A 144,179-nucleotide genomic window follows, 5' to 3' on the forward strand; every position below is an offset into this window, starting at 1 on the left:
AAGAGCATATGGTTTTACACGCATAAAAAACCAATCACATTTGCACATAAGAGTGCCCATCCACGCATACACCCTCCGATGTTAATGTATAGATAGTTTGATGATCGCGATGGCGCCGGTTGATCCGCGTACGGCTCAGAGAGCTCTGATATCCTCGGGCACCGCTGCCAAGCTGCCAGTCGGTATCGTCACACCTTACTGCCTTTAAAGATTGCCCTGCAGAGACAGCAGGGAACGCTGAACAGCCGGGCAGCCCTGGAGAGTTACGAGGTGGGAGCCATGCCAAGACGTGCCCACCAGAGAGAGAGAGAGAAAGAGGGGGTGAGGGAGGTATCCATCCACAGCTATCATGAAGGACATAGAGGGGGAATTTTAACAGAACCGACACGGATCCTACATGTACCTGCACAGCCAATCAATTCTCAGAGTCTTAGCGACGATGCTGCGTGAGATATATGCGCAAACATGCAGGCCCGCGCCGCTGTAATCCACAGAAATGGCATTGGAAGACAGAATGTAAATGAGGCTGTTATTGCACAGTCGCGTTCATCAAACTGAGCTGGAGAGACTTCAATGGCCCTGATGAATATGCATGCAAATTTGTTAATTAAGTTAATTATTCTGCTGAAAATTCATTTGTCTTCCCAAGGACATTTCTGCAATGATTTTAACATGTTTCTACCATTAGTCATGCACAGTGCAGTTTAAAATCACTTTGTCCACTCAAAATATTTATTTATTTATTTCTCAAAAAGTTTCACTCCCAGTGGGGGACAGTGTGCAAAACCTCCGAGGTCGGCAGGGGTTATGCATATGCGTGCATGTGTTTAGGATAAGCAAGTTGGTGGAAGCATACGTTTAAGAGGTCACCGGATGGCCAGTGCCTTTTCCAGTGTTGGGGGTAAGGCATTACAAATAACTTGAGTTATGTAATCAGATTACTTTTTCAAGTAACTAGTAAAGTAACGCATTACTTTTTCAATTTACAACAAAACATCTAAGTTACCCAAGTTGTTTTTTCACATTTATTGACTGACATTATCCTGTTCCCATATTGATAGAAATAAAGCACAGAGGTGTTGTGTGCGCTGTGTGGACATGATTTGTATTGTAGTTCTAGACTAAATGTGAACATGCATCTACTCATCTTACTTGCTTGAAAACATTCAGTATTTCTCAAAATGAATAAAAACTGTGAAATGCAATCTCAGAATTGTGATAATTAACTAAATTAAATTACACAAATATACTTTATGCATTTAATCTCACTTTATTCATTTCACCTTTGGTGTGAAAGGGCCTTTACATTCGCCAAAAATAGAACTTTTTTTGTTGTTATTAAAAACAAACAAGCAAGCCCAGCCCAGATGAGAAAAAGTAACGCTAAAGTAATGTAACACATTACTTTTAATATAAAGTAACTAGTAACGCAATTAGTTACTTTTTTAGGGAGTAATGCATTATTGTAATGCATTTTAAAAGTAACTTTCCCCAACACTGGTGATTTCAGAAAACAAAAAAGTGTCTTGATCAATGTCTTGATCCATAGAAGTAAGAGCATGAAGAAAGTAAGGTGCGTCTTAATTCACATACTTGCGCACTACTATTCTATGCCATTTTGTATACTGTATTGTGAGTAGAGTGAAAATTCCAAAAAGAAAAAGTGCACTTTAAATACTTGAATGATCCAATTAATTCATAGAAAAAACGAAGTGTGGAATGTCGGACACCTCATGCTTTCAACTGTCGCAGCTTTAATAGAGCGTATTTTTGTAGGCCGACACGGAAGTTGGCATCACATGGTTCCCTAAGCAAAAAACCAATAGGATTTTTCCATTGGCTTTTGGATTATTACAGAAAATAAGGTCTGTGACCTACAAAAACACATGATTCTTACATGTTTCTCATAATATTCTTCACAAAAGAACACAACTTTTATTCATTTTAAAAGGGGGAAAAAAAAATCGGCAAGTCAAAAGCTACGTAGTAGGGGTGTAACGATAGCCTACATCATTATATCGAGATATTACGATATCAACATGCGATGATATCGTTGATGTAAACAATATTACGAAACGAGTTTTATCCAAGACTCAGCTTACAGTATTTATAAAGTAAATTGTTGTACTGCTTTAAGAAGTTCTCTTAGGTTTCAGCCATCCTAATTCTTATTCTAATTGTTCAGTGACACCTAGTCAGTTGTTAATTAAGGTTCAAATACATCTTGAAATATTGTAAACTCATTATTAAGTTGTATGTACAACAAAGTCATTGAAAATTGTTAATGTTTTGGAAATAAATCTGTTATTTGAATTTCAGTTTCATTTTTTAACTTTGTTCAAAATATGATACGTATCGTTTTGTGAACCCAGTATCACGATACATAGGCCTATCGAATCTTGAGCTGAGTGTATCATTACACCCTTACTAGGCTACATAGACGTGTATGATGTAGATGGCTCTGGGCTAAATGAACTACACCACAGTCACATGACCTTTAAGCTTTCAAAAACTCTATCAGTCATTGTTTAATTTTTTTTTAATAGTTTGCAAGAGCGCAATTATAAACACAATGAGGCAATGAAAGCAGACTAGTGAGTAATACTTAAAGGGTTAGTTCACCCCAAAAAAATTATTCCATAATTTACTCACCCTCAAGCCCTCCTAGGTGTACAATATATGACTTTCTTCTTTCAGCCAAAACCAATCAGACTTATATTAAAAATATTGGAATAACAAGGTTCCGGTGTGACAGCCATACGCATTCGACTTGCATCTAAAAAGTGTTAACTTCTGTGACATAGTACACAATGATATGACATTTTACACCATGACGTACTTTGCTATGTCCTACGTTATGACATCAGGGTTAGGGTTAGGGTTAGGGTTAACCCTAACCTTAATGTTGCGGAAGTTAACACTTTTTAGATGCAAGTCGAATGCATATTTGTTGTGCTGGAAGCTCCTTATTTTACTTTATAAAGTTTTAAATAAGGATATTTGTCTTACACAAACATCAATTCGCTTCAGAAGGCCTTTAATAACCCCCCAGAGCCGCGTGGAGTACATTTTATCATCAGTGCACTTTTTTGGGCTCAAAACATCATCCTCCAATCATTCCTATTATAAAGCTTAGAAGAGGCAGGATATTTTTAATATAACTCTGATTGTGTTTGGCTGAAAGAAGAAAGTCATACACACCTAGGATGGCTTGAGGGGGAGTAAATTATAAATTATGGGATAATTTTCATTTTTGGGTTCCTGATGACATTTAACTCTTTTCCCCTGCCAAAGTTTTTTAAAACTGGCACCCCGAGCGTTTTTTTTTTCTTTCTTTTTTTTCTCATTTTTCTTTTTAAAGTTGCATTTTGATCATTTTGATCATTTCATGGCCTCCAGAATATGTTGTTGTATGAATATTTGAACATGCAATAGATCAAAAGAGCCTCTACAACAACAACAAAATGTTTTGTTCAAGCTTCATGCATTCTTTTTTTGAATGTGGGTAAGTTTCATAAAAAAAAGCAACATTTTGGACAAAAAGCTGAGAAAATATATATATATTTTTTTCAAAGACTACAACGTGCATTAGCAATGCTTTTATCACTTGTTGTTGCTCCATTTTGCCTGTGTTTGACCCACTTGACCTGTGTTTTAATTGTGCACCCAACCGTATAACTGTGAAAACACGGCAGGGAAGCTTTGTCTCATAAATGATGGAAAATTCCACAAATGGCAGGGAAAGAGTTACGCTGCGTCCGAAATTGAATACTTCCCTTCTATATAGCATGCAAAAAACATTACGCCAACAGAGTAGTATGTCCGATTACATAGTATTTGAAAAACAGTAGCCAAAAAGTGCATTTGATGGACACTTTACTATCCCATGAGGCCACAGGAGAGGATTTATGAATGGAGGTGAAACTCACGTGATAATGACAACATGGCGCATGTAGTACGTCCTGATTACATTCATACTATCCACATACTATGTAGAACATACTTTTTTAATGGTTGTGAAGTAAGTTTATATTCAAATGTAGTACCTACTCAGTCAGTACATGATTTCGGACGCACCGTTAATGTCCCCGGCAACCTCTGTAGTCCCATTTAGCCATTTGTAAGCAACCACCTTTTACAAGACAAGTAAAAGCTTGAGGGTACCACAAGAGGGTATTATGTATTTTATATCGTAGAATTAAACCTGTGAAAATATCTTGAGCTTGTTGAATGAGATGTTGAATGACAAAATAACCTTATATATATATATATGTGTGTGTGCGTTAAGATAAATATAGATACAAAAAATACATTACATTATTTTATGTAAAAAAAAAATCAAAATCAATTATAAATAGATTTAAAAATATATTTGCAGAAAAAAAATAGAGTTCTTATAGTAGGCTATATGAGAGGGAACGAGGTGCATATGCCTTAGGCAAACCTCGGAGGACATCAGGGTTAATTGAGAGCAGATTGGAGTGAAACACAGTGTTCAAATCATCCTTGATCAAACCAAAAACATGAGTCACACTGCACAGCTACTCGACAGGGTCAGAGAGGAGAACTATGGAATATAGGCTCAAACTATATTCATTTCTTCATGATTTTTTAATACGCTACCTATCATGATGTTCTGCACAACAGCAACAACTCTTTATTTACATGATTTTAATTTAACTGCCAGAACAGAGAATTAGAGACTCATCTTACTAAAACAAAACTCTTCTGTTCTAAATATCAAAGGAATTATTCTCTGCTCACTCAAAGGTCTTGCTTATGAAACGATGCATTTTAATAACCAGGTGTGGCATCGATTGAAGCCGATAGACATCTGTTCTCTAAAGGATTTTTATACTAATCTCTTCCTCATTATAACCAGAACAGTCTAATTTATTAGCACTTGCTAAGGCGTACTTAGGGTGGATTTGAACAAACCCCTAACGGTCCAGGACTTAAAACTCGTACCGCACCATTTATGCTATGGATATTAAATATACCACACTTGTTTTACTGCTCTAAATGTTCGAACTTACAATTTTCTCCTGGTACATATATAAACAGTGTTGTATATATTATATTGTATAAAATATAATTATGTTATTCTTTTCAGAATATGAAAATAATAAATAATAAAAATCACATAATAATATTTTTTTTATATTATATTTGTATTATATTATACTTCTTAAGATATCATTCATAATAAGACTTTTACATTATTATATTTTTTATTATATTATTATATTTAGTACATATAATATAATATAAAATAATATAAAAAATATTTTTTTTGTTTATATCTATATATTTTTTCATATATATATATATATATGCATACATTATATTAGTTATATAATACATGTATATTATTCTTTGCAGAATATAAGAATGTGATTTTTATATTATATTATTGTATTTAGTAAATATATAATAAATAATAGTACATATAATAATAAAATAATGTCATTTTTATACCTATATATTTCTATATATTTTATTATGAGATTATATATATATATATATATATATATATATATATATATATATATATATATATATATATATATATATATATATATATATTATATGCAGAATATGAGAATAAGAAAATAAATCGTATAAGAAAGCTACTTATCACACTTTTTACTCCAGTGAACATCTCATCAAACTTAATGGTGGAACATGTTGTCACGCTGTATGGGGTAAGTTGTCACAATGGGACCCTGCCATTAAATTTCATGCAGTAGTATAGGTCATGAAACATGAAGAAACATGAACTCAGCAATAAATAAATAAATAAATATAGAAATAAAATAAAAATAAAAAAGCCATCAAACCCTTGTTTTTGCTAACAGATATTATAATAGATCAATTTGATAAAATTTTCAATTTAATGTGACATATGTGACATTTTGCCCAGGCCTAACATTTATGAAAAATAATATCAAGGAAGGAAGACAGGAATTTGCTTGTAGACTTGCAGAAAACAAGGACATAAAAAGGCGGCAAAAGAAATGAAAAATCAAACTCTGTTAAATAAAGACAGGAGGAAAGCAGGTATGAACAAGAAGGTCTAATGAGACTCTATTGAGCAGAAAACAACATCTGTTTGGCTCCTGGCTATAATCTGAGCACACATTTGCCAGAGAGGTACAGTATGGTAAAGGACCGCGTCTTTCAAGAAACTTGTAAACAGATGCAGTGAACAGGTTTGTCTGTTTTCAACTTTTCCAACGATGAGAAACCATTTCCGTTTAAAGCTGAGAAGATTTCAAAGGTCTTTGATGGAAATAACATTATTTTGCATGCTGCATAGTTGAAGCAGGTGCTTCTGCTTCTACATGAAGCTCTGAAAACACTGAGGAATTTAAAATATAACTCATGCCATTATCTCTGTTATGAGCAAGACCTCAATCACAGTTGTCCATGTTTGGTGAAACAGCACGATCAAGGACATTTAGCGAGGCATGTCAGAGCTATAAACAGACTGTCACTTTAACACTGCTGAAATGTCAAAGCAGACGTGTTGTCAGAGTATTAGTACAGTATGCACATATTATCTTATGGAGAGATAAAAGATTATACACTTCCATTCAAAATTTTGAGGTTAGTAAGATTTTTTTAAATGTTTTTAAAAGAAGTCTCTTATGCTTACAAATGCTACATTTATACAGTGAAAACAGTAATGTTATGTCCATTTAAAATAACTGTTTTCTATCTAAATATATAAGGATTAGTTTACTTCAGAATTAAAATAATTTACTCCTGATTATCATCCTCCAATCCTGATAGTTTACTCACCCCCATGTCATCCAAGATATTTATGTCTTTCTTTCTTCAGTCGAAAAAATTAAAGGTGCCCTAGATTCAAAAACTGAATTTATCTTGGCATAGTTAAATAACAAGAGTTCAGTACATGGAAATGACATACCGTGAGTCTCAAACTCCATTGTTTCCTTCTTATATAAATCTCATTTGTTTAAAAGACCTCAGAAGAACAGGCAAATCTCAACATAACACCGACTGTTACGTAACAGTCGGGATCATTAATATGCACGCCCCCAATATTTGCATATGCCAGCCCATGATCCCAACATTATGAAAGGCATTACACAAGGGCAGAACATCTGGATCTGTGCACAGCTGAATCATCAGACTAGGTAAGCAAGCAAGAACAATAGTGAAAAATGGCAGATGGAGCAATAATAACTGACATGATCCATGATAATATGATATTTGTAAATTGTCTTTCTAAATGTTTCATTAGCATGTTGCTAATGTACTGTTAAATGTGGTTAAAGTTACCATCGTTTATTACTGTATTCACGGAGACAAGAGTCGTTATTTTCATTATTAAACACTTGCAGTCTGTATAATTCACAAACACAACTTCATTCTTTATTAATCTCTCCAACAGCGTAGCATTAGCTTTAGCCACGGAGCACAGCCTCAAACTCATTCAGAATCAAATGTAAACATCCAAATAAATACTATACTTACGCGATTAGACATGCTGCATGACGAACACTTTGTAAAGATCCATTTTGAGGGTTATATTAGCTGTGTGAACTTTTTTAATGTTGTTTAAGGCAAGCGCGAGCTCTTGGGGCGTGGAGCACGAGATTTAAAGGGCCACACACCTGAATCGGCTCATTTCTAATTATGCCCCAAAATAGGCAGTTAAAAAAAATGTATAAAAAAAAAATCTATGGGGTATTTTGAGCTGAAACTTCACAGACACATTCAGGGGACACCTTAGACTTATATTACATCTTTTAAAAAAGTTCTAGGGCACCTTTAAGGCTTTTGAGGGAAATATTCCAGGATTTTTCTCCATATAGTGGACTTCAACAGTAACGGGTTGAAGGTCCAAATGTCAGTTTCAGTGCAGCTTCAATAAGCTCTATGATCCCAGATGAGGAATAAGGGTCTAGTCTAGTGAAACAATCTGTCATTTTCTAAAAAAAAATCTATAATGGATACTTTTTAACCACAAATGCTTGTCTTGTACTAGCTCTGCGATGCGCCACTCATTACGTAATCACGTTGTAAAGGTCACGCGTGATGAAAAACTCCATCTCATTTTCTCTTCCAACATCAAAATCGTCCAACATTGTTGTTTTACCTTTTTTTTGTAAAGGCCGCTTGACTTAGTCTTTGCACATTCACTTTGTAAACACTTGCTCGATACTTCCGCTTGACCTTTCCAACGTGATTACGTAATGCATGGTGCATCGCAGAGCAGTGCAAGACAAGCATTTGTGGTTAAAAAGTATATATATATATATATATATATATATTTTTTTTTTTTTTTTTTTTAGAAAATGATCGATTGTTTCAGAAGATAAGACACTTATTCCTCAGCTCGGAGGATGTAGAGCTCTTTGAAGCTGCACTGAAACTGACATTTGGACCTTCAACCCGTTGGTAACTCTTGAAGTCCACTATGGAGAAAAATCCTGGAATGTTTTCCTCAAAAACCTTTATTTCTTTTCGATTGAAGAAAGAAAGACATAAACATCTTGGATGACATGGGGTTGAGTAAATTATCAAGAAATTTGAATTCTGAAGTGAACTAACCCTTTAATATGTAATTTATTCCTGTGATCAAAGCTGAATTTTCAGCATCATTACTCCAGTCTTTAGTGTCACATGATCCTCCAGAAATCATTCTAATATGCTGATTTGCTGCTCAAGAAACATTTATGATTATTATCAATGCGGAAAACAGTTTTGCTGCTTCATATTTTTGTGGAAACCATGATTTTTCCTACAATTCTTCAAATGAACAGCATTCATTTGAAATAAAAACCTTTTGTAACATTATAAATGTTGATACTGTCACTTTTGATCAATTTAATGCATCCTTGCTGAATAAAATTATTAAATTCTTTCAGCTGATCCCCAGCTTTTGAACAGTATTATACAGTATATTATGGTTGATGTTATAGGTGTCCTGAACGTAATTTGAAACAATTAACAAAAATTGCATTTATTTTTGAATGCTTATGTTGCTTAATCAACTAGAAATAGATAGATAGATAGATAGATAGATAGATAGATAGATAGATAGATAGATAGATAGATAGATAGATAGATAGATAGATAGATAGATAGATAGATAGATAGATAGATACTTTCAGTTAAAACAGCTCAAACATACATTTTAGTCTAAGACTAGGTTTAAGCCTTGTCTGTGAAACCAGGCGATAATGTTCTGGTACAAAGACTTCATATACATATTCAGCTTGATTTGAATTTGTGGTAAATCACTCAAGTCTGTGTCTAGGAGAGCAATTGACTGCCGTCTGTTAGAGGTTTGTGGTTTGGGAGTTTTATGAGTCAGATCAGGACAGAGACGGTGTGGGAATCTGAGTTGTGCTGAATGAGATATATCAGGCTATATTAGACAGATATCACACATAATCACGTTAGGTGTTATATTAAAGATGCCTTGGAGTATATCTGTGATATTCAGAACGCAGAGACACATTCATATTAAATACTCCATTGATCATATCTGAAGCAGAGAGCTGTCAGTCATGAACTTGTCATCTGGGCTGGATGGTTTACTGGCAAATAATCCAAACTACATTTATTCACTGTGAATTGAAATGATTCCAGGCGTCTGCAGCAGGGGGTCCACCAGTTATTGCTTGATTTCAAACTATTTTTTTTATTTTATTTTTTTGTAACAAAAAATATCCATTAAACAAAAATAAAATATTAACTTAAACCAATGTTGATGTTAAGAAGCAAAAGTTCTGTTAAAATACACAATAAAATGTAAAGGACTTGCTCAAGTTCACCCTCACGCAATTCACAGCATGACCTCCTTTATTCTGCGGCATACAATGTCCAAGATGCTCTTTTTTTAATACAGTCAAAAAGCGAACGGTAACCATAAGAGTGAAGCAGGATTTTTAAGGCAAGATTTACAGTGAATAACTTTTGGCCTGTTTTTCATACAAACCTATATATGATTTTAGATTTAGTGCAGAAGTATTGGACTATTTTAATGGTGTTTTTATCTTGCTTTCTGTCTCTGATGCTATTCTTTTAATATTTCTGCAAAATTATTTATGAAAAAAGAAGTGTTTCCAAATGGTATTGGACAAAGTAACACCGTAATAAAACTTACATTTGAAGAATGTAAGTCAAAATGCCAAATGTCTTACTTGTTGACCACTATTGCCACCTTCTGGATACTAACAGGAATTAACCGTAGTTATTTTGCATACCAGAGACCTACTAAAACCTTCTCGAAAGACATTTCTTTTTTTAGGTTTTTCTTTTTTTACTCAATAGCGGAAAATTATCCATTTCAATATTCTGCTGTCACACTTGGTTTTCCATCTGCTTTTTTTCCCTCTCTGTTCCTCTTTCAGAAAATGTTTGACACATTACTGTCATGAAGAGAAGCACTTCTCCAAACTCAAGCATACACATATTGCTATAATACATGTAATTCAATGACACTCTTTTCTATTTTCCAGACATATTATGTAATTCAAAATACATTACATTCATAAAGAAAGTTCAATACACATATGATACATATGTTTTCATTTGATTTGGGGGGGGGGGGGGGGGGGGGTTTAAGGCAAAAATGTGTAGGTGGTGTAACATCCAGAAAAAAATCTAAAGTTTGGTATAATGGCTATTTTGTGATTTCTTTAAAAAAAAAAAAAAGCAGTGAAGCCATTTTGTTTTTGAATAACCAACATTCAGAAAGCCATTTTGTGAAAATGTGACAGAAAAACCATAAAACATGCATTACACAATGCATGTAGACCCTCATGGCTGTCTGTGTCAAGTATATTTATAGATATTTTATGATTTTAAGGTTAATTCAAACTGTTTTATGTCAACATAAAAATGTATATATAAAGCAACATTTACATTGCATTTCTAAGAATTTGGTCCATGCTTAAGATTTGATCTGTGACATTCAGGTAACACTTTACAAATGTTTAGATTTTATTTGTTGACATCAGTTAACATGAACTAACAATGGAAAATACTTCTAAGGATTTAATAATCTCAGTAAATGTTCATTTCAACATTTACTAATACATATAATACTTATATTTAACATGAACTAAAAAAAAAGTGTATTTTTATTAACTAACAATAGCAAACATTAATAAATAGACTACTGCAAAACTTGTCCTGCTCATTGTTAGTTAATGTTTGATCGCATACTTTTTATACTATACTATATACTAGGCAAAAACGTTGGCCTGTGTGACAAAAGAATATGTCAGAATTCACAGCACTCATATGAGTAGGCAAAAAGTACCCAGATGAGTTACTTCTTTTGGCGAGATTCTGAAGTGAGCATACTATGGATTTTCACTTTTCATTCAGTAGTTTATGTACTGCTTAATATGTATGAGAATAAAGTTCAACATAAGCCCATAATATTTATAAGTTAGGTCTATATTTTTCCATTTTATTTTGATAAACACAATGTAACATTAAGATTACAAAGAGTTTTTAGCTGTTATAATGCTGATAGCCTACACTCTTAAAAATAAAGGTTCTTTATTGAAATCAATGGTTCCATTAAGACACTTTAACATCGATAGAACCTTTCCATTGCACAAAAGGTAGTGGAAAAAGCTTATTTAGATTAGATTAAAAATGTTCTTCATGCTAAGAAAAAAAGGGATGGTTCACCCAAAACTGTCTGGTTACCAACATTCTTCAAAATATCTTCTTTTGTGTTCAACAGAGGAAAGAAACTCATACAGGTTTGGAACAACTTAAGGGTGAGTAAATGATGACAGAATTGTAATTTTTGGGTGAACTATTCCACTGAAAGGTTCTTTGGGGAACCAAAAATGGTTCTTCTGTGGCATCACTGCAAACCCCCCTTTTGGAACCTTTGTTTCCAAAAGTGTATCATGACGTGGCATCAGCACCATCTCAAGTCAGACAAAAAAAAAATCTAACCAGCATGCGCCTCATGAAGTCGAAGACACCTCATGATATCATGACACTTGACCTTGACTTCAGAGATGAAACTGCCCTGAGAAGCTGCTCTGATTGCTGAACGTTTGAGTGCTGAACCTCTGTGGGAGCCGACGAAAGCCTCTGGTCCATGGCAGGAAGCTCCTGAACTTTTTCCCTCCAAAGATGTGGACGAGCGGGTTCAGACAGCAGTGGGAATACGCTAGAATATGGGTGATACTGTAGATGTTCTCCCCAGCGTTTTCCCACACTGCCGGCCTGAATGTAGGGATGCCTAAAGACTTCAAGGAGAGGAGGAAGAGGAAGATGTTATATGGCGCCCAGCAGATGAAGAATCCCACGGCGATGCTTTGGGTGATACATACAGCATGGTTTCTGCTTCTGATGCGGCTCTGATGGATTGTAAATCCCATTCGGGTGTAGCAGAACGCGATAACCAGGAATGGCAGCAGGAAAAACAGAATTATCTGAGTGAAATATCCAAACAACTCCATAAACATTGAGCTGTAAATTGGAATGCAGAAGACACCATTAGAACTGTCTATCGTATCAGAGAAGATCATTTCAGGCAAGCTGAAGCCCACCGAGATCAACCACGCCGCAGCAGACGAGACGTGCATGTACAGTCTGCTACGACTGCCTACAGACGAAGCGAACACCGGATACACGACCGCCACGTATCGTTGGACAGTCATAACTGTGAGGAACATCATGTAACTGTAAAGGCCCAAGAAGATGCACCAGCTGAACAGCCTGCAGGCCAGTTTCCCAAAGATCCATCCCCAGATGTGAGTAACGGTCCAGGGCACCAATGTGAAGGTGAAGATGAAGTTGGACAATGTCAGATGAAGTAGCAAGCAGTCAGCAGAGCTGCTCAAACCCACCTTCTTCAAGACCACCCAAAGCAAAAAGCTATTTCCTGGTAGACTGATGCAGATGATGAGACTGTAGCAAATGGCGTTGATCATTGCCAGTGAAAAATTCTCTTCCTCTAATGTGATCAAAGGATAATCCACATATGTGTAGTTCATGTCATAATCATAGCTGGAATTAAAGTCCGTGTGGAAAGTCTCTCCATACATCATATCGTCTGTACACTGTAAAAAAAAGTTTTGTTTTTTTTTGTTTTTTTTTGAAGTTGTAAATAAAGTTTATTGGAGTACGATTTACAAGAAAATACCATTTCAGTCTTTGTAGTTCAATTTAACACTGTGTTATTTGTCATTTCATTGCAATTATTTATGAAAATTACAAGCAATTTCTGAGTGAAAAGTGTATAAATTCCTGTCATTAATTACTCACCATCATGTAGTTCCACACACGTAATACCTTTGCTCATCTTCAGAACATAAATTAAGATATTTTTGATGAAATCCGAGAAGTTTCTGATCCCCAAAAGAAAGCAACGTAATTGCCACATTCAAGGTCCAGAAAGGTAGTAAATACATTGTTAAAATAGTCATGTGACTACAGTGGTTCAACCTTAAATCAAAATTTAAGTTTTTTAGCTTTTAGTATGAATATGTTTTAAGATTATGAATAAGCTGATGTGTTCCAAAACAATGACAAAATTTGCATTTAGGAGATATAAGCATTCAAAACTTCAATTCTGCTAAAATGAATCATGGATTTTCATGACATCACCACCAACTTCAGCTTCTCATCAGATCTTCTGTCCCATTAATGTTCTCTAGAATCTAAAGCGTCATGCCTCCTACACTATAAACAGACGCTGAAGCTGTGGCTGAAATCAGTCACTTGTTCACACATTTACATGGTGAATGGTACATAGTGCACTATATAGGGGATAGGGAACGATTCAGACAGTGTAAATATGCTTTTCATTGAGGCGAAGGAAGTCTGGTTTCACATTAGTGTCACACAAACCGCCGCAGCGCACAGTCTGCTCCAGCCCAGAGACATGATAACATTGTGGATCATATGCGCGAGCTGGCGCAGACCACAAAACGTATCAGACCCATTTGAATTCCGCAGAGAATGCTGTATTTTAAAGCGATATGGAGGAGTTTAGGAGTTGAAACAGTTAGAGATTAGAAGGAAACTGAGGCTTTACCAAGCTCAACAGCTCTGGCCGAACTGTGATTTAAATGAAATGCTATTGCTTATTTTAAAAAAGGGGAGGAGCTGTTCAATATGTCCCACCCTGTCTTCCTGTTTCAGCTGAAATTTTACGTCAACACATTGAATAATGCTGCGCATTCCAGGGCACTTAATTGGGTCTTTAATGTTATGAAGTGATGAGAATATTTTTTGTGCGCAAAAACAAAACATTAATAACAACTTTATTAAAGGTGCCCAAGAACATGTTTTCAAAAGATGTAATATAAGTCTTAAGTGTCCCCTGAATGTGTCTGTGAAGTTTCAGCTCAAAATACCCCATAGTTTTATTTTTAATTCATTTTTTTAACTGCTGGGCCATCATAATAAATGGGCCGATTCAGGGTACGCGGCCCCTTTAAATCTCGTGCTCCACGCCCCAAGAGCTCGCGCTTGCCTTAAACACCATAAACAAATTTCACACAGCTAATATAACCCTCAAAATGGATCTTTACAAAGTGTTCATCATGCAAAATGTCTAATCGCGTGAGTATAGTATTTATTTGGATGTTTACATTTGATTCTGAATGAGTTATGCTACACACTATTGGAGAGATTTATAAAGAATGAAGTTGTGTTTATGAATTATACAGACTGCAAGTGTTTAAAAAATGAAAATAGCGACAGTCTTGTCTCTGTGAATACAGTAAGAAAGGATGGTAACTTTAACCACATTTAACAGTACATTAGCAACATGCTAATGAAACATTTAGAAAGACAATTTACAAATATCACTAAAAATATCATGATATCATGGATCATGTCAGTTATTATTGCTCCATCTGCCATTTTCCGCTATTGTCCTTGCTTGCTTACCTAGTCTGATGATTCAGCTGTGCACATCCAGACGTCCTGCCCTTGTCTAATGTCTTTCATAATGTTGGGAACATGGGCTGGCATATGCAAATATTGGGGGCGTACACCCCGACGGTTACATAACAGTCGGTGTTTTGTTGAGATTCGCCTGTTCTTCGGAGGTCGTTTAAACAAATGAGATTTACATAAGAAGGAGGAAACAATGGAGTTTGAGACTCACTGTATGTCATTTCCATGTACTGAACTCTTGTTATTCAACTATGCCCAAAGTAAATTCAGTTTTTGAATCTAGGGCACCTTTAAGCATTGCTACGCTGTTGATATAATAAACAAACTATTTCCGGGTTCTACGTCAGAACGCCAACTCCTTATTGGCTGGTTCCTGCGTTTTTGCACAAAAAGTATTCTCGTCGCTTCATAACATTAAGGGTTGAACCACTGTAGTCACGTTGACTATTTTAACAATGTCTTTACTACTTTTCTGGAACTTGAATGTAGTAATTACGTTGCTTTCGCTTGAGGATCAGAAACATTTCGGATTTCATCAAAAATATCTTAATTTGTGTTCCGAAGATGAACGAAGGTCTTACGGGTGTGGAACGGCATGAGGGTGAGCAATTAATGACAGAAATTTCATTTCATTTTGGGTGAACTAACCCTTTAAAGCCCATTTCTTTAAGGGTAAAGTGACAATAATAATGTAACTAATAAAATATGCAAAAAGATATCAAAAACCATGTACAAATGGTCATTATCCACTTATTTATTCACTAATTAACTGTATGTAACGCTAATGCTGTTATTTACATGAATCAAAAAAATCAAAAAGGACTATAAAATACAACTATTCCAAATCTTTTAAAGCCATCCAGAACAGAAAATATACTTATTTTGTGAAAAATATAAACTAAGTACTTATACAAAGCTATAGACTGTCTTCAGAGGATTTGGAATGTGGCACATGAGTCATATGACCAGTGCTGTGGTAATTTTGAGAGACTAAATAATGACAGGATTTTTTTTTTTTAAATGAACCTTTTCTTTAAAACTATAGGAATTAGAGAAAATGAAAGAAAGCTGTAAAACAATAAATACCTTGATTGTTGTGGTGATTGATCCTTACAATATATGGCTTGTCTGTCATAGAGACACTGAAGAAATCAGGGTTCTGCATGTTTCACCGTCCAGTCACATGAGCGCCCAGCCCACTCTTTACCACCCAACGCATTAAAACACATCTTCTTTTACAGATAAATTCATCTTAAATTAAATCCCTTAATACAGTAGGGATAACACAAATAATTTCCACTATAATTCTTTACATTTCTAGAAAGAGTACAGTTTTGCTTTTTCAAATAATATAAAAATGTAAATATATTTAAATAGACCTTAATACACATCCAAGAGTTTCGCTCTTTCAAATATTATAAAAAAGATTATTTTATAAAATATGTAAATATCTGTATTTCTATTATTAAATATAAATATTAATTATTATTATAATCATTATAATTACATATTTAATAAAATAATCATTAGTTTCAATGCTAATTTGTTAGTTTTAATAATCATTCATATATTTGTATATATACAGATTACTTAATGGTTGTACCAAATTCAATTTTTTTTTATACATTTTAGGGGGGAAAAAGTTACACAACTAAACGTACTAAAAAGTTTCTCGGGGTATAAATAAATCCATCATGTTTGCATTCTGCATTTTTACAGCGTTACCAGCTCTGTGGCGTTTGTTCGTCTCACTTCACAGTTTTCAAGAGCTTCTTCATTCATGTAAGGATGAATCCTGGAGTCGCTGGGATCCGTGGGTCCTCTGTAGGGCCCCGAATGCCTGAGTTCAGGAGAGCAGAACAAAAAGCTGGACAACAGATTTCTGTACTTCCCTCTGAGAATATACAGCGCTGGGTTCATGCAGCAGTGAGAAAATGCCAGAATTCTGCAGACGACAAACGCGACATGCAGATGATAATGTACGCTGGCATTAAATTCATAAATGGACATCAACACGATGACGATATGATACGGCCCCCAGCATATAAAGAAAGCTATAACAATACACAGCACCAATATCACAGTCCTGTGTTTCTGCCTGGTCGACGTTGACATGAGAGTTAGAATGATTTTGGTATAACAGAAAACAATGATGGCAAATGGTATGAGGAACAGCAGGATGAGTTGTGAATAATATCCCACTGTATCATCTTCCGTATTTGTGCTTTTACAAGCATAGGTGTCGACATGGTCAATTTGTGCCTTTGAGGCTAATGAATCTCTCAGACAAGCAATCAAACTTATGATCCATGCACCAACACAGGCAGCTTTTGAACATTTGAGCCTTCGACTTCGTGTTAGCCAGTAACTTCTCACCACCACCACAACAAAACGGTCAAGGGTCATGGCTGTAAGAAGAATAAGACTTCCGTAGATTCCCACAAAATAGGCACCAATCATGATCTTGCAGGCGACGTCACCAAAAACCCAATGATGAAGGAACTCCACACACCAGAAAGGCAGCGTCAGTGTGAACAATAGATCGAAAAGCGCTAAACAGAACATGAAAAGGTTAGTGGCCCTTTTCAGGTCTTCGTAGCAGGTGAGTGCAAAAACGAGGAAGCCATTTCCAAGGATGCTGAGGCAGAAGACCACAGCGTAGCAGACGGCTGTGGTCGTTTTATAGTCATCATCTTCACTCATTATGACTAACTCATCAGTATAGTTGTAATCATATGAGAAGTCCTCATAGCTTCTGGTTGAGTTGGACACCTCCATCTAGCATAAATATAAATAAGCATTTTACAACACCATGCAATTTTCGATTTCTTCAAACCAAACTATTACAGTCATGCATAACAAAAAAGCTGCGCAACTGTTTCTTGCACCTTCAGTATATCAAGAATGAAAGAACACAAAATGCCTACCTCGAGGTCTTATTGAAGAGGTTGTATAACTGCTAAATGAAAATGGTCTAAGTGACAATAGAGATCACACTTCTGTAAGTGTAGTCATTTCCTTTTGCTAACGCAAGCAGTTTCACAATGAATATGTAAAGTGCCAGGGCACTAAAGCATGAGTTTTCTGGGAAATTTAAACCCTTTTCGGCCATTGGTTTACATTGGTCCACAGATCTTAATAGAAATTAATAATCATAAAAAAAAAAAAAAAAATATGTAAAAAAAATTATTGAAGTAAGAAAATTTCATTTCAGTCTTTCTACTTCACAATTTTACATTTAATTCAATTTGTCACATGCCATTTCTTTGTTAATTTTACTAGCAATTTCAAGGTGAAAATGGTTTAAATTTAAATGTACATTTATATTAATTTAGCAGAATTTTAGTAATTCCAGGAGAAATGCCATTGCATTGCTTCTTTTTCAGATTGTGATCATTTCAGTAACAGTTCTTGCAGACCTTTAAAGACTTTTCAGTCTTTTTAGAGGCAGCGTGAATGCAATCCAAAAAACTATATATACATTTTTAATACGTATTAAATAAGTATTCAATATGCTTTTTTAAATTAATATAATTTCAATAATATAAATTGGCCTCAGATAATTATTAAAGGGAACCTTTAATGACCCTTTTCACAAGATGTAATATAATACACAAAAGACATTGGACTATTAGTCTAGACAACTTTTTAGCAATGCTGCATTTCCATATCACAGCACACACATTAAAATAGAGTAAGTACTCTGTGCATACACTCGTCATTTATTTTTTCCTGTACTAATAATCAAAACCATACCAGTTAACCACATATGACTGCTAGTGTTAAAGTTGTGTTGAACTGAATCATCTGAACTTTTGCATGTAAGAGAAAAACAAGCTACAGTGTTGTCAGGTGAAATTCATTTGGTAACCCTTTATTTTAATGATCCATTTTGAACATTCTGTTGATTATAAGTAACTTTACAACTACATGTCTATTAACTCTCATTCGAGTATTAGTAAACTCTCTGCTTAAAGCTGCAGTCTGTAACTTTTTTATGGTTAAAAATGATCCAAAATCAATTTTTGACCAAGTACATAACCAGCCAGTGCTCAAAACGATCTCCTTACCTATTAGCCCGATTCACAACGGTAAGCTTGCAATAATGTTTTCTAATTCAGGTGGAACTGATAGGTTTCTGTGGGAAATTCAAGCATGCCATCATGTCTGTTTACATAAAGAACGAATCCCAGTAGTCTATATCGCATGTGAGGATCTTATACAGTCTATAGTGAGGATGCTGCAGGTGGTGAATAATTTTTAGCCTTTTCTCACAGCAGCTGCAATAATTAAACATCATTTTGATGGCAGTTTATAGATATATGACAAATGGACAATTAGAGATTAGATAATGCTATAACACACACTGTATACACATAGTCACGCAATGCTGATGTTGTAAACATTAAAGGATTAGTTCACTTTCAAATTAAATTTTTCTGACAATTTCCTCACCCCCATGTCATCCAAGATGTCCATGTCTTTCTTTCCTCAGTCGAAAAGAAATTAAGGTTTTTGATGAAAACATTCCAGGATTTTTCTCCATATAGTGGACTTCAATGGCCTCCAAACGGTCGAAGGTCAAAATTGCACTTTCATTGCAGCTTCAAAGCATTCTACACGATCCCAGACGAGGAATAAGTGTCTTATCTAGAGAAACCATCACTTATTTTCTTAAAAAAATTAAATAAATTATATAAGTTTTAACAATAAATGCTCATCTTGAACTAGCTCTCTTCTTCTTCTTTTTCTCTATTAGAATTCCGGCAGTGTAGACATTGTATTACTGCCCTCCACAGGTCTAAGTTTGAACTAATTGTTATATACTTGCACTAGAATATTGTATATGACAATTTAGTTCAAACTTTGACCTGAGGAGGGCAGCAATACACTTAGCAGGGTCTACACTGCTGGAATTCAAATACAGAAAAAGAAGAAGAGAGCTAGTTCAATATGAGCATTTATGGTTAAAACGTATAAAATGTTAATTTTTTTTTAGAAAATGAGCGATGGTTTCTCTAGATAAGACCCTTATTTCTCATCTGGGATCACTGTAAACTGTAATTTTGACCTTCAACTGTTTGGGCTCTACTGAAGTCCACTATATGGAGAAAAATTCTGGAATGTTTTCATCGAGAACCTTAATTTCTTTTCGACTGAAGAAAGAAAGACATGAACATCTTGGATGACATGGGGGTGAGTAAACTATCAGGAAATTTGAATTAGAAAGTGAACTAATCCTTTAACAATTTGAGAACAAAGTATAACAATAACAATAATAATAATAATTTGCACAGTTTGATGTGATATAATCGGTAGCTCGATTTATTGTAACGCTTTTTTTCTCAGTTGGTCAGAACAAAAGTGGCAGAAATGTTACTTACAACAGAGATGGCAACAAAGAGGCAAACCTTACGGACTGCAGCTTTAATATCTGCCAACACTTTAAGCCCTGGGTATACTTCATTTTTTTTAATGCGTACGCTAGTGTATGCACACTCATGAACAGTTTTGAGCAACATCTTTGTATTCTTTCATGCTAGAGTTGTATAAATCAGGGTATTTTCTAACCTCTTCGCACAATCACTAGTCTGTGTAGGCTTTCATTGTCGCTGTAGCTTGCATGCGTTCCGGTTTGTTCTGTTTATGCAGTTTTTCTTTGACTGCTTTGTGAATCGATGCCCACAGGGCACGGTTGCCACCTTGTGGATAAATTTATTATACTGACTATAAGTTACTTTGTAACTACATGTCAACTTATTCTAACCCTAATTTTACCAGTCAACTAATACTATATTAATACTCTAATGAGAGTTAGGTAGGCGACAACTTTGTCAAAACGATCCCTATTCACATGGATCCATGAAAACGACTAAAACTCTGTTTTATGCTGCCAGACCAGTAGATGGCGATGTCACTTTGCAAAGAAGCACTACGCACCTATATTCACAAATTCACGTTTTTGTAGTTTATACAGAGAGGATAACAGTATCATTTTCAAAAACGTGCATTTTGAAGCTTGATTTTAAAAGTTTGTGTTTCAGGCCCCCAAAATGCCTGTTATTGAACGGCCAAAACACATTTAAAAATATTTCCATTTTTAGATGAAAATGATGTTCTGTTAATGCTTCCTTGGTCACATTGCTGCGTTTGCATCCCTGAAACAGCTGATTCTGCTTTTCAACCAGTGGCAGACAGGGGAAGTGTTGGGGAAACCTGTTTGAATAATCATCATATTTCAATTCTTTTTGAGAATGGCAAAGACATAACATACACACAAAAGACATTGGACTATTAGTCTAGACAATTCATTAACAATGCTGCATAGTATATCCATATCAAAGCACACATATCAAGGTAGAGTAAGTCCCCTGAGCAAAGTTCGCAATTGTCATTTGTTTTTTCCTGGAATAATAACCAAAATGCGTATGAGGGGACCACACTGAATCAGCTAACCACATATGACTGCTAGTGTCAAATTTGTGGTGAACTGAACATAGATCAGAACTCATGCATGTACGAGAAACAAGCTGCAATTATTTTTATTCTTTGGCTCATGCAGCACATTGTAGACAGAAAAGTCCCAGGTACATCATGCAGTGAAAGCTTTCAAAAGAATTCACCTTATAAAGAACAGTATTGAACAATACATGATAATGTTCAAGTTTAGCCTTTCCAAGTGTGTAGATGTATCAATTTATGAACTTAATTCCAGGAGAATTTGATGCATTGAAAAAATATATATAGATATTGTTTTTCAAAGTTGCTTGCCCAAAGAAACGACAGCTCGACAGCTAACATGCAAGTGTTTTACATTGCATTAATTTAGTTACAAAACAGAACGCTATATTTGCATAATTTTAAGATCATGGGTTAGTCCTCACGAATGTGTTACCCATTGTGGCAGCACATCCTGTCAGGTGTTTCCTGATAAGTGCCCAATGTACCCATGTTATAATTGTTTTAATTTATTTATTTATACATATTTAACTCTAAAACGCTGAAGGAAAAGCTTAGAAATGTGGTTGGACACAATTTATATTTACTGTTTGTGACTCATAAATGACATTTGTGACAGCTGCGCAGAGAAATATTTATTGCATATGTTTTCAAAAACATTAATAAATCAGAACTTTATTGAAGGATAGATGATAATGATTCACTCAGTTTGAGTTGATTCCAAATGTCAAAGAGGAGAAACTGCAAACGTTTCAGTTTCTTTTTTAAATCGCTTTTTTTTTTTTCTTTCATAAAACTATTTAAAGTTAATAAATCTAATTGGAAAAATGTGAATAATGTGAAACATGCATAATGACAAATGTAGTTAAGAGCATGTGATCACAGCTAACATGTTTATTATATACACCCTTGTGTTATTTGTTCATCATTTGTGTAAAAGTATTAATGTGTAAAAGAAAGCAAATATATATATTGCAAATGAATTTAACACAATAAATGTACACAAGCTCTTGCATCAGATTTTTAGAGCTTTTTTTTTTACTTGCAATTTTAGTAATATAATTGATTGGAACATTTTTCAAGGTTTGTTCATTTACAGAACAGACACTTTACATTGCATTCATTTTGCTGCTGAAAATCAGTTTCAGTTTCAGTTGTAAATTCATTGTTTTAAAATTATATTTAAGCATAGATGGCTAATACATTGATATTTCTTCACCGTTGGAGTAAATAAGCCTGCTGTTTCGATTCTGAGGCTCACTGTTCTTCTTACAGAAAGTCCATAACATTTTCTTCAAGTGATTTCTGAATTTTATCCCCATAAAAACATAAAACACAGGATTCAGGCAGCAGTGTGAGAAAGCCATCATCCGGGAGATGTAGATCCAATAGTCTATAGATTTACTGACGTCACACTCATTAAAAGGAGAGATTCCCCATGCAATCAGAGAGTCCAGAAATATGGCCACGTTGTATGGCCCCCATCCCAAGAAAAAAAACACCACTATGAAGAGGATGAGCTGCACTGTCTTCTTACGAGTGTGAGATGTTGGTCGAAGCAGCCGTGCCAGGATCACAGTGTAGCAAAAAGCAATTATTACAAATGCAATAACGAAAAAGAAATTTTGCAAGTATATAGTTTTAAGCTTCCAATTAATTTCACCTTCAAAATCACAAAGCTGCACTTCATTAGTGCTTTCAGTTTGACCCTCTATCATTACTTCAACGGGGCTGTACACAACAGAGTTAAACATGGCGTGTGGGACAGCAGCGGAAAGACTGATGATCCAGATGACAACAGATGTTACGTAGCAGTGCAGGCTCTTCCTACACATGACCACTGACAAGGGGTGAACCACGGCCATGTAGCGGTGGACAGTCAAAACTGTCAGGAAGATGATGCTGCTGTAATATCCCGTGTAGAACACATAGTTAACTGCTTTGCAGGCAAAATCTCCAAGAGTCCAGCCATACATGTAGTAGTAAGCCCAGAAAGGCAGGCCAAAGGTGAAAATCAGATCAGAGATAGCCAGATTTAACAGGAATGTGTTGGTGAGGGATTTCAGATTTTCATACTTCACAAGGACATACAGGACCAATGAGTTTCCCACACAGCTGAACAGAACAACAATGATAAAAATGACTGGAGTGACGGCTCTTCCAAACTGGTCAACTTTTGTCTTGAAACAGAAATTGTCTCCTATGCTTCCACTGGTCAAACTGTAATTAGGATAATCATAGAATTCACTGGTAGATGTTTCAGACTGACTTTCAATTATTGATTGGTTTGTCATCTTGATGCATAAATGTAAAAATCCGATATTTAATACAAAAATAAGTCGATGATAGACCCTCTAGAAAGGTGTAAAACATGGACCTGAGGAATAAAGAAATGTTTAAGAAATGTCTTTATAAAAGTCTAGATAAAAATTTGCCACTAATGTAAAATGTAAAAGGTACCATGGGAAGATAGTGTAACTTATAACAATGAGTCAAATATTATTTAACAAATTTGAGAAATAATTATTGATTAATTATTGATTAAATGATTATTATTACAAATATTCATTAATATGGACTTCAGAAATATGCAGAGAACATAAAGTTAATGCAATGATAACATTTCTGATACAATATTATACAGAAAGATAATATTAAGTAAGTCACATTCTGTTTTCTCCTTGATGAGTTATATCACTTACCTTTATAAAAGTCTTCAGAGAAAACGTTAATGGAAACAGGTGATGGCAGGCTGAGCTAGTGTAGAAACTTAAAAACTATGAAACTGTCTGAATAAGTGTTTGTTCCTATTAAGAGTATCCGTAAAGAGTACAACCCACCCAATAAATGATGCTCAGATCCCCCATCCTCAAACCCAAACCCAAATGGGTCATGCCCTATTTTTGTAGCTATAGCAAAAATGTATTTGCAAGATCTGGAGAAGCCTTGCCATTTGTCAAATAGTCCAATTGAATCAAGAAAGCTGGATAAAATGAATCACATCGAGTTGGCCTATATATATTAAATATAGATTAGGTTGAACATATTATTAAAATAAAACTCTACCCTGTTACTAGCATCTCTTCTCATGAAGCACCTGCTATAAAAAAGAAGAAATTGATAAAACTTACAGTTAATGATTACTTTTTTTGATATTTCTCCCCGTGTTAAATATATGTGGTTATTCAGTAAACCAAACATTTATTATATGCAGGGCTTGATATTAACACCCCCTAACCCGCCAAATGCGGGTGGATTTCAGCAGTTGCGTGTAACACAGTCACTCCTATTATCCACTTTGGCAGGTTGAATTTGATAATTTAGGCATTTTTCAATTTTAGTCTTTTAAAAAGGCATCTGAAATAATAAACTAAGTGCAGGCCTCCACTCACCAGAGCTCCAGTTAGACAGTGACATCAAGTGTTCGGCCCTATGTAGGGCCATCTTGGTAAATTGTCTTTGAAGTTGAGTTGGCCTCCTCTCGTTGTAGAGAATCATTTTGCTCATGCCTCCGTTCATCTGTGCTCCAGTTAGACAGTGACATCAAGTGTTAGGCCCTCTGTAGGGCTGCTTTTTTTTTTAAACTGTCTTTGAGATTGAGTATGTTTAGCCTCCTCTCACTCAGAGAGACATTTGGTTGAGGCCTCTGCTCACCTGATCTCCAAGTAAACAGTGACATCAAGTGTTCGGACCTCTGTGAGGCTGTCTTGATAAACTGTCTTTGAGGTTGAGTAAGATTGGCCTCCTCTCACTTAAAGAGTTGTTCTGTTGAGGCCTCTGCTCACCTGAGCTCCAGTTAGACAATGATATCAAGTGTTCGGCCCTCAGTGAGGCCACCTTGATGAACTGTCTTTGAGGTTGAGTACGACTGGCTTCCTCTCGTTATAGAGCGTCATTCTGCTCAGACCTCCATTCACCTTAGCTCCAGTTAGAAAGAGACATCACGTGTTCGGCCCTCTGTAGGGCCGCCTTAATAAACTGTCTTTGAGGTTGAGTATGGTTGAGTGTGGTTGGCCAACTCAGAGAGTTGTTCTGCTGAGGCCTCTGCTCTCCAAAGAACCCATCTCGGGCCCTATTGATAATATTTGCCCCAGCAATGCTGATTTTGAGTCAGGCAGGGTTGAGCATTTCTTTAGCAGCTCCCCTGGGGTTTTTTAAGGGTTGAACCAGATCCCCCTAGTATAGTGACTGGTGAAGGAACATATGTTTCTTTTTGCCAGTTTTCCCTTAAAGGTAATGCCTGTCAGGAAGGCTGGCATTACCAGACCTTTGAGTTCTGCCCTTAGGAAGGGCACTGGATGCTCACCCCAGTAAGGAGGAATTAACGCCAGGTTCTTTCTTGCATATGGCATGGAACTTAGGTTGTGGAATGAGGGAATAGAGTCAATGACAGTTCCATATTTGACCTGAGTGAGGGATTGTTCTCGGGCATCTAAGTTTGTTGAGCCTTTCTTTGTGGTTGTCATAGCCATTTAAGCAGTTATTCCCTCAGCATAGCAGAGTGGGTACTCATTCCACAAACTGTCTTTGGACATGGTGCGAGTTCCCATTCGAAAGGGAACGTCTCAGGTTACGCATGTAGCCATGTTACGCATGTTCCCTGAGAAGGGGAATGAGACACTGTGTCTTGCTGCCATGCTTCGGGCATACCTGGTCACGTCTCCTTCAGAGAAAAATGCTGATGACGTGTACTCTATGTGCCCTTTTATACTCACAGTCACACTAGAGTGACGTTACGGGCTGTCGCAGGCCAATGTCATTATCGTGTTTGATACACTTACCTCAGACATCATCATGCCAGAGGCATTCCCCAAAGAGTCTTTGGATGCAATGTCTCGTTCCTCTTCTCAGGGAACCATGGTTATATTCGTAACCTGAGATGTTTGCTTTGATCATCATATACACATTCTTGAAGTTAAAATTAGGCCCGCAAGGAATCTGCACCTACAAAATTCAACAGAAATTTTTATTTTATTTTAATTTGATATAAAATTCATTTTTATTTTAATTTAATTTAATTTTATTTCAGCTTTATTTCAATTACAGAAAACACATTTTAATTGTTACAGTTTTAACTTGAGCAAAAGTGGAATGTCATGTAAAATTCAGTTATTACACCTGAACTAGTTTTTTGTAGGTCTTAACATGACATTCTGTAGTGACCTGGAAGATGGTAATCTCCGGAGTCATATTTAACCAAAAGTCATGTTTAGAGTGATTGCTTTGAGATTAACCTGTTGACCGTTGTGTCCAGTTTGACCATAAAGAGAAGACCACATTTCTGGGCAGCAGGAAAGACAACTGGGACTATTTCTGTTGTGTCTATTGTGTCTGCTTGGTCAAGATTAAAGGAGCTAATGACTACATTCACTTTGTCAAATCAATCCTAAATCAATACTATCTGCTTGGACTTGTGCTTTTTTGTGCATCTACAAACTCTTCAAACAGGACTCTTTTAATACAAAATCAATTGCCTCGTGGACATTTCAACACCCTGCTGGAACTCAGATTCATCATATGTATCAATTCATGTACTTAATTACAGAAGAATTTGCTTACAATTTTAGCAGTTTAACAGTTAGTGAAACTCTACACTCAAGGAGCAAAACCTTAGCCAAGATCTGCACAACTTTAAGTACATTCTCAGCCTCAGACTTTTTGCAAAACACTACACACACTGTTTTGCACAACACTATGTTAGATTTTGCTTTATTTGGCCGTCCAGTCGTTTGGGTGGCTCGCCAATGTATTAGATTTCTCTAATACATAATATAAGTAAGCTTGACCAGAGTTCTTGTGGGGAGAAGAATTTATTGAAGGTAGTAGTTTAGCACAGTTCTTCAGCAGCGATGTCAGCGTGCCGGCCTTCAAAACATCTTAACCCAAAGTTCTGTCTGTGGGACAGAACTTTATGCTGCATTCACACCACCTCGTATTCACCGGAATCTTGAGATGACAACACGTGACATTATATTCGGAGCTGCTCACATCCTTGGACTGGGAATTATGCGTTTCCATGGCACCACTATCAATGCCTATGAATTGAATCGGTCAGGTGGTACATGTGCGAGCTTTCAGAAACACCCAGCTTACAAGCTGTAATTACGAGCTCTACGAGGATGTGAATGCTTTTTACACACTAGATTCTCGTAACTACAGGAATTACGAGGCCGCGTGAATGCACCTTTATACATGAAACCAAAAGGGTTACAAACAATAGAAAACTGTTAGGACCTCCCACAGGAGATCGATCTACCTTGCAATCTACTCTGAGCAATGCTGTTCCTTGTCATTCAGTTTCTGTGGGCCATACGTCTGTATGGGCCATTTGGTTCACACCTTACTAACACAGACAGTTGATTGCATCTGAGGTGCAGTCCCAATGTAAATACATCTAACTAAAGATAATGACAATACACATAATCTTTCAACTAAACACACTTCTCTACATTAGACACAGAAATCTAACATAATGTCACTTCTTTGACATTTCAAGACACTGCTTTCCAAAATACCACGACAATAAACCAACTGATCAAACATGGCCGTCAGGTCTTAGGTGCTTAACTGTGAACTAACAATCAGGTACGAGTAATATAAAAAGGCAAAAGGTGAGTTTATGTGTGTAACACAGTTCGTATGTACGGGAAGAAGGAGGCGGGAACAGGTGAACATTCAACAAAACTTTAATACCAAAATAAACAAAGAACAAAACGAAAGTAATGCCGGCAGACCCTCGCGGACGTCTGCCGGCCACACAAACATAATAAAACATAAAATAATATCCAGGCCTGGTCCTCTCTCGTCCTTCACTGTCGTTGCTCCTCCTTTTATGCTCCCGGAGCTCCTCCGTGAGAGACTCAAGGCCGATGCGCCTCCCAGGTGATGCTCGTTAACTCTCACGCCACCGGCCTCGCGCCGTTCCCTCACGGCTCTCGCCCGCCCTGGTCGCCACAATGTGTCTTCAACAAAATGGAAGGCAATGTTGCAGTAAGAGGGAGAGGGAGAAACATGCTGAAGTCCAGCTCCAAGGTTGCTTCTGTTTCAGCAAATTGTGTAAAGGCTGCAGCCGACTGGAGAGGTTTTTCAAAAACCGACCATAGTAGTTCAATAGGCCTAAAAACGACCGTAGCTCTGTGACATTGTTGGGTTTTGAGGCATTAACAATCGCTGCAGTCTTTTCCTCAGTTGGATGTAGACCCTCTATGTCGATACAATGGCCTAAATACTCAACACTGCCTTGCATGAACTGACACTTGGAAAGTTTTACTCTAAGTCCATACCTCTCTAGTCTGGAAAGCACTTCATCCAGTCTCCTAACATGCTCCTCTTTTGTACTGGCAGTGATAAGGATGTCATCAAGGAAACAGGTGACATGATCTAGCCCTTGCAAGATTTGATCGATGACAGCCTGGAAAATAGAAGGAGCACTGGCCACTCCATAACTGAGACGATGGTACTTGTACAGGCCACGGTGAGTATTGATGGTGAGGTATTTTTCTGAATGCTGGTCTAATTTTAATTGCTGATAGGCATGCGCCAAGTCCAGTTTGCTAAACAACGTTCCGCCTGCCAACTTAGTGAACAAATCTTCTGTGTTGGGCAGTGGATATGTTTCTTCCTCTAGGTTCTGGTTTATAGTGACTTTATAGTCACCACAGATGCGGATTGACTTATCACTTTTTGGCACGACTACTATTGGGGCCGCCCATTCTCCTCTTTCAGTCTTGGATTTTATCGGTGATCTTTTCCACCGCTTCTCGTAAAGCATAAGGAACGGGTCTCGCTTTCTGAAAGATCGGAGTTGTATCAGGACGAACACGGATGGTAGCTTTAAAATCTTTAATTGCACTTGGTTTATCAGAAAATACCTCGGAGTGTCGTCTCAACACTGCTTTTAATTCTGGGTCAGAGGCCACTTCCGCTTTTTCCACCATGAGAATATTTGGCCAATCCAACTGAATTTTCTCTAACCAGTTTCTGCCCAGCAGGGCCGGTCTGTCCCCTTTGACGATGACCAATGGTAGTGTGACATTTTGCTTTTCATACTTCACTGGCACATCAATGGATCCCAGCAATGGAATTCTCTCCCCTGAATATGTAGTTAGCTGCATGCTTGTTTTGCTTAAAGGTATGTGCGACAGGAACTCCTTGTATGACAGTTTTGACATCAGCAACACTGCTGCCCCCGTGTCCAGCTGCATGTCCATGCACTTTCCATCCAAATTTACATTTACCACAATTCCTTTTTTTCCGTTTGAGGTTGTGTACACTGTATACACTCCAAATAACTCTGATTCATCCTCTTTTCTTTCATCTGAACACTCTGCCTCCACATACTGCGTCTGTCTGGCTGTTCTCTTATTCCTACAGGCCCTTGCAATGTGTCCAATTTTGTTACACACATGACACTTCTCATTCTTAAACCTGCAGTCTCTAGCTGAGTGTTTCCCAGCACACCTGTAGCATTTATTGCTTTCTTCTTTTCTCAGTTTGCTCTTTTGGTATTTTCCTTTTTCAGAATAATATCTCCCTTTAAACTTTCCTTTGCCTTTCTTTTGAAAAAGTTTAGCTTCGCTCACAGCATTCACTGACTGTAAATCCTTGGTCTTACCCGCAATTTCCAGCGTGTTTCTAGAGGCCAGCTCCATAGATGACGCAATTTCGCAAGCCTGGTTGAACGTCAGATCCTTCTGACTCAGCAATTTGCGTTGCATCGACTCCGAGTTCAGTCCACTTACAAGTCTGTCTCTGAGCGCATCACTCAAATATTGTCCAAATTCACAGCTCACTGATAGCTGTCTCAAAGCCACAATGTAATCCGCCACGGATTCACCTTCCTTTTGGTTGCGTTTCTGAAATTTGAAACGCTCCGCGATCACTAGTGGTTGCGGCCTGTAATGCGCTAGCAACGCTGCTTTCAGTTCGTCTCGGCTTCGTCGGCGTGACTAGATTCTTTAACAGGCCATGTCTCTGCCCCGATCATGGAGAGAAACACACTAACCTTTTTCTCACTTGCAATGTCATTCGCCAGCAGCCACTGTTCAAAACGCTCAATGTACGATTCGAAATCCTCCTTTGATTCCTTGTACTCATCCACACGGCCAAACTGTGTCGCTGCAATGTTAGCTACGTTGTTAGCAGCTTTTCACTCGTGCCTTGTTCCTTCCTTTTTAAGTTTCTTTTACGACAAGTGCAACAGTGCTTCTCAGCGACTATCAGTCTCTAAATATACTCTTAATCCTCGTCGCCACTGTAATATATTATGGTTTGAGGGTGGATCGGAGAGATGAACGATAGACACACGCTTTACATGTACACTTGCTTTTTTTTACTGATTGCTCAACACGTACGGAGAACTTACGTACATACAAAAGGGCGTGGCTTAACATACCAGTCAATTAGCACATCTATTACACAAGGATGGATTCGCCGTTCAAGAATATTATTCCCTCACTGTCTTATGTGAGAGGACAACAAGGACTTTTTCATTTAAAATCATGCTTTTGTTTTGTCTCCACAAATGTTTTTGTTCATGTAATATATTGTTTTTAGAATACGTTCTGATTTTCAGTGCAAAATGTAACCTTTGGAAAGGAATTTTGTATTGAATGGTTTTACAATATGGTGAAAAATAAATAAATTCAACAATGTGCAGTACTGGGGCCTGTTTCAGAAAGGAGGTTAAGTGAGAACTCTGAGTATGTTAACCCTGAAATGAGGGAAACTCTGGGTTTTCCGTTTCAGAATGGCAGGTATATCAGTTAAGTTAAGCCTGTTTCTGAAAAACGAGGTAACTTATACTCCAAGTCAGTTACCATGGTAACTAACTATGTGAACCTAACCTGGTTGGGAGCAGGTTTTCTTCGGTAAACCCAGAGTTTCTTTCGGTCTCCTCCCTGTCAATTCTGTCATTAATGACTCACCCTCATGTCGTTCCAAACCTGTAAAACCTCCGTTCATCTTCGGAACATAGTTTAAGATATTTTATAAGCTTTCTGTCCCTCCATTGAAAGTGGAGGGACAGCCTAGCTTGTAAAAAGCGTTCAAGTCCTCGTAGAGCTCGTAATTACAGCTTGTAAGCTGAGAGTTTTCTGAAAGCTCCCACATATATCACGTGGCCGCTGTACCACCTGACCGCTGTAGATTAATTTAGACGTTGATAGTGGTGCCATGGAAACGCATAATTTCCAGTCCAAGGACTAAAAGGACGTGAACAGCTCCGAATCTAACGTCACAAGATTCCGGTAAATATGAGGTGACGTGAACGCAGGATAAGTTTCGTCAGTGGTGTAAGCGGTAGCGCGTTTGGCTCGGAGAATTTCCTTGTGACACGATTGATGGGGTTCAAAACTGCCTTATTCCGCTCTCGCTCACCTTCCTTATCACAGCAGAAAGGCATTTATTTTCAATAAAAATGAAGAAAATGTTCTAAAAGTGGAAGTAAATTGCCTAACGAGTGTTTAATAATGATAGAATAATTTACCCTCTGATATTATTGCATCCTGTTACTTTACAATACTGGAGGTGCAAATAGTATGCATCTGCCAGTATAAAATGAAAATGAATATTAGTTCAATGAAAAACTTCATTCAAAACTTTACATTCATTTAACAAAACCAAACTTTGACATTTTGGGTTATAGGTTAGTCTTCACAAAATATGTTACCCATGGTGGCTGCACATCCTGATAGGTGGTTCCTGACAAGTGCTATATATAGTACATCTCTACAGGTTTTTCTCATGCTCATGCAATGTACCCATGTTATATTTTTTTAATGTTCATATTTTACTCCAAAAAAGTTGGACCCCTGACATGGATCATAGAACCACTGTATGTTTGAGAAACTGGCAGCCATGTGGTTGGGTGCAATTTATTTTTTACTTTTTGTGGCTCATAAATGACATTTGTGACAAAAGTGCAGGGATATATTTATTGCACATTTTCAAAAACATTAATAAATCAGAACTATACTGAAGGATAAATGATAATGATTTACTTATTTTGAGACTGTATAGGTTCCAAGTGTAAAAGAGGAGAAATTGGATACATTGTGCAATTTCTTTTTTAAAACACTTTATTTATTTTAGTAAAGCTATTTAAAGTTAATAAAACTAATTGGGAAAATGTGAATAATGTGAAACATACATTATGACAAATGTAGTTAAGAGCATGTGATCACAGCTAACATGTTTATTATATACACCCTTATATTATTTGTTCATCATTTGTTGCATCAAGTATTAATGTGTAAAATAAAGCAAATCTATATTGCAAATTAATTTAACACAATAAATCTACATAAGTTCTTGTAAAATTGCATCAGGTTTTTAGAGCTTTTTACAATTGATTGGAACATTTTTAAAAGTTTGTTCAATTACAGTACAGACATTTTACATTGCATTCATTTTGTTGCTGGAAATCAGTTGTAAACTCGTTTTGGAGTTATTTTTAGGCATAGATGGCTAATACATTGATATTTCTTCACCGTTGGAGTAAATAAGCCTGCTGTTTCGACTCTGAGGCTCACTGTTCTTCTTACAGAAAGTCCATAACATTTTCTTCAAGTGGTTTCTGAATTTTATCCCCATAAAAACATAAAACACAGGATTCAGGCAGCAGTGTGAGAAAGCCATCATTCGAGAGATGTAGATCCAATAGTCTACAGATTTACTGACATAACACTCATTAAAAGGAGAGATTCCCCATGAAATCAGAGAGTCCAGAAATATGGCCACGTTGTATGGCCCCCATCAAATAATAAACTATGTGCAGGCCTCCACTCACCAGAGCTACAGTTAGACAGTGACATCAAGTGTTCGGCTCTCGGTGAGGCCGCCTTTATAAAATGTCTTTGAGGTTGAGTAAGATTGGCTTCCTCTTGTTTTCGAAGGTCATTCTGTTGAGGCCTCTGCTCACTTGAGCTCCAAGTAAACAGTGACATCAAGTGTTCAGCCCTCAGTGAGGCCGCCTTGATAAACTGTCTGAGGTTGAGTAAGATTGGCCTCCTCTCACTAAAAGTGTTGTTCTGTTGAGGCCTCTGCTCACCAGAGCTCCAGTTAGACAGTGACATCAAGTGTTCTGCTCTTGGTGAGGCCGCCTTGATAAACTGTCTTTGAGGTTGAGTATGATTGGCCTCCTCTCATTATGGAGAGTCATTCTGCTCAGACCTCCGCTCACCTGGTTTTATGTTCAATATATGCATTTTTCAATTGTAGTCTATTAAAAGGGCATCTGGAATAATAAACTAAGTGCAGGCCTCTACTCACCAGAGCTCCACTTAGACAGTGACATCAAGTGTTCAGCCCTCTGTAGGGCTGCCTTGGCAAACCGTCTGTGAGGTTAAGTATGGCTGGCCTCCTCTCACTCATAGAGTCATTCTGCCGAGGCCTTCACTCACCAGAGCTCCAGTTGGACAGTGACATCAAGTGTTCAGCCCTCTGTAGGGCTGCCTTGATAAACTGTCTTTGAGGTTAAGTATTATTGGCCTCCTCTTGTTATAGAGAGTCGTTCTGCTCAGGCCTTCGCTCACCTGACCTCCAGTTAGACTGACATCAAATGTTCGTCCCTCTGTAGGGCTGCCTTGGTAAACTGTCTTTGCGGTTGAGTATGATTGGCCTCCTCTCACTCAGAGAGTCATTCTGATGAGGCCTCTGTTCACCTGAGCTCGAGTTGGACAGTGACATCAAGTGTTTGGCCCTCTGTAGGGCTGCCTTGGTAAACTGTCTTTGAGGGTGAGTATGATTTGCTTCCTCTCGCTTTAGAGAGACATTCTGCTGAGGCCTTTGCTCACCTGCACTCCAGTTACCCATTCTGCTGAGGCTTCCACTCATCTGAGCTTCAGTTAGACAGTGACATCAAGTGATAGGCCCTCTGCAGGGCCGCCTTGATAAACTGTCTTTGAGGTTGAGTATGACTGGCCTCCTCAGTCTTTATGTTGAGGCCTTTGCTCACCTGCACTCCAGTTAGAATAGAATAGAAAACTTTATTGTCATTAAAAAATATAATGAAATTTGTTTAGTAGCTCTCAGAGACCAGCAGCCTCGGAAAAACAAAAAGTAGAATCCATAGTATAAATAACTACAACATAATATCACAGTATATGCAAAGTTATATATATACAATGGAATTAGACAGTGACATCAAGTGTTCGGTGCTCTGTAGGGCTGCCTTGATAAACTGTCTTTGAGGTTTATCATGTATATCATGAGTATGACTGGCCTCCTCTCACTTTGAGAGTCGTTCTGCTAAGGCCTCATTCACCTGAGCTGCAATTAGACAGTGACATCAAATGTTTGGTCCTTGGTGAGGCTGCCTTGATAAACTGTCTTTAAGTTTGAGTATGGTCTGCCTCCTTTCAGAGAATCATTCTGTTGAGGCCTCCATTCTCTGAAGAACCAGTCCTATGGCCCTATTAGTAATATTTGGCCCAGTAATGGTGACTCAGAGTCAGGCAGAGTTGAGTATTCAGGCAGAGATGAGTATGAGTATGTGCCCTTTTTTACTCACAGTCACACTAGAGTGACGTCACGGGCTGTCACAGGCCAATGTCATCGTGTTTGATACACTTACCTCAAACATCGTCAGGCCAGAGGCATTCCCCAAAGAGTCTTTGGACGCAGAGTCTCGTTCCCCTTCTCAGGGAACCATGGTTACAGTTGTAACCTGAGATGTTCTCTTTGATCATCATGAACTCTTTCTTGAAGTTAAAATTAGGCCCAAATGGAATCTGCACCTACAAAATTCAACAGAAATTTCCACAGAATCTAAATGTTTGTCATTTACAAAGATCTTAACGCTCTGATAACTGGAAAATACAGAAAAATTCCTTACTCCTTTTCTCCTTATTATGACTCAGTGGACAAGATTAAATTAATTATTTATAGAGCATTACTATTTTTTTTTAATAATTAGTTAAATTAATAAAATTGATTTAGTGATCTTAATTTGATAGCTTTATTTTAGTATTATTTATGTACATTATTTAATATTTAATTAACTTTTATTTTTATATTTTTATTTTAATGATATTTTATTTTATTTCAGCTTTATTTAATTTACAGAAAACACATTTTAATTGTTACAGTTTTAAGTTTTGTTAAGAACAACACTCATTCGTTTGCAGATTCTCATGGAACTAGTTTTAACTTGAGCAAGAGTGGAATGTCATGGGAAATTCAGTTGTTACACCTAAACTAGTTTCTTGTAGGTCTCAACATGAGATGGTAATCTCCAGAGTCATATTAAACCATAAGTCATGTTTAGAGTGATTGCTTTGAGATTAACCTGTTGACCGTTGTGTCCAGTTTGACCAGAAAGAGAGGTTCACATTTCTGGGCGGCAGGAAAGACTAAAGCCAAGATTAAAGCTAATGACGGCATTCACTTTGTCAAATCAATCCTAAATCAATACTATCTGCTTGGATTTGTGCTTTTTTGTGCATCTACAGACTCTTCAACCAGGACTCATTTAAAATCAATTGCCTCGTGGACATTTCAACACCTTGCTGGAACTCCGATTCATCAGATGTATCAGTTCATGAACTTAAAAATATATAATTTTTACGAATTAAATTTTTCATTGTGTTTTATAAAAATGTTATTGATATCAGAGTCAACATCTAACATGCAAGCATTTTACATTGCATTAATTTAGTTACAAAACAGAGTGCTATATTTGCATCATTTTAAGATCATGGGTTGGGTTAGGTTACCCATGGTGGCTGCACATCCTGATAGGTGTTTCCTGACAAGTGCTATAGATAGTACATCTTTACAGGTTTTTCACATGCTCATGCAATTTACCCATGTTATAATTTTTAATGTACATATTTTACTCCAAAAAGTTGAAGGAAAAGCTTAGAAATTAAGGGATTCGGGACTGTAAGTTTGAGAAACTGGCAGCCATGTGGTTGGGTGCAATTTATTTTTTACTGTTTGTGGCTCATAAATGACATTTGTGACATAAGTGCAGGGATATATTTATTGTACATGTTTTCAAAAACATTAATAAATCAGAACTATATTAAAGTATAAATGATAATGATTCAGTTTGAGACTGTAGAGGTTCCAAGTGTAAAAGAGGACAAATTGCATACATTGTGCAGTTTCTTTTTTAAAACACTTTTTTTTTAGTAAAGCTGTTTAAAGTTAATAAAACTAATAATAATGTGAAACATGCATAATGACAAATGTAGTTAAGAGCATGTGATCACAGCTAACATGTTTATTATATACACCCTTATATTATTTGTTCATCATTTGTTGCATCAAGTATTAATGTGTAAAAGAAAGCAAATATTTATTGCAAATGATTTTAACACAATAAATGTACGCAAGCTCTTGTAAAATTTCATCAGATTTTTATAGCTATTTTACATGCAATTTTAGTAATATAATTGACTGGAACATTTTTAAAAGTGTGTTCAATTATAGTACAGACACTTTACATTGCATTCATTTTGTTGCTGAAAATCAGTTGTAAACTCCTTTTGGAGTTATTTTTAGGCATAGATGGCTAATACATTGATATTTCTTCACCGTTGGAGTAAATAAGCCTGCTGTTTCGATTCTGAGGCTCATTGTTCTTCTTACAGAAAGTCCATAACATTTTCTTCAAGTGGTTTCTGAATTTTATCCCCATAAAAACATAAAACACAGGATTCAGGCAGCAGTGTGAGAAAGCCATCATCCGAGAAATGTAGATCCAATAGTCTACAGATTTACTGACGTCACACTCATTAAAAGGAGAGATTCCCCATGAAATCAGAGAGTCCAGAAATATGGCCACGTTGTATGGCCCCCATCCCAAGAAAAAAAACACCACTATGAAGAGGATGAGCTGCACTGTCTTCTTACGAGTGTGAGATGTTGGTCGAAGCAGCCGTGCCAGGATCACAGTGTAGCAAAAAGCAATGATCACAAATGCAACCACGAAAAAGAAATTTTGCAAGTATATAGTTTTAAGCTTCCAATTAATTTCACCTTCAAAATCACAAAGCTGCAGAACAGTGCTGGTGCTGTCAGTTTGACCCTCTATCATTACTTCAACGGGGCTGTACACAACAGAGTTGAACATGGCTTGTGGGACAGCAGCGAAAAGACTGATGATCCAGATGACAACTGATGTTAGGTAGCAATGCAGGCTCTTCCTACACATGACCACTGACAAGGGGTGAACCACGGCCATGTAGCGGTGGACAGTCAAAACTGTCAGGAAGATGATGCTGCTGTAATATCCCGTGTAGAACACATAGTTAACTGCTTTGCAAGCAAAATCTCCAAGAGTCCAGCCATACATGTAGTAGTAAGCCCAGAAAGGCAGGCCAAAGGTGAAAATCAGATCAGAGATAGCCAAATTTAACAGGAATGTGTTGGTGAGGGATTTCAGATTTTCATACTTCACAAGGACATACAGGACCAATGAGTTTCCCACACAGCTGAACAGAACAACGATGATAAAAATGACTGGAGTGATGGCTCTTCCAAACTGGTCAACTTTTGTCTTGTTACAGACTTCATCTCCTATACCACTGGTTGAATTGTAATCAGGATAATCATATTCTTCACTGGTAGTTGTTGCAAGCTGACTTTCAATTATTGATTGGTTTGTCATCTTGATGCATAAATGTAAAAAAGGGATATTTAATACAAAACTAAGGAGATGAAAGACCCTCTAGAAAGGTGTAAAACATGGACATGAAGAATAAAGAAATCTTTTGTTTTTCTTGTCGGTTTCACAACTGAAGTCTGTGTAGATAAAAAAATTGCCATTAATGTAAAAATTTGAAAGGTACTGTATATCATGCAAACATAGTTTAACTAATCACAATAAATAAATATAACCAACTGGAGAAATAACAAATGACTCCAATGATAATTATTGCAAATAGTCATTAACATGAAGAGATGTCATATACTTCAAAAATGAAGAGAGCGTAACATTAATGCAATTATAAAACTTCTCATAATACACAAAAATATAGGCCTAATAGGCTATTTGAGTGAAAGTCATGTTTTTTTTTTTTCTCCTTGATGAGTTATATCACTTACCTTTATAAAAATTCTTCAGAGAAAACGTTAATGGAAACAGGTGATGACAGGCTGAGAGTGTAGAAACCTAGAAATTATGAAACTTTCTGAATATGTGTTTGTTCCTATTAGAGTATCAGTAAGGAGTACAACCCACCCAATAAATTATGCTCAGATCCCCCATCCTCAAACCCAATATGCCCATTCCCTATTTTCTGTTCCTTTATAACATACATTCATTTGCAAGATCAGGAGAGGCCTTGCCATTTGTCAAAAAAGACTTGAATCAAGAATGTTGAATAAAAAACCTCACATTGACTTGACTTATAAGCCTATAGGCTATATTAGGATAAATACATATTATGTAGAAATAATTATTAAAATAAGACTTTGAAACGAATTAACCCCTTTTATATCATCTCTTCTTATCAAAATGACAATTTTGAAGCAATTGATAATACTAACAGCTAAAGGTTGGTTTTGTTCTTTCACCCAGTGTTAAATATTTCTGGTTATACAGTAACACTTATATCGTAACATAAAGTATTTGTTAACACATGAGTTTGTTTGTGTTGGTGATGGTGCGCTCATAATAATCACATGACATTACTTGTTTAACTGCGTTTTTTCGCGCAACCGAACTTGGTGCGCTCCGGACCAATCTGCTATCGCGGTTTCGCCTCTGATTGGATTAGCGTGCTGTCAGTCAATCTTAGCAACCGCCCCTTGAAATGCTAGCAGGGTTGTATCTACTGTAAATAATCGATGAGGAAGAAGATCATCTTTCTGTATGAAGTATGTCTTTATTTACATCTGTTTATCACTATTTTCACCTGTTTATCTTATATACATTTATTTATCCCGACGATAGACTGTTCTGCCAGAAATATGACTAAAACGATAAACGCTGTTTAGAAGTTGTAAAGTTCAGCAGGTGCGTTGTTTCCTCCTCAGTCTCATTAAAATATTAAAAAATAATATTTGTAGTTTTAGTCTTTTATAATGGTAACCATACTATGTTATTTAAGGGTTTGTGAATTTATGGCTGTAAAAAACATGTTTAAAAACAAAAGTAAAACTCTCTAATGCACCTGCACTCACATATGTTACAACACACAAATACATTATTCTGTTGCTCTTCTTTTATGTTATGATACCAATTACAGTAAAAGTATCATAACATATTATGTTTTTACAACATCGTATACCTTCATAAACAGTTTGATATTTAGTGTTTTATTGTTGTCTTTATTCTTTTAGTAGCCTACAACCCTGTTTTTCTTTGGTTTTACAGACATAATGTTGACTTTATGAACCATCCACACTAACATATTCAACCCATCATGAGTACAGTCGGAGAAAACCAGCTGCAGAGAATAATCAGAGATCTGCATGGTAAAATCTGTCTCTGTCTCTCCCTCACACAATCAGTGTGATTTATTGCATGTGCGCACAGTCATGTGAACTGAGTCTCTTGACACTGTGATTGGCCAAGAAATGTTGAAGCTTATTCTAGAGACATACTCACTATTCTCATATATGGGTAGTCAGCAAGCATGCAATCTCCCTGTCATGTGTAGTGTTGAAATCATGATTTGTGAAATTTGGCTCATTGGTGTTTATTTATTAATATTAATGTTTCTCATTACTGTGAGGTGCAATTACTCACTCAAGGTCCCACCATAAAGGAGAGCCTAAAATATTTATTATCCAAAACTTGATAAGTCATGGAAATCTTACTATGCTACTGAAATTTGGAAACTAGCTGTACTTCACTTAAACATCATGCAGTCTCTTATAAAAAGGGACAATATATAACAATATAACTTCTTATATAACTTCATATATTTTGATGTATATTGCACTACACCTGCAGATGCAGTTTCTGAGTTGAGCAAAGAACATTGTGATACTGGAGAGCCCATCAGCGATGACAGTTCCAGCCTTCACAAGTTCTGCTATAAACTGGAGTACCTACTGCAAGTATGGCACAGTTTTTAAGGTTGTTTTACATTTAATGCTTGAGATTTCTTTGTTCACCATGAACTCTGTTTTGAAGTTAAGATTAGGCCCACATGGAATCTGCACCTACAAAATCCAGCAGAAATTTCCACAGAATTCAGTAGTTGTCATTCACAAAGTTCACACATATCTGCCCCTTCTGTGTTCATTGATTGGATTTAAATATTATCTACCAATAATAGTGCTGTACCTTCAGCTCTGTTTAACACATTTTTTACCATATTTAAATAAGGGTCTGACAGAAAAGTCCTTTTCTCCCCATTATAAGTCAGTGGACATAATTAAATTAATTCTGTTTTAAAGCATTATTTTTTATTAGTATAGTTTATAGTTTTATTTTAGTATTTTCTTATGTGCTAAATTTAATAATTTAGTAATTTGTCATTATGTTTTTTTTTTTTCTTTATAGCTTGAATTCATTTTTATTCCAGTTTTAGTTTTAGTAATTTTAGTACCTCAACTTTTTCAGTTATTTGCCAAAGGCAACATGTCTCATTATTGTTTGTTTTTAATATAATATTTATGTTTTATTTTATTTCAGTTACTGAAATCACATTTTAATAGTTACAGTTTTAGGTTTAGTTAAGAAAAACAACACTGATTTGCAGTGGTGGACAGTAACAAAGTATTAAGTTGCTTAAGTGCATTTTTCAAGTATCTGTATTTTACTGGAGTATTTTTATTTTGAGAAACTTTTACTTTTACTTCACTACATTCCAAAGCATGTCATACTTTTTACTCTGCATTTCATAAAACATATCATTACTGATTATTTTGAACTGAAGAAAGTCACGTGCACCGAGATGCAATAGCAGTGTCCGATTCGTGAACTGATTCTTTTTAATGAACCTGTTAAACTGGTTCGCAAATCACACTGAATGTTTCATTTGCAAATTGGACTGATTCAATTGCAGCTGTTCTTGAGTCAACTCACTGATTCAATGATCCGTTCAGAGCGAGAAATTTACAAGTCTGACTCAAAATGAGCCAAGAACCGAGAGATTGAGGGTGCGTGCGACTGATGGCGTGAAGATTGATTATTGTAAATGACTCATTTTTAGGTTGTTTGTGATTTTTTTTTTTTTTTTTTTTTTTAGTCATATTTTAGTCTACCCAGGTGAAAAAAAGTACAAAAAAAGTTTCAATAATGTACTGTACTTAAAGTGCTCTATTTTTGCGCACTAATTTTGTACTTAATATACTAAAAATTAATATACTTGTAGTTCACTATGGGTTCAAATGTACTATAAGTAGTATCTAAATACATTTTTTAAATACAGAGGTAGTATATTAAAAGCACATTTAAGTTCATATTTCACGGTGTCTCAAAATAGCACAGTTGAGTACACTTAGATGTTCTTAAGATTATCTTAAGAAGTACTAAAGAAGAATTTTTTGTATATTAAGTACAAAATTAGTGCACAAAATTTTTTTTTCACCTGAGTAGATTTAGTTGACTAAAATCTAATGGGTTTAGTTAAACTGTAAATTAATTAAGAATTTCTCTAAGATTTCCAAACCCATTATATACTCCAGGGGGAAACATTTACTAACCTGTTAATATGAATAATATTAAAATTTGAACATGCAATACATGCATACGTGCAAAAAAATATATAAAATTACAAAACAGACATTTATCTATCAATACTTTTTTACTTTTAAGTACATTAAAAAAATCAAGTACTCTTGTACTTTTACTCAAGTACTTGATTTGTGTACTTCTTCCCAACACTGCTGATTCAACAATTGTAATTTGTAATAATAATAAAAAAAAATCCCACATATTTTCACCCACTATCAGTGCAGAAAATGTGGAACAAGTTTGCAGATTCTGGTGGAACTAGTTTTAACTTGAGCAAAAGTGGAATGTCATGCAAAACACCTGAACTAGATTCTTGTAGGGCTTAACATGGCATTCTATAATGACCTGGGATATGTTAATCTCCACAGTCATATTCAACCAAAAGTCATGTTTAGAGTGATTGCTTTGAGATTAACCTGTTGACTGTTGTGTCCAGTTTGACCAAAAAGAGAGGACCACATTTCTGGGCAGCAGGAAAGACTACTGGGACTATTTCTGTGACTGCTTGGCCAAGATTAAAGGAGCTAATGACGGCATTCGCTTTGTCAAATCAATCTCTGAGGTAATCCACTGAACGAGCCCAAACCTCTGCAAGAAAACAAATCTCTAGTGCGTGTTTGGCACCAGCATACCTTCTCATTTCTCTTTCGCAGTTTCATGTCGCTGTTTTCTGACATTTTATATACGTCTTTGTTTTAATCTCCACCTCTCTGGAGGGTTTCAAGAAGGAAGTGGTGACACTCAGCCTCAGGTTGGTTATGTGCTGTAGGTGTTCGAGTAGCAGTAGAGGCTCTTGCAAAGATTATTGTTCTGTTCATAGACCAAAGAACTGTACATTATACACATAGGCAGGTTATTTTAGTGGTGTTTGCTATGCGAAACTGTTACTATTATTTATACTTTGGGTTAGAAACTAACTTTGGCACACAACTCATCAACTCATACCTTATTGTGGAAAGGTGTGCCAAGGAATCAGACTTAATTTATCAGCCTTTTTTTTTTTTTTTTTTTTTTTTTTTTTTTTTTAATTATATAGACTTACATTGAAGGAGGGACCTGAGCCTTATCTTGGGGCCAGAATATTATTACTGTTTGGACCAATTTTGGCTCTAAGAAGAAACCCTTTCTCTTAGCCAGTATGCAACAGCTAGAACACCCTAGAAACCACCTACTGTAGCAACATCCTGGCAATCACCCACAACATGCACTGAAACTTCTTTTATTGCATTGTATTCTTGCACTTATTCCTGCACCATCTTAAAAGGTGATCATTCTCTTTGTGTACTGTTCCCAACATAATCAGTTTGAGACACTAACCTGTTTTACTCACTGATTACAATTTAATCAATTATTAGGAAATGTTCCCTTTTTCTCCTTTGAAGAACAACTTATACATACAAAACTCTTCAGAATTCCTTTGCCACTTAAATGCAGGTTTATGTGAGTCTCAAATCCAGAACAAATCCAGAAATCCAGCATCAGCTGTAGTGTAACGTTTCCATCTGGTGTCCTTATGCTCTTTGGTCACCCACTGTAATCCTCCATCTGTTCTCCTGACAATACTGTCCCAGAGACAGACATTGTTTGTGTTTAGAATGGCATATTACCATACTATTCATACAATATTTTCAATTTGCACTGTGTTCACTACACTCATTTTCTGTATACATGAGATACCCAGAGGTCGTATTACAACATTTGCCAAAATCTGCAGAATACAACCAGAGCACACTGCACTGATAGTGTATCCCACTATGCGGTGCACTCAGCTTGACCTTTCTAGTATGCCAGACCAGCAGGAAGCAATATTGAACATGCTTTTATGACTATTTGATCAGACTGCCAGAAGTTTTGTTTTATTTTTTTAAATACTAAAAAGGAATAAGAAATGCAAAAAAGTGAATTTCAAATTTTAAAATGCCCATATTTTGCTATTTTAAAGGTTCCTTATTTTGTTTTGGAGGTCTCCTACAGTAGGTTTACATGGTCCAAGGTCAAAAACACTTTTTTCTTATAATATACTTTGCAACATCACCTCTTTTCTCAAAGAGTCTGAAACGGTTTGTTCGAATATTCAGTCTCTCAAAACACCTCCTTTCTGCGAGCCAACTGTTCTCTGATTGGTCAGATGGCCTAGTCTGTTGTGATTCGTCTGCCGCTTACAGCGTGTGCCGGAAAAGGAACGCCAATTACCATATCTGAATTTCAGCTCCAGATCTTCCTCGGCACTTGTATACACAGTGACACGAACAGTAACGATGGCGTTGGTTTTTCTGTCTAAATTCCTATTTGAGTCCTCATCCTTTTCAAGTGCAGCAAAGTGGATTCGCAGCACTGAAAACAACATCTTTTCGACATGTCGACAACACGAACCAAACTTGTGCAGTCCTCAGCTACAGTATTTGAAGGCGGATCAATGTAGATGTTGTTCTCCGTCAATGAAGACCAGTCTTGGTAAAATATTTTGTACCGTATAGGCATTTCATCCAGATAGATTGAGCATTTTGTGAGTGTGAAACCACTATTTTTTGAAACCGTTTCCCAGAGTGGATAAATCTGAAAATGACACCCTTGCATTTTCATGTGTGCAGCCAATCCGTATATTTTGTGAAACGGTGATGTCATCACCCCGCATCTTGACCCTAGTCAGACACCGCTACGTCACATAACAGCAACAACAACAACAATAATGGATTACATGCTTGTGTTCGTGCCGCAGAAGCTACCAAGTCTATTAGCTTTACTAAAATAAAACTTTATTTCTAAGCTTTACTAAAGTTTGTATACAGCGCGCAAGGTTTATGTTAAGTCTTATTCTCTGTTTTTAGTATATCTCTGTAGCAGAAGTACAGCACCACATACTGATCTGGCATGTGTACTACGTCGTTTTGAGTCTGTTTCAGTGGTTTTGTGTGTACGCAGATATTTATTGAGAAAAGGGAAAAAAGATTGGATAGGGAAAGCTCTGGCCAAATCACAAACAATCCTAAAATGGCTTTTGCCAGCAATCCACCTCAGCAATCTGCCCAAAGACACTGTACACCATTGAGGCAATAGGTGATAGAGCCTTGGGTGCTGAGCCTCTTCTACATAAATGCAAGAAATATTTTGATTTATATATTTTAATCTGTGAGGACATAACACAAAAGTTAATTTATGTACAGGCAAAATGAGATGAATGATGGAGAATAAACCATTGAGGTCAAGTTGTAGTCTGTGCCGATAGCCTTGTGGGCAGCTCACGTGACCCGGGTTCGAGTTCTGGCTCGTGGACCTTTCTTGATGCCATCCCCTCTTTCTTTCTCGCCCATAATCCTTCCTGTCTACTCACTGTAAACGTGTGTTATTGTTCTTCAGCATGTCTCATTGCATTATCATAAGGAGGAAAAGAGAAACTGTTGTGTTGTTTTCAGGCCAAACTTTATATATAGTTAACCTGAACATATTTCATTCTCAGGTCTCTGTGATTTAAAAACATATAGATCCTTTTATTTAATGCAAGGTCTGTGTGTTTATTTTGTGTGAATTTAGCTGAAGACGTCATTAGGGAAAGGACGGGCTTTCATCCGCTACTGTCTGGTGCACCAAAGGCTGGCAGACACTCTTCAACAATGTCTTATGAACTACAAAATCACATGGTAATGTGTTCAGCAGTAATTTGACTATCTTGATGGGAACTTCTTTTAATAGATGTACAGTAAGAGTATGACTCATAGTTCAAAATGCATAGTTTTGTGGTCTCCCCTAAATATACTGCAGAGTATAATTTGTATTTCCTGTAAAATGTTTATGATATGGCATTAACTAAAAATGAATATGAGAAGAAGCAGTAATGAAGATAGAACCTAGCAGTATGACATTCTAGTGTAAATAATGCCAGTATTAAGCCTGAAACTTGAAAACATGTAAACAACCATAACAGTGGAAATTTCAACCACACTGAACTTGTACTCTAAGGTGTTGAAAAGAATTCACACACAAAAAAAGTGTATGCATGAAACCAGAAACTATCTCTACTAACCAACTTTAAAAGGCTTAAGCTTCAGCAAATTAGTCTACAATAAATTACAAATAATGTTTATTTTGCATATAACACAACATGGTCATGTGAATAAAGAATGTTGATGCATTAGTGCATATATTAGTGCATTAATATAAAATTAATAGTTTCACAGGTTTTGCAAAGCTGTTTTTTACGTAACAGATCTGAAAGTGTTGACTCTTGAACACAATAATTTCTCTTCCTCCAACCGCTTTCACTTCTCTTGACACACACACACATACAAAAAACTTTGTCTTAAAGTAGAATATACATACATGTAATGTCATCTATTTTTATTTTAATCATTTTAACACAGATGTGGTATGCTGCCCATTACAAAAGCAAAGCTAAATGAACTGAAATGCACAGTGAATAACAACTCTTATAAACAAACATTCTGAGAACTTTATTCATATATCTGAGAACTTAATTTATGAGTGGTCAGTAATTTTGGTTTATCATTCACAGTGAGTGGTATTACGAACGCAGTCCCTTCCTGAAATCCCATCTGAATATCGATATCGTCAACCACCTGTATGAACTCAATGAGGTCCAGTTTGATGTAGCATCCAGAGGTCACGATCTTGACTCTGACTGGCCTACTTTTGCCAGGTAATTCATAAGGATTCATCCTATGTATATCACAGTAGTAATGTAAAAGTATTGACTTTAATACATTTAACCTTAATGTGCTATCTATCATATGATATTTTGTAGATTTTGCTATTCATTGAATCATTTTTTTTTAATAGCATCATCATAGTACAGGGGTCAGCAAAGAAGTACATTAAAGAGCATTGCCTACAATGACTTTGTATTTCATTTGTAAATGTGTACTTATTTGTACACTGTAAAACTCAATAAGTTCATAATACTCAAAACATTTGAGGAAGCTTATTACCTCAAATCATTTAAAGGGTTAGTTCACCCAAAAATGAAAATTCTGTCATTTATTACTTACCCTCATGACGTAAGTAATAAATGACGACGTTCATCATTCGTTAATCTTCGGAACGCAAACAAAGATATTTTAGTTGAAATCCGATGGCTCCGTGAGGCCTTCATAGGGAGCAATGACATTTCCTCTCTCAAGATCCATAAAGGTATCTTATGGAAGAATACAACTGTACCTACTTCTAAGATGTGGTTAGAAGATTTAACTAATACACTTCATTTAGAAAGGATAAGATATACGCTGAGAGATAGGCTTAACTTATTCAATAAAATATGGAAACCCCTCATATCATATCTAAAAACTACAAATCCAGTGCAACAGTCCGCATCCTAGCACACGATATATGACAATGCTAATGGTTTTAGAGTGAGGGTCTCTACGGTGAAAGGTGGAGATATATTTGGGGGGGGGTTGGGGTAGGGGGGTGGATTGGGATGAATAGGGGGTTGGGATATTGTGGGAGATCGTGGTCAGTCTGGTGGTGTTCTTTTTTTTTTTTTTTGTTAATGTTGTACTACTATAAGTTTTAAATCACCTTTAAGTTAACCATTTTTTATTTATTCTTTTTCATTCTATTATTATGTTTTACTTTTTGAATTACTTACAATTCACTTGAGAGCCTTTTTTTTATATGTCAAATCACATGCTTTAATAAAAAGACGTTTAATTAAGATCCATAAAGGTACTAAAAACATATTTAAATCAGGTCATGTGAGTACAGTGGTTCAATATTAATATTATAAAGCAACGAGAATATTATTGGTGTGCCAAAAAAAACCAAAATAACGACTTATTTAGTGATGGGCGATTTCAAAACACTGCTTCAGGAAGATTCGGAGCACAGTGAATCAGTGTATCGAATTATGATTCAGATCGCGTGTCAAACTGCCAACGGATGAAATCACGTGACTTTGGCTCTCCGAACAGCAGATTCGATATGCTGATTCATTTGAGCTCCGAAGCTTCCTGAAGCAGTGTTTTGAAATCGGCTCTCACTAAATAAGTCATTATTTTGTTTTTTTGGCGCACCAAAAATATTCTCGTCCCTTTATAATATTAATATTGAACCACTGTACTCACATGAACCGATTTAAATATGTTTTTAGTACCTTTATGGATCTTGAGAGAGGAAATGTCATTGCTCCCTATGAAGGCCTCACGGAGCCATTTGATTTCAACTAAAATATCTTCATTTGTGTTCCGAAGATGAACAAAGGTCTTACGAGTGTAGAACGACATGAGGGTTATAAGTATCATTCTATCATTTATAAGTAATAAATGATAGAATTTTCATTTTTGGGTGAACTAACCCTTTAAGTACTAACTTTAAGTAGAACTTAATGTTTTTTTTGTGACAAGTGGGGCGAGGCTGAGAGCCGTGGAAGTGGAGCAAGGCCAGTGGTAAACAGGTGTCTCTCATTAACAATAACGTCACCGGCATCCCTTCGCTCCCACAGTTCTCAGCCTCTCCCCACTCGTCATAATGTTAATTACATAGTTCATAAACATCACATTCAGATCTTGGTTAAATGTTAAATATCAAATAACACATGCTATTATAACTGTCAAAAAGACTGTCATTACATACTTGTATGTATATAATCAAACAACATACAGTATATCTTAAAAGTTTTTCAGCTCACCCTCAAGCTAACCACAAGCTCTACCCTTCACCATAATGGTTACCCTACAAAACTAACAAGAACCTCCTGTAAATCCCAACATAACACAACATTAAACACTAACGTTAACCATGTTAATCTTGTGCAAAAACAAAATAACACTTAATTTCAACATTTATTTTTCTTATACAGTCTGACGCAAAGCATGCTGGGAATTAGAAATCTGCTGCAACTCAATCATTTTAAGTTCAGCTTACTACAATCAAATTTTGAGTTCACAACTTTTTTTCTATTAAGTACACTGCGTTCCAAATTATTATGCAATAGACATATCAGTAAGATTTCAGTACAATAAACATTCAGATTTTAGTTTTTCTAAGAAAATGTTTGTTTGTTTATTTATCCATCTCTTTTTAGATAACTGGTATCAGTCTCCGACAAAATAATTTGCCAGGTCTATGGAAACCCTACTTAGAGGTTGTTCCACATTATTAAGCGAGTCACAGTTTTCATGCAATATGGGGAGGAAGAAAGATCTTTCTGGAGATGAAAAGCATGAAATGGTGCAATGTTGTGCAAAAGGCATGAAAACAACTAATATTGTATGAAACTGAATGGAGATTATTGAATTATCATAAGATTTGTGAATGATTTAGAGCACAGCAGAACTCGGTTAGATAAAGGCTTATTAAAGAAAGTTCTTGTCAGAAAAAAGTATTAAAAGGGCAGCTATAAAAAAAGCCAGTGTTGAGCAGCAAACAGGTATTTGAAGCTTCTGGTGTCTCTGGAGTCTTGAGAACCTCACCATGCAGGCTGGCAGTTGTGCGTAAAGATGCATTTTAACCACTTCAAACCAAAGCTCACAAAGAGAAACATTTATAGTGGTGTGTTGTGTAGAAAACATTTATGTAGTGTAGAAATACATTTTCAAACAGTTTTATTGCTGTGGTGTTTTTTTTTGCAACATGGGATAGTGCATAGTGCATTGTATTTCAGAAGGCACTATCCTCCTTTTTATATCATAGCTGAAAATGGCCAGTTATGAACTCCACATATCTTGCAAAAGTAATTTTAATACCCTCCATCTCACTTCCCAGTATTCCAGCCCAAATCATCACCCGGCAGCTCCTTGCTGACGTCACAGTCTTGTTGGAACGTGGTGGCCATTCACCAACCATCCAGAAATCCATCCATTAGACCATCCATTATAGTACGGCATTATTCAGTGAATAAAACTATTTAAAAATGAGTCTTCATGTATTTCTACACCCACTGTAAATGTTTCTCTTTGTGAGGTTTGGTTAGTGGTGTCTAAAATGCATCTTTACGCACAACTGCCAGCCAGCATGGAGAGCTTCTTGAGACTCCAGAGACACCAGCAGCTTCAAATACCTGTTTGCTGCTCAACACTGGCTTTTTTTTTTATAGCTGCCCTTTTAATACAATTAATTTTTTTGACAGGAACTTTCCTTAATAAGCCTTAATCTGAGTTCTGCTGTGCTCTAAATCACTCACAAATCTTATGATAATTTGATAATCTCTATTCAGTTTCACACAATATTAGTTGCCTTTTGCACAACATTGCACCATTTCATGCTTTTCATCTTCAGAAAGATCTTTCTTCCTCCCCATATTGCATGAGAACTGTGACTTGCTTAATAATGTGGAACAAACTCCTAAGTAGGGTTTCCATAGACCTGGCAAATTATTTTGTCTGAGATTGATAACAGTTATCTGAAAAATACATGGATAAATAAATGAACAAACATTTTCTTAGAAAAACTAAAATCTGAATGTTTATTGTACAGAAATCTTACTGATTTGTCTCTTGCATAATAATTTGGAACGCAGTGTACAGTGAACTTTCATTATTATTTGAGTGATTTCATTTAATTTAAGTAATTTCACTGTTTGGTTTTACAGTGTACATATGTTTTTCATTGTCAAATAATATTAATGAAAAAAATTAGAAATACAAATTATGCTTATTATGAGTGTTTCACACATGCAGAAAGACTCTGGGATCAGCTCTCTCACCGGCCCATTTGTGGAAACCACCCAGTCGCTGCTCTAGTGTCAACAGTTTGGTCAGCACTTACTCACAGGTTTGGTGATACATTAGAAACATCTTACACATCAGAAATGGCAATAAAATTGCAATTCTGTTCATATCCTCACAATATCTGGATACATGTTGTCAGATGTATCAATTAATTTATTCATTTCATGTTGTTTTAAAGTAATTTGCTGCAATATTGAGTTACCTCTAAACAACAATAACAACAAAAAAACAGTGTTATTTTAGTATTGTTTACCTTATGTACAACAGTAGTATTTATTAATATTTTGAATTTGCTTTTATTTTTATATTTTCAGTTTTTATTTTAAATTTAGTTTATGTTTTAGTTATTTTATGTGATTTTGTCATTGTTTGTCAAGTATTTCTATATATTCTAGTGGTAACAATTTACAATAAAACACTACAAAAAATAATATTAGTTAATGCATCACCTTACATTCACTAACAATGAGCCAAACATTTATTTATTTTTTATCTTTGTTAATGTTAGTTAAATAAAATACAATTGTTCATTGTTAGTTCATGTTGGCTCAGGTCTGTTAAACAATATTAACACAGAACTTTTGATTTTAATAATGTAATTTTAAATGTTGAAATTAACATCATCTGAGATTAGCCTACTAAATGCTTTAGAAATATTTTTAATTGATAGTTCATGGAACTGATGTAGTCTACTAGTTTTACCAATTTTTATTTTTATTTTAAATATATATATAATATGTATATATATATATATATATATATATATATATATATATATATATATATATATATATATATATATATATATATAATATATTTTTTAAGTAATTTTAGTACTTTAATTTAAACTTATTTATTTCTGTTAGTTGTCATGGTTTATTTATTTAAAAAAGGGACAGTGTAAAATAATCAACATGAATGAATGTAAATGTACCCAAATTAGCCCAAAGGTCTAGTTTTCATTGGTAGTCCCCTTGCCAGATGTTATTAGGCATAAAAAATAAAAATAAATAAAAAACTTGAGAAAAGAAAAGAAACAAAGGTAACGTTTCTAATTTTCATTTCATTAAAAAAAATGTTCTACTAATATTTATAGTTTATTTTATTTCAACTTTTCGAATTTTAATTGCTGAAAACAATTTATTTATTTTACAATTTTTAGTTTTAGTTAACAATAACAACATTGGTACAGAGACCCATAGGCATATGTATCCACTTCATAGGCAAACATTACTACAGAATGGGAAAGGGAGAGGTTTTCAAGTGTATGTCTCAGTAATTTAATTTAAAAAATATAAAAAAGAAAGGTGGTACTTACTGTAAAAAGTACCTTGGTACAAGCCCAAGACAATTTTCCCTTAACAGGGACAAATAAAGTATAAAGTAAAGTAAACTCAGCACTCAATACTTCGATTAAGTAATCTTACTATGTGAAACACATTACATGAATCATTCCACCCTGAAAAAATTTCGTTTTCCTTTATTTGTTCCACCAATCAAATTTCGGATTCATTACCACAATACCAGTAATTTAGTGTTTTCAATATCAACAGACCAATGTGAGTGAATGTATTTTGCTTTCTTTTTCACTGTTTTCTGTTGATTTTTTTTGTCACTTTTCCCCTCATGCAGCAAGCTCAGGAGTTTCCTCCAGGCCAAGAATTCGGCTCCAGTCTGCTAGGTGATCTGGGTGAGTTGGGCGAACTGTCCTGTAGCACTTCTGAGGACCTGCGCATTGAGCTTGACCAATCAGAGTTGAAGCAAAAAGAGCTCCAGGAGAAGGTCCAGCAGCTCACCAGTGAGGCAGCTGATCTGAGAGCTGTGCTCAGTGACCTACAGGGACAACTATTGGCTAAAGGTCCTAATCAAGAGAAAGAAGGAGAACCATCTACAGGGGAGCAGGAGGTGGTAAAAGCTGTCAGAGAGTGCACCGATCGCCTCCATACCACCACACAGGATCTGGGGGCTTTACGGACATCAGAACGCAATCTAGAATCCAAGCTGAGCATTGCGGAGAACAGGAACATGGAGTTGCTGGCAAAGCTCGACGGAGCTCTGAGCGAAAAAGGACAGCAGGCCGCCAACTACTGCGACTCAGCCTGGAAGATCCAAGAGCTCCTGAAAAAGCTAAAGGAGGCTGAAGAAGATAGGATTGAGTCTAAACGAGAGAGCGAAAACCGGGCTAGACTAGCTGAGCGACTTGCCCAGGAGCTGACGCTTCAGGAGGAGAAGCTAAAAGAGATGGAAGGCAAACTGGACACATTTAGAGTCTCTGCTGACAAGGAACGAACAACTGCAATGCAACAGGCTGATGAGCTGCAGGTGACCATCAGTCACCTTCAGGGAGCACTATCTCTGAAGGAGCGGGAAGCAGGGAACCTCCAGACACAGCTTCAGGATGTGCAAAGGGCATTGGAGGCCCAGGAGGGTCAACTGGAGGAGCACAAGAAAAGAATGCAAGAGGAGCTGCAACATAGAAGTGTGCTTGAAGAACAACTAAATACAAAGATGAATGAGTTGTCCACCAGTAACCAGAAGATTCGGCAACTGGAGAATCACAACCAGCGGTTGACTGCAGAGAGTCAAAGCTTCCAAACGCAAGCCAAGAAATTGGAAGAGTACAAGAGCCAGTGCACAAGTTTAATGGAGATCAATGCCAAGCTGATCCAGACTGTGAAAAGAAATGAGGAGAGCAGCAAGGAGCTGGCGCAAATCAAGACCGCTCTAGAGAGAGAACTGATTACTGCACAGGCCTCTCAGAGGCAACTGAGAAGCAAACTGGAGTCAGCTGGACTGACTGTGGAGAACCAAAATCTGGAGAAATGCATACAGAATGGCCAGATGAACAATGAGGAAACCGAAATTGAACAACTTGGGGAGAAGAGTATATCAAGTCTGGAAGAATTAGATGACAGTGCTGCAGTCCCACAGGAGAACAAGAGAATGTATTCTACACACCTCCTGGAAGCTATTGAATCCTCAACAACTGATAATGGAGAATCCACTTCCAGGTTGGCTCTGGCTGAGGCCCAACTTGAACTCAACATGAAGGAGGTTTCCAGACTTCAGGAGGAGGTCATGGAGCTCCGGGCACAGCTATTGGTAAGCTCAGAGGAGAGGATAAAGATCCATGCTCTGCAGGAAGTGACAGAAGCCTCCAGAGAAGACCTCCGTGCTCAAACGGAGCAACTAAAGTCCCAGGTGGAAGAGCTTAACCGCAGGCATGTGGAGGAACTGCTACGCTGCCATGAAAGAGAGGACACTCTGGTAAAGGAGAGGGATATGGCGGCCAAGGTGCGGGCAGAAATCCAAACGAGTATGACTGCTATGAGGGAAGAACTTCACTTGTTGAAAAAGCAGAACAGCACGCTTGCACTTGAGAACGGAGAGGCTCGTGAGGCCTTACATAGGGCCAACACAGAGACAGCAGAGCTCGGGGTTCACGTTTGCATGCTGACGGGGCAGAACGAGGAGGCTAAGCTGCGATGGGAGGAGCTTTCTACCAAACTGCAGGAGCTACAGATGGAGGCACAGGAGGAGGTGAAAACTCTAAGTGATTCGATGGAGGCCATGAGTAAAGATAATGCAAGACTCCAAGAGCAGCTAAAGCAGACTGAGGGACTCCCAGAAGCCATGCAGAAGTTGCAGGAGAGACTTGAACAGGCGGAGGAAGAAGCCAAAAGCCTCCAAGAGATCCGACAGAGGGAAGTGGACACATTGAGGTCCCAGTTGAGCGATGAGGCTGTGCACCACCAAAGTCAAATGCAGGTAACTGAAGTAAACAATGCTTATGGGTTTTGGATTTGTCATGTTTTTAGTGTTATTGAACAACTGTTTTTAAATGTCTTTCTGGAGGATCTGAATGAGGAAATGGATGCACTGAGGAAGAGGTTGGACAACGAAATCGAGAAAGTCTCAAGTCTTGAGTCCAAAGTTTTGGAGCTTGAGGTATTAAATGATCTCATTAGATAGCTGTTGAGGCCATTTCATGGCCATTACTTGGCGTTTCATTACATAGAGTAATTGATAAATGCAAACCAGTGAATGAATCAAATGAATCCCATAGTAGTGCACTGAATAGTTTGCTATACACTTGGCAACAGTTAAACAGCCTGCTCTTAGGAGCTGTCAACACAGAACATACTTTTGCTTTCCACTGTGCTGACTTGAGCAAAAGCTTGAGCATTTAAATCTGCAGTGTGTGCTTATAATAAACAGAAAATTATCAAGCTTTGGAGTGGATGCTAATATAGTTAACATTATAATTATCTTTATAGTTATTGTACTTGGTGTGAATGGCCCTTTAGGCTCTCATAATGCTGTTGACATTGTTTTATATAAATTACTTAGCATGTGATTCTGAATTCATTTTTGAGGTGGCTGAAGACTCCCAGCCCTAATTATTTGAATCAGATTTATTTTAAATTTTGGAAAATCAGCAATTTTTTGCTTCTATGTGTTGTTTGTGCTTGAAAGTCTGTCAACAGTGATCACAGTCAGATGATCGAAAAGAAAAATGCCCTCATTGGTGATTCTGAAACTGTAATTCATCAGAAAGAGGAACAGATAAAAAACCTCAGAATGGACTTATCAAGGTAAGAGATTTCTGTACTGCTTTTCTGATAAACAATATATTAAAAACGTAAGCAAACAATAATAAAAAAAAAACACTAAGATGATTTTCGCTTTCACAATCTACCAGTCATTTTGAACTCCTGCTGGCCTGATCCTTGTTTTTGACAGAGCTGAGAAGGAACTGACACTTGCTCAGCAGTCCTGTCATGAACTGAGTGTGAACTTAAACAGAAGTGCAATGGAGAAGCAAGACACTGAACTGAAGATGTCTGCTGAGATAGATGACCTTTTTCGTACCAAAAAGAACCTGGAGGAGAGACTTATTGAGCTCATAAGGTGACTTAGTTACCTACTAATGGTTTTGCTGCTTACATGTATCCAACACATCAGGAGATAATGTTACCTACAACCCCAAAAAATGCATTTGAAAATTCCTTTATTGTATCTGCTAAATTGTTGCAAGCTGTTCTTAATAGAACTCTGGTGCCCCCTGTAGGGAGAAAGATGCTTTATGGCAGAAGTCAGATGCACTGGAGTTTGAACAGAAACTGAGATCTGAGGAACAGACAGACAGAGATGTCACATACTGCCTGAGCTGTCGCAATCACTTTGGCTGGATGCTGCACAGACACAACTGCAGGTCAGAGGTGAAACTTTAAAGGGGGTATCACACACAGTTTGCTATCAATGGTCAGCTAAACAAATGTATTTAAACACATACTATACACCATCGCATTATCCATGGATAATGAATATAGCATATAGTGAGTGATTAATAATGAGTTTATGAATTAACTACATTTGTGTTGTTTACATTACATGCGCTTAGGCACCTATTGCCAACAAAACAGACATTTGAAGCAGTTTTACTCACCACCTGCGATTCCGACTCTTGATCATTATCACTGTGACTGCTCCATCTTTCAATTTCAAGCAATCTGTAAATCCAGCGTAGAACTGGGCCTTGTTTATAAAACCTAAGCGCCGATCCTGAGGGCTCAAGCAGCCATGGAAAAACACGAGATATTCTCTGTTCATTTTAACCACTAAAATTGATTGCAACTATCAGTTTCTATGGTTATAACTAATATCGAAAGCACATCAATGTAATGCGTGAGCACTAATCTCTCAGCTCCACTTAACACTGTGTTCTTTGGGAAGCAAGGTTATCTTATCCTGAAACCAAAAACACATTTCTTAAGTGACATTGCTGATTTCGTGGTCTAAAAACAAAGTTAGAAATCTTTCTCAAGCAAGTCCTGTGCAGGGCTGATGGTGATTTTCGTAACCCGAACAAAGCACGTTGATGGGCGTGCTCTTGCTCTCGCTCTGGTTGATGTGTGTGCATGCTCTTTAGGGAGAAGTGCCAGACGAACTTAGAATCTTTTTTAACATTATAAATGTCTTCACTGTCACTTTTGAGAAATTGAATGCGTCCTTGCCTAATAAAAGTATTAATTTCTTTAAAAAAAAAAACCTTGCTAACCTCAAACTTTTGAATTGTAGTGTATATTTGTGTTTTCTATATTTTTTGGCAGGTTATGTGGGCGTCCATTCTGTTACTACTGCTGCAGTTATGCTGTGAGTGTCGGCGGTGCTAAGGAACGCTGTTGTAAAGACTGCTTCACTCAGCACAATGCTGCACAAGAGCGCCACCCAAAGGCAAATCTGGGTAGTCCTATACGTTCAATGTCAAGCCCCACCCGAAGCAGCACACCTGGTATACCATGTAAGATGTTATGGAGCGCAAAACTAACATTCTTAGCAACTATCACAGAATGGACCATTGCAACACGTCATATATTTCAAGTGTTCTGGGGGTATACAATAGGGTTTGGTAAAAAAACAATAACAACATGTATTATTTAACAAATCCTAACATTGGCCATTGTTTTTCTGTGCACTGCTCTGCTATGTGTGTGTAAGACTTTATCACCAAAAAAGCTCACAAGTTGTGAGAAATCAAGTCTAAAGAAAATGCATCAATTTTTATTTTAGGGTGAACTATCCCTTTAAATGTTCAATGCAAATTTAAACTTGTTGTATTGTGGGGAGTGGGGAGGGGGGTGGTCTGGGGTGAAGGGGCGAGGCCTGTTTAAGTTGCGTTATGCATCATGTAAGAGGCGGGGCATTTCCGAAACACACTTGGTTGACCAATTAAAACACACTGTCTTTTTAAAAGGACATTATAGGTCCCCTTTAATTTTGTGTGTGATGTCACTGTTGTCCTCACAGGGGAACTGAAGACCCCTGGGCCAGATGACACAGCGTATGACATCATCACAGAAGAGGAAGTGAACTGCACCCATGACAGCGACTCGTACTACACCACTGCGCTGTCACCAGAGACACTACAGCTGTGAGACACACACACCTGTCTTATTAGCACAGATTCTCTGCACTAAACACAACACTCTGAATTTGTGCTGAAGTAACAAACAAAATTAAATTTGCTCCTGCTGAGCTGAACTCAGTTTCATTATTGGATTTATTTTCATTTATCAGAGCAAATTTGACATGAACACATGGTGCCTGCCAGTGTACTTTAATGTACTGCTAAGTAAACTACATAACATTGAAACTTGCTGGCTTTCTTTTAATTCAGTTTGTATCACTTGGTAGGATGTGCATTAATTCTGTGATTAAATATGTCTATGACAGGAAATTAAATGCAAGTGCTTATATGTCTTTAGAAGCAGCAGTGACGTCGCCAGCACCGAAGATTCAGACGAGCTGATTGGCTCTGTTCAGGATGCTGAGATCTGCCTGCTGAAATCTGGAGAGATGACGTGAGTTAGACACACATGATGGATCCTGATGCCCTTATGATTTTTGCAAAATTATTATTATTATACTAGCAAAAAATAAATCTAGAATCACAATGTTTATTCATTACCATGACCAACAATGTTAGTCAGATTATTTTTTTTCCTTAAATTCTTGTCCTATTAAAGGGTTAGTTCACCCAAAAATTAAAATGCTGTCATTAATTACTCACCCTCATATCGTTCCAAACCCGCAAGATCTTCGTTCATCTTCAGAACACAAATTAAGATATTTTTGATGAAATCCGATGGCTAAGTGAAGCCTCCATTGACAGCAAGATAATTAACACTTTCAAATGCCCATGAGACATATTTAAAACAGTTAAAGGTGCCCTTGATTCAAAAATTGAATTTACCTTGGCATAGTTAAATAACAAGATTTCAGTACATGGAAAAGAAATACAGTGAGTCTCAAACTCCAGTGTTTCCTCCTCCTTATATAAATCTCATTTGTTTAAACGACCTCCGAAGAACAGGCGAATCTCAACATAACACCGACTGTTACGTAACAGTTAACATTAATATGCACGCCCCCAATATTTACATATGCCAGCTTATATTCAAGGCATTAGACAAGGGCAGCCAGTATTAACGTCTGGATCTGTGCACAGCTGAATCATCAGACTAGGTAAGCAAGCAAGAACAACAGCGAAAAATGGCAGATGGAGCGATAATAACTGACATGATCCATGATAGCATGATATTTTTAGTAATATTTGTAAATTGTCTTTCTAAAAGTTTTGTTAGCATGTTGCTAATGTACTGTTAAATGTGGTTAAAGTTACCATCGTTTCTTACTGTATTCACGGAGACAAGAGCCGTCGCTACTTTCATTTTTTAAACACTTGCTGTCTGTATAATGCATAAACACAACTTCATTCTTTATAAATCTCTCCAACAGTGTAGCATTAGCCGTTAGCCACGCAGGACAGCCTTAAATTCACTCAGAATAAAACTTTAACATCCAAATAAATACTTTACTCACATAATTCGAAGCATGCATGCAGCAGGCATGACGAACATCTTGTAAAGATCCATTTGAGGGTTATATTAGCTGTGTGAACTTTGTAAATGCGCTGTAATATACTCGACAGCTGGTGTGGCAGGGAGCACGCGATTTAAGGGGGCGGCGCCGAGTGTAAATCAGTGCATTGTTAATGATGCCCCAAATAGGCAGTTAAAAAAATTCATTTAAAACAATCTATGGGGTATTTTGAGCTGACACTTCACAGACACATTCAGGAGACACCTTAGACTTATGTTACATCTTGTGAAAGAACGTTCTTGGGCACCTTTAATGTGACTACATTGGTAAACGAGGCTTCGTTACATCATAAGTGTTTCGAAATTTCAATGGTTGACAAGGCAGTTTGATACATGCTCCGAACCATTGATTTGAAACTAAAGATTCGTAAAGCTTCGTCTTTATCTATATGCCTTTAGCTCCTTTATGGGCATTTAAAAGTGTTAATTATCTTGCTGTCAATGGAGGCCTCACTGAGCCATCAGATTTCATCAAAAATATCTTAATTTGCGTTCCAAAGATGAACAAAGGTCTTATGGGTTTGGAACGATATGAGGGTGAGTAATTAATTACAGAATTTTCGTTTTGGGGTGAATTAACGCTTTAATCGAAAAAGTCTGAAATGTGGAAAAAAATTATATACTGTGTTATTTACAGTAAGTTTGAAAGTATTTATACATCATGGTAGTATTTATTGTACTGCCTTTAATTTATGCTGATTTTAATTAAATTAAAAATGTATTTTTAAGTGCAAATTTGTCAGGAAAATAAATAATGTCAAAATAAATCTAATATTGCAATAATATTCCATGACCAGCAATGTTGACGTCAGTGTTGTTTCTCAGGCTGTCTGTGCCGTTCAGTGTGAAGGACGTGAATCAGTTTGGCGACACGTCCAGAGAACTCTTCATTAAGTCCAGCTGTTACAGTGCCATTCTCATAACCGCTGCACATCCGGGTCCTACAATCAGCTGGATCTTCTCCTCCAAACCCAAGAGCATCGCCTTCAGTGTAGTGTACAGAGAAAGCACAGATACGCCTCTAGAAGGAGCCAAGGTAACAAACGCATGCCATACGGCACTTTCACGATTACAACCTTTGCTGTAAATTCATCAGCACTTCTCAGTTTAGAGGTCCATGTGCCAACTGAACCTGCTATTAAAATGCTTGGAAATGAACTCTGCCAGTGTTTCAGCTTATATTGTCTTATTGCTGCTGTCCAGACAATTTAAATTCTCTTGGACTCAAATTCCACTGGATTCCACTGGCTCTATATTTGCAATATTCTGATTAGAAATTTAGCTTGTTGATGTTTTAACTATGTACTTTTTTTTTTGTATTATACATAATATAAAACATTATATAAAAGAAGCAATTTTTTTTTTTTTTTTTTTTTGCTTACAGTTACTCTACTTCAGTTACTGAACATTATCAAATCAAACCTTCCTAGAATTTAGTGATTTTAGAGTAAAATATGGAAACACCATACTTATATACATATTTTTTCATGTTTTTATTTGCATTTGTCAAAAGGTATGTGTTTATTATTATTATTTTAAACATCACCTTAGAAAGATGCTACTACAGTATGATATACTCAATGTAATATCCAAACAAACTACATGAAATATATCATACTTCATTACCTTTTTTTTTTTTTTAAGAAATTAAACTTTTTATTCAGTAATAATGCATTAAATTGATCAAACGTTACAGTAAATACTTGGATTGTTACAAAAGGTTTTTGTTTTAAATATTTTCTTTCAATTCAGTAAAGAATCCTGAAAAAAAAAAGTATCACGGTTTCCACAAAAATATGAAGCAGCAAAACTGTTTTCAACATTGATAATAATAATAACTGTTTCTTGAGCAGCAAATCAGCTTATTAGAATGATTTCTGAAGGATCATGTGACACTGAAGGCTGGAGAAATTGTGCTGAAAATTCAACTTTGATCACAGGAATAAATTACATTTTAAAATATGTAGTAATATTTCAAATTATTACTGTTTTTCCTGTAGTTTTAATCAAATAAATGCAGTCTTAGTGAGCAGAAGAGACTTCTTTCAAAATGTTAAAAAAGTCATACACACTCCAAACTTTTGAACAGTATTTATGCTATTCTTTACTACACTGTTAGCCCGGATAAGTTGAATTTACTTAAAAAAATTAGAGGAAACTGGTTGCCCTAAAACAAGTAATGTTAACTTAATAATTCAAGTTCATTTAACTTAAAATGTTTTTTGTAGTTATTGCACCTAGTATATTTAAGTTCAATGTTCAATGTACTAAGCAAGTTGCCACCAATCAAAATTCATCCATGCCTCCCATCATGCATTGCTATATGAATAAATTATGAGCTGAATTGTCTTAGTAATTTTCTTTATTCTCACTATTTAAATTTTGCTGTTTTTCTGTGACTTTTTAGTAGTTTGTTTTCTAATGTTCAGAGTTGATCTGAAAAAAAAAAAAGTGTTGTAAAAGTTGATCTTCTGCTGAAGAATCACATTGCTGCTGTAATCAATAATGTAAATCTAACTCAGAGATTGGGCTCTAAATTAGTTCAGTGATTCAGATCAAATGATGATTATGTGAAAACATAACCAACACCACCTGATCATCTTTTAATTTTGCTTGTCTGGTTGGTTTTAAAGCAGTTAAACCTGCCCAAACAAAATCTAATATTAAAAAGTCAAGGGTCAAGAGCTCAACTAAAACAAACCCTGACCTTGGTGATGGTAACTTAAAAATTGTGATTTTCTCCTTTGGTGAAAAACTATAATAAGGTAAATGTTTGGAAAAAATGTCTGTAGAACAGCCAAAACAAATGTTCCAACTGCTCATCAACATCTCCTTCACACACACCACGACAAAATGGCGTCATTACCTGCCGCAAAACCAGGGTGTAGGAGGCGAGGTCAGGAGAAAAACTTCGTAATTTAAGTGCATTTAACTTACATTTATTAACACATTCAAATAGACCCACAAATTAGTAGAATATCCTTATATTTTATAAGTAATGCAATCAAACTAAAAATATTAAGTATATTGTAATTATATTTTTAAGTAAATATAAAATCCAGGCTAAGAGTGTATGCTTTATTACTATATTAGATGTAAGAGACATTTCTGATTACAGACAGATACTTTGAAGACCAAAGGGGTTTTGGATTCAGCAGAAAAGCCCATGCTAATGCTGTGTGTGAACAAAGCTGTAACTTAGAACTGTTCCAGTGCTCTACTTTAATATGTTGTCAAGGAGTTTGAGCTAGTCAGGTTCTGTAGGAGCTGATGTGATTACTCCACATCATTTACCATTTTATCAAACTAGTATTATGCTATTTTTCCAGCAGAACACATTAACAATAATCTCTGGACAGTGACATCAGACATTAACAGCATTTTCCTAGTGGTGCGTGAAGCGGTTGCAATACATATATAATGCAGACAGCAACTGCTTGTGGGAATAGGATATATTGTACCCTAATTTGAGAAGTTATTTCAGCAATTTTACAGCAAATTAACAGTTTTCATGTACGAACATGGCTATATTTGTCAAACACACATTGCAGTGTTGACAAGAAGAGACCGCAGCACTTCTCTCCTTTGGCGATGACATCTGGACAGCTTTAGAAATCTTAGTGTAATAATCAATGGATCCTAAAACCTGGTTCTTCTTTTTCAGGTTCTGATCCCTCTGACGAGATGTAACTCTCATAAGGAAACAATTCAGGGTCAGTTGAAGGTCAGGAATGCTGGAGAATACACCCTTATCTTCGACAACTCCTTCTCCAGGTACGTATTGAGATCAATTCCTCCAACAGATATCTCTTTTAGGGCGTTTTCACACCTGGTTTGTTTGGAGCATTTGTTCCTGAACCTGGTGTGTTTTCTCCCTTTGCTCAGTTTGTTTAGGCTTATATGAACACGGCAATTGCGCTCAGATCCGCACCAAAACAATCGCTCTGAGATCGCCTGAACGAGGTGTTCAAACTCTGGGCTGGTTTTGTTGAGGTTACAAAGCAGTCCAAACCAATGGACCAACAAACCAAATGGTATCATAATTCCTAACATGAAAAGTGTTATATAAAAAGCAGCAGTGTCTCATTCTATGAATGGGCACATTATAATTATCGCAGTTAAAAACCAAAGAGCATCTCTTCATCTTAAAACGTTGCGTAATTGCTCTTCTCCGTTCATTGCAAGAATGCTGTCCAGAAGAAGCATTGATTCCTGCTCTAACTGCATTACAAGTTTATATATTATAATTTTAAATATAATTAAATATTTATAATTTATCAGTTAGAGATGGAATGACTGCTGCATTCGTGTAAGTGTTTGCGTGTCACGACAGCTACAGATATGCCAGCAAAACGAACTTGTCAATCCATTTTTATGGATGACGAAGAGGAATGTAATCAGGTGAAAGCTGACCAATAAGAGGACAGTTTTACTTGCATGTGACTAGCATAAACATATTTAATACACTTTGAAATGTTGCCTTGTGAAAGCGAACTGTACCAAAAAAAAGAAAAAAAGAAAAAAAAAAGCAACATTGTAATAAATTAAGTGCTTTTTTTGGAAAAAAAAGTAAACTATCTACAAGTCTGAAAATGCCCTTAAACTCATTTTTTGTTGTTCTTCCTGTTTGCAGGTTCGTCTCTAAGAAGGTCCTGTACAAACTGAGTGTAGAGGAGCCAGAGGAAGCCAATGGAAGTGATTGTTCTTCTTAGGAAATCTAATCACGCACACTACTCTGTCTGTGCCAGATCATGGGACTGCTTGTCGAGGATTATGGCTATTTATCCAGCCAAACTTGGGATGCTGCTTTCATAATCAAATGAAGGAAATAAGAAATTATACTTTTGCAATTGTTTTCCCGTGAAATTCTTGTCTTATTAATAATGGAGAAATCTATTTTCTAAAAATCTAATTCAAAAGCTACTCCCTTCTTATGAATGATTCCTCTTCATTCATAACCTCTTATGAATGATTTTAACATCAAACTCTAATAGCCAGAATGACACAATATCTCTGATATACTTATCAATGAATCTAAAGGGAATGGATGGCAAGAAAACTCTGAAATGCAGTGAAATTTAGAGAGCTGTGTGGTCAGTAGTAGAATAGATGAAGGTTGAAGGATAGCGGATTATGCACTACAGAAGAGCTTTATTATTGTGTTTTGTTATTAAATTAGTGAATAGGGTGAAAATGCTTACACGACATCAGGTTACTCGCATACAGGTACACCAGTATGTTTCTTTAACATTCTGTGGTAACTCTTAACAATAAGGTCTCATTTATTAACAATAATTAAATGCACTGACTAGCATGAACTAACAGTTAATAAAAATCTTAATGTTCGTGTTCACAGTGAATGAACTAATGCTAACAGAATTTTGATCTTAAAAATGTATTAGAAAATATTTCGATTAACATTAAGAACAATAAATGCTGTGTAAGTTATTGATAGTTCATTTTAACAAACGAAACCTTATTGTAAAGTGTTACCCATTCTTTCATACCATCTGTCTGACTAATAATCGAGTCTAACACAGATGCTAAAAACTGAGGAAATTGTGTGAAATATGTCTTTCATAATAATAGAATCTATAGAAAGGAAACTAATATATTTTCTTGTGAGATTACATAGTATATTTCATATTCTGGACAACATGTTTTTTTTTTTTTTAAAGCTTTATAAATCAAATAAGACTTCTATGCAGACATAAAAATCTGTATTCTGAAAGGGCGAGTACACAGAAATAAGAAGCAACTCCATTTCCTGACAGACTTGTTTATCATCAACCAAAAAAATGTTATTTTCTTTCAGCTGACGCCAGGCAAAAATGTATAAGCAATAACTCAGTGACTGTGTTTTTTTGCATAAATAAGTTTTTTTTTGGAAGCCACACAGTGCAATAACTCCAGCCTAAAGATGGTGGATTTTGTAAATGACATTTTTTGTAATAGCTACATTTTAATAAGAAGCATTGATACTTTAATAAGAAGCATTGAAACTGTTGCACTTTCTGAATGTGTTTCAGAGGCTGATGTTGGAGCTTGATCAGAGTACTGTAAGCATATCAGAGTGACAAGCAGTCATTTTTTTATGTAGTTACTGTAAAGAGCTGTGAAATATTAGCAATGGTACATTACAGCTAGTTTGATATGGAGCTGTTGAATTAAAACTAACTGATGGCGTGACTCTCCTTTGAATTTTTTTCTTAAACCAACCCAACCAATCACTGTATATCTACATGTATACAATTGTTTAAATTCAAAGACATGCTGTTGATTTCCATATAAATTAGTCTCCCTGTTCACAATAAAACCATTCTTTTACAGTAAAGCATATACAATTAAAGGTTTGTATACCTCAGGGTGGTCGTGGATCCTTGAAATGAGCTGCTTCTAGAAGAGGGCGGCACTTTAACAGCTCACGCTTCAGTTGCTCAACAACAACAAAGCTGGAGAATCTCACGCAGCCAAAATGAGGATTGTCAGTAACGGTGTTCAGCCTTACATTGTTCAGTCGACACTGATGGAAAGACTCAGGAAGAAGTTACAACTTTTAGAATGAAACTGGACGTTTCTGAATGGTTAGGGGATAAATTGGGGGGGAGAACATGCAACAAATTCAGCTTTATTTCAATTAAAAACTTTTTAATATCTTTTAATTTTAGTTAACACTCGGTGTATAATTCTCGTTGTAGATACAAACACATAAGCCTCTTTAAATAATGTGTAAATAATGTACTCTGATGGCATTGCCATCTGCTCCAGGAATATTTCTATGTTCTCCACTGTGATTAGCTCAGTCTCTATGCATGTGTCCACTAAGGATATTGATTATTCCCTGCCAGGGCTGCATCCAATCATGCTCAGATGCCGGTTGCCCGTGGTTACGGCAGCGCTGCAGAGGGCGAGCGCCGTTGATCTCACCGTGGAGTCCATCTGAACACAGCGTGTTTGTGCTGCAGAGTCCAGACCATTTCCCAAGGTTAATGAACCCATTGTAAATCAGATCACATCCTGTGACCGGCCTGCAATGATCAGAGATTTACACATACAGGCAGAGAGGGAGAGTTGGGGGAGGGCTGTAGAATATCAATGTGTGTGTACTAGCTCTCTCTCACAAACACATACACACACACACCAAAGCAACTACAGGATTTGGGGAAACTGATGTGATCATTTAAGAGCCGACCTTTAAAAAACGCATAATGGTTTTTCAACAAGATAACATGTGGCTGTGATCAGAATAGATTTCTACCATACTACTCATACTACTTCTGCAGTATTTAGTAGTGTGTGATATTTATACATAGGTGAATCACTGTTGGACTGTTAGAGTTTTGCAAATCGATTCAGTGTTAATATCATTGTTTCGATGTCTTTTCATACAGATCTTGTTAAAATTTCTTGACTTTTTGATTGGACTGGCAAAAATATATTTTACACAAAACTGTCACTGTATTTATGATCAAGATGATAGCTGAACAGCACTCGCATAGTGTCTAATTAACGCAGCACAGTGGGATAGGACAACATAGCATTAGTCAAGAAAGATTTACGCCAAAAATAGAAGGCAGAGCACAATGCATTATGGGATATAGTACTTCATGCAGTGTTCTCTAGGCCTAGTTGTACACTGCAGAAATTGTATGCGTACTACACTGTTGTAGTATGCCATTCCGAGTTAGCTAATGTGTTTCCAGTCATATCCATCCTATATTGAGCGTAATAGCCTCTCAAGGAAGTGGATGGGATTCTTGAGCCCTCGTTGGCTGATTGAAGTGTCCATTTTATATCAGGCTCTGTTAAGGGTGCCATAAATCTTTGCTCGCTCTCCTCACACGTGTCCAGTACAGGGATGGGAAGAAAATGTGTGAAACACCTACACTAAAGGTCAAATTTTCAGAATGTTTTTGGAAAGAGCATTTTAGAATGATTTCCTGAAGGATTGTAATGATGCTGAAAATCCAGCTTTGGTCACAGGAATAGATTATTTTAAAATAGTTTTATATTTTAATATTTTATCTATTAATATTTTAATAGATTTTAAAATATATTACAGTACAAAACTGTAATAATGAAATTGTAATAATATTTCACAATATTATGTTTTTTATTTGATCAAACAGGCCTAAATACAGCCTTAGAGAGCATTGATACTTTTTTTCAAAAACATTTTTAAAAAAACTTAATTATTACATTTTGAATGGTAGTATATTTAAAATATGAACGATAGGGTAGGAAGATAGGAAGGTATTTTTGGGTTAAATACAAGTTAAGCTCTAGCAAAAAATCATGATTACCTATGTTGAAACCCCTAAACTTAGTTAAAAGTGCACGATTTGTGTTTAGAAATGAATGTTGTTTTTGATCTGGAACATTTCTTGAAAATTGCTTCCTTTACAATTGCTGTTTTATGATATACAGGCCTATATATTGGCTGAATCATTTTGCTTTTAATGTTTAATTGGCCAGAGTGGTTTGGCAAAGAATATTTTTACTTCTCTTGAGTCTAAACTGAAACGTTTTATTAGTCAGGCTGTGGTTGATGTGCTGCATATGTGGTGCTGAGCACTAGGGGGCAGACTCACACATTACAATCATTACTGCTAGTGTTACAAATCACCCATGAACGCCACTGATTTGATTTATTATATCTGATTCTTAGAACTGCGTTCATAAAAACAGTCAAATGCATGACTTGAAAGAGAATGCATGTCTAAAATCTGACTGTAAGGAAAGTAGTTTAGTATTGTTTCTGTATAATAATTATATTTAACTTGTTTTGGACGATTAAATACCCACCAGATTCATATTCAGATTTACGGTATGCATTAGTATTGCACTTAAAAGGTAAAATAAAATGTCATGTAAACAGCGCTAATTTTCTCCAGAAAGCTCCAGTGTCATGCCTCATGATTTCCTTCAAGCGTTGCAAAAATGTTCTTAACCTCTGCAACAGAACGAGTGATGAGCAATAGGCATAATTCATAAAATGTAAATAAGGGCCACAGTGACTCGTGGCCTTTAGAATCTGTTTATGTTCCAGTGTGTGAATTTTATTAGCATAATGAACAACCACAGAACGCTTTTATTCTCCTGAGCACTGCGAGTACACTTATTCAGATTCTCTCCTGCTAATATGCCAGTGTTGCTAATCAATATCAAAGTGTGTGTGTGTGTAAGAGAGAGAAAGAGAGTGAGAGCTGAAGAATAACATGTGTTTGTGTCCTGTTTCTCCTGGTATTAGTTGGTGTCAAGCACAGTTTCATCAGAACGGTTTCTTTAGTCCTCAGAGGACTCATCACAAACTTCTGCCTGTCGGGCTCAGGTAGCAACCGAGACCTTGCTCATTTCAGGTCTCGTTACATCGAATCTTGCATACTTCTCTACTCTTCCCTATTTTTTATTTTTCTTCTCGTTTTTTACCAATTGTTGCATATCAAAAAAGCTTTTTTTCCCCCTTTTTTTTTTTTAAAGGTGCCCTAGAATTAAAAATTTAATTTATCTTGGCATAGTTAAATAAGAGTTCAGTACATGGAAATGACATACAGTGAGTCTCAAACTCCATTGTTTCCTCATTCTTATCTCTTAAATCTCATTTGTTTAAAAGACATCTGAAGAACAGGCGAATCTCAACATAACACCGACTGTTACGTAACAGTCTGGATCATTAATATGTACGCCCCCAATATTTGCATATGCCAGCTCATGTTCAAGGCATTAGACAAGGGCAGCCAGTATTAACGTCTGGATCTGTGCACAGCTGAATCATCTGACTAGGTAAGCAAGCAAGAACAATAGCGAAAAATGGCAGATGGAGCAATAATAACTGACATGATCTATGATAACATGATATTTTTAGTGATATTTGTAAATTGTCTTTCTAAATGTTTCGTTAGCATGTTGCTAATGTACTGTTAAATGCGGTTAAAGTTACCATCGTTTATTACTGTATTCACGGAGACAAGAGCCTTTGCTATTTTCATTATTAAACACTTGCAGTCTGTATAATTCATAAACACAACTTCATTCTTTATAAATCTCTCCAACAGTGTAGCATTAGCCGTTAGCCACAGAGCACAGCCTCAAATTCATTCAGAATCAAATGTAAACATCCAAATAAATACAATACTCACATAATCCGACGCATGCATGCAGTATGCATGACAAACACTTTGTAAAGATCCATTTTGAGGGTTATATTAGCTGTGTAAACTTTGTTTATGCACTGTTTAAGGCAAGCGCAAGCTCTGGGGGTGGGGAGCGTGAGCATTTAAAGGGGCCGCAGCCCTGAATCGGCGCATTTCTAATTATGCCCCAAAACAGGCAGTTAAAAAAATTAATTAAAAAAAATCTATGGGGTATTTTGAGCTGAAACTTCACAGACACATTCAGGGGACACCTTAGACTTACATTACATCTTGTAAAAAAACGTTCGATGGCACCTTTAAAAGTGAGTGGCATTTACCTGCACAAAAATCACCACCAAGATGTTTTTCATCATTTATTCACTTACATGACGTTCCAAACCTGTAAGACTTTCATTCATCTTCAGAAAACAAAGGAAGATCGTTTTGATGAAATCTGAGAGCTTTCTCTCCCTCTAGCCTACGCAACTACCACTTTGACACGTCAGAAGTTCATAAAGAGATCCATATGAATTGAACGGTTTAATCCAAATTTTCTGAAGAGACTCGATCATTTTATATAATGAAGTGATTTAATTTAGGCTTTTATTCACATATAAACATTCATCAGCGAACATGAACAGAAGCTCAACCGAACTTGCTTGACATGTGAGAACAAAGCACTTGTGGAAGCTAAAATGTGCTGCGTAACACGAGAATGAACCTCATTGGTTCTCGCACATCTAACAAACATGCTTGAGCTTCTGTTTACCAAAACTGATGTGTGCGTTGATGAATGTTCATATGTGAATAAAAGCCTAAATTCAATCAAGCGAGCGAGTCTCTTCAGAAAATTTGGACAAAACTGCTTCAAATTGATTAGTTTTACAATCTCTTTGTGAACTTTTTTTAAGCATCAACGTGGTAGACTGTCATTTGAGGTACAGGAAGCTCTCAGATTTCATTAAAAATATCTTATGAAGATAAAAGAAAGTCTCACGGGTTTGGAACAACATGAGGGTGAGTAATGACAGAATTTTTTTTGGGTGAACTATCCCTTTAACTAAAAAAGCTTTGCAGTGGATTTGTGGTCAGGTTTTTTTTTTTTTTTTTTTTTTAATCAAGTTCCATTCCTGTGATCCATCATGTTTCCCGCCGAGTCTTCCGGAGTTTGAACAGGTTTTTCTGAGTCATATTTCTGGTCTAATGATGGATCAATGGACAGACCTCATGAGGAGAAATGTCTTCACGTTCACTCTTCAGAAACCTTCCGGTGGTTTGGCAGTGGAAAAACAGACTTAAATATCCAAAATGATTCATGTTACAAGTCTTAGTTGAATAACACCTAGTTAAATATTTGATTGTCTCCTGTTAAAATGTTAGAAAATATTAACACATTAATTGATTTTTTGCACTTCTCTTTTTCCTTTTTTTTCATTCTCAGCTCATTTAGCTTTCCAATTGATAGCCTTTTTATCTGTTGTTTCCATGACAACGTGCTATAGCTCAAAAGCTCTCAATAAAATGTCTAAATATGAGCAGTGTTTGAGAGACAGCCCTTTACATCTATGTTGTGTAGCAGGAAGCCAACAGCATGAATAAGAAATATTAATATTGAAATAATATTGATAATAATAGTTAGTGGTGCTTTCTTTGAATAAACCCATAAGCATTAGCAACTCCTAGCAACCACCCAAAACTCCCTAGCAACAGCATAGCAACAAATTAAAACCCACTTAGAACACCTCAGTAACCACATGGCAATACCCTGGAAACCAGAACACCTTAGAAAAAGAATAGCAAGTTGTTAAAACCCACTCAGAACACCTTAGCAACAGCATAGCTATGTGTTAAAACCCACTGAGAACACCTTAGCAACCACATGAGAACACCCTGGAAACCAAAATCACCATAGCAACAGCATAGCTATGTGTTAAATCCCACTCAGAACACCTCAGCAACCACATGACAACATATTGGCCACCAAAAACACCCTAGCAACAGCATAGCTATGTGTTAAAACCCACTCAGAACACCTTAGCAACCACATGACAACACCCTGGAAACCAAAACACCATAGCAACAGCATAGCTATGTGTTAAAACCCACTCAGAACACCTTAGCAACCACAACAGCATCATGGCATCCAGAACACCCTAAAAAAGAATAGCAAAGTGTTAAAACCCACACAGAACACCTTAGCAACCACCACATGACAACATCCTGGCATCCAGAACACCCTAGAAACAGAATAGCAAAGTGTTAAGACCCACTCAGAACACCTTAGCAACCACATGACAACATCCTGATATCCAGAACACCCTAAAAAAAAGAATAGCAAAGTTTTAAAACCCACTCAAAACACCTTAGCAACCACATGACAACATCCTGGCATCCAGAACACCCTAGAAACAAAATAGCAAAGTGTTAAGACCAACTCAGAACACCTTAGCAACCACATGACAACACCCTGGCAACCAGAAACACCCTAGCAACAGCATAGCAATTAGTCAAAAACCCACTCACAACTCCTTGGCAACAGAACGACCTAACAGCATAGCAGCACTCTAATAACACCTTAGAAACCACATGACAACACTCTGGCATTCAGAATACAGTAACAACCTCAACACTCTAAAAACCTCTCAGAACAACAGAGCACCCTAGCAACTGCATAACAAGCCTAGCTATATATAAAAATCTATTTATGTGATATTGTTTCAATAGAGTATTGGTATTGATTAGTATGATTTATTTGGTTGCACTCGAGAAGGTTTGACACATAAAATATACTATAACAGAGAGAGACTGTGAGCGTCCATGGCCAAAGACAAAGCGATAAATTAGATTTGCTTGCACACAGAGGTTGTGGCCCATTGCGTGTACTGCCGTGTAGGCATGACAGTACACATGATATCATGTGTCACTTCACAGACGAGATGTTCTCACAGGCCAGAAGGACTTGATTTAGTTGGGATTGTAATCAGGTCATGCGTAGGCTGGTGTACTTACATGCGGATCCTTCAGACGGCCGTGATTACGACCATCTCTGAGAGGTTTTTTTTTTTCCAAGCACAGAATAAATGGCTCTGTAATTACAATATATCGCTGCAGGCACTGGGACGGACATGCTCTCCAGCGCAGGTTTCCATGGATACTCCGTCTGTTCTGGAACCTTTCTAATGCGAGTCATTGACTTCCATTAGACAGCCGAGCATCAGCCAACGAGAGCATGCTTTAACAGAGCTGCTGCTCCGAACATACCTGTCTGCCTCCTTGTTACGTACACAACGGACTATATGCACGGAGCGTTCTTTAGAACTTCCGCATTAATATAAGCCAGCTCGAAAACTTCCGGTGAGATGTCATTTGCTGGTGTGTTGAGCATCGGTAGTGTAATACTTAGTTTATAATCAGAATATAGTCACTTAAATAGTGTGGCATAGCATTAATTTAGTTATTCAAACGCAAGACAGCATAAAAAATAAATAAAGACTTACCTCAATGTTCCTCCTCGGCTAAATTCAATTCGACCATTAGTTTTCACACTTTTATGTGGAAAAAAAGCTTCAAAAATTAAATATTTATTGTGCACTTTAGTTAGATTAATTGAATAAATGTGTGTTTTCACAAGTGTGCTGAAATCATTGATTTTGCACTGCACTGACTGACAGCTGCTGTGATTACAAAGGGAGAGCACGGTGCTCGCTTTCTGTGTAATTCACAATAAAAGTTATTGTTTTTCATAAGATTTTGTGAGTATTTCATACTTATTTTAAACCTAGTTATTTTATAATGTTTAATATTTAGTCAAAAACGAAGTGAAAAACGTTTAGAGGAAATGGCTGATATGTGCGCAAATAAATGCTACTTTGCCGCCATCTGGTGGTTAAAATGCTAATTACTGTCTTTTTTATTTTTAGATAAGTGTTTTCTATCAATTGTTAAATTTCCTATAGTTTTAAACGTTCGGTTTTACAATGGGGACAATCTCAGAAGGATGAACAAATAATGTTTGTGGTCATCACATTAAAAATAACATTTGAAGTGCTGGGAAAAAATGTGTGTGTGTGTGTCTAATTACAGACACGGCATTTTTAAACAGTCCCAATAGCTTCGTCTTTATTGCAATCAATAAAACTGGTTTATTGGCAAATTAGGTAAATGTGATGACTACATTAAAATATAAATACAACATTAAAAAGTCAACCATAGATGGTTTTGTGTCGATGTACAACGACTACAGAATGAACAGCTAACAGTTCACCGGAAGTGCTCGAGCTGGCTTAACGACAACCAGGAAGTAACCCGTGCATATAGTCCACTGGGCATCTGGATATACATCGCCACCTTTAATTTAGTGGCAATCATGAAGCCAATCTTGATCAACAGCTAATTGAATGTAGGAAGTAACACTTGATTAGAAGAACATCACAGAGATCTTTGCTTGATATATCTCATGATTAAGAGTTTACACAAGCCGTATTATACAACATCTAAAACACAATCTTCACAGCTAACAGGGAACATTCTTAGAACTTTGGCTAATGTTCTGGCAAGGTTCTCTCAAAGTTATAAACAAACATTCTTCCAGTAATGTTTACAGATTGCAAAAGTGCCTGTTCACTTTTTCAGTGGCATTTTTTCCATTTATTTCTCTCTTAGGGAGAAAAGAAAAGACAAAAGATGAAAATGAAAATCAGACAAAAATTTTAAAATATTATATATATATATATATATATATATATATATATATATATATATAATTTAAGTTTATTGTAAAATATGCATATATATTTTGAAATATTGAAATATTTTGAGAGTAGGGAGACCGACTCGATTACATCATTTGCAGTGCTTTTTGGGAGTGGGAAGGGCTAAATTGATCTTATGTTTTGATTGTTTCGACTCTCTGATTGGTGGAATTTTCTGTACAGCATCATGGGTAATGTAGTTTTCACCACGAATTCCACTGTTAAATGTGATTATTTAAAATTTGTCTATGTCCAACTGCCCTGACTCACTTCCGTTGTCAGAGCGCGTTCAGACCTCACCAACCGGATGTGCAGGGCAGATGGACATAGACAAATTTAAAATAATCACGTTTAACATTGGAATTCATGGTGAAAACGATATAAGTACTGCTTGGTTTCCCTCACAAACCGTTCGTTTCGTGTCTTAGGACATCGATGTGTCGTCACGAGCCACAGGGTTTAATTTGGATTTGTCTGATTTGACCTTTTTTGACTCTTATAGATGAAGTTCCAGACCGCAACAGTTGGAGTTAAAAATCATCATTTGTTTTCTACTGAAGAAACAAAGTCACCTACATCTTGGATGCCCTGAGGGTAAGCAGATAAACATCACATTTTCATTTTTGGGTGAACTATCCCTTTAAGGTTTATTACAAGTTAAAAATCATTTTCCCTGTGGAGAAAATCAATAAAGTTTTTACTTCAGGAACCTGACTGTTGCACTCTATAGAACAGGGATGGACAACTCTGGCCCCAGAGTTTATCTCCATCCCTGATAAAAACTCACTTGCCTATAACTTCCTACTAATCCTAAAGACCTTAATTAGCTGGTTCAGGTGTGTTTGATTAGGGTTGGAGCTAAACTCTGCTGGACACTGGCCCTCCAGGACCGGAGTTGTCCATCCCTGCTATAGAATGTTCGTTCAAAGTTTTCTGTTCTTTAATAACATTGTCAAACATTAGAAAAAAAATGTAATTCAAACATCATTCAAGGAAAGTTCTTCTGAAACATTTTACTTAGAAGTAATGTTTTTTTAAATTCTACTATACTTTAAATGCTAATTTTTCAGATGGTTCAGTGGACATTCAAAAGTACAGAGCCCTTAAATGGACATGTTGATGGACAAAATATATTTCAATGCTTTTGCTTTCTCTCACAAAATTTTTTCGAAGAAACTTTGTGTTCGCTCACAAACCTTTGCTTTCCCCTGGAAAACCTATCATTTGCATTCATTTAGCATTACATTCCTGACTTCTGACTGCTTCATGTCATATACTTTTTGTATAGATTATTCTTTTTTGTTAAAACTTTTGCATTGATTTCGGCTTCCTTGTGTGTCCCATTTTTGTTGCGTCCCTTTGATCCATGGGTCGTAACAGTGGCGAGAAACACATAAGTTGCAAAAAATGTATTCTATCTTCCAGTGACTGATGTGTATATTACTATGTAACAATGTTAAAGGCTTGGGGAAGAAGGAGGCGAGCATTAAATGTAACAAAATAAACTGAATAATAAAATCTCATGCCACTGGCTCATTCTGTTCCCACGGCTCTCTGCCCTGCCTTGCTTGCCACAGTCTACACCATAGATGTTTTTCCCTGTCTGCTACAAGAGTTAACAGTCACATGACATTTACAGCTCAAGTGACTGACTCAAATGTTTCTGGAACTGAATCCAGCCAGTTTGCATAATTCTGAATGTGCCAGCTGAGCAACTAGCTTTGAGGCAGTATATTCTAAGGTATAGAATTACTTAAATTATGCACATAAAGAGGTCATGTAACAACAATGTATCATATACTGTATGAAATGCTGCGTATTGCTTCACATAATATTTATAATATTTTTTTTTTTTCAGTATGTAGTGAGTGCTTCCATTCTGAACATTTTAATGACTCTAACTTTGACATCTCGCCTCTGCACTCTACATTCAGTTAGTAGAACAGGTGCGGCACTCTCCACCTGCTCTCAGTAGAGTTAAAATATCTAATTGAGAAATTACCTTAGACATTAACCCTGCTAATTACTGGGATTTAAACCTTGCAGATGCAGCACACATTATAATCATTTCATTTGTCTGACATACTGACTTAAAAGGAAAAGCCGTTTTACTTTCTCTGAACACGGTCGCCAGTTTTAATATGCTTTGATGCGTCAGATATTGCATGCTGCTGTCTGACATTTCATTGTTTTGTGTTTGATTGTGAATACAGGTGCTTACAAACTTACAAAGTGGTTGTACTTTCTCAAAGGGTTTCCTTCTTGATCTGACCTGAAGACTGGAATAGAAAAGATGTGGTTGGATCTTACAGTCCTGACTGAAACCATGTAAAGTGGGTCATATTGGTAAGTAACCAAGTTTAAATGAAACCCAGTGAGATTGTTTCAAAACAGCTTCACAGTAATAAACAGGAAAATTAAACAAACTTCATCAAACATGAGACAAATTCAAATTCTGCTGTTAAAATTATGCCTCTTTTCACAAGATGTAATATAAGTCTCTGGTGTCCCCAATGTGTCTGTGAAGTTTCAGCTCAACAGATTATTTATTATAGCTTGTCAAATTTTCCCCTATTTGGGTTTGAGCAAAAACACACCATTTTTGTGTATGCCCCTTTAAATGCAAATGAGCTGCTGCTTCCGGCCCCCTTTTCAGAAGAGGGCAGAGCTTTGGTTGCTCAACAACAACAAAGCTGGAGAATCTCACACAGCCAAAATGACGTTTGTCAGTAATGGTGTTCAGCCTTACATGGTTCAAACCGGTTCACTTGGGTTCTATATACAATATTCGTATATAGGGTTCTATATGCTGAAACAGTTCTATATAGAGTGAAATATCTTAAATGACTGCATAATACTTTGATGTTTAATGGATTCAAATTTTTATAGTGATAAACTATTTATGAGCTGTTTAATTAAAATAAAATTTAAAGCTAAATTATTATTTTGAAACTAAATCCATAAAATGATGCCATGACGACGAGCCCTAAAAGGTTCTATATATGAAGCGCCTGACAGAAACCTTTAAGGTTCTATATAGAACCTTTTCTTCTAGTGTAAGGTGTTGCATACGTCACATCAGCAAATGACCCAAAATAACCATGAGAAAATAGCAACAACGAACTTTCCATAGCAAAAAACACCCAAAAGAGAAAGTTCAAAAAGAGCTCTGCAGCTGAAAAACTTTAAACATATTGTTCACAGAGCTGTGAGTGACATGTCAAACAAAACTGAAATATCTCTGAAAAAAATCAACAGAAAAGAGGACATGGCGTTCTCTCCACTGAGAGTTCTTCTGTTCCACTATATAAACTCTTTTTTCCTCAGCGGTCAGATTCAGACATACAGTAATGATGACTGGCAGAGAGCAGCGGGAGTCGTCCTCCTGCTGTGAGGGTGAGATCTATGTAAGGACCCTTCACACCGGAAAAGTGTGAAGAGATTCAATGACCCTTCATCCAAAACACACCTGTCTGCGTGAGAACCTGCACTCTCTGTCCTGTTAGATTCCCAGCCGAATCCCAGCAGTGGCTTTACAGACAAACTATTCTTCAGTAAAAAGTGCTACGGCAAGCATGACAATTACTAATGGTTTATAAGACTCTTAGGCTGTGTCGGAAATTGCCCCATTCCCACATTCACTATTCCCTACATTAGTCCACTAGTTCACCTAAGGGAGTGCACTTGATTTGACAGATGAGAACAAAACTTGAATGAATTGAGGTGGATGATGATACTGTTGTCTTCTGTTGAGCTTCTTAATAGCTGGATTGAATATGATAATTGATGAATTTTGTAACATCAACATTGTTATTGAACTGAATGGAATCAACCGACTTTAGCTAAATAATGAGTCTATTGTCTTCTGTAGAGCTTCTTGTAACAATATTTATATATATATATTGTAAATTTCAATATTTTATTAAGAATACAACATAGATGACATATCAAATGTTTCAAATGAGAACATGTATCACTTTAAGGGAAAAATAAGTTGATTTTAAATTTCATGGCATCAACACATCTCAAAAAAGGCCATGTTTACCACTGTGTGGCATCCCCTCTTCTTTTTATAACAGTCTGCAAACGTCTGGGGACTGAGGAGACAAGTTGCTTAAGTTTAGGAATAGGAATGATGTCCCATTCTTGTCTAATACAGGCTTCTAGTTGCTCAACTGTCTTAGGTCTTCTTTGTCGCATCTTCCTCTTTATGATGTGGCAAATGTTTTCTATGGGTGAAAGATCTGGACTGCAGGCTGGCCATTTCAGTACTCGGATCCTTCTCCTACGCAGCCATGATGTTGTAATTGATGCAGTATGTGGTCGAAAGAGACGAAGTCTGGATTGAAACATATGTTGTTCTATAACTTGCATATACCTTTCAGCATTGATGGTGCCTTTCCAGATGTGTAAGCTGCCCATGCCACACGCACTCATGCAACCCCATACCATCAGAGATGCAGGCTTCTGAACTGAGCGCTGATAACAACTTGGGTTTTCCTTGTCCTCTTTAGTCCGGATGACATGACGTCCCAGTTATCCAAAAATAACTTCAAATTTTGATTTGTCTGACCACAGAACAGTTTTCCACTTTGCCACAGTCCATTTTAAATGAGGCTTGGCCCAGAGAAAATGCCTGCGCTTCTGGATCATGTTTAGATATGGCTTCTTTTTTGACCTATAGAGTTTTAGCCGGCAACGGCGAATGGCACGGTGGATTGTGTTCACTGACAGAAGTATTCCTGAGCCCATGTTGTGATTTCCATTACAGTAGCATTCCTGTATGTGATGCAGTGCCGTCTATTGGCCCGAAGATCACGGGCATCCAGTATGGTTTTCCGGCCTTGACCCTTACGCACAGAGATTGTTCCAGATTCTCTGAATCTTTGGATGATATTATGCTGTAGATGATGATAACTTCAAACTCTTTGCATTTTTTCTCTGAGAAACTCCTTTCTAATATTGCTCCACTATTTTTCGCCGCAGCATTGGGGGAAATGGTGATCCTCTGCCCATCTTGACTTCTGAGAGACACTGCCACTCTGAGAGGCTCTTTTTATACCCAATCATGTTGCCAATTGACCTATTAAGTAGCAAATTGGTCCTCCAGCTGTTCCTTATATGTACATTTAACTTTTCCAGCCTCTTATTGCTACCTGTCCCAAATTTTTTGGAATGTGTAGCTCTAATGAAATCCAAAATGAGCCAATATTTGGCATGACATTTCAAAATGTCTCACTTTCAACATTTGTTATCTATATTCTATTGTGAATAAAATATTTATTTTTTTAAGTTTTTTGTAAATTATTGCATTCCTTTTTTATTGACAATTTGTACAGTGTCCCAACTTTTTTGGAATCGGGTTTGTGTATATATATATATATATATATATATATATATATATATATATAATATATACACACACACATGCATGAAGCTCTTTGGATTTTCATCTGATGAATAGATGACCTGGTCATTGTTACCATGGAAATTGTAACCATGAGACCTTTGTGATCTGTTGCTGAGACACAGAGGGCAGGCAAAACTTATTTTGGTCAAATGATGCCCAAAGAACAGTGAAGCATTGACAACTATATGTGAAAACCCACATGAATCCATATTTACAGCTTCTTGTTCCTTCCTTGCCTGCACACTCAAAACAGATGATTTCTCTGGAATGACAAACATCTGAGTTTGATGACAGAATGTTTGTTTGCAATTACTGTGATGTTTCTAACTACAAACTCGCAGGATCCCATTTGCAGGAAAAGATCACGCGGATTGAAATAGATGTACAGTACTTTATTCAAAGAAAAGCACTGTAAAAGTAGTGTCCATACTCCTCCTGTGCTATATTACAAATCTTCTGAAGTCATAGTGTATTTTTATCAAATAAATGCAGCCTTGGTGAGCATAAGGGACTTCTTTCAAAAACATAAAAAAATTGTACTGACCCAAAACTTAGTTTGTATAACATTTTTTAACATAGCAGGATAAATTAATAAAAATAATAGTTTTGTACATCCTACAGTGTAACATGTCATAATCAATCTAAAACAAGTTAAATCTCTCTCTCTCTCTCTCTTTTTTTTTTTTTTTTTTTTTTGCATGAACTTATGAGCTTATATTGAAAGAGTACATGAAATATTTTTTTTTAAAAATGAATTTGTCACACCACCGGAATATTAAATTAAACGGCAAAATGGTGTTGAAAAAAAGTAGAAAAAATAATTGAAAAAGGTGAGCAATTGCAGCATCTAAAATCATTGAAAGATATATATATACTTCACCTTTATTACATTTAAATCAATTTAAATCAATATAACATGCAACCAGTGATACAGGACTCCAGGGAAATGTGGGATTAAACGAAAGGAGACCTGAGGTGTCAGGCGGGTCATATCCTGGAAGGAGCTTGTCATGGTACTGTACATAAATAATGCATAATGTCTCAGAAGACAATCTGTGCAGGATTACATGCATTTTGCTCCTGACAGACTATAGACAGACTATTTCCAACTTTACCTGAATAGTGACAAGATGGCTTACCCAAAAAAAACAGGCTTTCGGATTTTATTGTCAATATATTTTCCAATTGAGCAATTTTTTCTCTCACACCTCCCCCTCAATCTCTCTCTCATAAGCATCATCAGGAAATGACAGGGTACACGCAGAACGCCCACTAGACTCCAAACTCTTCCCAGCAACACTGTACATCACGCTGTTTTTTTGGACAGAGTTTCTCACAATCATAACCACGAAACGGACGTGTGCTGTGCTGCGCTGTGCTTATCATGTGGCTCGTGCATTAGAGTGCAGCGTAACCATGACAACCGCAAGACATGCTGCATGGTTTAGTGAGTGCTTTTATCAATTCAGATATTAGGTGGTGAACGTGTAGACATACAAACGGATACATTTCTGAGGAAGCATCTGTACATATGGAATCTGTTACAGCAATAAGCCACTTGAGGCCATCATAGTGATTGTTACATGTAAAAAATCCTTTTAAAATCCTTTTAACCATGGTAAAATCAATGTAACGCACAGCCTTTTTGTTTGTTTGTTTGTTTTTTGCATTTTATAACATGACAGCAACAGCAGTACACTGTAAACCCTAATACTCAAAATAATTCATTAGTTTGAGTAGGGCCAACTTAAATTAAACAAATTAGTTCAATCAAGTTATCTTTTATGAGTATTTAGAATTTTCTTTTGAGTTCACAAAACTGACACATTTTAAGTAATCGGAATTGTTTCATTGTTTTGAGTTTTATGAACTTGTTTCTTTTAATTTAGACAAACTTAAATTTATCTGAAACTCGAGAGTACAATGACATTTATAATGTTGCAAAAGATTTCAAACAAATGTTGTTCTTTTGAGCTTTCTATTCATCAAAGAATCCTAAAAAAAAGAAAAAAAAAGAAAAAAAAAAGAAAAGATCACCGTTTCCATAAAAATATGAAGCAGCAAAACTGTTTTCAACATTGATAATAATAAGAAAAAATGTTTCTTGGGCAGCAAATCAGCATATTAGAATGATTTCTGAAGGATCATGTGACACTGAAGACTGGAGTAATGATGCTGAAAATTCAGCTTTGATCACAGGAATAAATTACATTTTAAAATATATTCAAATAGATAACAGTTTAAATTGTCATGTTATTTTGTAATATTAAAATTTTTACTGTATTTTTGATCAAATAAATTTGGCCTTGGTGAGCAGAAGAGACTTCTTTCAAAAACATAAAACAAATCCTACTGTACCTTTTGTATGGGATATATATATATATATATATATATATATATATATATATATATATATATATATATATATATATATATATATATATATATATATATATATATATATATATATATATATATATATATGCACAACACAGTTCATAGGTAATTTTCTCTGTGGAATACAAAAGAAGATATTTTGAAAAATGTTTCAGTGTTTTTTGTCTACACATTGAAAGTCAACTGGGTCCAATGTGAGTATGTTTGGCTTCACCATGCAATCATGTCCTGATTAATAAAATCAAATCCAGCCCTACATTTGTGTCTCATTGATTACCTTGTTTCTCTCGGAAATGCCCCATTACTTCAGTAAAATGGATTGCAAATGCAGTTTTATTTTTTCTTTGGAAAATTATGTACACATGCTGCACATGTCCAGTCTTTCAAGAAGAAAATAGTTCTGTCAAAAAAAGGGGGAAAAAAACAGCAAGATGTTTTGTGTGGGAAGAGCATTTCAAAGGCATCCAGCTGAGATGATTACGAGCCTCCAAAACTGAATATAGACTTATAATTCCATACAGCATTATTCACACATTGTCTAGATGTTTTCTATAAAAAAAAAAAAAAAAAATGTAAGTAGTTACACGTTACACAGACATGCAAGTAGTTGTTCTCATGTGAACAACTACTTACAAAATAGCACAAAAAAATTAAGCAGCTTCTGATCTCCCATGACGCTGTGGTCTGGCAGAGTTCCTCAGAAATATCTCTCTGAGGATAATCACGGTCAGAGCTTACAGTCTGGATCCAAGTTTTAGTCACATGTGGCTTAGGGTTCATGTTTATCAACAGCCTGCATTCATATGGGAATGATTGAGTCCATTTTCACAACAAATACGAGATTCCACGCTATTAACCTCTTGGAGGTTAATAGCCAATGAAAAGTTAATAGTTCTAAATGAATGCTGTGTTTATCAGTTACAGTGTGTGACGTGATCACATACACATGCAAACACTGACTAAAGAAGAGGAGGACTGGAGCAGCCTGATATATATATATATATTTGACTGCTTGTTATGCTCATATGGCAGCACCTCAATTAGCAACTCATTTACACATGTAAACATGGTCAAGATGATCTGCTGAAGTTCAAACTGAGTTTTTCTCAGTATTTCAGAAACTGCTGATCTACTGGGATTTTCACTCATAACCATTTCTAGGTTTTAGAGAGAAAGGTCCAAAAAAGAGAAAATATCCAGTGAGTGACAGTTCTGTGGGTGAAAATGCCTTGTTGATGCCAAAAATCAGAGGAGAGTGGCCAGACTGGTTCGAACTGATATGGCAACAGTAACTTAAATAACCACTCATTAACCAAGGTCTGCAGAAGAGCATCTCTGAACACACGTGAACTTGAAGCAGAAGAGCTCCAGCAACAGAAGACACACCGGTATCACTCCTGTCAGCTGAGAACAGCAAACTGAGGCTACAATTCACACGGGCTCACCAAAATTGTACAATAGAAGATTGTGAAAAATGTTGCTTGGTCTGATGAGTCTCAATTTCTGCTGCGACATTCAGCTGGTAGAGTCAGAATTTGGCGTAAACAACATGAAAGCATGGATCGATGCTGCCTAGTATCAGTGGTTCAGGCTGCTGGTCGTGTAATGGTGTCAAAGATATTTTCTTGGCACACTTTGGGCCCCATAGTACCATTTGAGCATCATTTAAATGCCACAGCCTACCTGCGTATTGCTGCTGACCATGTCCATCCCTTTATGACCACAGTGTACCCATCTTCTGATGGTTTATTCCAGCAGGATAACATGTCATGTCACAAAGCTCAAACTATTTCAAACTGTTTTCTTGAACATGACAATTAGTTCAGTATATTCAAATGGCCTCCACAATCTCCAGATCTCAATCCAATAGAGCACATTTGGGATGTGGTGGGATGGGAGATTCGCATCATGGATGTTCATCCAACAAATCTGCAGCAACTGTGTGAAGCTATATGTCAATATGGACCAAAATCTGTGAGGAATTTTTGCACTTTGTTGAATATATGCCACCTTGTTGAATATATGCCACAAAGAATTAAAGGGTTAGTTCACCCAAAAATGAAAATTATGCCATTAATTACTCACCCTCATGTCGTTCCACAACTGTGAAACCTTCGTTTGTCTTCACAACATAAATTAAGATATTTTTGATGAAATCCAAGAGGTATATGACTCCATAGACAGCAATATAATCACCACTTTCAAGGTCCAGAAAGGTACTAAAGACATTGTTAAAACATTTGACGTGATTGTAGTGATTCAACCTTAATTCGACGAGAATACATTTTGTGCGCAAAAACAAAACAAAAATAACGACTTTATTCAACAATCTCTTCTCTTCCCTATCATTATCCTTATGCAGTTGTCACAGTAAGCACAGTGAAGGCTTCCGTGTTTACTTCCAAATGCTGGCTCAGTATTGGCCAAAGCTGATGAGCAGCACGACTCATGTGTGTTATGCTGACGCAGGAGCCGGCCAATAATGAGTCTGCGTTCTGACGTAGAACCTGGAAGCGCTGGACGTAAACGACGTATGACACAGAAGAGAAGATGAGAAGATATTATGTACAGTGGGTACAGAAAGTATTCAGACCCCTTTAAATTTTTCACACTTTGTTATATTGCAGCCATTTGCTAAAATCATTTAAGTAAATTTTTTTTCCTCATTAATGTACACACAGCACCCCATATTGACAGAAAAAACACAGAATTGTTGACATTTTTGCAGATTTATTAAAAAAGAAAAACTGAAATATCACATGGTCCTAAGTATTCAGACCCTTTGCTCAGTTTTTAGTAGAAGCACCCTTTTGATCTAATACAGCCATGAGTCTTTTTGGGAAAGATGCAACAAGTTTTTCACACCTGGATTTGGGGATCCTCTGCCATTCCTCCTTGCAGATCCTCTCCAGTTCTGTCAGGTTGGATGGTAAACGTTGGTGGACAGCCATGTTTAGGTCTCTCCAGAGATGCTCAGTTGGGTTTAAGTCAGGGCTCTGGCTGGACCATTCAAGAACAGTCACGGAGTTGTTGTGAAGCCACTCCTTTGTTATTTTAGCTGTGTGCTTAGGGTCATTGTCTTGTTGGAAGGTAAACCTTCGGCCCAGTCTGAGGTCCTGAGCACTCTGGAGAAGGTTTTCGTCCAGGATATCCCTGTACTTGGCTGCATTCATCTTCCCCTCGATTGCAACCAGTCGTCCTGTCCCTGCAGCTTAGATTTAAGGCCAAAAAGTTCTATCTTGGTCTCATCAGACCAGAGAATCTTATTTCTCACCATCTTGGAGTCCTTCAGGTGTTTTTTAGCAAACTCCATGTGGGCTTTCATGTGTCTTGCAATTCCGTCGGGCCACTCTGCCATAAAGCCCCGACTGGTGGAGGGCTGCAGTGATAGTTGACTTTCTACAACTTTCTCCCATCTCCCGACTGCATCTCTGGAGCTCAGCCACAGTGATCTTTGGGTTCTTCTTTACCTCTCTCACCAAGGCTCTTCTCCCCTGGTAGCTCAGTTTGGCCGGACGGCCAGCTCTAGGAAGGGTTCTGGTCGTCCCAAACGTCTTCCATTTAAGGATTATGGAGACCACTGTGTTCTTTGGAACTTTAAGTGCAGCAGAAATGTTTTTGTAACCTTGGCCAGATCTGTGCCTTGCCACAATTCTGTCTCTGAGCTCTTCAGGCAGTTCCTTTGACCTCATGATTCTCATTTGCTCTGACATGCACTGTGAGCTGTGAGGTCTTATATAGACAGGTGTGTGGCTTTCCTAATCAAGTCCAATCAGTGTAATCAAACACAGCTGGGTACCATGTGATATTTTTAGTTTTTCTTTTTTAATAAATCTGCAAAAATGTCAACAATTCTGTGTTTTTCTGTCAATATGGGGTGCTGTGTGTACATTAATGAGGAAAAAAAAATACTTAAATGATTTTAGCAAATGGCTGCAATATAACAAAGAGTGAAAAATTTAAGGGGGTCTGAATACTTTCCGTACCCACTGTAAGTCATTATTTTTGTTTTGTTTTTGCACACAAAAAGTATTGTCGTAACTTTATAAAATGAAGGTGATTAATGATAATTAATGACAGAAATGTAATTTTTGGGTGAACTAACCTTTTAAGGCAGTTCTGAAGGCAAAAGGGGTCCAACCTGCTACTAGCAAGGTGCACTTAATAAAGTGCCTAATGAGTGTATATATGTGTGTGTATAATATTAATATGCCACATTTAATGCATATTTATTCTTTTTCAGTTTGCCATGCATTTCGGAATTCTCCATCATTTCTCTCACATAAAAAAATGAAACGCACACCCTGCTCGCACTATTGTGATATGAAACGATTTGTTCTTCTAAGCACAGAAAAGTTCGAAAACACAATGACACGCGTCAGTCATATGCCTGTGTGTCACTCATTTCAAACATGCTGTAATTATACGAGAAAAGCTTTTCACAAAGTTATTCTTCCACCCATCAGTCGGCTTGCGCTGCCAGACGGCTGCAGAACGGGCAACAAAATGAAACAGACAATACTGTGAGCCTGTATTTCAAAAAGATTTCACAGCCTGGACACGAGGGCTTTGCCCAGACGTGTGTCAGGCTTCGCTCCAAATCCTATAGAAAGTGACCTCGCCGTCTACCTTGTAAAGCAGTGTGCTAAATTAACTGTTCTAAAATGCAATTCATAGGCTGCAACTTGTGCAGCAAGGTACTTGAGCAATCCTCATAATTTGAGTCTGATGTTGGCATTTCGCTAAGAAATTGTTGACATGCAGGTCTCTAGACCAAATAAATGCATAACGCACAAATACTGAGTGAAATTAGATTACAGATTAATTGAATATTTGTATTTATTCCATTAATTATTATTATTTATGCAAAATTCACTTTTATGAGGTGTTTGAACACAGATGTGTGTCCACAGTGTGTGTAAACAACCAGCCTATAATGGTAAAAAATCCACCCACTACTTTTTTTATATTCCCCATAAATCAGTCTCTCCAAACACGCGGCTCCAGATTTTCCCCACTCTTACGTAAGAAGAAGGAGAAGCCCCGCCCATGACTGGTGACAATCTGCCCTATTAGCATAGATACCGCCCTGAGAGAGCCGCAGCTGTCCACCATTTCTGTTTACTCGCTGTAGCAGCTGGAGATATACAATGTCTGCACCAAAACATCCGATGAATTGCGATTCTCTATTGAATTTATTCAGAGCTTAGTTTACTACGTGCTTTAGAATCACCCGTACTCTGCTTACTTCCATTTCCTTTACACACACCACTTAAACCTAAAATAATCATACATAAAGTTTGAAAAGCTTGTTTTGTTAAAAACTATAGGTGCAACTATATTTACCACTTACATGATTCAGCTGTACCCTCAATCATGTCCAGCACTCTTCTTCATGAGCATTTGAGTGTGCGGTTAAAAACTAGCCTAGACCACCATCTGCTGTTAAAACTAAGCTCAAAATCGATACGAGATTGAAAATATCAGAATTAATTGTATCGAGAATCGATGTATTGTCACTGCCCTAACAACGGTACATGCTAGTTGATGAGTTGAATCAACTTAACTCCACAACAACTACATAAATGTATCCATTAACCTTTCAAAAACGTCCAGTTTCATTCTAAAAGTTGTAACTTCTTCCTGAGTCTCTCCATCAGTGAGTTTCACATCATCTGGTTTGAATAATGTAAGGATGATCACCGTTACTGACAGTCCTCATTTTGGCTATGTGAGATTCTCCAGCTTCGTTGTTGTTGAGTATCTGAAGCACGAGCTGTTAAATCTCCACCAGCTTCTGGAAAGGGGGCCGGGAGCAGCAGCTCATTTGCATTTAAAGGGACACACACAAAAATGGTGTGTTTTTGCTCACACCCAAATGGGGGCAAATTTGACAAGCTATAATAAATGATCTGTGGGGTATTTTGAGCTGAAACTTCACAGACACATTCTGGGGATGCCAGAGACTTATATTTCATATTGTGAAATGGGGCATTATAGGTCCCCTTTAAAGGGATACTCCACCGTTTTTTCATATTAAACTATGTTATTCCCTTAACTAAGACGAGTTGATACATACCTCTCTCGTCTCAGTTTATGCACTAAATCGCTCTGTCGTGCGGCGAAACTTTGTTAGCACTTAGCTTAGCCCAGTTCATTCAATAGGGGCCAAGCAGAGAAGCTACCAAACACCTCCACGTTTTCCCTATTTAAATACAGTTACTCGAGTAGTGTAACTCGACCTAGGATGGTGACACAAAACAAAACGTTGCGCTTTTCTAAGCGTGTAAAATGGATAACTATATTGTATGGCGGAATACCATAGCAAGTGCTCATAGCACTTTGACTTGGCACAGTAATATCTTCACTCGTAAAAAGTCCTCTCACCGGCCCCCACTCTCTCTCCTCCTCCCTCTCATTTCCGTCAATAGAACCAACGTGACTTGTACAGAAGAGGGAGCGGGGGACTTTTCACGAGTGAAGATATTACTGCGCCAAGTCAAAGTTCTCCCGAGCACTTGCTATGGTATTCCGCCATACAATATAGTTATCCATTTTACACGCTTAGAAAAGCGCAACGTTTTGTTTTGTGTCACCGTCCTAGGTCGAGTTACACAACTCGAGTAACTGTATTTAAATAGGGAAAACGTGGAGGTGTTTGGTAGCTTCTCTGCTTGGCCCCTATTGAATGAACTGGGCTAAGCTAAGTGCTAACAAAGTTTCGCCGCAAGACAGAGTGATTTAGTGCATGCACTGAGACAAGAGAGGTATGTATCAACTCGTCTTAGTTAAGGGAATAACAGTTTAATATGAAAAAACGGTGGAGTATCCCTTTAAGACTGACATTTAGTTGCTTTACGAAACATGATTTTTAATTCTATTTTAAATCTATTTTTAATGTTTTTGAACAAAGTCTCTTATGCTCATTAAGGCTTCATTTATTTAATAATAAATACAGAAAAAACAACAATATTGTGAAATAATATTACAATTTAAAATTATGGTTTTCTATTTTAATATACTTTAAAATATCATTTATTTCTGTGATGCAAAGCTGAATTTTCAGCATCATTACTCCAGTCTTCAGTGTCACATGATCCTTCAGCAATCATTCTAACATAATGATTTGATACTCAGTTATTATCAATGTTGAAAACAGTTGTGTTGCTTAATATTTTTTTTTTGGAACCTGTGATACTTTTTTTCAGGATTCACTGATGAATAAAAGGTTAAAAAGAACAGCATTTATTCAAAATGTAAATCTTTTCTAACAATATACATCGTTACTATCACTTTTTATCAATTTAATACATTCATGCTGAATAAAAGTATTAATTTCTTTCAAAAAAAAAAAAAAAAAAAAGAAAGAAAAAAAATTACTGACCCCAAACTTTTGAACGGTAGTGCATATTGTTACAAAAGATTTTTATTTTAAATAAATGCTGATTTTTTTTTACTTTTTATTCATCAAAGAATCCTGAAAAAGTACTACAGGTTATAAAATAATATTAAGCAGCACAACTGTTTCCAACATTGATAATAAATCATCATATTAGAATGATTTCTGAAGGATCATGTGACACTGAAGACTGGAGTAATAATGCTGACAATTCAGCTTTGATCACAGAAATAAATTATATTTTAAAGTTTATTAAAATAGAAAACCATAGTTTTAAATTGTAATATTATTTCACAATATTATTGTTTTTTCTGTATTTATTATCAAATAAATGCAGCCTTAATGAGCATAAGAGACTTTATAAAAAAATAAAAAAAATAGTAATGTTTCCAAACTTTTGACCAGTAGTGTGTATGTATATATATATATATCCCTCTTATTTTGGTAATTAATATTATGAAGATTATGCAAGGGTATGTAAACTTTTGAGCATGACTATATATATGTATATATATATATATATATATATATATATATATATATATATATATATATGTATATATATATATATATATATATATATATATATATATATATTCAATTCAATTCAAATTTATTTGTATAGCGCTTTTCACGATACATATCATTTCAAAGCAGCTTTACAGAAAATGGATATCAACATTACAATTTAAAGAATGTAGTTAGCAAATAATATACTTTAGGTAATTACAATCACTGTTAGCAGTTTAACTGAAGGTAGAAGTAATGAGCTCCTGGAAAATGAATTACATTAACAATAAATTAGGATATAGAGATTGTGCAATGTGAATGTTGATCTAGATGATTGCGTCTCCTGAAGTCCTCGCAGGAGCTGGCGCCGTCTCTTCATAGGTGATGGTCATCTGAGGTCTTCTTAAGAGGCTGGATCCAAACTGAAGCTGATGTACTCTCTAGTCAAATCCTCCAGGTCCGGCAAATTCTTTGGTTTTCCAGCATCTTTTGCATATTTGAACCCTTTCCAGCAGTGACTATGATTTTTAGATCCATCTTTTCACACTGAGGACAACTGAGGGACCCATATGCAACTATTACAAAAGGTTCAAACATTCACTGATGCTTCAGAAGGAAACACGATGCATTGAGATCCAGGGGGTGAAAACTTTTGAACAGGATAAAGATGTATACATTTTTCTTATTTTGTTTAAAGATCATATATTTTTTTTTTTTTCATTTAGGTCTGCCCATCGGAAGCTACAGAAGATACTTACATGTTTCCCTGAAGACAAAGACAAAGTCTTTACCCCCATGGCTATTAATGCACAGTGTTTCCTTCTGGAGCATCAGTGAATGTTTGAACCTTAGTAATAGCTGCGTTTGAGTTTATTGCAGTGAACGTTTTGCCACTGCCATCGTCTCACACGTGTGAGTGCCAATGCTCTCCTCCTCTTAATGAGAGTGGATGTTGATGGCCGTTATCGAGTCCTTCCGTTCGCTTCCCCACGGCGCGCTCTTCACAGGGGGCCGCAGGAGTTCAGCGCTCAACCCTTCAAGTATCTATCAGCTCTGCGTCACCACCAAATCACCATGGCGATAGCGGCGGCTGAGGGCCCTGAATGAGGCACCAGCTCTGTTTGAGTCGTCTGCTGAGCCGGGAGGATGGGGATCATTTGCGCAGTGGAACAATACAGGGAAATTAGACATCAAAAAAATCCTTCAATTTAAAATTCCTTCTAAGTAATGAGAATGCTGTTTTTGATGCTGATTAGCAGACGCTTTTTAAAACCATAGTGCTCTGATGTTGAAGGGCATCTGATTCAATTAAGAGAAGTCTCTCAGCCTGCTGATATACAGCCGGAAATGGAGTGTTTTGTATTTTTGCCATGAAAACGTTTGGCAGCTATTGATTTTGAACTGCTTTCCCAACTTTTGAGCACATTGTGATATAAAAATAGCACTTTCCACAATTATGCTACATTATATATATATATATATATATATATATATAAAAAACACAGCACAGCATATGTTGACCTTTAGATTCTCTGCAGATATTCTTCAGTTTTTGTGATTTAGTGTGCTCTCCCCACCTCTTTTCCGACAGTATAAATGATGGAGAACAGATGCCAGCAGGACACTGGGTCGGAGGGGTGAAAGCCCCTGCCGAGAGCTCCAAATGCACTGTCATCTCAAGCATTGTGTATCATTGCACAGGTCATGCTGCTGGGGTGAAAGCATTTGGCTTTTGTTATTTTGCTAATTAGTAAAAAAAAAAAAAAAAAAAATGATGTGACTGGTTTAAATACTTACAGGGTGATGTGACAGACAAAACTGAAAAAAACTAAAAACCTTTAGAAATTTAAAGGAATATTTCACAAAAGAAAATATTTACTCATCATGTCATTTTAAACCCATGTGCTCTTTTTTTCCCTGTGTATTTTCATTTTTTGATAAATTATAATCTGTTATGATCTCCTTTAATCTGTTAACAGCCTGAGAAACGTCAGGCAGATTTTCCCAGGGGAATATTATTGCTCAAAGGTTTCTCTTTTAAGTTTCAGGAGATTTGCTGGATGTTATTTCTGAGTCAGCGTTTTGATGTACAACCTGGAAGCGCTGAACGTAAACATCGACAAAATCGTCATTTTTGTTTTGTTTTTGCGAACAAAAATTATTCTCTCCGCTTCATAACATTGAAACACTGCAGTTATGTTGACTATTTTAACGATGTCTTTACTACCTCTCTGGACCTTGAATATACTTCTTTCTATGAGGGATAAAATGTGTTATGCCGGGTTCAGACTACACAATATTTTTGTTGGTCACGACAGTCACTGTGTCAGATTATACAATTTTGATTCTTAAAATCTTGTCATTGTAACGTGCCATGTGGGATGAACACTCACAACGAGGAGAAATGCAGGAATACAGACTTTAATGAAGAAATACCAGGAGTTAAACAGGAGACAACCACATTCACAATAAACGAGAACTGACAAAGACTGAGGGAGAACACAATTAATATATACAAGGCAAACAGGTACTAAGGACACTAATCAAATGAGTAACCAAGGATACTAAATAATGGTGGGAAAAACAGAACAAAGGAGGTCATGTGACAAAAGACAAAACAAACAGAGAGTCCAAAACAGATGTAACCCTGACATTACTCCCCTCTCCCGGAAGGCGCTACCCTGGAGGTTGAAGGCAGGTACTGGCAGGTTAGGACGCCTCCAGGGTGGTACCGGCCGTGTAGATGACCAGGGCGGAGCTGGCCGTTTAGGGTGCCATGGCGGATCGGAGAATTCAGGGGACTATGGCGGATCGGGGAGTTCAGGGGGCCATGGCAGTGCAGCCTCTGTGGCCTTAGCCCAGACCCCAGGCTCGGCCACTATGGCCATGAGTATATGGCTCCCCCCAAAAAATTATCTTGAGAGGAGCTATGGGTTTCTGGGCTGGAGCAGAGTCTGGAGCGGACTCGGGGACTGGAGTCTGGACTCTGGTCAGGGGCTGAAGCAGACACTGGAGCAGGTCCAGGGGCTGGCGAAGACACTGGAGTGAACTCAGGGGCTGGAGAAGACACTGGAGCGGATTCAGGGGCTGGAGAAAACACTGGAACAGACTCAGGGGCTGGAACCATCTCTGGGCTCCAGGACATCCCCTCTCCACTAAAAGGCCTAAAGGCACAAGACTAACTAACAAGACACACCTGAACTAAGGTCACTAATCAAATGAGTAACCAAGGATACTAAATAATGGAGGGAAAAACGGAACAAAGGTGGACATGTGACAAAAGACAAAGCAAACCGAGAGTCCAAAACAGATGTAACCCCGACAGTCGTGTCATTGACAAGAAACATGTCAGACTACACGTTGATACCCAACCACTCATCGCGTGCGGTCTTTACCTGCGTGCGTGCTGTCATTGAGAAGGCGGGACTATCGACTGACAGAAGGTACCGTGAGCATAACAAACAATGTTTAAAAGCTTAAAAAGTGGACACATCTGCATTGCATGGATATTTGGATTTCCTCCAAAGACAACTGAGGTAACATATGTTTTATTTACTTATTTTTCACTCTGTCTTGGTAACTTGTGGTGCATTCAAGTCCTCCTGGGAAGTTCGTATTTATGAGGTGGGAAGTCGTGTTTATGATGGCAGGTGCATTCAAGTCACTTTCGTCAGAGTAAGACGGCGGCGTAATTAATTACACATAAATACAGCACTTCTACTTATTGAAAAGAAGAACAAAAAATGTGCATCAGGTGTGTTTAGCTTTTTTTAATGTTTTGATTAGGGCTGTCAAAATAACGGGTTAATTTCGATTAATTAATCTGAGAAAAAATATCGCGTTAAAAAAATAACGCAGATTAATCCGTATTGAACCTGGAGCCGAAGACCATTTTTGACCCAGGAAAAACCCTGCATTGATTCATTTGAATTGAAATATTTAATACTTTCACAGCAAAAAATTATGTATGCGATTAATTTAGATTAATTAATCACAGAGTATGTAAAATTTTTAATCGATTGACAGCCCTAGTTTTTAGTGAACTTATGAAACCACTGTAAATTAACTTTATCATTACATATTATATTGTTATATTATAATGCTACCATATTTTGTGCAGGCAATTAGCTTACTTCGTTATAAATATTAAAGCTGGACAATGTCGTGGTATTCCGCCATGTTTCGTACTTACACACCCCCAACTCGTACAGGGGTGCGTTTCCCGAAAGCATCGTTGGTGAACTATGGTCTTAAGTCCCATTGAACTCTATCGGTAATGACGGTACTTACGACCATAGTTCGCTTTGGGAAACGCCCCCCAGATCGGGGAAAACTTCCCACTAGTATTTATGATATTGTGGTGGCATTCATGTGCGTTCAGCTCGTAAATATGATCTTTCTGACGTGACTTGAATGCACCATTAGTCCCTCGAGGAAACATCATAAATGCAGGAGTATTGTCGCCATAGCTCCTCAAACATTTCCTCCACTGTAAATTTTACCTAGCAAGAACGATGCCATTGTCTCTCTTTTGTTTCGGCATATTTGAAAGCATGCAGGAAGGTGCTTTTGTGCTTCTATAGGCCAGTCTCACACATGTGACAGAACTTGTCATGGACGACTGAGAAAAAAATGAAACTTGCTAGTCTTTCTGTCGTGAAGCATCGATTTGCAGACACAGCATTGGTTGTCGTCCACTATGACACACTACACAAGCTGAAACGTTCAAATCTTCCGTCCCGACACCCATTGTCATTTACGAATCTCTACGACACCCTACATCAAGCAAATCCTGGCAAAATCGTGTAGTCTAAACCGGGCATTAGGATGAATAAAAACAGACACAAATTGTTATAGAGGAATATAATAATATAATAGAGCTATGAAATGTGTATAGCAGCTCAGATCATTTGTTTAGGTCCATTTTGAGATCTTTTCATTATAGACTTTGCTGGAAATCTACAGCAATATTTTTCAGGTGACCTGTTTTTTTTTGGTTTGTTTGTTTTTGGGGTTTTTTTCACCAAAACCTCTAGAGTCTAGAGTCTAGACACATCTGAGATAACTGGGGTCTGGCGACTATAACAGAGGTCTGTGTTTGCTTTCTATTGAATCTTATAATCTAAACAGCTGTCTAGAGGTAACAATTTAGGTAGCCTTTTAAACATTTAAGCCTGCAGGTTTCTATACACCAGTGCCATTTAAAAGTTTGGGGTCAGTATTTTTATGATTTTGAATGAAGTCACTTATGCTCAACAAAGCTGCATTTATTTGATCAAAAATACAGTAAAAACAGCAATATTGTGAAACATTATTACAATTTGAAAAGTCTTGAATATATTGTAAAATGTAATTTATTCCTGTGATCAAGGCTGAATTTTCAGCATCATTACTCAGTCTTGAGTGTCACATGATCCTTCAGAAATCATAGGCAGATTTTCTGCTCAAGAAACATTTATTATTATCAATGTTGAAAACAGTTGTCATGATTAATATATTTGTGGAAACAGTGATATATTTTTTGAGTATTTTTTAATGAATGGAAAGTTCAAATGAACAGTATTTATTTGAAATATAGAAATCTTTATTTGATTATAAATGTATTTACTGTTTTTTTTTTTTTTTCAGTTGAATCTTTACTGAATTCATTTCTTTAAAAAAAAGAAAAGACTTCAAGACCTCAAACTTTTTGAATGCTGAATGTTTTTCCAGAATGAGAGACAACGGCACAGCTAGACAGAACTTAAAGAAGACAACACTCTCTTATGACTGATCAGAGACTGTGAAGCCCAGCCGGACCGCTGTGATCTGCTCCGCTTCTCTCCACATGATGGATTCCTGCTTGTCCAGATTGAACAGCTTCTTAATTCTTGGCTTCAGTGGTGGAACAAATTCCAGCTCATACATCAGCCATTTCTAAAAGAAGTCCCTTCTATAACTAGACCTCACACAAACACACAAATGCAACTGTAATTGTTGCATACAGTAAACCCATGTGTTGGTATGAAACATACAAACTAATTCTAACTTGTCAAATGACAGTATGAAATGATTTTTACTTCCATTGAGGCATCAATCAACTGTGTTGAATGACAGATGTGATTGATTGTGTGCAATGGCTATGGTACTTGTCTTTAAGAGATCTTCAATGATGATAAATGATAGTGATAAATAATGGTGTGTGATATGGATGAGTGTGAATAGTGTGATGGTTAGTTTTGACAAGTGATGGTTTACTGATTTGAGTAATGGGGAATAATGCTAGTGCTGGTTATAGATGGTTCACTAATTGGGAATGATGGTGTGTGATGATTTTCAGTTTTTAAGAGTGATATTTGTGATGGCAAATAATGATGAATAATGTTAGGACTGATCACTGTAGGTATTGGAGTGCAAACCACAATTCGAAACTTGCAAAACGGTCTTCAAAGAAAGATTGGTGAAAAAATGTGAATAGTGTTCACTGTTGGTGAAGGATTGTTTATTAATATAAGTGATGTTCAGTGTTGGAGAGCAATATACTGTAAGTGATGATATAAGTAATGGTAGGATAATTGTCCACTAGTTAATGGATGGTAAACCACTGTTAGAAACAAGCAAACAGTCTTCAAAGAAACTGCTTTGAAATCATTATGCTGATTGGTGAAAAATTGTGAAGTGTTCACTGTTGGTGAATGACATTAAATAAAAAGGTGAGTGATTATTTATAAAAGGGGTATTATGATTTCACTTTTTTAACTTCAGTTAGTGTGTAATGTTGCTGTTTGAGCATAAACCACATCTGCAAAGTTATGACGCTCAAAGTTCAATGCAAAGGGAGATGTTTTCTTTTAAAAATGAGCTGTTTAAGGACTACAACAAACAGCTGGTAGGGACTACAACAAGCTTCTTCCCAGGTTAGTGACATCACTAACCCTAAAATGTACATAAACCCCGCCCCCGAGAACACATAACAAAGGGGGCGGGGCCAAGTTGGGCTGCTTTAGAGAAGAGGAAGAGTTGTTGTAGTAGAGTGTTGTTGACATGCTGTCATTTTACGCCGGATTGCTTCACAAACGAGGGTCAATTCAACGCTGGATTTGCACAAAAGATGAACATGACAGCACATGCTAGTGGATGAGTAGAATCAACTCCACAGCAACTACATAAATTTATCCACTAACCATTCAGAAACGTCCAGTTTCATTCTAAAAGTTGTAACTTCTTCCTGAGTCTCTCCATCAGTGTCGACTCCGGTTTGAACACCGTTACTGACAATCCTCATTTTGGCTGTGTGAGATTCTCCAGCTTTGTTGTTGTTGAGCAACCGAAGTGCGATCTGTTAAAGCTCCGCCCTCTTTTGGAAAGTGGCCAGAAGCAGCAGCTCATTTGTATTTAAAGGGACACACAAAAACGCTGTTTTTGCTCACACCAAAATAGGGGCAAATTTGACAAGCTATTATAAATGATCTGTGGAGTATTTTGAGCTGAATCTTCAGAGACACATTCTGGAGACACCAGAGACTTATTACATCTTGTAAAAGGGGGATTTTAGGTCCCCTTTAATATAATATTTTAATATTAATAATAGCTGGATCGATAGTTAATGGATTATAAACCATGATCAGAAATTCCCAAAACATAGGAAGAAAAGAAATTAGCGAAAAATTGTGATCATGTTGATGAATGATGGTAAGTAATGGTGAGTGATGGTTCATAAATGATGTTCAGTGTTTGAGAACAATATTAGTGATTTTGATTTTGTCAAAATTGTGGTTTGTAAACAATGATTAGAAACTCACAAAACAAAGAAAGAAAAGAAAATGCATTGAATGCATCATGCAGGTTAGTGAATAATTGTGAAGTGTTCCCTCTTGGTGACCAATGGTTCAGTGATGTTGGATAATGATGAATAATGGTGTGTGATGGTTTGTTTCTATAATTGATGTTCAGTATCGGAAAGCAATATTAATTATGAATAGTCAGTGGTAGGATTATTGGATTATAAACCAAAATTAAAAATCCACAACACAAAGAAAGCCATAAAAATGCATCGAATGCATACTGCCAAATGGTGAAAAATTGTGTAGTGTTGACTGCTGGTGAATGATGGCTCAGTGATGTTGTATAATGATTAGCGTCTGATGGTTTAATAATGTGAGTTATGTCCTGTGATGTTCAGTGATGCTGGTGTTTCTCAGTGCAGGTGATTGTCAGCAGCAGCAGAGACTGTGAGGGAATCACCGAGCACACACACGAGCTCTCTTCACTCTCACGCTCCTCTACTGCTCCACAGACCTTCATTACTCCAGTCTGTCGATGTAAGACGCGGATGACAAAGTTGAAATCGCAGGTGCACGAAGCGAACCGTCCATTTGCAGAGGTTATAAAGAAGAAGCAGGATTATATCGCGTGCCATTCTGTGATGGTGAGTTTGCGCTTCTTCACGTTTCTTCAGTCATTGATCGCAGTCTAGCGCTACAGAGATACATTGAAGGTGGGCGACCTCCGTTCACAATAATACGATTGTCAACGACGTGTTTCTCATTGGATTCACGCGTGTTTTCTATAGACGGATTCATTAATCATTAATATACGATGAGTGAAAATTCAGAGACCGCAGAGATTATTGAGCTTTGCTTGATAGATGTTCAGTTGGGTAATTTAAAGGTGATTTCTCTGCGTTATAATGTAGCGATTCATCCACATCATCACTTCAAAATGATGCATTTTAATGCATCCAGAACATTTTGTCTCAAATATGGGCTGTTTTTTCCCTCACATAAACTGTACCAAGCTTGTCCAGAACATTTCACCCCGCAATTAAAAATAAATAAATAAATAAAACCGAAATTACAATGACAATTCATCACGTTTCAATTGACTGTAATGCAGAAAATATGAATAAATTATTTAAACAGTAAGTTATTAATACATTGATGCTGTATTTGTTGTGCTATAGCCTACTGATCTAAATAAATAAATAAAAAGATGTCCAGACAGGATGATTTCATTCACTCTATTTCAGTAATGAGAATTTAATGAGAACCATCATTAAGAATAATGAGAACTACAGCCAAACTTAGAAGTAAAACATCTTGAGGCTTAACAATGGCAACTAGGGAGGAAAAAATAATGCAAATAAAAATAATGCAAATATCTGTGTGTCATAAACATTTTCAATAGCATTATGCTTTTTTTTTTTTTTTTTTTTCTTTTGGGGATGCAAACAACAAATGCACCTCATGAACCAAACTCATGTGTCTCGAAATGTTGCCAGTGTCATTTACAGCAAAGCACCTGTGTAAAGCCAATATTCAACCAAATTCTGATGGATTCTCTCGTGCATTAGGTCTGTTGTCTCTCTAACGCCTCACACCATCATCAGTAAATCAATCCAGATTTCTGCAGTGAATATGAAGGCATGCAGTGAGTCACAGCACACATTAATGCTGCCTTCACATCCATGCAAAACAAATCTAACCACTGCATATTCCCCTTCAAATGATTGCCTCAGAACGAATCAGATTTTCAACAACAAAAAAAGTGCATATATAGTAATGACCTCTATTTTATTCAGCAGCATCCTTACACACTTTTGACCTTGTGATGTTTTGGTGTTATGAAGTGCTTTCAGTTTTTTTTTAGATGCACACTGTGTTGGTTTAGTGCTGAAAATGTGATGCCTTTCTCTTTGTGTTTCTTTTTGTGTGGTGGAAAAGATGCCTCACCATTAATATGATACAGCAATACAGTAGATCACAATAGCAATAGCATTATAAAAATATACAAGAACATACAATGTTAAACGACGGCCGTTATTAGTGCCAGATGCTGTTTTGCCTTTGCTTCAAGACACAGAGCCCATTCAGAAACAGAGCCGTGTTCAGCCCTGTGCTTCTCATTATGATGGTTATCAGAGTCTCAGTCTGTGTTTTGCATCCATAAAAAACCTTCTGTTTGATTGACAGTCAACTGTCTTTCTTTCCTTGAAGTGCCTGTTTGCATCCCATAGGGTTACAAAAATAGCATAGAGAGGAGTGAATATGCAACATTTTGAGAGCTCGGTCAATGTAAAGCATTCACATGCAACCAGGACAAACCATTAGAGGTTCACACTGTGAAATCAGATGCTTTTCCTCTCAAGTCGCTGCTGTCATAGAATTCTTGTTTTTCTGATCTTGCAAGATAGGAGTTCTGCCGTTGCATGTAATTGAATCTGTAGTCGGTCTTGCAACAGAAAATGTCTATGTGTCTGTTTTAGTGTGTTTTATTGGCTGTGATTCATCCATTTATTCCTTTTTTGAGGGAACTAATAAAGATGAGTAAGACAGCGGGGGCTCGGAGACCGCTCACCATCCTTGCCCAGGTCTCATCTTAAGGGATTTTATACCTCCTTAGATTCGCTGTGGATCAGTAAATCTGGTCGACACACATTTCCCGTAAACCCCTCCCTCCACATAGTTCCTGCGCACTTCAGAGATTTGATTATTTGAGATGGGGTTGTATATAATAAAGAATGTGGGGGTGATTCAGTGATGGGTTGATTTTGTTGTTATAGGTCCAGACTGAACATCAGCTACTCTGGTGCAGTATGTTATGATGTGGCCAGTAGTACTGAAGCAGCTCTCTCTCTCTCTCTCTCTGTGTGTGTTTTAAAACAATGTACCTTCTCTTTTAGGCTTTATAATGCTGTGCTTGAGATCTCTGGGAACAATCGTGAGCAGAATGCATAGACACATGGCAAGAGCGCCCTTCCTCGTCCTCTTCCTCATCATCAGCCCGGTAAGAGCAGAGACGGTCATATATTTGTGTGTGCTTTGGGCCTGTATTGTCATAGATCCACATTATATTTTACAAATGTGAACGATTAGTGAAGTTTGATGTGGCAAGCATCTATGGAAGCTTGTTTCCGCCACTAAATAAAAAAGGTTAATTGCGACTTTTATCTCACAATTCTGAATTTATTTCTCAGAATTGCGTGATTTAAACTGACAATTGCGAGTTATAAAGTCAGAATTGAGTGATACAAAGTCAGAATTGCATTCTAAAGTTGCAATTCTGACTCTCTCGCAATTGCAAGTTTTTATCTTGCAATTCTGACTTTATAACATGAAATTGTGACTTTATATCACGCAACTCTGACATTATATTACGCAACTCTGACTTTTTCTCTGGATTGCGTTTATATCTCGTAATTGACTTTTTTTTCCCCAGAATTGTGAGTTCATATCTCGCAATTCTGACTTTATTAACATGCAATTGCGAGTTATATAAACTCACAATTCTTTTTTTCCTCACAACATGCAATTGCAAGTTTATAACTCACAATTTCTTACTTTAGAACTCGCAATTCTGACTTTATATCATGCAATTCTGTGAAAAAAGTCAGAATTGATATAAACTCGCAATTGCAAGAAAAAAGTTAGAATTGTGAGATAAAAAGTTGCAATTATCTTTTTTATTTTTTATTTCATGGTGGAAACAAGCCTCAAGAATCACTATAGTTGCTCATTTAAAGTTCAATTAAAGTAACCTTCGTTATTAAACATTGGGTGTTGTGATTTCTCCAGTTACACCTATTTAGAGACCAGAAAATCATAGAGACTTTATGCAAACATCCAGAAAACCCCAGAAACCAGCTTCCAATGTCCTAGCGTTATTTTAGTATATTTATATTCTAATATAGTTTTATTAATATTTTGAATTAGCATTTATTTTTATATTTTCAGTTTTACTTTTTAGTCTTTTTGCTGTGTGCTTTAGTCATATTTATTAGTTTTAGGTTTAGTTTTAGTCCAGTTTTAGTCTTTATTTGTTTTCATTTTCTAGTTCATTTTTTAGTCATTTTAGTGCTTCAAGTTAAATTTATTTCACTTGCCAAAGCGACTTTTACAATTTTCGTTTAACTTTTAATGTAATGCTTATATTTTATTTCAGACTGATTCAGATTAACAACAAACATTTTTTTTTTTAAATAATTTTAGTTAACGATAATAACCCTGGCAACCACAAAGCAACACATTAAAAGCCACTCAGGACACCTTAGAAACAGTATAGTAAAACACACTGGCAAAACACACTAGAATTGTGAAAGGGCATGCAGAAAATGTAAAAAAAAAAAAAAAAAAAACTAATTCTGTTTTAGTGCCACCACCAGTTTCCCCATGCATCAGAGGGGTTGACATTTAAAAAAGAAAAAAAGTAGAAAGACACATCTTGTGGTTTTAAAAATACCTGCAGCTACAGTTATATGAAATACATAAAATGTTCTGTTAGTTCTTGGTAATTTCCCTACAGTAAGATAACAAGAGCATCTTATCTTGATATGTCATCTGTAATTGTCTTTTTCAGTCAAAATAAAGAGAAAAAGGATGTTTGAATAATGGAAAATGGAGGGGTTTTTTGATTTGTGAAATATTGCAAAATACGTAAACGTCCATTAAAAAAAAGATTGCCCAGATGTTGCTCTTTCATATCTTGCAAAGTATAATTTGATTGAAATATTCACTTTGTCCCAGATGTTTCTCCTAAAATTATAGACACCAATGAGACAATTATTAACGTAAGAACACAGAGCTATAAAATGAATGTAGACAGAAATGTTTGAGTTCATATTGAGATCTGATTGCACACTTTGATAACTGGCAAATCCATGCGTGAGATATTGCTATCTGAAACTCTAATTGGAAATGTGAGATTACTGTGTTCTTTTTCTCGAGAGAATCATCTGAGAAGCAGGAGACTATAGCAGAATTCTTGATGTCTAGAAGAAGATTTGAGATCTCATGTGATTTTTCTTTGTCCTAAGACAAAGAGTATGTATGGCCACTGTTGAGTGTGCATGTGTATTTTCTGCAGAAGCACAGTATTTCACATTCATGTGTTTATTGATAAACTGAGTAAAATTGATCAGAATCTAATGTTTGAGTCTATAAATGCCATAGATTTACAGAATCCAGATGGCACAGTGTGGTCAGCAGCATCAAAAATTGAACCATTACTCATTGAATTATTTTTGTTTCTGGGAAGATTTTTTTTTTGTTGTTGTTGGAATACAGACAGCAGACAAGATATTTTTAGATTGGAGATTTTGAGGTCTGAACCCTGACCCCTCCAATTAAGGCTTAAATGTCCCAATGAAGGCCAAACTAATGGTTGGTGAGGAGGACAAAAATATAGGCCTATACAAAAAGTGTATATATCTAAAATATTTAATGCTTCATAGTTGTGGGTAATACCGGTAGAAAACATAACCTGGTAGAAATTTGTCAACTGGTAGAGATTTTGGAGATTTTGTCTCATATAGCAGATTAATTAATGTGACCTTGTCGTGCTGCGGCATCATGAAAGCTTATCGTTTGCATGTGTTTTTAAGCAGTGTGGTTAAAAAAGGTGATTTTTACCCGTTTTAGCACAATAAGCAACTCATAAGCAACAACAAGGAACTCATATATATCCTGTCCGGGAGACAGTTTCTGAGCGTGCACATAAAGCCACTGCTCATACAGCGTGTAAACAACTTATTGGGCTTGGACGGTCAAATACGCACACTTATGTGTCAAAATACCTGTCTTTGCATTTGCGAGTCTCTTTTTGCTATTCAAGAATAATTTAGCAGCTCAGTGTCTATTACAGTATGCAACATAAATGAAAGAACGCAGATAGAGTAAAATGCAACAATAAGCTTTAGGAAAAATTATTTTCATTTCACTACTTTAAAGTGATCTTAGAGGAGATAAAGAAGTTGATCTTACAAGAAGAAGAAAAGTTCAAAAACCAAAGAACTAAATATGAAATGTGTATTCAACACAGTACAGTATTTGCCATCTTCTGCACCTTCAGCCAAATTTCATTACAGTATACAATACTATAATAGGTTCTTGGTCTTCTGACAAAAGACTTTCTCTATCTTCCATAGGCAGTCATCTCTCAGTTCTGGAGCACATGAAAAATAAAACGGCTACAAATAAATTTGACAATCACAAATTTGAGGGTATGCATGTGTTACAGTTTACTGAAATTTCTCCCATATAAAGTAGTGTTACTGTGTACTGTGTAAGTAAAACTGTTGATTATTCTAGGATGCAATTTCTCAAGCACAATCACCTGTGCTCCTGTTTATATTATCCCGAGATTCTGATTGGTGTGTCATCATTTTTGCAACTGAATGTTTACTGATAGATAAATGTGTGCTATTTGAGTTTACATAGTGACATTTGAGTTAAATATACTATGTGTTTGTGTTTTCTGTATGAGAACATGGTTAAACTACTGTAAAATAAGGGCATTTTTGTGTAGATTTTTGCAGAAATCATTAAGAAAATTGGAATGTGTTTGAAAACAAGTGAGTATGAAACAAGTAAATGAATAAATAGTTTAGGAAATTGTATCAAATGAATCAGTTATAGTGTGTTAGCAATCGAAAAATACTGTAATCAAACATAAAAGACAACAAGAAAATCACTCACTGCTCATGACTGAATCACTTTTGTAACTTAAGTAAGAATAAATGTATGTTTAATTTACACAGTGAAGATATGCAGTGTGTTTTTGTACTTTTAATATGTTATTCAATATTTTATGTAGTTTTTTTTTAGTGCCTGAAGTTTTTCAGGTCAGTTTATTTGATTTGTGTCTTTGTTCTATTGAAGTTTTGTTCTATTGCTTGTAATTAGTTGCTTTGTTTTTATTTTATCACTTGTCTTCTGTAAGCTTGATAGCTTTTCTTTTTTCTTTTTTACTTTGGCCTGTATTCGTTTTTTAGCGATATTGAAATTGGTGATGAGAATTATGAAATTTCAACGGTATCAAAGATTCTGATATAATAAAAACCTCATTCAAAGCAGAAATAACTATATTGTGATAAATCATTGTTATTGTGAAATAAAATTAATCATAGCGTGATATTAGATTTTGGTCATATCGCCCACCCCTAGCTTCATATTACATTCGAAATTGTAGGATTTTCACAGAACAATGTTTCATTAACCACAAGATTACAAGTTACTCAGAGTGTGTATTTTCACTCAGTTGCAGAGGAGGTAACCATAGCAACAGTTGGCTTCTCAAGTGCTTTCCATTAGGATCAATGGAGAGTATACCAATTGATTTGGAACTTTATTATAGATTTAAATTGACCCCCATCAATTTTGCTTTATAATTCTCTGTATAAGACTCTATGTCTTCTTGTTGGTTACAAATCGATATTTGGTTAGATGTGGACTGGACAGTGATATCAAACCAGGTCATACCAGTTTAAACTGGCTTTTGAAACGTAGTAGCTGACTTGGTGCTGGTTCTAAGTGGTCTGGGACAACCTCTAACCAGCTTGATCCACCTAAAATAATCAGTTTTAGCTGGATTTTTACAGACATTGATATTGAATTCTACCCATATGGCAGAGACAGAACACAACTTCTATAAAAGATAATGTCTGTGTCTGTGTTTTTCTTTTATTTAACCCCAGAGGGGTAAATAGACTGTACCCACACAGATTTTGCATGTCCGTTTTTCATCTTGTTTACTGTACATGCAGACCCATTGTTAGTGGAAACATTTTTGTGTGCTTTTTTTTTTTTTTTTTATAGCGTGAATTCATCCTTTCCGCTGCTGCGGTTTGTTGTTATTGCTATGTTGTTCTGGTTTATTTATGTTTTTTATCTGTTTGTTGTTCCAGATGTGGCCCATACATTCAGAGATCTCCAACTGTGTCATCAAACGTGAGGAGGAGAGATGCTTGGAGCGAATCGCGCTACATGACCCCAAAGATGATGAAAAGTTTGGTAAGAGAGAGCAAAGACTATGGTCACGTTCACACAGCAGCAGAATACGGTTGTCAGTCCTGTATTTTTGTCCTTAATATGGATACGTACACACACAGTTCAGTTATTTACAGGAGTGACATCTTTCTCTCTTCTAACTGCCGTGATCAATCGCTCCTTTTTTATTCCTCCTTTGAATGTTGTGAAAACACTATTGTGGTGTTTTTACTATTTAAGCAAATGGAAACACAAAAAATATATTTAAAGGTGCCCAAGAACCAGTTTTTACAAGATGTAATATAAGTCTAAGGTGTCCCCTGAATGTGTCTGTGAAGTTTAAGCTCAAAATACCCCATAGATTTTTTTAATTAATTTTTTTAACTGCCTATTTTGAAGCATCATTAACTATGCACCGATTAAGTGTGTGCAGCCCCTTTAAATCCTCTCGCTCCCCGCCCCTCGAGCTTTCGACTATTATACAGTGCATTTACAAAGTTCACACAGCTAATATAAGCTTCAAATGGATCTTTAACAAATGTTCATCATGCATACTGCATGCATGCATTGGATCATGTGAGTACAGTGTTTATTTGGATGTTTACATTGATTCTGAATGAGTTTGAGGCTGTGCTCCATGGCTAACGGCTAATGCTACACTGTTGGAGAGATTTATAAAGAATGAAGTTGTGTTTATGAATTATATAGACTGCAAGTGTTTAAAAATGAAAATAACGACGGCTCTTGTCTCCATGAATACAGTAAGAAACAATGGTAACTTTAACCACATTTAACAGTACATTAGCAACATGCTAATGAAACATTTAGAAAGACAATTTACAAATATCACTAAAAATATCATGATATCATGGATCATGTCAGTTATTATCGCTCCATCTGCCATTTTTCGCTGTTGTTCTTGCTTGCTTACCTAGTCTGATGATTCAGCTGTGCACAGATCCAGACGTTAATACTGGCTGCCCTTGTCTAATGCCTTGAACATGAGCTGGCATATGCAAATATTGGGGGCGTGCATATTAATGATCCCGACTGTTACGTAACAGTCGGTGTTATGTTGAGATTCACCTGTTCTTCGGAGGTCTTTTAAACAAATGAGATTTATATAAGAAGGAGGAAACAATGGAGTTTGAGACTCACTGTATGTCATTTCCATGTACTGAAGTCTTGTTATTCAACTATGCCAAGGTAAATTCAATTTTTCATTCGATGGCACCTTTAATGTATTCTCTCATTCACCACTATAGAATTTTACCCGACTATTATGACTTCTGAGAAAACCGGAAATGTGAAAAGGGTCTACTGAACTCACACCCGTACATTTTCAGGACTCACAACTGCATTCTCCGAAAACACGTGCTGTGAGAATGGAACGGGACTGATAAATAGTTGTCTGTCACATCATACAGTGCTAATGAACCGCTGAACAAACGCGTGTCTACCGTGTGTTGGAGGTTTTTATGTGTGGTTTCATTAACTTACATCGGCTGAGATATGAGGGTTTTAGATCCAGCAGTGAAAAAAGTAATATCCAAGAAGCCAACTGAAACGTCTTATCACTTTCAACACCATAAGAGCTGCAAGTTCATCTGTCAGATCTTTATTAAAGGGGTCCTTGATTATCATTTCACTTTTTTAACTTTAGTTAGTGTGTAATGTTGCTGTTTGACCATAAACAACATCTGCAAAGTTATCATGCTCAAAGTTCAATGCAAAGGGAGATATTTTCTTTTACAGAAAGGAGTACAACAAACGTATGGTAGGGACTACAACGAGCTCCTTCCCGGGTTGGTGACATTGCAAACTCCAAAATTTACATAAACCCCGCCCCCAAAAACACACAACAAAGGGGGTGAGGTCATGTTGGGCTGCTTTAGAGAAGAGGAAGAGTTGTTGTAGTAGAGTGTTGTTTTCATGCCGTCATTTTACGCCGGACTGCTTCACAAACGAGAGTTAATTCAACGCTGGATTTGCACAAAAGATTAACATGACGGCAAATGCTAGTGGAAGAGTTGAATCAACTCCACAACAACTACATAAATTTATCCACTAACCATTCAGAAATGTCCAGTTTCATTCTAAAAGTTGTAACTTCTTCCTGAGTCTCTCCATCAGTGTCGACTCCGGTTTGAACAATGTAAGTCTGAACACCGTTACTGAAATCAGTATTTTGTTCTTAAAAGAAGTCTCTTATGCTCACCAAGACTGCACTTATTTGATTAAACATACAGAAAAAACAGCAATATTGTGAAATATTATTACAATTTAAAATAATGTTTTCTATTTTAATAAACAGTATTTCTATAAAAATGTAATTTATCCCTGTGATTCAAGGCTGAATTTTCATATTGTATTTCTGGAAATAGTGAAATAATTTTTTTTCAGGAATCTTTGATGAATAAAAAGTTCAAAGTGACAGAAGTGAATTTGAAAGAGAAATATTTTGTAACAATGTAAATTATTTACTGTCAATATTATTTACTTAATGGTGCCATCGAATTGAAAATTGAATTTATCTTGGCATAGTTGAATAACAAGAGTTCATTACATGGAAATGACATACAGTGAGTCTCAAACTCCATTGTTTCCTCCTCCTTATATAAATCTCATTTGTTTAAAAGACCTCCGAAGAACAGGCGAATCTCAACATAACACTGACTGTTACGTAACAGTCGGGATCATTAATATGTACACCCCCAATATTTACATATGCCAGCACATGATCGAGGCATTACACAAGGGCAGCCAGTATTAACGTTTGGATCTGTGCACAGCTGAATCATCAGACTAGGTAAGCAAGCAAGAACAACAGCGAAAAATGGCAGATGGAGCGATAATAACTGACATGATCCATGATAACATGATATTTTTAGTGATATTTGTAAATTGTCTTTCTAAATGTTCTGTTAGCATGTTGCTAATGTACTGTTAAATGTGGTTAAAGGAGATGGAGAGTGCGAGCAATTAAAGGGGCCACAGCCTGAATCGGCGCATTTCTAATTATGCCTCAAAATAGGGAGTTAAAAAAATTATTTAAAAAAATCTATGGGGTATTTTGAGCTGAAACTTCACAGACACATTCAGGGGACACCTTAGACTTATATTACATCTTTTAAAAAGACGTTCGATGGGACCTTTAATAATAATATTAATTTCTTTTAAAAATGACTGACCCCAAACTTTTGAACCGTAACTGTAAATTATATTAAGTCACTTTGTATTTTAACAAGCTAAACTGGGGCACATGGAATGACAAAAAACACATTTATTAATAAATCTCATTAGAAAAACTTAAACTAATTTTTTTCATATATATGGCTTTAATGGACTGTTGAAGAGCCTGTAATATTTCAGGCGGGGATGTCAGGGACCATGTGAGGTAGTCATTTTTTGAAAAAATGTATTAATTGAAATGAACAATTTGATCCAAGAAAATGATTGGGAACAGTTACAGTGCAGCATAGCATGTAGCATTCTATTCTTCATAGCTCCTTCTTGCTATCAGTCCTTCTTTAAAATGAAATAGTCATGATTCTCCATCTCTTCCTCACCAAGTTACTGTAACTAGAACGTTCAAATTGCTCACCGTGCACTAAATGTGTCATCCATCCCTATAGAGGTATTCAGGTATTGTGGTAAACAGGAAGCAGGGCTGTGACACCTGTCAGCAATTATAGAGAAGAGAAGTTATTTTTGTGAGAGCTGGAGGACTCATACAGCAAGATGGGGATTAATGGGCTGAGAGAGGAAGAGGAAGATAGAGAGAAAGCACTTTGACTCTGACTCATATATTTACAGCCTCAAGGACACTCCAGATAGTTTGGACTGTTTGGAGCAGAAAATAAGAGATTATAAGGTGTAAAACAGCTGGAGTTGCTATAAAAACTAAACAGAAAAAGTTTTGTATGTGGAATTTCAGTGCAAAAACCTGCATGTTATTCAACAACCATCACGCGCTGGTTAAGTTGCATTACAGCTTTTCTGTTCAGACATCAACAGTAAATAAGAGTTTATTTCAAAAGGCAATCTGTTTGAGTCTGTTGGTTCTGGATGTTTCTCTTTAGATTTTTTTCAGATGTACAAAAATGGCAATCGCTTTACTTAAAGCCTTTATAATGCATTATAGAAGTATTTTATGCCTTGTAATGCACCTTATAATAATGCATTATATGATCTCATGAATAATTGTAACCACAGTTATAATACATTATAACACTTATCTATTCATTAAAGACACCTTTAGAAAGTATAATGCATTAAAGGGGACCTATAATGCTAAGTTTACAATATGTAATATAAGTCTCTGATGACCCCAGAATGTGTCTGTGAAGTTTCAGCTCAAAATCCCCCACAATATCATTTATTAGAGCTTGTCAAATTTGCCCCCGTTTATGTGTGAGCAAAAACACACAGTTTTTGTGTGTGTCCCTTTAAATGCAAATAAGCCGCTGCTCCCAGCCCACTTTCCAAAAGAGGGCGGAGCTTTATCAGCTTGCTTTTCGGTTGCTCAACAACAACAAAGCTGGAGAATCTCACGCAGCCAAAATGAGGATTGTCAGTAACGGTGTTCAGCCTTACATTGTTCAAACCGGAGTGGACACTGATGGAGAGACTCAGGAAGAAGTTACAACTTTTAGAATGAAACTGGACGTTTCTGAATGGTTAGTGGATACTTTTATGTTGCTGTGGAGTTGATTCAACTCATCCACTAGCATGTGCCGTCATGTTAATTTTTTGTGCAAATCCAGCGTTGAATTGACCCTCGTTTGTGAAGTCCCTACCAGCCGTTTGTTGTAGTCCTTAAAAAGCAATTTCTGTAAAAGAAAATATCTCCCTTTGCATTGAACTTTGAGCGTCGTAACCTTGCAGATGTTGTTTATGCTCAAACAGCAACATTACACACTTTCTAAAGTTAAAAAAGTGAAATCATAACCAACCACCCCTTTTTAAACACGTTACAAACAACAAATTTCAGATGCAACAAGGAATCTGCAAATATCATAATGCATTTTAACTTTGGTGACAATTACCTTTGGTAAGATATTATAACATACATTATGAATACCTTTATAATGCAGCTTAAAAGGGCTTATTAAAGTTTTTTCCAACAGTTTTAAATTGAAAAAGTACTGTGGAGTGCAAAATAAACTAGTAATTTTAACAAATTTGATGTATTAGAGGGCAGAATGTTTGTGTGTTCAGACACATCTCCTTTTTCAGTCTCATTTCAACCCCATTAAATTCTTGGCAAATTTTAGCCATCCAATCAGCATCCTCTGGAGGCGGTTAAGCTAATTAGTCGACAATAGTACCCTCAACCGCAACGAAGAGCAACATGCTTACCAGCAGAGAATTAGGAGTCAGTTTCAAGATATGTGAAAACCATTAAAACTGCAGTAATTGAAGACCTTGTTAAATCTCTTACTGGTGAAGAATAATGTTGTAACTGCAAAATACTCATCACTTATCGCTGACTGACATGGTTTTAGTGACTCAAGGTCAATCTGAGTACAAGTTACACCTTTAAATGCATTTGATCAGTTGACACGACCTAACAAACATCTTTTGAGAAAAATATTTAGTTTGAAATGTGTGCTGCTTATGTAATCTTTCTTTACAGTAAATGCTCCTTTGGTTTGATAGTTTGTGCATATAATACAGTGACATGTTTACGTGTGACTTTAGTGACCGAATACTTTTAGGGGCCATGTGTTTCTGAAATGGTCCGGAGTATTTTGGAGGAATGACCTCTGTGTGCAGCCTGTTTACATCTGCTTCATTGATCCTCGTCCTCTCCTGTTCCTTAAAGCACAGCGGGCTCATCGCTGCGCAGACAGAAAATCGTTCAGCCGGAAATAAAACAGCCACGTTTGCAAGAGGGGGAAGAGAAGGAGATTGACAGATGTAGACAGAAAAATCAAGTGTGTGTGAGAGAAAATGCGACAGAGAGAGAAAACAAAAGAGACAGTGAGCGAGAGCGATACTAGTGTCATTCGGACCGTGAGCATAAACAAGACAACATCATCAAATTTGCTGTCTATTGACAAATCGTCACCTTGGAATTCTAAGGTTCTATCTGAAAATTTGTCAAAAATGAGTTGTTCACACATTCTTATTCTGTGACAACTTATTAAGTTGTTTACATTTTGGGACTTTTTCATAAAACAAAAAGGGTCTATCCTCAAAGGAGTATGGAATGCAAATCTCAAAACTGCTCAATGCAGATGGTTGGTGAAATATACAAGCAAGCAGTATCTACTATATATTTTTTTCTGATTTTCTATTTGATTCATTATTTGATTGGGCTGACAAACAGGGTTATTATTATAACTGAAACTAAAACTATAAAAAAATATATTTTTACTTGAAATAAAATATACCAAAACTTATATTTTATTTCGACAGTAACACTTCACAATTTGTTAACATTAGTTACTGCATTAGTTAACATGAACTTAACAATTAACAATACTTCTGCAGCATTTATTCATCTTAGTTCATTTTAATCTCAACATTTATTACTAAAACATACTTAAATCAAAAGTTATATCTGAATTAACTAACAGGTAATAAATGCTGTAAAAATATATTGCTTGTTCTTAGTTCATGTCAGTAATAACACTGCTACCAGTCATTTTACACAAAACTGGGTTGAAAATGGCAAAAAAAACATTTTGTCAAAATATAACATTGTTATTTTAATTTTATTCATATGCTGTTATAGTTTTATAATACTGTTATAGTATTTATTAATATTTTGAATCGGCTTTTATTTTTAAATTTTCAGTTGTCGCTTTAGTTTTAGGAATTCTGTGTTTTTGTCATTTTCATTAGTTTTGGTTGTTTAAAATATTTTTTTATAGCTTAGATTTGTTTTTATGTCAGTTTAAGTATTAATTATTTTATACGGTGGAGCATCGCTGTAACCTACATATTATTTTTTCCACTCAATTATGTCATAATAACAAAGTGTTATTTCATTAAAACAACATCTTTTCTTGAAAAAATTGTTATGTCATAAAAACGACATCTTTTCTCGTAATAACAAACGACATATTAAGGAAAAAAGTTGCACCTGATTATGTTGCATGCACCGGGTCAGAATTATGTTTTTGAGAGAGAGAAAACCCCCCAGATAAATCACATTGGTATATCAGTCGCATTTTATTATATTACATTCAAAAATAATGTAAAATACCAGTAACTACATGTACATTATAAACAATTATTTTATATTTCCACAACAAATAATTTAAATTTAATGTTATTCAATACAAAACAAGAATGAAAAATATAAGTATAAAATAAATATTACAAACACTTTTTTTCCCCTGATATATTTGCTTCAGTTTTTCAGATGCGAAAGTGTGCTAAAGGCACTGATCCAGGCTATATAAATTCTCTATTATAGATCACATAAAGACATATTTCTTACATGTCACATAAAAAATATGTCGTTTTAGCGACATAACATCTCGTTATTAAAAGAAAATATGTTGTTTTTATGACATTACATTGTTATTATGAGGAAATATGTTGTTTTAACAACATAATATCTTGTTATTATGACAATTGAGTGGAAAAAAGTACTTCAACTTATTCGTTTTAGTTGCAAAGGCATAATTTCCAATTTTTACTTTTTTTTTTTTTACTTTTAAACTTTTTTTAAGTTTAAGTTTTTCATCTAATACATATACCCCCGGTTTCACAGACAAGGCTTAAGCTAGTCCTAGACTAAAATGCATACTTGAGCTGTTTTAACTGAAAGCAACTTATACTGACTTATCTTAAAATATATCAGTGCCACTGTTTTGACTCAAGGTGCACAACAGTAATGTTTATTTATTTATTTATTTTTCTAATGTACGTTTATAAAAGCCACTTAAATATCCTAATTGAACTAAGATCTAATCCTGGCTTAGGCTAAGCCCTGCCTGTGAATCCGGGCCATATTTTATTTTATTTCAGCTGTATTTCAATTATTTCACTATTTTCAATAGTTTGGATTTTAGTTAACATTTACTGAATGCTCCTTTGCATGCTATTTTTCAACAGTAGTAAGCATAGTAAATGTATTCATTTTCTAACAGCTTATATTTGTGTTGTCCTTTATGAAATGTGATTGAAGCTCTAATGATGTTTATGCTAAACCAGCCGTATGCCCTTTGGGCTCATGACTCATCAATGACGTCACACTTTAATTAGTCTTTGAGTCCAATCGGCAAAATCTCACCAATAAATCTGATTACGATCTAGCATTGACCTTTAAAGCAGTGAGTCAGTCTCTGATCTGAGTAGATGAGTTCATATAAAGCTGTTCGCTTTAGAGAGTTTTCAGTAGAAATGATTCAGAGAGTCAATATTCCGTATCAATATGAACACTTTTATCTGTGTCTGGTTAGTTTGCTATTCTTCCATTTCTCTCTTGCTCTCTCCCACTGGTTTAAAGAGCTCTCGTTTGGCATGTAATTGGCTTTGTGTCCAGACTGATTTGAGATCTGTGAGAAAGAACATATAGCATATTCTCTCGCATATAGAAAGAACAGATAGGCTTTCTAGGGAGAAACTGAATGTCGCTCTAGAGATCCTAATCAAACTAAATGTACAGCGTTTACTAAATCAGACTCTTGGCTGAAGTAACTCTGACTTCATTCCATCCTGTGAACAACAGCATGTTCTTTTCTCATGTGATTTGGCAAAACATCTAACCACATGTTCATGAATTATGTTAATATATGTTTTCACGGATCAATTCTGTACAATGAGCTGTAGAGAAATGTTATTTTTCCATGGAGAGTTCCCAGAGGAAAATTATTGCTTAAATGTTGCTTCAAATATGATTCAAATTACACAAATATTAGGGTCAGAATAAATATGAAATTAATCTGGGGTGTGTTTCACAAAAGTCATCTGGTCGCAAATTCCTGTTACCAGCCTAGTTCAATGATTTGGTGTTTCCTCAAACCGTAGTTCAAATGAACATTCACAAAGTTGTGTGGCTGGAACTACAACTCTCGACCTGTGGTAAGAACTATTTTTTGATAGAATGACGTGGACATAAATCGATCATGCTCTTGAGCAAATAAGCAAGATAACATGCAGTACATTCTATATCTTTCATTACAAACATTTACAAATTCCATTCTACACCTTTTAGTTTGTTAAGAGGTTTGAAGAGTGCGCATGTGCATAGTTCTTGTTGTTTCTCTTTCCTTCAGCGATTCTGTTCTTGTTAACAGCAAGGGGTTCATCACTAATGCTCAATCATCACTTAATTAATCGCTTAATTATCTCATTAACTTTAACTCTGCTTCAGTGTTACTTTAACACTATAGAGAGGGCGAAGACTTCAGATGCAAAAGCCTCTAAGTGCCATCTGAAATTTTCTTCTAAAATAAGCATTTTTAATCAAGCTTGTATGTTTAGGTTCAGTGATTACACTTTAATGGCAATTAATAGGTCCTTTTCATTGCCATTTAAGTGAAATAACTGAGCATAAACAAACAAGCTTGATAAAAAAAGCTTATTTTAGAAGAAAATGTCAGATGGCACTTAGAGGCTTTTGCATCTGAAGTCTTCTTATATACTCTAAGCAGAGTTAATTTAAAGGGATAGTTCACCCAAAAATGAAAATTTGATGTTTATCTGCTTACCCCCAGGGTATCCAAGATGTAGGTGACTTTTTTTCTTCAGTCGAACGCAAATTATGATTTTTAACTGCAACCGCTGCCGTCTGTCAGTCAAATAATAGCAGTGATTGGGAACTTGAACTATAACAGTAAATAAAACTTCCATAGACAAATCCAAATGAAACCCTGCGGCTCGTGACGGCACATTGATATCCTAAGACACGAAACGATCGGTTTGTGCGAGAAACCGAACAGTGTTTATATAATTTTTTACCTCTAATACACCACTATGTCCAACTTCGTTCAGCTTCCGGTTAGTGAGGTCTGATCGCGCTCTGACAACGGAAGTGATGTCTCGCGCTCATTGAAGTATATGGGCGAGACATCACTTCCGTCATCACAACGCGTTTTTTGACCTCACTAACAGGAAGCTGAACGAAGTTGGACATAGTGGTGTATTAGAGGTAAAAACTATATAAATAATGTTCGGTTTCTCGCACAAACCGATCGTTTCGTGTAGGACATTAATGTGTCGTCACGAGCCGCAGGTTTTAATTTTGATTTGTCTAAGCAAGTTTTATTTACTGTTATAGTTGAAGTTCCCATCCACTGCTATTATTTGACTGACAGAGGGCAGCGGTTGCAGTTAAAAATCATAATTTACGTTCGACTGAAGAAAAAAAGTCACCTACATCTTGGATGCATTGGGGGTAAACATAAAATTTTCATTTTTGGGTGAACTATTTACTGTGTAGTCCTCAGATGCCATGTTCATTATTTAAAGCATTAATCTGACATTAATTCAACATAGAACAGATTCATTATCAGATGGTTTTACTCCACCTGTGTGATGTCATTAGCTATATTGTTGAACCAATGTGGTTCGAACGGCGGATCTTCAAGTTTCTACAGTTTCGCGAAACAGTCTTGACTATAGTTTCTCCAAATATGCATCATACCATAAGCAGCGAGTTATGTACGCATGTACACGAGTTGGACAATGAAACTGAAATTTCTATCTGTGTGCAGCCTGGTGGCCAATCCTCTTTGATTTTATGTTCCATCTGTAAGAGCAGTGTCTCATAGTTGAATAAGCAGAGGTGAACAGCTGTACATAAAATATTGCAGTCCACACAACATAATGGGACACATCAGAGTTTAAAAGATGACAAATTGTTGGTGTGCATCTCACTGGCTCATCTGTGACCAGGACAGCAAGTCTTTGCGGTGTATTGAGTGCTATGGTATCCAGGGTAATGTCACCATACCATCACGTAGGATGAACCACATCCAACTGTGGATGCAAGAGGAAGCTCTCTGAAAGGGATGTCCAGGTACTAACCTGCATAGCTGCCCAGCTCACTGCAGAATAAAATGCACACCTCTACTCTCCTGTTTCCACCAAAACTGTTTGTCAGGAGCTTCACAGAGTCAATATTTATGGTTGGGCTGACCTTTGGTCACTCGTGCCAATGCCAAATGTTAGTTTCAATGGTGCCAACAGTGCAAATCTTGGACTGTGGACATTGTGAAACATGTCTTTTCTCTGATGAGTCCACCTTCACTCTCTTTCCCACATCTGTGGGAGTTACAGTGTGGAGAAGCCCCATGAGGCTTAACACCGGACTGTTGCTGCTCATAGTGAAGCACGGGATGGATCAGTGATGGTTTGGGCTGCAATATCAATCCCCACTGTGCTTGATGGGTGCGTCACTGCCAAGGACTACTGAACCATTCTGCAGGACAATGTGCACCTGGTTCAAACATTGTACACTGAAGGGTGTGCTGTGTATTAGCATGATAAAAGACCATACACACAGCAAGACAGAATGGTTTGATGAACATGAAATAATCTTCCATGGCCTGCACAGTCACCAGATCTAAATGTGTTTGAGCCACTTTGGGGTATTTTGGAGGAGCAAGTCAGAAAATGTTTTCCTCCAACAGCATCAAATGTGACCTGATCCAGCAAAATGAATCACAGTGACCCAAATTTCAAAATTGAGATTTTGCTATCAATGGAAAGATGAGACAATAAGCTTCAAAATGATATCCTAGTCAAAGTCATACCTTGAATGGTTTTAAAGATATACCCATTTGAATTATAGTCGTCTGCCCTCTTTTTCAAATTGAAAACCTGAGAAAATCGCTTTTAAATTTTTTTGCCCGTTTTTTTGTTGATATCTTTCAAAATCCATTGCATTAAAAGGGATGAACTATTTATTTTACAGCTTAATTTGACCAAAGAAATGTTTATATATAAAAATCCTAAACCAGGCTGAAGCTCAAATTATTTGAAAGTATTTATTTGAATTAACCTTTTAAGACCTGAAGGCTTTTTTAGAGTTTTTTTTTTTTTTTTTTCTGAGCGACACACACAAAAGTAAAGACTCATAACTCCAAATGAGAGTCAAAAGGTAGGTATCATTTGTTAGAAAACATTTTAAATTTTAAGAAAATATAAATTACATTAGGACATTTTCTTGCTGAGAAACAGCTGATAAAAGACAAAAATATATATACTTTTTTTTTATTTGACATGGAATAACTCAGGAACACAATAAGATCGCTAAAAAAATATTTTTTGGTGATGCTCTCCTATATGTGAGCTGCATCTGGTTCAAATTTTGTGGTGATATTATAAAGAATAGTTTGAAAAATTGTTGTTCATTTTTTTCCGCTGCCAGGTGGCGCCAACGGGCGGTAAACTCCGGTTTAGAGGTGCTTCTCAGCACTCGTTAGGAGTTTTTCAAAATGATGCATTAAAAAGATGAGATTCTAAGCTTTAAAATGATATCTATTATGTGTTATTCCACGTTGGAAAACGAATATGGATGGGTCCGGGAACATTGGATACACACTGCATCCCGGAGAGATGAGAGACATGTTTTTAGCCAAGTATGTTAAATCATTCTGTGAATAATATCTTGTGATCAACGCAATATATTATATTGATTTTGGATTCATTTTAATCTTGAGAGTCTGCTTTAAATATTGATGCGCCATTTTTATGATCTGTGCATTTTTCATGAAGTTATGAGCACTTGAAATATACATACTTGTATTCATTTAGCGGCTGTGCTATTTTTTTTGTAAAGTTTACAACAGCACAGCCGCTAACTGAAACGCATATTACTCAGACTCTTTAGAGGGTGAAAACAACGCAACAGAAGCATGTTGGAGGCTTGATATGAAAGCTTAAAGTCTCTGGTTTTGTATGCAAAAATAATTTTTGTGCTACCTATATGGATTCAATTTTTATTGGCTTTTAAAGAGAGACACGCAAATGGGAGTTTTATTTTATAAGGCGCGCTAGTCTGACAGGAGGATGGCTGGACCGATCGCGTGCCTGTCAGTCGAAACGGGGCTTCCCATTGTTAAAAATCAGCGTTTAGGTCAGTGTGTTTACATTTCTAAGCTTTTTGATTGGTTCTATACAACGTGTAACGCCGGGTTCACACCGCAAGCGGCAGCAGAGCGGAAGCAGCGCGTTAGCAGCGCGTGAGCGGGAACTGCAGCTGCAGAGACGCGCGAGTATTCACACTGGAAGCGTTTGTACAGCGTCACAGCAGCGGCTCGAAGCTGCATATAAAGTGAGCATTTATTTACAAAGACAGCTATAAATTTGTTTTTATAATTGGTCATTGTTAAACTTGATAGTCTTGAAAGTTTGTTAACATGCAAGGTGTACAACACTCACATATAAACATAAAGCCTAAATAAAAATAAATAAATAAAAGCCTCCTGTCATCCATTGCTGCACACGAATGAGGTAAGCTTTGTGTTTTACATCATCTGACGCATGAACATGTTTACAAGACTGCAAACTCGGCGAAAAAGACAGCAAACTCGGGTTTGATTTGGGTATGCAAGAGCCTATATGGCTGTCTGTGTAATAACTAAAATAATGTTTATATATCATATTTTCTGGCTAGTTTAGTTTTCTATAATAAACCATAGGCTATACTTTAACCCAAACTGAATAATTAAAAACACGTTTAAATGAGTAAATCTTCTATAAATATTTTTTAATATTAATTTTCTCTCCTGACATACTTCAATTCTTGTTAAAACACATATGCTTATTCTGTGCATTTTGAGCACTTTTTGTGTGAAATCACTTTTATTTTGTCCATCAAAGGTGTACTTTCACTTTAATTGAGCGTTAGCAGAGCAGCAAAAATAGACCCAGCGCCGAAACGATCGCGGCACTGCTGCTTCTGCTCTGCTCTGCTCTGCTCCTGCTCCGCGCTGCCGCGCAGCCTCTGCGTGCGGTGTGAACGCTCTCATCTGTTAACATGGACGCCGAAAAAATACGCGCTGCTTCTGCTCTGCTGCCGCTTGCGGTGTGAACCCGGCCTAACACCATATTTGTAGAGCAGAGATAATGCCGTTTCAGGGGATACGGGGAAATGCTCATAAGTGACGAGAGGAGTTGAGAAGTTCATTTCCAGCGAATTTAGTAAAACCATGTCAAATTTAATAGCCATTTAAATACCTTTACTCAATTATCTGGACTACGAAACTTTGGGAGATTATTTTTGAAAGTCTGTTCTTTGAAATTAGCTTTAAAAAAAAATCTATTTTTTTCATTGTTTTTCCACCTTATTGGCCCATATTTTAAAATAGAACGTTGCGACTTCCGACTCATTTCGCCAGATCGGGTCACAAATAGTGACCTGGACACTTCTAGAAGAGGAATGGCCCAAAATCCCTCTGGCCGCTGTGAAGGACTTGTATCTGTCATTCCTAAGATGAACTGACAATGAATTTAACTAACAACCAGGTCTAAAACCAGGTGTTTCAGTTTCATTGTCCAACCCCTGTATGTATGTCTTTGTTCATTCACTCTAAAAAATGCTGGGTTAAAAACAACCCAAGTTGGGTTGAAAATGGACAAACCCAGCAATTGGGTTGTTTTATCCTGGCGGTAGGGTTAAATGTTTGCCCAACTTGCTGGGTAGTTTTATTTAACTCAACTATTGTTTAAAAATGACTGTATTGCTTAATTAAAATTAACCCAAAGTATGTTGGAAATGAACATTTATTAATGTTCAATGAAAAAGTATTAAACAATAAACATTTATTAAATTGCTTATTAATAAATTTATATTAATAACTATTAAACTATTACATTTATATTAATAAAATATTAAAGCTTATTAATAAACATTCACCTTTTGTCTATTATTGTTGTCTCTAATTGCATCTGGTTTTTAATTTCCCAACTATTTTGGGTTCATTTTAAGCTAGCCATATAGCAATTTTTAAATAATAGTTGGTTTAAATAAAACTACCCAGCAGGTTGGGCAAACATTTAACCCAACCGCTGGGTTAAAACAACCCAATCGCTGGGATTGTCCATTTTCAACCCAACTTGGGTTGTTTTTAACCCAGCATTTTTTAGAGTGTTCATTCATTCATTCATTCATTCATTCATTCATTCATTCATTCATTCATCCATTCACAAATTTATTTAGTTTGTATTTATAGTCTTTATATTAAGACTGGATAGTATTAATTTATAGTTTATATTCATTCATTCATTCATGTATTTATTTACTTTGTATTTATCGTCTTCATTTAGAGACTTTGTAGAATTTATTTATTTAATCTGGATCATATTTATTTAGTATTTATAATGTTCAGGGGTCTCATTTATAAAACTGTGCGTAGGATCCCTACTAAAAGTGTACGTACGCGCAAAAGCTAGATTCTGCGTACGCACAAAAAAAAAAAATCAGATTTATAAAACCATGCGTACGCCAGAACCTGTGCACAAATCCCTTTATAAATCCCAGTCAGCGGAAGATTGTGCGTACGTGCATCTCCACCCTGTCTCCTCCCCGAAATCACCATATATGGAGCTTTTGACGCCTAGTTTTACTATGCATAACCTCATCTGCATATCATTTCCATACACGTTCCCAACCACGTGACACCATGGTTAACACCGTCAAAGGTACAAGACATTGGAAAATATTAGATATGGACTATAAATGCCATTTGTGCCACACATTATATTGATAAAGATCATCCAGTATCCTCTTTATGTTTTAGAATAAATATATCAAAATATCCATAAAAACAAAATTGTATAAAATACTTCAGATAAAGGTTTTAGAATAAAGTTGATTCATTAATTTCCACTGGCCAAATAGTATTTTAATAGTGTATGCAGTTTTGCTGATGAGGTGAACATATCTTTTAGGAAGTTTATAGGCTATTTTTAGTGGAAACAGATCGGACTACTTATTTATTGCAGTGTAAATACAATTGTCTGACTCGGCGCGTCACTGACAAAGTATTTTAAAAAGAAAACATGCAAATCTTACCGTTTTCCTCAAATGATATCCTTCAAATGGTAATTGTTTGAAGATCCTACACGACATCAACACCTCCTGCAGCTTTGGTTGTACAGTAAGATATCATTGGACCTATTCAAACTGGACAACGGACCGTTCAACCACCGAATCCAGCAGTGTCTTCCATAATATCGAAGTTAAGTGTGCATCACTGATCGTCAAAAAAAATATTTTGTCATAACATCTGCATTTTAGTTTATAGAGGAATTATTGTGCTCCCAGCGCTCCTCGCTGTCATAAAACAGCGTGTCGCTGGAAAAGTGATCGAAAGTAGCACATCTACTATCTCAATTCATATCACTTTGTCTCCAGAATGTGTGTACGCACGGCTCAAAGTTTGCTTAAAAGGTGCGCACATTCTCCCGTCAAGTTTGTTTTTATAGATCACAACCTTTGCACGGGAACTGGCGTACGCACGCTTCCAGCCCCGTTTTGTGCGTACGCACGCTTTATAAATGAGACCCCAGATCTCTGCCTTTAGTTTGAGATCTCTGAGTTTGAGACATAAAGATCTCTTCAGAAACCGTTTCCAAGATGTTTCCATTTCCTGTCTACTGTTGAAAATCAGTTGAAATATTAGTGTTCCATTCTTGATTTTTTCTTTCATTATACAACAGAATTAAACGGTTTGCAATAGAATAAATGAATAGAATAAAGACTGTCAATGAAAACAGTGCTTCTATGTTAATGAACAGAAATAGACACATTCGAGTTTACCAACATTTCATTTCAAAAGCTGTTGTTGATGTTCTGACAACATCAAGTATCTCCACGTTCTTTCATTCATCTTTTGCATAAGCTCGTGGCCACCAGATTGAGTGAGAGGCATTTCTGTAATTAATTCTAGAATCATTTCTGTAATGAGCTGAGGGAAATGAGAAGTCAAATGCAATTCTGAATGTGATGGATTCTGATCCATATCACATATTGATCATGTTCATGTCCTCAGGCAGGCGCTGAGTCACAGGAACCCGTGCTGATGCCCCCTGCTGGTTACATTCGAGTTCACCTTGGCTTCCCCTCAAGGGCTAATCTTGGAAAGGCTTCTGTATAATTGAGAATTAAACGGAGACATCTGTTATAATGTCAGGAGTCCAGATGTAATTTTGCATTGGTGTTTTCAGGAAGACTTTGTTTTTATATGCAAAAGAGGTTGTTTTCAGTGCTGTTCTATTACGAAAGCTCTGTTGTGGTACAGATATTGTCTCAGTAGGCAATACCATGATGAATCAAACATTTCTGTAAACTGTTATCTGGTATCAGTAACACTTTATAATAAGGTTTAATTTGGTAACATTAGTTAACTACATTAGTTATTTGAACTAACAATGAACACAGTTTATTCATCTTAAAGGGGTCCTTAATTATGATTTAAAGTTTTTTTAACTATAGTTACTGAGTAATGTTGCTCTTTGAGCATAAATATCGGCAAAGTTACAACTCTCAAAGGTCAATGCAAAAGGAGATATTTTCTTTTGCAGAAATTGCTTTTTAAGGACTACAACAAATGGCTGGTAGGAACTACAACAAGTTTCTTCCCGGGTTTTGTAATTGTAATTGTAAAAAACTTTATTGTCCCCCTTAGGGGCAATTTGTTCTGCAGCATGATAACACACATACAAGACAGACAAATACACCACATTAATTAATTAATTAATAGCATGTAAAAAAAAAACTACCTTTTCGTATTTAAATTAAGCAGCTTGACAGCATATGGAACAAATGAAAATTTGAATCTGTTTGTCTTAGCTAGAGGGACCCTATACAAAGATCCTGAAGGGAGTGTCTGAAATGATTCATAAAGAGGGTGAGATGTGTCAGATGTGATATGCTGCGCTTTCTTTATTACTTGAATATCAAACGAATATGACAACCCGCACAATTTTACACCTACTTTACTGCAGTTATTTAAAATCTTTGAGAGAGAATTCTTCTGTTTGACCGTTAAAGAGGCAAACCAACAAATCAATGAAAAGGTTAAAATCGATTCAATATATGCCTTGTAAAAAGCAGTCATCAATGTCCTATCAATATTAAATTTAGCTAATTTCCGCAGACAATAAAGTCTTTGTTGGCTCATCGTACACAATCTGTCGGTATTCTCTGAAAAATTTAATTTATTATCAATAATAGTACCAAGGTACTTATAACTTTCAACCATTTCAATCAATTGATTATCGACACTAGTACATGGAGCTGCTGTCTGATTTCGCCGTAGGTCAGTGCACATGTCCTTGGTTTTCCCAGCATTCAGAAGTAGACCCGCCTCTTGACACCAATTTGCAAAATACTCGACAATAGGCCCGTGTTCTCTCTCCTTACAAACCAACAAACTTACAACAATTGTATAATCAGCAAACTTAAGAATGTACCGATTCTCAAGCTGACTACGACACTCATTTGTGTATAGGATATAGATGAAAGAGTACACACCCCTGTGGGGAGCCAATAGATGTAATTATAGGGCCTGACAGAACGCCATTAATTCTTACACTCTGAGATCTATTTGTAAGGAAATCTAGCAACCAAGCGGCCATTCTTGCATCCACACCAAAACCCGACCTAAGCTTGTGAACCAACAAGCTTGGTCGAATCGTGTTGTAAGCAGAAGAAAAATCTACAAATAATAGTCTTGCATGGTTACTACTACCCTCCAGATGTTTATACAACAGATCCAGTAAGGTTAGTGTTGCATCCTGCACACCTCTCCCCGCCCTGTATAGGAAAATTGCATCGGGTCAAGAAATGGTTTTGTTTTTTCCAATAATACCTCTTTTACTAATTTCTCAAATACCTTCATTACTAATGAGGTCAATGAGACAGGTCTATAGTCTGTCAAGCCTTTAGGAAAATTATTTTTTACTACTGGAATAATGATCGACTGTTTCCAAAGTTTTGGTACATACTGATCCTCAAAAGACCAATTTAAAATATAAGTAAAAATTGGACCCAATTCTTCTGCACACTGTTTCAAGACCCTACCACTTATTGCATCTGGACCAGGACTCACTTTAATTTTACATTGTTTAAAAAGATTGACTACATTTTCTACATTAAAAGAAACAAATAAACTTCCCTCTTGATAGGAATTATAGAACTCATGCCTTATGCCACCATTCTGCTCTTCAAATCTAGCATAAAATGTATTAAAATCCTCTGCAAGGGCACTATCTAGCTCATGACCGGTTACTTTCACTTGTTTTCTACACCCATTATTTAGGCCCGTCATTAATTTAAGACTGTCCCATACTGAACCCATACAGTTTGATCTTAATTTAAGCTCCACTTTTTCCTTATAACGTATTTTTGCCCTCCTAATTTCTTGTCTAATTAATTTCTGTACATTTTTAACTTCAAGCAAATCCCCTTGTTGAAAAGCAGTTCTTTTCTTAATCAACAGACCCTTAAGATTGGTACTCACCCATGGCTTACTATTTGGATATATCTTAACAACTTTCTCAGGAATGACAGAGTCAACACAATAAGTTACCCAGGAACTAACCACATCATTAAGCTCATCAATATCAGCAGATGAATCCATAAAAACATTCCATAAGGTACAATCAAAACATCCTCTTAAACTCTCAATAGCATCATCAGTCCAAGATTTCACATTTTTTGTTTCAACTTTTCCCCTCTTCAGTTCAGTATAGTATAACACGGAAATATATGAATATAATTATGATCTGACGAACTCAAAGGAGGTAAGAGAGAAGCTTTGTATGCACCCTTGATAGAGCCATAGCATTGGTCCAATGTCCTTTTGTACCTAGTTGGACACTTTACATACGCATACATGTTCTTTACTAATTTTTCCAATATACAATTATTAAAATCACCCATGATAAAAGTCGGAGCATCCGGGGATAGTGACTGATATTTCGTAAAACTCTTCTCAATATAGTCCATAGCCAAGTTCACATTCGCCTTTGGGTGAATGTACGCCACAGACACAGAAAGCTTCCTAGGCAGATAATGAGGCCGGAGGGATAGCGTGAGCATCTCAATATCCTTTGTATATAGTTTCTCTCTCACGACAACAGTCTTGCACCAACGTTCATTCACATATAAACAGACTCCCCCGCCTCGCGTCTTGCCAGTTATCTCAGAGTCGCGGTCAGTTCGAAATGGGCCACTAAATCCATTAATTAGCAGCTCTTTATCAGAGTCCAATTTCGATAGCAAAGTCTCCGAGATTGCAAGCAAACAGCTGTCTTTGAATTTGTGTTGAAAACGAACATGTGCGTGAAGTTCCTCAATCTTATTGCATAATGACCGAGCGTTTGCTAAGATAATGGATGGAAGCGGTATTCGAGACAGCGGTCTCTTTCTCAATCTTTCACGTACTCCACCTCTTCTCCCTCGCTTCCTCGGTCGCTGACTCGACCCATTAAAGTGGGATTTAGAGTTGATTCCATCAGCAAAGACACTCAGATCTGGGAAGGAGAAGTCCACAGGTGGATTCACCGGCGAGAGATTCTCCCATGACAACAACAGATCTCTATCGTAGAAAAACCTGTTCGGGTGCAAGCCATCCCAAATGGCATTTAAATCGCCCGTTAACCAAAATAAAATAAATGCAAGCATAATGGTCCATCTCCACTCCATAGTGCTATTAAATTAAACACATACACTTAAAAGTGACATAAAACGCCAATGTACTCAACGCTACCACGCTGCTGGTCGCTGCACGAGCATGCGCCCTATCTCAATCGTTATCATATATGGTGACTTCACAAACCCTAAAATTTACATAAACCACGCCCCTGGGAACACAGGGGGTGAGGCCATGTCGGGCTGCTTTAGAGAAGAGGAAGAGTTGTTGTTGTAGAGTGTTGTTGTCATGCCGTCATTTTACGCCGGACTGCTTCACAAATGAGGGTCAATTCAGCGCTGGATTTGCACAAAATATTAACATGACGGCACATGCTAGTCGATGAGTTGAATCAACTCAACAGCAACTACATAAATTTATCCACTAACCATTCAGAAACGTCCAGTTTCATTGTAAAAGTTGTAACTTCTTCCTGAGTCTCTCCATCAGTGTCGACTCCGGTTTGAACAATGTAAGGCTGAACACCGTTACTGACAATCCTCATTTTGGCTGCGTGAGATTCTCCAGCTTTGTTGTTGTTGAGCAACCGAAGCGTGAGCTGTTAAAGCGCCGCCCTCTTCTAGAAGGGGGCTGGGACCAGCAGCTCATTTGCATTTAAAGGGACACACACAAAAACTGTGTAGGGCAAATAGGGGCAAATTTGACAAGCTATAATCAATGATCTGTGGGGGATTTTGAGCTGAAACTTCACAGACTAATTCTGCGGACACCAAAGACTTTGGTGAACAAACAATGAACAATTATATTTTTAAATGCTTTTAAAAATAAATATCGCTCATCGTTCTTCATGTTAGCTAATGCATTAACTAATGTTTACAAATGAAACCTTATTGTAAAGTGTTAACGATACGATACAATAGATAGTTACAGTAAGGTTTCATTTGTAAACATTATTTAATGCACTGTGAAATAAAACACGAACTAACGATGAACATTTTAAAATGTTACTTGTATAGCAATTTGCTTTTGAATTATTATTATAATCATGCTATTTACTTGGTATTTTAGTTCGGATAATACTATGGTTCATGTCTATAACAATACATGGTACATACTTGCAACCATTGTAATGAGATTTATCCAAGCTGTATTTTATTTTTTTCAAAAACTTTTTTCAAAAGGCCTCAAATCTCTGGTAAAAAACAGTCCCAACACATCAAAAATACCTAGCTCCTGTTAGATGGGAGTTGTACTAATGTGATAATTGTTGTGTTGTTTTCAGAGTGTCCGTGGGAGTGGGACAATCTGACCTGCTGGCAGGCGGCCGCTGTCGGAGAGGTCGTGGAGGTCAACTGTCCCGAGCTCTTTGAGTTCATGAGTCCAGAAGAGGGTGAGAGACCGTTATACATGCTGACATTTTTAAATATATTATTGCTTCATAGTAATGTATTTGAAAACCCTACTTACAAGTACAAAGTACTGAATAAATACTGCAAAAAGATGTATAAATACTTAGATAACTTAATACTTATATAACAGATGTATTGCTCATTGTTAGTTAATGCATTAACTAACGATAACTTATGGGAACTTATTGTAAAGTGGTACAAATGTATTTTGGTACCATGTTTCATTGATATATAACACTGTACAGACTAATAATCGGATTGACCTTTATTTTTCGTACAGAAATTTTCACACTTTTTAAATTAATAATAGGATATCGGTCCCTCAGTAAGTTTGCATTGATTTAGATGGCAAAACAACTTGCAGAAATGTACAGTAATGTCACAAATTTAACGGTTATATTCTGTTTGTGACTCTTATGTTGTGTTTCCTTTGGTTCCTGTGTTTCCTTCCTGTTTTAAGTTCCTGTTTGCTTGGTTTCCTTGGTTTCTGATTATGTCCTTTGTTACTATAGTTACTCACTGGTTTATTGATTATGTTCACCTGTGTCTTGTTTGGTTCCTCATTTAGCCTGTGTATTTAAGGTCATTAGTGCTCAAAAGTTTGGGGTTGTAAAAAAATGACGTCTCTTATGGTCAGCAGAGCTGCATTTATTTGATCAACAATACACATTAATATTGTGAAATATTATTAAAATTTAAAATAATGTTTTCAATTTGAATATATTTTAAATGTAATTCATTCCTGTGATGCAAAGCTGAATTTTCAGCATCATTACTCCAGTCTTTAGTGTCACATGTTCTTTCAGAAATCATTCATATTGAGAAGAATAAATAGTATAAAATTAAAATGAGTTAAAAATAGAAACATAAACAACAGTTAAACTGTATTTTATGTAGTTTATGGTGCAGTTCGGTTTTAACAGCAACACTGTTGAACCAGGCATAACATCATACTGAAACATTAGATCATTAGGTGATACATGAGATCATGAGTCAATAGAAATGCATGTGGTGATATATATACACTTTTGTTCTTGCAGTTCTGCTGACAGCAGCAAACTGCAGCAGTTGCTTATAGTATGTTTAAAGTGGGAAACACGTTTGATTTATGGTTGTTGCCTGACTGCTTTTCAGGACCTGGCAAGATCAGCAGAAACTGTACGGAGTTCGGTTGGTCTGAACCGTATCCACATTATGTTGATGCCTGTATGACAGATGACAACACAACCAAGCATGTTGTGAGTGTCTCATCTGACTGAAATCCTAATGATAGAAATCATTTGGAGACAAGCTCAAATCAGTTACATACTGAGGGAATATCATGTTCGTAACCACCATAGTTATTAAAGGGATAGTTCACCCAAAAATGAAAATTTGATTTTTATCTGCTTACCCCCAGGGCATCCAAGATGTAGAGGACTTTTTTTCTTCAGTCGAACGCAAATTATGATTTTTAACTGCAACCGCTGCCGTCTGTCAGTCAAATAATAGCAGTGATTGGGTACTTGAACAATAAGAGTCGAAAAAACTTCCATAGACAAATCCAAATTAAACCCTGCGGCTCGTGACGGCACATTGATGTCCTAAGACACGAAACGATCGGTTTGTGCGAGAAACCGTACATTATTTATATAATTTTTTACCTCTAATACACCACTATGTCCAACTTCGTTCAGCTTCCGGCTAGTGAGGTCTGATCGCGCTCTGACAACGGAAGTGATGTCTTGCGCTCATTGAAGTATATGGGCGAGACATCACTTCCGTCATCACAACGCGTTTTTTGACCTCACTAACAGGAAGCTGAACGAAGTTGGACATAGTGGTGATAGATAGAGGTAAAAATTATATAAATAATGTTCGGTTTCTCGCACAAACCGATCGTTTCGTGTCTTAGGACATTAATGTGTCGTCACGAGCCGCAGGGTTTAATTTTGATTTGTCTAAGCAAGGTTTATTCACTCTTATAGATGAAGTTCCCATCTACTGCTATTATTTGACTGACAGACGGCAGCGATTGCAGTTAAAAATCATAATTTGCGTTCGACTGAAGAAAAAAAGTCACCTACATCTTGAATGCACTGGGGGTAAGCAGATAAACATCAAATTTTCATTTTTGGGTGAACTATCCCTTTAAGGGTTATAAGAGACCCCCATTATTTAAAGGCGCAGAAAGCGATTTCTGAGAAATGCTCTTGAAAGGCCTGAAAACGGAAGCAGAGGTTGCATTGTTTCTGCTCCAGATGTGAGTAACATTGGTTTTGCTATGTTTCACAGAACCAAGAGATGATGTTGTTGTAATGTTAGCTATAGTAACAGGACAGTTTTGAGTGTTCAAGCATTTGTGGGCAGAGCAATGAAGGGAGGGGCATGTTTGTGCTTCTCAGAAATTGCTTACTGCACCTTTAAATTAGACCAAGTTGTAGTAATACCGTAATTTTAATCTTCATTATAAATCTAATTTGTGGAAATATTTACTCTCGGACTGTGCATGCTCTGTATTCTACTTAAAGGAATGGATGAAAATAAAAACAACTGCAAAATGGCTGCAAATCAAAATTAATGTTGTTTTTCTCTTCCCTTCCCAAGGACATGTACTATGCGTCTGTGAAGGCTCTCTATACGGTGGGCTACAGCACGTCTCTGGTGTCTCTGACCACAGCTATGGTCATTCTGTGTCGGTTCAGGTCAGTTTTAAAGCAGTGTCATTACACAACATTAACCTTTTCATTATATGCCGTTTCTCTTGAGAATGTAGTTTTGTGCTGGTCACTTGAGGAAGATTCAATGGATAATTATCCAACTTGCTTGCAAAGGTGAATCTTAAGGTGAATCTCAGGAAAACTGTCAAGAACATGTCATATTTGTCAAGAATTGTAACATTATGTCCAACAATTATGCACATTTTAATCTCTGGTCATATAAAGGAAATAAATGGATTAAATTATAATAATTAACTGTTTGTCGATTCATCCTTAAATTTACATTGATTTAGATATTAAAACAGCTTTGCAGAGATGTAATAGCATGTGATTTATTATTTATTGAAATCATTTCTAATCTATTAATTCATTCATTTATTGTCAAAAGTTTAATGTCTCTCTCTCTCTTTCTATCTCTCTCTCTCTCTCTCTCTCTCTCTCTCTCTCTATATATATATATATATATATATATATATATATATATTGGATACTTATCGTGACATTAAGCATACATCATTTATATTGTTTACATCATTTGCTTACAGATTGAACGTGTATGTGTGTGTGTTATATATATATATATATATATATATATATATATATTAGATCACAAAACAAATGCAGAAATGTAATGGTATATGTTTTATTTCTCTATTAATTAGTTTTAAAATTGAACTATGTGTTGTTATAATGTCAAATGCAGAAATAAATCAGTAATTAAAAGTAACATATCAGTTCTGCATATCGATTACAATACCATAGCATAAATCTAATCATAAGAAGTATTTCTAAACAATGTATATGGTTAAACTCTAAGTACACAATGAATGTCAAAAAATGGTATTACCATGATAACTCAAAAATACAGGCATTTTCTTTTTGCTAAATATTATTTCTTTGTTTTTCTTTTCTTTTTGTTGTGTATTATCACCCAGATTTTTTTTTTTTTTTTAAGATTTTCCTCATAACTTTCAAAAATACTGTTTTTTTAATTACAACGAAAACGGGTTTTACAACCTGATTCAATTGAAGAAGCATTTTAAGTTACACAAAGTACTTTGTTTTCTTTAGTTTTTTAGAAACCAATCTATGTAGCGGTACTCTAAAGTACCCTGAAACCAAACAGAGTGATCTGAACAACCTACGTATAATGTAAATTATGATAAGATGGCGAGGGCTTCAAAGAACTATTGATGAGTGTTTACACAGTCATTGATATAGACCCTCAGCTGCCCACCCAAACACATTAGAATTTCAATCTCCTATAATGGCGTAATCCTTCCTTTGAACGTCTGTCAACAGGAAGCTTCACTGCACCCGGAACTTCATCCACATGAACCTGTTTGTGTCCTTCATCCTGAGAGCCATCTCTGTGTTCATTAAAGATGGGGTTTTGTATGCAGAGGAGGACAGTGACCACTGCTTTGTTCATACTGTGAGTAATGCACGTCCGCCACTGGTTTTAGTACTAATTAATACTGTGACAAATCTTAATTTTTTAAAGGGTTAGTTCACCAAAAATTAAAATTCTGTCATTTATTACTCACCCTCGTGTCGTTCCACACCCGTAAGACCTTCGTTCATCTTCGGAACACAAATTAAGATATTTTAATTGAAATCCGATGGCTCCGTGAGGCCTCCATAGGGAGCAATGACATTTCCTCTCTCAAGATCCATAAAGGTACTAAAAACATATTTAAATCAGTTCATGTGAGCACAGTGGTTCAATATTAATATTAATTTAATTTTTGTAAACAATGTCACATTTACAATACCTCAGGAAAGCAATTTAATGTCCATAGCTCAATAGTTAGCCACAAAAATTAATCTTGAGAAGAGTATTTTGCTACATATATGCACTATATTGCATATTCGTTATATTTTTGCTTAACCTCTTATCTTAATGTCTTTTTTTTTTTTTTTTAATTGTCATGAAAACAAATTCTATTACAACCACCATTTAAATGTTTATATTTTAACATTGAATTGGAGTAGAAATATAATTATATAATTAAGATGTTGATATAAAAACTCGCTTATGTGGAATTTAATTGTTTATATACAAGTGCTGATTATTAAATGAATTTGATGAAATAATTGATTATTAAATCAACATTGTTTTTAGTAAAAAAAAATGGCTAAATGAAAACTTTAATTTCAGTGTTTCTATAGGCTTTTCTTTCACAGTGAATCACCCACAAACAGAGACGAATGGATGAGACTGAACTGTTAGTGGGGCCAGAGTTTGTCATTTGCATGTGAAATCCACAGACTAATAATAACTTGATCCATTTATGTTCAAGCCCACGTTCTGCAGCAACATGTTCTGTTTCCCTTCTCTGTGCCTGACAAACAGCTGTAATTATCATGAAGCCGAGTTCAGCGAGCTCTGGAAATATTCCATTATTTCTATATTAGCATATGAATAGCTTATAAAAACGTGCACGCTCTCATTATACACCTGAATGAGGGCTCTGAGCTCTTTCCCCCAGCCAATCAGAGGCCATGGTAATGACATCACTTAGCTCTGAATTGGATCAGAGGGTAACTGATGAACATGGTTAAATACTTCAGGGTGTACTGACACACAGCGGGCTAGATATTGTGAATGGAAATGAATGAAAATGTACAGGGTTCATGCCATCTGTCAGACGAAATGTATCACTGATCCAGTTGCTTATAGCTGGTTTAAGAAGCTTGTTTGCTCAGATGCATTACCTGATAGTTCTGTTAGAGTTCAAACCAGCAAAAAATCCACTACAAAACTTGACCGACTTAAGCTTATTTGGGAGGCCTTTGATACTAATCAGCTTTTGCAATCAGTGTTTTCAGTTTCAGCTTTTGCAATCAAATAATTTCATGATGTCCTACTTTTTGTTGTTGTTTCACTTCAAATATGTCGGAATATGATGGTGAAGGTGAACCTTGGACATTTTCTACAGAGTCAAAATATCATTTGCAATTTCACTTATTTTATAGAAAATAAAAAAGGAGACAATATACAGTTTTGTATGTTTTTTAATTATTGTGGTTTACATATTGTATTATTATAATTAATAATTTTTATGTTTTCTGGTCAAACTGACTGGTTTAAATACAATCACACTATGAAAAATAGTAAGTTGCAAATAGCAAACAGATCAAAATTATACAATATTAAAATTATGACTTCACAAAAACATTACAAAAAATTAATCTGAGACCATTTGATAAATAAAACAACTTTTTAAAAACATTTTCTTATTATTTAATATGTTCATATTCACAAACTGTGAATATACTGTATACAATTATTTTACAAAGCTATTTTAATGTTTGTGCTTTTGAAATTGTAGCAAATTAGCTCAAAATAAATATGAATAATTAATCATAACTAGTTATAATTAATTATTAATATTTTAATCAGTCAATAAAATTAACTTAATGTAATAAAATTAATATTACAATCAATTAACCTGTTGTTCAATGAACACACAGTGTTAATTGTTTATTACCTAAGAAATGTTCATTTCCAGGTTATAGGAAATAACAATCTTATTCTACTAAAAGCCTGTAGTCAGGACCGACATGAATAGGGACTCCCGTACATGAGCGCAAAACACGGACAACCTTACGTGTGACATGAACAAGACTTTATTAACTAGACTAAACACTTAAACTACTCTAACATTCACACACATACATGCATACAGTTTACCAAGAGAGAGAGAGAAAGCAGAGTACAGGAAGCAAGAAGTTACAGCATTGTTGGACATTCAGCAGATCAACAGCCTTGAGCAAACCATCAGTTTAGTTTTAACAGGCCCTTCTTTAAAAGGGGTAAGGATACTCAATGTATCCGATAATGAGACTAAGTTTGATACTTGCATGTCTCTCCAAGTTGAATTAAAACTGTCCTGATGCAATTTGTGGAGGCTCCTGTTGAATCTTTGCTGATATTTTCTTGATGAAAGAGAACCGGCTGGATTCAGAGGATCGTTGGTGAATGGAAGGTCTAGGCCGAGGCCTGGCACAAGCTTGGGGTTCCTTAGAAGCTTCTAGCTTCTTAAAGCATCATCTTGACGTCAGCATTCATCAGTAAAAGAGAAGAAAAAGGAGGAAGAGCAGGAAGAGAGAGGTTTTATCTTGTGATCCATGAATATAAGGGGTGGAGACATCACACCCTCTTAAGGTGTCTGAGCCAATAAGGAGTTGCCCCCTCGGAGGGAAGTTTTACGAGTCTTTGTTCTGTAGCAAGATATTAGCATAAGACACTGGATTGGATGTTTGAGAGAAGAACCCTCTAGATTCTTATAATACTAATGTGTCACAGAGTTAGTAACATGTAACATAAATTACCAAATAGGAAATGAAAGTTGGAGTCCGTAGATACCAAGCATGCTGCCAATGTGATCTCAGTTAACTATACATTTGCAACTATGGAACATTAATACCAAAATAGTTCAAAAGAGAGAATTAATACATAGAATAAAGCCTATAAAAGGAAAGTCATGAGATGGGAAACTTGGATACATGTTTATACATTTCCCAAGTGGTTATATAGAGAATACGTAGGATTAAGAGAGTTTATTTGTCCTTCTCAGGAAGGATGAGTCACTAGTCTCTACAGCATTCTTATGGATCATAAAAGTACCATATAACTGTAACAGGACACCTAGTTGTGCCTGTGTGCTAGCTACACTTGGGATGTTGGTTGCAGTTTTAGGGGGATGAGTTCAGAGAACTTTGATAGTGAGAGTGAGTTTATGGGTAATTCATTGAATACCATGAATAATTGTGTGGCTGATTGGTCCAGACGCTACAAAATGAATCTTTACTGTCCCTATTAATGCTTATTATTTTGCATTTTAAGGTAATTTTAGCACAAAGTATGTGTTTTCAGCTAATGTAATTGTTGCAAGTGTAATTTTTTTGTTTATTTGATTTTTTATTCATATTATGGTGTCTTTTCAACCAAATATAAGACCTTATTGACAAGAATGTATTACCGTATTGTATCATGTCGCATTGTATCGTTAAGATGTGTTGTTTTCAAAGACTTTATATATAGGAATGGGAGAAAGTGCAATGCCCAATATGGTGAATAAGCCCCACCTTCTAAATGAAAGAGCCAATCGTTGATTCGTAAAGTCATCGCATCACTGCAGCTGTCGTTACAAGCTCCGGTTGCTATAGAAACAGGCAGTGTTCTGAGACGCACATTTAGGATTGTGCATTAGCTTTGTCCAGGCTGAAAAAAGCATTTTTTTGTCATGATTCGAGCATTTAGAAACCAAATTTATGAGACAGTTGTTTTCAGATTTCAATGGTGATTTCAAATATGAAAAAAAAGCAAACAGTTTTGGAGAATTTGATGTTTCCCCATTCAAAGAGATGCACCTGCATGCCCGAGAGAGGCATTTCAAAGATGGCCGCCGAGTGAAATGACATGTCTTAAAGACACTTTAGTTTTTGTTAGTGGGAATTACTTCATTGTGATTACAGAAGCATTTAAAATTCTTTACAAAACAATCCTACACCCTGTTCAGGCCCTGTTATATAGTACATACAACAAAGTATTACTTTAATTTAACATGAGTTAGTATGTGACTTGAAACCGTCTGTTTTGATAACTGATGATAGTAGTGCTTCATGGCTAAAGTAGTAGTTATCAGTGAAGCCTTTTTTGCTGTGTATTTACAGGGTGTTTTGAATTTGCTAGTACAGGACACCGAAAACAGTGAATATAACAGGGTGGTCTGGTCACTCTATGTAAGGTGGATTGCACTGGTTTGTATGCGAACCTGAAGGTGTTTTTCTGTGTTCAGGTGGGGTGTAAGGCAGTGATGGTCTTCTTCCATTACTGTGTGATGTCAAACTACTTCTGGCTCTTCATCGAAGGTCTCTATCTCTTCACGCTGCTGGTGGAAACCTTCTTCCCTGAGAGACGCTACTTCTACTGGTACACCATCATCGGCTGGGGTATGTCGCAGTGATGCATCATACGAAAATTGATTGTTACGTGATTGATTATGTGTCACAGTCATAGATATGGAAGGAAATGGAGTGCAGCATCTGTATTAACTGGCCACTGGCTCTTTATGATGTGATTTGTTGTGCTGGCATATGTAATGCATTAATATTGATGGTCTCAATGTATTAGAGCACAGCTTTGAGGTCTGACAAATTTCCTCTTTCTCTCACGCTTTCAGGAACGCCCACCATTTGTGTGACCATATGGGCCGTTCTGCGTCTTCATTTTGATGATTCTGGGTACGTGTAATGCCGCATAAACAAAAAGTGATATACTGTAATTGTTGCTTTGATGCCTACGCAGATGCTGGCACTGAACTGCGCTATTAGCATTCAGTTCCACTAGTCACAAGAATGGGTTTATTTTTGGAAAGGAATACTAGTGTGCTGATAATTGCACAGTATATATACTATAAACTGCATACTGTTTAAAACAATAAATGCATGCAGTATGCAACAATAAATGTTTTAAATGAGATTATACTAGTTTGTTACATAACCACACTATCGACCTTCACACTTGAAATAGTTAATCCTGGGTCATTCTAAACCCTGGATAAACGGAATCCTGAGGGTTTTTCACACTGTGCTCTAAACACGTCGTTCTAAACACGGCTTTTAACCCCGGGTAAAGGAACGTTTCATTAGTTCACACATTAATTTAAAAGTGGGGTTAGCACCGCTTTTTTTCACGTGTCTTTTTGCTATGAAATACAGATTTTTATAATATAAATGTAAGAATGACTTTAGTATTTTTATTAAAGGTACAATTTGTGATATTTTTTTCCGCTAGAGGTCGCTGGAAGCCTATTGAAAACAAAGGTGTAGTTTGATGACGCCAAGTTTTAGAGCGGAAAAACTTGGGACATGTGGTCTCCATCTCAACGGACGGTGCAAAAGAATAGGGATTGGAGTCTGGAAGAACTCATGTTCGTGGATGCGATTATTAACGTTACTGTAGTATGAAGCAGAGCAGGACCGAGTGTTGTGGGAGCTGAACGAGGAGCTGGAGCGATTGATCAACACACGCCTCACGAGCAGCGGGACTTTTATTATGACACAGTCGCCGGCGCCGCTTCCGCTTTTCCGGTCATGAGTTTACGGGAGCTGTCCTTGTCGACAGAACCAGCGGCAGATGGTAAACAGTAATTATGTTCCATAAATAAGTAACAATCCACCATAAAACGTGCAAGAAGTAAATAAGGAACTGCTTGAAGCGAGCTAGTGGTTTGCTGGACGCTAGACACTACTTCCGCATTTGTCCACGGCACTGTTGTCATGTGGTTTCTGCGTCAGTAAAGGCGGTAACAAAGGCGGTAACTGACGTCATTGACAGGCGACTGCACTGCCCCGTGTCACTGTTTAGAATGGGAATTTTCTCATGATTTAAAAGTAGTTGAAAACATTAGAGATATTGTTAGTAATCAGCTGGACAAAATATATAACACTAGCCTGGTGGTTTTTGGATATTTTACTGCAAAAATCTTACATATTGTACCTTTAATATTTCAAGTTCACTAAATGGATTGAAGCAACTTAGGTTTATTTGGTTATCAATACATATTTTATTTTAAATCATCTTAAAATGTATCAAATATGATACATCAGGCTTTTCAGGAACGTTTATTTGTTCATCTCATTTGGTCATCATTGTATTGCATTGCATTGCATTTTCCCCTTACAATAAAAACAGAGCTTTGATCATAAAACTAAGCTCTTAAAAATCATCATACTTAGACATATTATTGGGTGATATAGAGTGACGACTTATATTTATATGCATTTTATGTAGTCTGCTATACTCGTATAAGATCCCATTAATTTACATTACAAGCTCTAGAATTTCATCTTTCTTTTTTGGCCATATAAATATCAGTAAATGCACCAAATTGCATGTTTTACCCTGTTTGGCCCCCTGATTAAAATTAAGGTGTTTTTCCTCCTTGAGTACGACCTCCATATTCTCACTATATGAGTCATAAAAGCATTGTGTAGAAATATGATACTCAACAAAGAACACGTGCAAATTTTTTAAATATTTTGTCTAAATAAATTGGAATAAAATTTGCTGACTATAATTTCATATGTCAGGCTTTACAGGGATAGGAAAATAAATAGGGTCAATTTTGTTTTGAGCACATTACACATTAATTTCCAAGCAGTGTGCGCTGTCAAATGAAGCAGGACATCTGGCATATTCTGAAAGCTATTTTCTTTCAAAAGCATGCAACTCTCAGCTACTAAATCATGTGACCGAATCGACCAATAGCCACAAAGTTTCTTAAATCAATTGTGTTTCTGCAGTTGCTGGGATATGAATGATTATACTGCCCTCTGGTGGGTGATCAAGGGACCTGTTGTGGCATCAATCATGGTAAGCCAAGAAATTGAAGTTGTGTGTTTTTAGAGCTAAAACATAGAAATTAATTCATGAACGTATGTGAATGGAGCCATAAACTTCCATGCATTTCCTTCCAGATTAATTTCGTCCTCTTCATTGGAATCATCATAATCCTGGTGCAGAAGCTGCAGTCTCCAGACATTGGTGGGAACGAGTCCAGCATCTACCTGTGAGTAAGCTTGCCTCAATCACCATGGAAACAGCGTATCGTTGATGTGTTGTGTCTGATTGGTTGATATGGACTGTCTCATAATGAACAAGGTGACTGAAATGAGATTGAAAGGTTCATTAGTTGTTGTTGTTTTACCTTTATTTGTATAGAGCTTTATACAATTCAGATTTCAAAGCAGCCTTACAGTGATAAACAGAAAAATAATGATTCAATTATGCAAAAAGAATTAACTTCTGCTGTATAAAGCAGCTCTAAAAATTATTCAGCTGAGATTGGTTCAGTGTTGATAGTATAATCAGTAGCATTCATTTTGCATGCATACAGGATTCCTTTTGGAATTTCTGTCAAAATGTATAATAGAATGTGTGATTAATGTTTCAAAGTGTCACAAATCTTTAGAGGCTGTTTATTTTTGGTTGTTGTTAGAATGATTGTGGTTTATGTTCTGTTTGCTGTGTGCTGATTCAGGAGGGATCATGATTGTGTTGATCGAGGTGACGTGTGGCAGTGAAAAATAAAATTCAATTACTTTTTTTGTTCTTATGCCTTTGTTTAAAGCGATTTACATTGCAGTGGAGGTATCCATTTTATCAGTTCTTGCTTTTTCTGGGAATCGAACTCATTACCTTTGCGTTGTTAGCGCAATGCTCTACTGTTTGAGCTACAGGAAAGAAACCCTAAAGCCTATTTAGAGAAGCTTTAGTTCATGTTTTGGGTCTAAATAGTCAAAATAATCTAGTGCACAAGAAGGACCACACTTAAGATGCTTTTGCATCCTTTTTGAAGCCTTATTTATTGTAATTGCACGGGAAACAGTATCGTGCAAAGTATGTGCTTGAGCTATGAAATGTCCTTGAGGTCTTTCAGTGTTGAGGTCTGTTGTTTGTGTGGTCAGTGTGTGCGCGTGTGCGTGCGTATGTTTGTAAGCATGTGTGTGTTTGTGTGAGCGTGCGCACGAGTTCTGTCCTAAAGAGTGTTTGTTGTCTTTGTCGTGTTTAGCAGCTGTGCACAGAAATGCTTCAGTGAGCCCACACAGGCCGCCCAGCATTCGTGCAGGATGTCAGAGCTTTCTACCATCACGCTGTAAGTGCGTGTGTTTGTGTGAATGTGTGTGTGTGTGTGAGTCTGTGTTGTGCATTTTTGTTTTAAAGGCACACTATGTCAATTTTCAGGTCGTTTATTCAAGACAAAGGCGTAGCTTGATGACTCCTTGATTTCGCTGAATCACAGGAGGTGTTGTCTTTACAGCCGGTGGAAAAGAATCAGGACGGGACTCGGGTGGAAATCATGTTCATGGATAAGATTATTAACGTTACTGTAGTATGAAACTGAGCAGGGCCGAGTGCTGTGCAAGTAGAAACAAGGCCACTGGAACGATTGCTAATGAGAGACGAGCGCGACGCACGTCTTGAGAACTTTTATTATGCCGTAGTCACCGCTTCCGCTTCTTCCAGTCAAGCGCATTAGCGCTGTTTATCATATTAGATCACATTTGTGTGTTGAAAGTTGTTATAATGCTACTCTGAGCGTTCGCTCAACGGCTGCTATGAGACACTTGTTGCACCCTGCAGTAAGCTAGATCGATATTAAGCATGGTAAAACATGGTACTCACGATAAATCAAGAAAACAAGATTTAAACAATAACACTTACTATGTTGAGCTATATAACATGATTAGTTTTCTGTCAATGAATGTATCCAAACAGTTGCTCATTTGTCTAATAAAACACATAATATATTAAAGCGTATTTGGTGTTTCCATGATTTCTACAAAATAAAACCGGAAATCGAGGGTAACGCGGGTATTATGTCATTGATAGGCGACGCACGGACACAATCCTGGTTAAAATTGCCTATTTCTCTGGATTTAAACATTCTTGGAAACATTTGGGGTGATGTAAGTACACATGTCAACAAAATATATAACATTGTTGTAGTGGTTTTTGGATATTTTAATCCAAAAATCGTACATATTGTGCCTTTAAATGTTCATTGAAGAAAAAGGCTGTGAATATTCCCCGCTATCTATCAGTTGCATTCCCTGGGATTTGAATACATGCCCCTGGTGTTGCTAGTGACATGCTTTACTGTTTGAGCTACAGGACTTTTACCTGCTGGAAAATCCAGCATAAAGTTGCATCTGTGTTTTGGAACTGGTGGTTCAGGCTGGTCCAATCTGGTTTAGGAGGATGAGCAGTTGGTCTTGGTCAAGAGCCCTGCTGAGAACAAAACAGATCATGCCAGTAGTGGTTGATTTATATGGGTTTTGGAGGATTGTTTTTTAAAATTATTATAAGTAGTAGTAGTATTTAATATTTTTAATGTGTTTTAAATTTAAATTAAACTTTTATTTCACATAATATTTTACGAAATATTTTTTTTTAAAAAGCATTGGAAACAGAAAATGACCACAAAACTGTTGGTAGATTTTGGTAACGATACAAGGTGAACTATACCACAACTGTTCAGCCAAGCAGTTACGGTTACTGACCCATCTTTACATATCATATTAAGGTGATCCAGCTGGTTTTTGGAACATGGTAGCTTACTTATTGCTGATCTAAGATGGTCTACCAGCTCAGCCAGTGCAGAATAGCTTAAACCATGATCCCAAAACACAGCTACCAAAAATTGTGGAGTATGTTTAGCCTATTAGCAGAGATATACGTTTGCCGAGCATCTTTCTCTGCCCCAAGCAAGTTATAAGATGAGAACACAATTCATTTTGAGTAGCTGACAAATGCTTGACTTTGCTCTTTAAAATGTATATTGTTAATAATATTTCAAGATGAACACTTGATGGATTGAAGCAGCTTTTTTCTATAATCAAATGTTTATTTGATTATCCATACATCATTGTTTATAAAAATCATGTTAAAATGTGAGTATCAAATATGGCTTTTGAGGATGCTTATTTGTTCATCATCATTGTATTGCATTGCATTATATGTTTTGCTCCCCACAATAAAAACTACAGAGCTTTGATCATAAAACTGAGCAATTAAATATCATCTTGCCAAGATATACTATTGCGAGATGTAGAGTGGCAACTGACATTTATATGCATTTTATGAAATAATCTTCAAATTGCATATTTTATGCTCAGTTTGTGCCTCTGAATAAAATTGAGGTGTTTTCCTCCTCGAGTATGACCTTCATATTCTCACTATATCAAAAATATACGATCTATTTAAGCAATACTCAACAAATAACACACATTTTTTAAGAGTTTTAGATTTGATTTTTCTGAACATTTTTTAAATGTCTGGCTTTATATGGGTAACCCCTTTAAATGCAGACTTTGGTATTTTGGTAAAGCACAACCAGACGTTGTTGAGATCACTTCTGAAAGTCTAGAGGAGACACATGTGAGATTATTGGGGTCTTTTGCTCAGGAGAAACATCTGAGAAGCAGGTCTCTATTTGCTCCCCATTTATTCTCATTGCTGTCCTGGAGGAACAACAGATATATGGAGCAGGATTGTTGTGGATGGCTCTGATCTCCAGTGTATTACAGTAACTGTGTGTTGACATGTCTGAAGTACCGTGTGTGTGTGTGTGTTAACAGACGGCTGGCACGGTCCACCCTGCTCCTCATCCCTCTGTTTGGAATCCACTACACTGTGTTTGCCTTCTCCCCGGAGGATTTCAGCAAGCGGGAGCGACTGGTGTTTGAGCTGGGCCTGGGCTCCTTCCAGGTACTGAGCGTCTGATTTTATAGTAGCAACTTTAGTGCTGTATTTTAAAAAACACCTAATTGGAGACTATTTCTCTGTTCCAATCCCTAGTGAGCTGGCATCATAGGTGCGATCCCATTGATATTAGGCATCAATGTTACATGCTGCCATTTCTTTGCTCAGAATCTAAGCTTTTGTGGTTTAGGCAATTACAGAATGCATTTCAAAAATCTTACTGAAAAGTTTAATCCAAAATGGCAGATAGAATCAAGAGAAAGCATATTTTATTCAGTAAAAGTATCCAGTTCCATCTTAAATATATAACCAATATTTGTGAGTACGATGTATTTGTTTGAAACCATTAGCTTAAATGGGTAGTTCACCCAAAGCTCACTATGTTTTGGCGATTGATTGATTGATTGATTGAATGAATAGACACATTTTTAAGTGTACACTATATTGTTTAACAGATCGAGGTCAGTAAGATTTTTAAATGTCTTTAAAAGAAGCATCTTATGCTCACAATGGCTGTTGATCAAAAATACAGGAAAAAAAAGTAATATTGTGAAATACAAACCCGATTCCAAAAAAGTTGGGACACTGTACAAATTGTGAATAAAAACATAATGCAATGATGTGGAAGTTTCAAATTTCAATATTTTATTCAGAATACAACATAGATAACATATCAAATGTTTAAACTGAAAAAATGTATCATTTTAAGAGAAAAATGGCAAAAAAGTTGGGACAAGGACATGTTTACCACTGTGTGGCATCCCCTCTTCTTTTTATAACACTCTGCAAACGTCTGGGGACTGAGGAGACAAGTTGCTCAAGTTTAGGAACAGGAATGTTGTCCCATTCTTGTCTAATACAGGCTTCTAGTTGCTCAACTGTCTTAGGTCTTCTTTGTCGCATCTTCCTCTTTATGATGTGCCAAATGTTTTCTATGGGTGAAAGATCTGGACTGCAGGCTGGCCATTTCAGTACCCGGATCCTTCTCCTACGCAGCCATGATGTTGTAATTGATGCAGTATGTGGTCTGGCATTGTCATGTTGGAAAATGCAAGGTCTTCCCTGAAAGAGACGACGTCTGGATGGGAGAATATGTTGTTCTAGAACTTGGATATACCTTTCAGCATTGATGGTGCCTTTCCAGATGTGTAAGCTGCCCATGCCACACGCACTCATGCAACCCCATACCATCAGAGATGCAGGCTTCTGAACTGAGCGCTGATAACAACTTGGGTTGTCCTTGTCCTCTTTAGTCCGGATGACATGGCTTCCCAGTTTTCCAAAAAGAACTTCAAATTTTGATTCGTCTGATCACAGAACAGTTTTCCACTTTGCCACAGTCCATTTTAAATGAGGCTTGGCCCAGAGAAAACACCTGCGCTTCTGGATCATGTTTAGATATGGCTTCTTTTTTGACCTATAGAGTTTTAGCCGGCAACGGCGAATGGCACGGTGGATTGTGTTCACGGAAGTATTCCTGAGCCAATGTTGTGATTTCCATTACAGTAGCATTCCTGTATGTGATGCAGTGCCGTCTATTGGCCCGAAGATCACGGGCATCCAGTATGGTTTTCCGGCCTTGAGCCTTACGCACAGAGATTGTTCCAGATTCTCTGAACCTTTGGATGATATTATGCACTGTAGATGATGATAACTTCAAACTCTTTGCAATTTTTCTCTGAGAAACTCCTTTCTAATATTGCTCCACTATTTTTCGCCGCAGCATTGGGGGAATTGGTGATC

The 144,179-nt window shown here is 36.4% G+C and overlaps 6 protein-coding genes across 7 annotated transcripts in view; 2 read left to right on the forward strand and 4 right to left on the reverse strand.

The window, feature by feature from the left end:
- Positions 1-10,598: 10,598 nt before the first annotated feature.
- On the reverse strand, positions 10,599-16,128 carry xcr1b.3 (chemokine (C motif) receptor 1b, duplicate 3). Its single transcript, XM_067363685.1, has 2 exons — positions 16,009-16,128; positions 10,599-13,076 (listed from the first exon to the last, which is right to left on the reverse strand). The coding sequence occupies exon 2, from the start codon at positions 13,062-13,064 to the stop codon at positions 12,021-12,023; it is 1,044 nt and encodes a 347-aa protein (XP_067219786.1). The 5' UTR covers positions 13,065-13,076; positions 16,009-16,128; the 3' UTR covers positions 10,599-12,020.
- A 490-nt stretch (positions 16,129-16,618) lies between these two features.
- Positions 16,619-17,947, reverse strand: xcr1b.2 (chemokine (C motif) receptor 1b, duplicate 2). Its single transcript, XM_067363684.1, has 2 exons — positions 17,850-17,947; positions 16,619-17,700 (listed from the first exon to the last, which is right to left on the reverse strand). Exon 2 carries the CDS (start codon positions 17,698-17,700, stop codon positions 16,636-16,638), a length of 1,065 nt encoding a protein of 354 aa, XP_067219785.1. The 5' UTR covers positions 17,850-17,947; the 3' UTR covers positions 16,619-16,635.
- A 4,630-nt stretch (positions 17,948-22,577) lies between these two features.
- Positions 22,578-23,675, reverse strand: LOC137003480 (chemokine XC receptor 1-like). The gene has a single exon (XM_067363654.1). The coding sequence runs from the start codon at positions 23,673-23,675 to the stop codon at positions 22,578-22,580; it is 1,098 nt and encodes a 365-aa protein (XP_067219755.1).
- A 12,683-nt stretch (positions 23,676-36,358) lies between these two features.
- On the reverse strand, positions 36,359-38,511 carry LOC137003259 (chemokine XC receptor 1-like). Its single transcript, XM_067363351.1, has 2 exons — positions 38,434-38,511; positions 36,359-38,130 (listed from the first exon to the last, which is right to left on the reverse strand). Exon 2 carries the CDS (start codon positions 37,994-37,996, stop codon positions 36,899-36,901), a length of 1,098 nt encoding a protein of 365 aa, XP_067219452.1. The 5' UTR covers positions 37,997-38,130; positions 38,434-38,511; the 3' UTR covers positions 36,359-36,898.
- A 560-nt stretch (positions 38,512-39,071) lies between these two features.
- Positions 39,072-65,362, forward strand: fyco1b (FYVE and coiled-coil domain autophagy adaptor 1b). 2 transcript variants are annotated; one of them, XM_067363179.1, is made up of 18 exons: positions 39,072-39,207; positions 39,707-39,807; positions 40,289-40,395; positions 42,456-42,581; positions 45,551-45,657; positions 46,530-46,673; positions 50,650-50,743; positions 52,333-54,468; positions 54,556-54,648; positions 55,177-55,295; positions 55,444-55,611; positions 55,772-55,915; positions 56,814-57,004; positions 57,511-57,634; positions 57,969-58,064; positions 59,970-60,180; positions 62,809-62,918; positions 63,778-65,362. In XM_067363179.1, exons 2-18 carry the CDS (start codon positions 39,756-39,758, stop codon positions 63,854-63,856), a joined length of 4,101 nt encoding a protein of 1,366 aa, XP_067219280.1. In that variant the 5' UTR covers positions 39,072-39,207; positions 39,707-39,755; the 3' UTR covers positions 63,857-65,362. The 2 variants fall into 2 exon arrangements, with proteins under 2 accessions (XP_067219280.1, XP_067219281.1); XM_067363180.1 differs by lacking the exon at positions 39,072-39,207 and having other exon boundaries at positions 40,289-40,414.
- Positions 65,363-98,050: 32,688 nt separating this feature from the next.
- Positions 98,051-144,179, forward strand: part of adcyap1r1a (adenylate cyclase activating polypeptide 1a (pituitary) receptor type I) — a 47,899-nt gene continuing 1,770 nt past the window's right edge. The window contains exons 1-13 of the mRNA XM_067362350.1: positions 98,051-98,151; positions 100,405-100,508; positions 105,403-105,508; positions 127,334-127,441; positions 128,595-128,695; positions 130,047-130,144; positions 131,462-131,594; positions 135,967-136,120; positions 136,351-136,411; positions 138,476-138,545; positions 138,650-138,741; positions 139,744-139,827; positions 142,313-142,442. Of these exons, the coding sequence (XP_067218451.1) occupies positions 100,413-100,508; positions 105,403-105,508; positions 127,334-127,441; positions 128,595-128,695; positions 130,047-130,144; positions 131,462-131,594; positions 135,967-136,120; positions 136,351-136,411; positions 138,476-138,545; positions 138,650-138,741; positions 139,744-139,827; positions 142,313-142,442 (1,233 nt within the window). The 5' untranslated portion in view covers positions 98,051-98,151; positions 100,405-100,412. The remainder of the gene's footprint in view (positions 98,152-100,404; positions 100,509-105,402; positions 105,509-127,333; positions 127,442-128,594; positions 128,696-130,046; positions 130,145-131,461; positions 131,595-135,966; positions 136,121-136,350; positions 136,412-138,475; positions 138,546-138,649; positions 138,742-139,743; positions 139,828-142,312; positions 142,443-144,179) is intronic.

Source organism: Chanodichthys erythropterus, chromosome 16 (assembly GCF_024489055.1).
Source record: "Chanodichthys erythropterus isolate Z2021 chromosome 16, ASM2448905v1, whole genome shotgun sequence".
In the NCBI taxonomy this organism is placed as follows: domain Eukaryota; kingdom Metazoa; phylum Chordata; class Actinopteri; order Cypriniformes; family Xenocyprididae; genus Chanodichthys; species Chanodichthys erythropterus.

What these genes read in the sequence shown, in the direction of transcription:
- xcr1b.3 (XM_067363685.1), bottom strand. Translation starts at nt 13,064, where the DNA reads ATGATGTATGGAGAGACTTTCCACACGGACTTTAATTCCAGCTATGAT.
- xcr1b.2 (XM_067363684.1), bottom strand. Translation starts at nt 17,700, where the DNA reads ATGGAGGTGTCCAACTCAACCAGAAGCTATGAGGACTTCTCATATGAT.
- LOC137003480 (XM_067363654.1), bottom strand. Translation starts at nt 23,675, where the DNA reads ATGACAAACCAATCAATAATTGAAAGTCAGTCTGAAACATCTACCAGT.
- LOC137003259 (XM_067363351.1), bottom strand. Translation starts at nt 37,996, where the DNA reads ATGACAAACCAATCAATAATTGAAAGTCAGCTTGCAACAACTACCAGT.
- fyco1b (XM_067363179.1), top strand. Translation starts at nt 39,756, where the DNA reads ATGAGTACAGTCGGAGAAAACCAGCTGCAGAGAATAATCAGAGATCTG. An exon ending in TTGTCAAATCAATCTCTGAG is followed by an intron (nt 42,582 to 45,550) that starts GTAATCCACTGA and finishes GTGTGAATTTAG; the next exon opens with CTGAAGACGTCATTAGGGAA. An exon ending in ATGAACTACAAAATCACATG is followed by an intron (nt 45,658 to 46,529) that starts GTAATGTGTTCA and finishes TATCATTCACAG; the next exon opens with TGAGTGGTATTACGAACGCA.